We start from the raw sequence: 111,573 nt of genomic DNA, 5'->3' as shown, positions 1-111,573 counted from the left end.
AGGAAGCTGATCATGAGAATCATTTCGGGGAGAGATGGACAGATGGAACCAGATGGGGGAGGGGGTCTGGTGGGTTAAGTGTGTGGGTCATGGGTGGATTGTTATTTTTTGCAGAAGCCTAAGCAGATTGTCCATCTAAGCAGGAAGATTTGTATCTGTTGGGGCAAATTGTCACTCATCAATCACAGAGATCTGGTTCAAAACAGGTGATCACTGGATATGTAGTGCTCTGGAAAGGCAGTGAGGGATGGGATGTGCTGAGTTGATTGGGGAGAATATTGTGAAGATGGAGACAGAGGATCCTTAAGGGTTCATGGACAGAGTCTATTGTTTAGAGTTAAGCAACTCTTGTTACACTAACGTTGAGTATGATATTGGGGAAAACTATCTTCACAGTCACAGGCAACAGTGGAAGGACTAAGATGGGGAAGGAATTCTCAAGTGTGTTTGTGAATTCTGGTCCACACTGGAAGGAGGATCTAGTTCTAGGTGAAGCTGGGTCAAGTGAAAAGAAGGGAAAGGTGATCATTTACGTAAGACAATTGGGCAGCCCAGTGTAGAAGAAAACTTCACTGGAGGATGCTCAGTTTTGGCGGACAGCAGACAGATCTAAGTGAGATAAGTTGAAATGAGATTGAAAGGGAAAACTGTGCAAAGGGTGTTCATTGTTTGAGTATGGTCTAGGTATATTCCCAGAAGAGAGAAAAGCAGGACAGCCAAAGGCAGAGCTCCCCGGACAATGAGAGGTAGAGATAAAAGAAAGCAGAGGAAAGTGTGAGTGTGGGATGTCAGACCAGGCTGAGTATAAATGAAAAAGGAAACAATGGGACAGAGGCAGTATGAGAGTAGTCTGTATGTTAACCTGAAGGGAGGGGTGGGGTCTATTAGTGACCACAAGGACCTGAGTTTCTATGACGTATTTATGAAGGAAGTAACAACTGCCATGGTCACAATAAATGGGGAGGTGTTTCAGATACAGCATTGATAAAATAGACTCCTGGAAACTCTGGTTGCACACACTAGAGGGGTGAATGACCGACCGGATGTGTACCAAGCCTGTCTCATTCAGCATGATGGAAGTGCCACACAACAGAATGTGAAAACAGGACCACCTTCAGAAGGACGGTACCGGGTCATTCCTACCATGGTAACTCTGGAGCATTGCACCAGCGATAGGCAGGTCCATGAGGACAAGTGCAAGAGCCAATTACTCTCAGGGTGATTTTCTCATCACCTGTTGAAAGCCCAGACTGGTGGCAGTCCTCATCAGCACTTGACATACTCTGAGGATTCCGTGTGGGGAGAGGAGATTAATGTGGCAGAGCAGAGTAGTGGGTGGGAGGGGAATCAGGGAATTGGATGTTGGGGTGCTGAAGGGATTGCAGCAAAGAACATGGAAATTGAACGGGGGTGAGTTTGGTGTCGATCAGTACCACTGAATTCCTTTATAATAGTGATGGTGATGATATGTTGTGCTGGAGCTCACTGAAGGATATGAAGCTATATGCCACTGATATTGTGCGGGGGGTAGGTCCAAGCTGACTAAGTGTCCCTCGCCCCAGGCAGGGACTTTAATGCTTTTCATTTAATTCAACATTGTTTTGTGCATCAATCCTGGGGCTGTTTGTGGCCGATGTCCGTCGGCTGAAATAAGGAGTCAGGAGTTGGAGCAAGATTTGGAGTGGGAGATTTGAAAAGAGGTGAGTCTCTGTGCTTGTGCTTGGGAGTTTCACTTTGCAGGAGTCTAAAAGAGGCACATTTGCAAGTTGCTAATAGTTGATTGGCTCATTGGCTAGTTAACAGCAGCCAATAAAAAGAGGTAAGGGTCAAGTGGAGCAGCCATTTTGACAGTGAGGAAAGGTGAGCAACACTGTGAGTGTAGGTTCTTATTCATTTTTTCTCTTTATTGTCCCTCAAAGCTTTTTAGTCATGGCAGGTGAGCCTGTGTCGTGCTCCTCCTGTACAATGTGGGAACTCAGGATGGCTGCCAGTGTCTCTGATGACCACGTGTGCAGGAAGTGTGTCCAGTTGCAGCTCCTGACAGACCATATGACGGCACTGGAGCCGTGCATTGGTGATGCTGAGAATGTTGTGGATTGCATGTTTAGAGAGTTGGTCATGCTGCAGTTTAAGGGCCCAGGGAAAGATAGGGAATGGGTGACCAACAAGCAGAACAGTAGCAGGAAGGTAGTGCAGGAGCTCCCTGTGGGCGTCTCCCTCCAAAATAGATATACTGCTTTGGAAACTGTTAGGGGAGATGGCTCATCAGGTGAAGGCAGCGGTGGCCAGGATCATGGCACTGTGAGTGGCTCTGCTGCACAGGAGGGCAGGAAAAAGAGTGGCAGAGCTATAGTGGTAGGGGATTCCAAGGTAAGGGGAATAGACAGGAGTTTCTGTGGCTGCAAATGGGACTCCTAGTTGGTCTGTTGCCTCCCAGGTGCAAGGGTCAGGGATGTCTCAGAGTGACTGCAGGGCAATCTGGAAAGGGAGGGTGAACAGCTAGTTGTCATGGTGCATGTAGGTACCAACAATATAGGAAAAGTGGGATGTGTTCCTGCAAGCTGAATTTAGGGAGCTAGGAGATAGATTAAAAAGTAGGACCCCAAAGGTGGTAATCTCCTGATTACTACCTGTACCATGTGCTGGTCAGAGTAGGAACAGTGGTGTAGTTAGGATGAATATCTGGCTTGAGCAGTGGTGCAGGAGGGATTGGAACCAGTTCTGGGGGAGGTGGGACCAGTACAAACCAGATGGTCTACACCTGGACAGGATGGGGATCAATGCCCCAGGAGGATTGTTTGCTTGTGCTTTTGGGGAGGGTTTAAACTAACATGGCAGAGGGATAGGAATCCATGCAGAAAGACAGAGGGAAGCAAATCAGAGACCAGAGCAAAAGTTAGGAAAAAGAGTGGAGTATAGAAAAGTCAAAAGCAAAGGACAAAGGTTAGATCCTAAAAGGACAATGAGTGTAAGGGCACTTTATCTAAATGTCTGTAGTATTCAAAACAAGGTCAGTTGTGGTACAAATCAGTACAAAGGGGTATGATTTAGAGGCCATTACAGAAATGTGGTGCAGGGTAGAGAGAAGTGGGAATTAAATATCCAAGGGTATCAGGTAATACGGAAGGATAGGCAGGAAGGTAAGGGAGGTGGGATAGTGCTCTTAATTAAGAATGAGATTGGAGCAATAGTGAGAGATGATATAAAATCTAAGGAGCAGGATATTGAGTCCATCTGGGTAGAGATTAGGAATAGTAAAGTGAAAAAAATCACTGGCGGGAGTTGTCTATAGGCCATTGAATAATAACATTACAGTGGCACAGGCAATAAACCAAGAAATATTTGATGCATGTAAGAATGGAACGGCAGTTGTCATGGGGGACTTTAACTTCCTTTAACCTCAAGTTGGTTGAGGCAGTCTTGAGGAGGACTTCATAGAATGCATCAGTGATAGCTTTCTTGAAAAGTACACTGGTGAACCTACAAGGGAAAATGATATCTTAGATCTGGTTCTATTTTGTGTCAGTCTTCACAGTGGAGGACATGTCTGACATGCCAAAGAGATGTTATGGATACAATGGAGGGCGAGGACCTTGATACAATCGCTGTCACTAAAGGGGTAGTGATGAGCAAACTACTGGGCCTAAAGGTAGATAAGTCCCCTGGTCCTGATGGGATGCATTCCCAGGATACTGAAAGAAATGGTGGAAGTTATAGTAGAAGCATATGTGATAATTTACCAAAATTCTCTGGATTCTGGGCAGGTCCCAGTGGTTGGAAGACAGCGACTGTCATGCCACTATTTCAAAAAGGATGTAGGCAAAAGGAAGGCAACTATAGGCCAGTTAGCTTAACATCTGTAGTTGGGAAAATGCTTGAAGCTATCATTCAGGGAGAAATAGCGAGACATCTGGCAGATACAGCATGGATTCAGGAAGGGCAGGTCCTGTTTGACAAACTTACTGGAGTTCTTTGAGGATATAATGAGCGCAGTGGATAGAGGTGAACAGGTGGATGTTGTATACTTGGATTTCCAGAAGGTGTTCAATAAGTGCCGCATAAAAGACTTATCCATAAGGTAAGGATGCATGGCGTCGGGGGTAACGTATTAGCATGGATATAGGATTGGTTAAGCAATAAAAGGCAGAGAGTTGGGATAAATGGGTACTTCTCTGGTTGGCAATCAGCGGTGAGTGGGGTGCTGCAGGGGTCAGTGCTGGGCCCACAACTGTTCACGATATACATTAATGATTTGAAAGAGGGGACCAAGTGTAGTGTATCTAAGTTTGCTGATGACACTAAATTGAGTGGAAAAGCAAATTGTGCAGAGGATGTGGAGAGTCTGCAGATATAAATAGGTTAATTGAGTGGGAAAGGGTCTGGCAGATGGACTACATTGGTAAATGTGAGGTCATCCACTTTGGAAGGAAAACTAGAAGATCAGGTTATTATATACATGGTAAAGTTGCAGCATAACCTCCCTGCTCTTAAGTTCAATCCCTCTAGCAATGAAGGCCAACATTCCATTTGCCTTTTGATAACCTGTTGCACCTGCAAACCAAACTTTTGCAATTCATGTACAAGTACTCCCAAGTCCCTCTGCACGACAGCATGCTGCAATCTTTCACCATTTATATAATAATCTGATCTTCTAGTTTTCCTTCCAAAGTGGATGACCTCACATTTACCAATGTACTGGTGAGGCTGCAGCTGGGGTACTGTGTGCAGTTCTGGCGTCCTTACTTGAGGAAGGATATACTGGCTTTGGAGGTGGTGTAGGAGGTTCACCAGGTTTGATTCCCGAGGAGGGGATTAGCCTATGAGGAGAGATTGAGTTGTCTGGGACTATACTCGCTGGAATTCAGAAGAATGAGAGGGGATCTTATAGAAACATAAAATTATGAAAGGGACATAAAAGAGGCAGGAAGGTTGTTTCCACTGTTGGGTGAGACTAAAACTAGGGGACATGGCCTCAAGATTCAGGGGAATAGATTTAGGACAGATAAGGAGAAACTGCTTTACCCAGAGAGTAGTGAATCTGTGGAATTCTCTGCCCAGGGAAGCAGTAGAGGCTACCTCATTAGATATACTTAAGACAAAGTTAGATAGATTTTTGCATTGTGGGGGAATTAAGGGTTATGGGGAAAAGGCAGGCAGGTAGGTGGATCTGAGTCCATTGCCAGATCAGCCATGATCTTACTGAATGGTGGAGCAGGCTTGACGGGCCAGATGGCCTACTCCTGCTCCTATTTATGTTCTTAAGTACAACAGATGGGTTGTGTGGGGGGATAAAAAACAAGAGCTGATTATATCTCTTCATGGAACGTGTGCCCAGTGACCACACATGCATGCACACTCCACCATTCAACAGTGCCCACCACCCCATGACACTGGAGCTGGTAAGTCTAGAAATGTTTTGTTTATAAATGGCAGCTCAATGCATTCTAACAGCTTTACACAATTGACTGTGTTTATAGTGTTTATGTACAAGTGAACCTTGTACCCCTAAAAGAGGAAAGAAAAAAAAATCCCTGAAAGTGGTGACACGGGTAGACAGGGTGGTGAAGAAGGGGTTTGACACTCTTGCCTTCATTGGTCAAGGCATTAGATAAGAGATATCTTTAGTAGTCACATGTACATCAAAACAGACAGTGAAATGATTCTTTTGTGCAGAGCGTTCTGGGGGCAGCCCGCAAGTGTCGCCACGTTTCTGGCACCAACATAGCATGCCCATAACTTCCTAATCCGTACGTCTTTGGAATGTGGGAGGAAACCGGAGCACCCGGAGGAAACCCACGCAGACACGGGGAGAACATACAAATTTCTTACAGACAGCAGCTGGATTTGAACCTGGGTGGCTGGCACTGTAAAATATTACACTAACTGCTACACTACCGTGCCTGCATTAAGTACAGGAGTAGGGATATCTGTACAAGGCATTGGTGAGACTGCAAGAGCAGTATCGTGTGCAGTTCTGGTGCATGGTCATGGTCTTTTTTCCAGGGTAGGGGAATCTAGAAGGCATAGATTTAATGTCAGAGGGGAAAGATTTAAAGGGGACCTAAAGGGCATGTTCTTCACACAAACGGTGGTGGGTGTATGGAACAAGCTGCCAGAAGTGGTAGAGGCAGGTACAATTACAAAACACAAGACATTTAGACAGGTACCTAGATAGGAAAGGGTTCGAGGTATATGGGCCAAATGCAGGCAAATAGGACTGGTTTAGGTGGGCATCTTGGTTGGCATGGACGAGTTGTGCTGAAGGGCCTGTTTCTTTGCTGTATAACTCCATGACTATGACTATGTGCAAAAATACTTACATGTTCCAATCTGGCTACTTTGCTCCGTTCCCTGACTTTAGCTGAGAAAATCTGGTCTCTACCGTGTATCTTTTTAACTTAAAGCAGTCAATTGGTTCATCTTTCTCAGATGTGACATGCTACCTGCTGCCTGTTTGGTATCTGCATCAGAGGTTGGCTCCTGTTTTGTGTGTGCAGGTTGGCCTGCAGACTTCTGGGGATTGGAACTTGGCACTGCCTGCTGCAGATGCAGAATTAACATGCTTAGTTAATGAACAAAGCACTGATAATTTTTCTAACACAATTTTGGTTCAGCTCCCCTCTAAAGAGGTGTTGATATGGATGCCAAATGTAACTTTTAGCAGGAGTTGTCATTGGTAGGATGTGATGGGGAATAGTACAATCTCTGTCCCCCTCTGCAGCTTCCCAGGAGAGCTAGACAAGTCATTCAGAACTGGGCCATTGCTCTGACATTAGCTATGATGGCTGGAAATGGGTTCCTACCGCTGGCAACAGCATACTCCAACATATTAAAAATCAACATTTTCTAACACTGCCTGGAGACTGGCTTCTCAGCTGATGCTAAAGACTGCAGTCACCCCGAGTTTAAAAAAAAAGCAGACACCATTCCTAGGCTTTATATCCTTTGACTTAATGTCAGAAGATGAAAATCAATTCCTGAATGTGTCAAACAATGATACTGGCAAGCTGTCAACACAGAGGAAGGGAGGATCGTTGACAATCTGCACAGATGACAAACCTATAAAAATACATAGAACTCAGTTTCTCCTGTGGTGTCAGCTAGGATGATAACATCTGCTCCCATAACAGTGGAGAGGCTACCTGAGACCTCAGTGATGCGTGGGAGAGTGTGGTAACAACACAGGAGTGGTTTTGGAATAAGCCACCTCTGGAGCAGGAGTGAGGGCCTCAGTGGAGCAAATGCCATCTGGAGATAGACTATGTATTTGCTGAAACGGTCAATGGTAGCCACATCCTGAACACAGCACAGGGAACGTCAATGAAGGAGTGATGGTGGCAGAGGAAATTAAACCCCAGTGCTCAGGATTGCCTCTTAGAGGTGTGGAGGGCAGTCACAAATGTTAAGCATCTCGTTTAATGATGATAGGTTGGAAATGTATTTCCCACTCTGGGATCCAAACAAATGCCCAGACTTGACAATTAGGCTACTCCACTTAAGGTCACACAGGGAACAGGATGCAAGAAACAATACACATTTGCGTGGCTTAGTGAGGCATTACCCAGTTAGCTGGGCACATAGCCCCATGTATTTCAAACTGCAATAGTCAGTTCCAGACTAACATTGTGAGTGATGTTCAGGGTTGTGATGTGTGCATTGTATTGCATGATTAAATGTTACATTGGATAAAACGGTTCAAAAGTCTATTGTTTAATTATAACATTGGAGTTTGTTGGGTGGAATTTAGCTGCACTGAAAATTAGTGCTGAGTTTCAGCACAGCATGGTTGGCATCATGGCACCTGGCAGCACTGCACTAGTTTGGTGGGTGATCTGGCCTTGATATACATAGTGATTCTGTGTCAGCTCAGCAATGGGTGGAACGTTCAACTTGTCAGTGGACTCCTGGATGTCAGCAGGGGCAGGGAAAACTGTTCACATCTGTCCAAATTTGAGTGGCTGCTGAATAATTTAGTTTGGGGCTGTTTACCTCTCAATGATCAGAATTTTCTAACCATGGCACTGCCCCAAGTAAGCCAGAAGGGACAGCAGCTCTAGTTTAGAAAGCCTTCCTTCCTGTTCTTGTAGAACACACAGCCTATTTGCCAAGTAAACACAGATGAACTTGAGCCTATTTGTATTTGGCCAGATCATATAAAATTTGGAAGTATTGGGCAGGATCAGATAGGAGGTGAAAAGTTACCAGCTCTCACTGGTTTAAATCTAAATGGTATCATAAATAAGCTCACAACCTTGGTGTCTTAGGTGGGTTCCAGTTGGATTTCACACAACATATCCAAGCCATCATCAGAGCTGAACATATCCATGTAATGATCACTTAGAAAGGCAAGGACTAATCAGAGACAACCAACATGCTTTTGTCAAGGGCAGATCTTGATCAGTTTGATTGAATTCTTTGTAGAGGTAACACAAGTGTATCAATGAGGGCACAGCTGTAGATGTGACTTACGAGGACTTTAGTAATGCCTTTGTCAAGGTCCCACATGGGAGATTGGTTCAAAAGGTTAGGGCCCATGGGATCCAAGACAAGTTGGCAGACTGGATCCAAAGTTGGCTTGGCAGTGGAAGACAGTGTGATGGTCAGGGAATGCTTTTGCAACTGGATGTCAGTGATTAGTGGTGTCCCACAAGGATCAGTGCTGGGGCCTTTGTTATTTGTAATGTATGTGAAATCTTGGATGTGGATGTGGGAGGTGTGATCAGCAAGTTTGTGAATGACATGAAAATTGGCAGAATTGTTGATAGTATAGAAGGTAGTCAGGCTGCAGAGAGATAATGTGTTGGTGAGATGTGCTGAGAAAATGGCAGATGGAGTTTAATCCAGACAAATGTGAGGTGATGCATTCTGGGAGTACTAATGAGACTAAGTCATACACCATGAGAATTGCAGAACGGAGGGACCATTGATCCATGAAGGTAGCAACACCAGTAGATAAAATAGTTAGGAAGGCGTATGGGATACTGGCCTTCATTACTCAGGGCATTGAATACAGAAGTAGAGAGGTTATGCTCCAACTTTATAAAACCTTTGTCAGACCTCAGCTGGAGTACTGTAATGCAGTTCTGGTCACCACACCATAGGAATAATGTGATAGTATAGGGATAGGGTGCAGGGGACACTCACCAGGATGCTGCCTGAGATGGAGCATTTCAGTTATGAGGAAAGACTGGAGAAAGTGGGTCTTCTCCCTGAGAGGAGGAAGTTAAGAGGACACAAATAAGGTATATAAAATTGAGGGGTATAGATAGGGTAGACTGCAAGAAACTTTTCCCTCATATCAGAGGGAGATTAAACTAGAGGACAGGTTTAGGGTAAAGAGGGGGGGGAGGGTGGAGAAAGATTCAGAGGGGATCTTCTTCACCCAGAGTGGTGAGTACTTGGAATACATCACCTGGGAAATGGTTGAAGCTGATCACTGACAGTATTTAAAAAGTGTATAGATGAGCACTTAAAATAGCCTAGGCATAGAAGATTATGGAGCATGTGGTGGGAGGTATGATTAATACAGAAGGGTGCCCACTGGTCAGCATGGACTGAATGGCCTGTTTCCATGCTGTATGACTCTGACCTCCTTAACAAAATCTGACTCCAACCTGACATTGGCTGACCTGATGCTGAAACTTTCCACATCCTTCCTCTAGACCAGACTACAGCAAATCCTTAACTTTCACAGGGGGTGCATTCCAGAAAAAGCTATGAATCCTGAAAGCCACTATTATACTTTTACCCACTGTACGGCGAAGTCTGTGCTGCTTTGTGCTTGTTGGCTGCTATGGCAACAGAGGAACTCTAAAATCAATGAGCTAGTTTGACTGAACAGGGGGAGTGCTGGGAGGGGGGAATGACAACAGCAAGGCACCTGATGTGGAGCAGATAATGTGATCAAACCTGAGGATTGTGAAAAAAACACTGGTTTTGGTGGATCAGGCTCTGACTTTTCAAATTCCCTCAACTGATCTGCCAAAGGTGAAAGGTATTTAAAAAGATGTTATCAGCTCAAACAATCCCACTAAAATTCAGGAAGTTCCAACTTGGACATAATTGGAATACAAGCAGGGGAGGAAACTGGTTACATATCTTCTTTGTATTTGCAAATACTTTGAGGGGGCAATTATACAGAGCTGGAGCAGTGGAATTTCTTAAAACCATATTAGGGTCACACAGACCATGGGATGAAGGTGGTGGTGGATGCAGGATTTGGTGAATCTGGACACTGCTCACACTGGTTCTTCTGTTGTGCTGTATTCACAGGGCAGACTCACCAGGAATACTAACAGTGGATGACTGCAAATCCATTAAAGTTGAGGGCTTATTGTATTCCAGTTCATTGCTACCCAACGTGCCTTGCTCTAATGCAAAACTTCACAGCCCATATCCCACTAGTTCCTCTTCACCTGTCTGTCCTGGCCTTGCTGACTGCTACAGGCTCCCAGTTAAACATCTTAATTTTAAAAATCATGCTGGTTTGCGAGGGGGATGGGAACCAGAGGGGTAGGACAGAGGAAGGAGTGGATGTGGAAAAGTCAGATCTAACATGTAGAGAGGCTTTGAGGAAGGAGAAGCAGAAGACAGGGTATAAAAGTAGAAAGGTGGATAGGCTAAAGTGCATTTACTTAAATGCAATAAGTATCAGGAATAAGGGTGATGAACTGAGAGCTTGGATAAGTAGATGGGACTATGATATTGTAGCTCGTGCAGAGACTTGGCTGTCACCAGGGCAAGGATGGATATTGAGTATTCCTGGTTTTCAGTGTTTTAAAAGGGATGGGTGGGGGGGGGGGGTGGTGGAAAGAGGAGGAGGGGTGGCGTTACTGGTCAGGGATACTATTACAGCTGCAGAAAGGGTGGATAATGTAGAAGGATCCTCTCTAGAGTCAGTATGGGTGGAAGTTGGGAATAAGAAAGGAGCAGTTACTCTACTGGGAGTATTCTATAGGCCCCCCGGTAGCAGCAGGGATACTGAGGAGCAGATTGGGAGGCAGATTTTGGAAAGATGCAAGAATAACAGGGTTGTTATCATGGGAGACTTCAACTTCCCAAATATTGATTGGCACCTGCTTAGTGCCAAAGACAGGGCAGAGTTTAAGTGTGTCCAGGACGGATTCCTGTCACAGTATGTTGACAGGCCGATTAGAGGGAATGTCGTATGAGGTCTAGTATTAGGTAATGAACCAGGTCAGGTGACAGATCTCTCAGTGGGTAAGCATTTGGGGGACAGTGACCACTGTTCCCTAACCGTTAGCATTGTCATGGATGAGGATAGGAGCAAAGAGGACAGGAAGATATTTAATTGGGGAAGGGCAAATTATGAGGCTATAACAGATGTGGTCGATGTTCAGGGATCTCTTGCAGGATGTTAGGGATAAATTTGTCCCAGTGAGGCAGAGAAAGAATGGCAGGGTGAAGGAACCATGGGTGACAAGAGAGGAGGAACAACTAGTTAGGAAGAAGAAGGCAGCATACATAAGTGTAAGCAACAAGGATCAGATAGATCTCTTGAGGAATATAGGGTAGCAAGGAAGGAACTTACGAAGGGGCTGAGGAGAGCAAGAGGGAGACATGAAAAGGCTTTGGCGAGTAGGGTTAAGGAGAATCCGAAGGCTTTTTTCACGTATGTGAAGAGAAGGATGACGAGAGTGAAGATAGGACCGATTAGAGAGACAGGTGGGAAGATGTGCCTGGAAGCTGTGCAAGTGGGTGAGGTTCTTAATGAATAATTCTCTTCAGTATTCACCAAGGAGAGGGGTCTTGATGACATTGAGGACAGTGTTGGTAAGGTTAATGTTCTAGGGCATGTAGATATCAAGAGAGGATGTGTTGAAGGTGTTAGAAAATATTAGAACAGATAAGTCCCAAGGGCTTGATGGAATATTCCCCAGGCTGCTCCACAAGGCAAGGGAGGAGATTGCTGAACTGTTGGCTAGGATCCCTGAGTCCTCGTTGTCCACGGGAATGGTACCGGAGGATTGGAGGGTGGCAAATGTTGTCCCCTTATTCAAAAAAGGTAGTAGGGATAGTCCAGGAAATTACAGACTAGTGAGCCTTACATCTGTGGCGGGCAAGTTGTTAGGAAGGATTCTAAGAGGTAGGATCTATGAGCATTTAGAGAATCATGGACTAATTAGGGACAACCAGCATGGCTTTGTGAAGGGAAGATCTTGCCTCACAAACCTGATAGGGTTCTTTGAGGAGGTGACCAGGAAGATTGATGAGGGTAATGTAGTAGACGTGGTCTACATGGATTTTAGTAAGGCGTTTGACAAGGTACCACATGGTAGGCTTCTTCAGAAGGTCAGAGGGCATGGGATCCAGGGATGCTCGGCCGTGTGGATTCAAAATTGGCTTGCCTGTATAAAGCAGAGGGTTGTGGTAGAGGATGTGCATTCAGATTGGAGGGCTGTGACTAGCAGTGTCCCACAAGGATCTGTTCTGGGACCTCTATTTTTCATATTTATTAATGACTTGGATGAGGGGGTAGAAGGGTGGGTTAGCAAGTTTGCAGATGACATAAAGGTCGGTGGTGTTGTCGATAGTGTGGAGGACTGTCGAACATTGCAGAGGGATATTGATAGTATGCAGAGCTGGACTGAAGTGGCAGATGGATTCAATCCGAAGAAGTGTGAGGTGGTACACTTTAGAAGGACAAACTCCAAGGCGGAGTACAAGGTTAATGGCAGGATTCTGGGTAATGTGGAGGAACAGAGGGATCTGGGAGTTCATATCCACAGATCACTGAGAGTTGCCTCACAGGTGGATAGGGTAGATAAGAAAGCTTATGGGATGTTAGATTTTATAAATTGTGGGATCGAGTTTGAGCCATGAGGTAATGATGCAGCTTTATAAAACTCTGGTTAGACCACACTTGCTGTGTCTGGTTCTGGTTGCCTCATTATAGGAAGGATGTGGAAGTGTTGGAAAGGGTGCAGAGGAGATTTACCAGGATGCTACCTGGATTGGAGAGTATGGATTATGAGGAGAGACTAAGGGAGCTAGGGCATTACTCTTTGGAGAGAAGGAGGATGAGGGGAGACATGATAGAGGTATACAAAATATTAAGAGGAATGGACAACCAGTGCCTCTTTCCCAGGGCACCAATGCTCAATACAGGAGGACATGGCTTTAGAGTAATGGGTGGGAAGTTCAAAGGAGATAGAGGGAGGTTTTTCACCCAGAGAGTGGTTGGTGCATGGAATGCGCTGCCTGGGGTGGTGGTGGAGGCAGATACATTGGTCAAGTTCAAGAGATTGTTAGATAAGCATATGGAGGAATTTAAAATAGGGGGATATGTGGGAGGAAGGGGTTAGATGTGGTTTGAAGGATGGCACAACATAGTGGGCCAAAAGGCCTGTATCGTACTCTGCCAATCACAGTATAACACCTCACCATGCCTTCCTATCTCCTTGGACTGCAGAAATCCCATAAACCCATGAAGATAACATATGCTGCAATAAATCATATGTGCAGCAGGCAGAGAAATCATGCTCATAATCCTTACAACAATGTCATTTAGCTATCAGGAGAGAACTGTACTCAACTATGATCAAAAGCTTCACAGCTTTCACTCCATGAGTGTGTGACTTGGGTGTAGCTGCTGAGAAAGAATCCTTGGTATTTTGGGGAACTGCAATATCAACAAAATTGGTGGAATGATCAAAGTACAACAAAAATCCCTTATCACATATGATTTACCACCAATGAAGTTGAAGTGTAACCAGTTATATGCAAATGTAGCAGCCAAGTGCACATATCTCAAGGATTTTACAAATGCTAAGAGGCTGTCTTAGAAATGCCAGTCAGGATTAGGATGTACAGTAGGATAACCCACAATAACATCACAATCAGACATTGGTGCAACAGTGGTAACAAACATCATTCCTTGTGTTTACTTGAACTGTATTTGCCACCCAACTGCCCAGTAGTTATAGAATGTGCCCTTAACTGTGGGATCTTGTGGAAGCATTTTGATGGGACAGTGGTGAGATGTGATCCTGTTCTTCAACCTTGATTGGAGAGAGACAGATTCTTCAATGGGACAGGGTTAAAAAGTGCGCATATGTAGTTTGACAATGAATAAAGATGCAAATCCAGAACACAAAACAGCACAATTTCTGAAGATGATGGTTGAGGTAGGTGCAAAGTATCAACTTCAAAGCAGAGCTCTGTAAAAGGTTTCAGTGCAGGTGGCTACAGTGTGCCATACAAAAGGGCAGAGTACAGCAGTGCACACATCATGAGACACATCCTCACTGCTGTGAATGCACTATAATTTTATTTACAAATAAAGGCACTCAAGTCTCTGGAGAAATCTCATACAAATATCAGCTGTTCATATTGGAATTATTTGCTCTCTCCCAATTGTTTAGTTTGTGTCTTTTTCAGGGGTATTACATAGATTCCATTCTTAGCTTCTTTTAGTCTCCACCACCGACCCAACCTGCAAAGAACAGTACAAGTTTCATTTAATATATTGCACAGAATTTCCAACATGCTGAATCAGAGGTCAGGAAGTCTAATGGAGTGGTCCAGATAATAAAGCAAAGCTTGTGACAGTGAGTTTAAAGATTAAATTTAAACCAACATCCATTGCAATGAGGTCTCCAGCTACACTGCAATTCCAGAGCCATTGCGGACTTAATGATAACACGTGGCTCACTCTACACAAGACAACTAACCAGAGTGGACAGAAACACTGGCCTCGGGAACTGATCCTATTCCCACCAGCCGCACCCACAATGTTTTTCAAGTCACCGAAGGGAAGCATAGCTGACCAATAGCCTAGGAGCTCTAAAGTGCCTACAACCAATCTGCTAAAGATACTACGAGTGGACAGATTGGAATTGAACCAGACATCAAATGGACATCTGTTTTTTTTTGCTATGATCACAACAGTGAGTGCATTTGAAAAGAGTCAAAAACTTCACTGGAGATACATCATTGTGAATATACCGAGGCCACAAGTAGTACAGATGTGGAAAACCTCCCCAGAACAGCCAAGTACATCCATCATTTACAATATCCATTCCAATAACAACTTGCATTTATATAGCACAAAGACACCCAAAGGTCTTTTACACACCCTGTCAATGGCAGCTGTAATTATTCAAGTCAGATAGAAACAACCACACTGCCAGAATACTTTGAAAAGATAATAGCAATCCAAACCAGTAATATCCAGTAACTAAAGTGTGCACAGTCAATCTCCTCCTGCTCAGTAGCCCACAATTATATTTGCTTCTCAATATGTTACCAGTAGTGACCACAGCATCCACCAGCTTGAGTGACAGAATCAGCTGCTATCTCATCAATAATTACTTTATTAAATAAAAAGTAGTTCAAGCAGCTCATGTGGGATAACATCACAGTTGAAACTCTGCCAAGGATAAACCATCTTATACTACTGGACGAGTTCAAAGTTATACAAATAGTTTCACTCTCTGGCTGGCTGTCCTATCTGAATGTTGCTGGTTTTTGGCCCTTTCACACACCAGCTTTTACTGGCATACAGGTAAAGAGTATAACAGACATGGAGAAAAGGACAAAGTAGTTATCAGCCATGATCTCATAGAATGAGATGAATTGCTTACTCCTCCTATTGCCAGATGGAAATGAAAAACCAAGGGGAAGGAAGGACCTGCAATGACTTCAACATCAGGTCTACTTGACTTGTCAAAGGAGCGACAAGCCTCAATATCATACTACCTTTGCTGATAACAGCTTTGAAACGAGCAGTAACTGGACCCTGATAATGCTTCATTCGTGTAGCTCCAATCAGCAGATCATGAACAATAATTTGCCATTACACAAACCTGTCCCCATGCTCATTCATAACCTGACAGTTCATATCCAGACTATCTTGCATATTACTCCAATTCAATAATTTGTGTGTTTGGAAATATTTCAATGGATAATGATCGCAAACAAATCACAACCAAACTAGGGATTCAGATATTGAATAACTAAAAAGTGTTCAATAAAGTATACAGTGTCCTAAAAGCAACCTATATTAGTGTGTGCATGCATGGTGCAATGCACTGTTCTCAAAGCATCACATTACCCAACTGTCCAGACAATATCCAAAACACACCAGCCTGAATCTCCACAGGATCAGCACAACATCAGTGGGAGATTAATCTGTCCTGGAGAAGTGATATACACTGCAATGTTTTTAGCCATTTATGCAACTTCTCTGGCGATTCACTGATCTCATACAGTGAGTGACCCGAGACTGAGATACAAGGGACTGCAATCACTTTACCTGTGCTCCTGTCCCACACCAGCCACTAAAAAGTCACCGGAATTGGAAAATTTTAAACAATTCACAAAGCCAACCTATGAAAGAGAAAAAGAGGGAAGAAGATTAGTTTCAACTTTGCAAGGACCTCTTAAACTAGCTCACAGGTCTCAATTCTCTCCTGTCACCCCCAGGTGGTGTCACTTTTAAAACCCAGAGTATAAACTGGCTAGCAGAGTGTGGTGCAGTTAGCCACTCTGAACCAGGGCTGAAGTAAGCATCGTGAAGTAAAAGGGTAAACACTGGAAAGTAGAAATATCATTCAAAGCACCCCCTTCCAGTGCAGACCATCAAGGCAAACTGGCATTGAATACGTTCAACACCCAATAAGTTATTTTCAACATTTTTCTTCCACAAAATTCAAAATGTTGCACCCTGACTACCATGGGTTGTCTGGTGTAGACCCTGCATGCCTGAAGGTTTGCCGAGTGTCTGCCAGTCGGTTGTATTCTTAACTTGGGGATTATGGTAGGTGTCTGCCTTCCTCCAGGAAGAATGCAGTGATATTGGGAGGAGAAATACAGAGATAAACCTTTAAATGCACTCATCACCAAAAGGTGACAGTGATCATTTTGATAAAGATTATATAGACATTAAACCCCCTACTTCTGACTCCAGCACTGCTCTTACTGCAGTGAAGCTGCAGTGCCAGAGACTTCAGCACTTTGCCCAGAGTTTTGTCCCATGCTCCCCTCCCTCTAGCCTGTTGCATACAAGAACAGAACATATGTTGGATTGAATTGATATCTGCACCATGTCAGGATAGTCTTTTTTCTGTATATTTGTACAGAGGAGTCACTGTGCTTTAAGTGATGCCACGTACTGCTGGAAGAGGAGTTAATTGCAAGAGCTGTCAGCAACTGTGACCAGAGGAACACAGCTGATGTTTAACATCAGCTGAGCCAGAACCCAAGGCTAAGAAACTGTAATGAGGTTGCAAACTTGGACTGCAGGTTCTCAACTAATTATCCATCTCAACCCATGTTGATGTTTTAAGGTCAGCTGACAGCAGGGGTGTTCCAGCAATAACTTGAGCGGTATTCCACTGGGGAATAGGCACTGAGAATGCAATTAGCACCTTCTTCCAACTATTCCAATACTGAAATAGTGCAAGTGAAACAGAAGTCATGAGAATGAAGTCTCAGAAGGGGAAACTGTTCCTTCCGAGTATCAAATGCAGTGCTGGAGTCAGAAGTTGTGGTCTTTGTTTTTTTCAAATTTAAATTCATTCCCTATCAGACGAACAATTTGTTAAAAACATCTCAATGATGTAGTGTAGCAACATATATCCAGGATACCCTCAAGTCTGCTCCACCACTCAACATAATCATGGCTGATCTATGCCGGCCTCAACTCCTCTTCTGTGCTGGTTCCCCATTAACCCTCAATTCCTTGATCTTTCAAAAATGTGTCTATTTCGACCTTAAATATATCTAATGATCCAGTCTCCACCACCTTCAGGGTCAGAATTCCAGAGATCCACCACCTCAAAGAAGAAATTTCTATGCACTTCAGTTTTAAATGACTGGCCCTTTATTTAGCAGCTATGTTCCCTTGTTTGTGACTTTCCCACTAGTGGAAACATCTCAACATCTACCCTTTAGGATGTTATGTTTGAATAAGCTCACTCTTCATTCTTCAAAACACCAAGGATACAACCTGTCCAGCCTCTTTTGACAGGACAACCCTCTCATCCCAGGAATTAGCCTGGTGAATCTCTTTTGCACCGTCTCCAATGCTACTACCTTTTGTTTTGAAAAGTAAGGGGATGAAGTATGTACCATTTTGCAATTGTCTTCAACACCCGATGCAACTATAACAAAACATCCCTATTCATAAACTCCAATCCCTTCACAATACAGGCCAACATGTCGTTTGCCTTCTCAAACACTTGTTAGACCTCCCTGCTAACTTTGTGATTCATACACTAGAACACCTAGATCCCTCTGAACTTCACTCATTTACAGTCACTCCCATTTAGATAATAACTTGTTATTTGCAAAAGCTGAAGGTGGGTTATTTCCTTCAATTACTGACTCCACCATTGAACTGGCCTTTAGTTCCCGCCTTCTATCTTCCTTTCTGAACATTAGAAAACAGCCAATCTTCTGGTATACTCCTGAAATTCACTGAGTCTTGAAAAAAATTTCAACCAATGCACCCAGTAATCCATTAACTCTGTAAGCTACTTCCTTTAAAATGGTTGGGTACAAGCTATCGGGTCCTGGCAATTTGTCTGCATTTAGCCCCATGAGCTTCTCTAATATATTATCCTGTGTGATTGGGATTTTTTTGCTAGTTCATCCACAATATTTAAAATTAGCCCATCTACTATCTTAGGGAACTTTGCAATGCTGTTCACGGTGAAGACTGATGCAGAAGAATTGATTTAACATATATACTGTTTCCTGTTATTAATTCACCGGCCTCATTCTCCACAGGTCCCTGGCTGCCGCCTTATTTATATATCCACTGAAACTCAGTTTTGTTTTTTATATTACGTGCAAGTTTTCTGTCAATTTTCTCCCTTATGAGCTTTTTAAGACTTGCACTGCTGTATCCTGAAAACTTCCCAGTCTTCTATCCTACCACCAGCACTTGCCACTTTGTATATCCTACTTTTCAATTTAACACTTGACTACCTTTGTTAGCCATAGATTGTGCCTTCTTCTCATTGAATCCCTCTTTCTAATTAGGGTAAATTCCTGCTGAGTGTATTGGATCAGCCGTTTGAATATCTGCCACTGTTCATCTACCAACTCATCTCTAAGCTTATTGTCACAGTTCACCTACACAACTCCACCTTCATGCTATTATAATTGCTCTTAAGCTGAAGACTCTGGTTTTGGTCCTGTGGTGTTCACCCTCAAAGTGCATCTGGAATTCTATCACATTGTGGTCACCACCTCCAAGGGGATCTTTAACCTCAAGATTTCTTATTAATCTTTCCTCATCACTTATGATCAAATATAAAATAATTTGTTCCCGGCTAGGTTCCATAACATATTATTTTAAGAATCAATCCTTGATGCATCCACAATTCTTGTACAATACCCTTGACAGTTTGGTTCATCCAATCAATATGTAGATTAAAATCTCCCATGACAATTGCAGTTCCCTTCAAACATACCCTAGATATTTCCCCATTTATGCTTCACCCTACTGAGGCCACGTTTTGGGGGCCTATAGACACAATACTGGATAAGTGCAAATTAAGATACCCATGTCTTCCCTGCTATTCACAATTCCCTGCTATTCACAATTTCAAACCAATTTCTACTTTAGCCACAGCCTCTAGATCACGATTCAGTACTGCTCTAATACCTTCCTTAATTAATGCTATCCTGCCTCCTTTCCCTTTTGTCCTGAACATTGTATAACTTTTGAGCACCCAGTCCTGGTCACCCTGCAACCACGTCTCCATAACAGCTATTAGATCATCCTCATATGTTGCTATTTGTGCTGTCAACTCATCTAACTTGTTGCAAATGCTACATACGTTTAGGTGACAACTGTTAAGCTTTGATTCTGTTTTACCGTTTTTACTAACTCTATGTTGCATATTTTTGTTTACATTTTCTGGCCCAAAAGGTCAAGCTCGGGTACATGACAGAGTCTGGCACCATCTTGCATGCTCAAAAAGCTCGTTGACCTTAATACACAAAGGACAGGTAGGATTCTACCCAGCACGGGTTGGGCTTCAGGAGAGGGCCATACTAAATGTAGGGAAAAACCTGTTAAGATCGCTAGATTTCAACTAGTGAGTCTGGTATCCAAAGACTGCACTGCAATCAACCCTAGTGTTCAGAAAAATAATCTATCAGATGCCCAAACTACTTTAAAATCTCTTACCACAGGGATGTCAAAGAGCGGCTCCAGTTGCTTAAATCCCTCCCCACACTTCCAGAGTCTGATTTGGGAATTTTGCGAACCTGAAAATCAGATAATCAAAGCAACATTAGCAGTTCAGTTAATTACAGCAGCTATAAAACACTCTGATAATGTCACGTTCTTAATTGTCCTGTAACCATGTATTTTGCAGTGATCCAGTGTTATGTACACTTCATTTAATGCATTGTAAACATACAGGAAACTATGGTATCACACAGAATTCAGTTAGCATTTGATAGAAAAAACAGGGAAAAAACTCTAAGGAAGAATTAATGGCCGGAGCATGTCGACATGGAAATGTTAGGCCAAACACTGCAGATATTGGAAATCTGAAATAAACCCAGAGAATGTTGGAAGCAGTCTGCAGGTGAGGCAGCATCAGTGGGGAGAGAAACAGTTGTCAATATTTCAGCCCGAGGACCATTCCTCAGAACTGAGAAAATAAGACAAGCACATTTGAAGTTACAGAGGGACAGGGTTGGAGAAAACAGAGGGAATGTCTGTGATATGATGCAGACCCAGGCTGTCAAAATAACTAGTTTTGAAAAAACCTGGCAGTTGAAACAAAATAGAGAAACAGAAATGTAACATACTGAAACAAAGGTACAGCCACATTTGTGTAAAAATGGCACGGGTGTTTAACATTGAATTAACTTTTGATAGTTTAAGTTCCAAGTGCTGTACTGTGCCTTGTTGGAAGAGGAAGCAGCTATTCCTCGAGTTACACAGGGTATTGTTGGGAGTAATGTAGGATGAAGACAAAGGAGTGGATGGAGAATTAAAGCTCAGGATTGCTCTTTGCAACCCAAATCATTCTGCAAAGTGGTCATCCAAACTGTGTTTGACTTCTCTGACATAACGATCACATTGTGAGCACCAAATGCAGTGCACTAAATGGATGAATTGTTACTTCATCTGGAAGAACTGCTTGGGTCCCTGGATGGTGGGAAGAGAAAAGGTAAAGAGGTGTTGCATTCTTATAACTATAATGGGGAAGTGCTGCAAGAAAGGGAATGGTTGTAGGAGACAGAAGAATGGACTTAGTCACAGAGGAAATAGTTCCTTGGGAATGATGAAAGGAGGAGGAGAGAGGAAGATGTGTCTGGCGGTGGAATCCTGTTGGAGGTGGGGGGAATTATAGAGTACTATCCTTGGAATGTGGGGGCTGGTGGGATGGAAAATGAGGACCAGGAGAACCTTATCCTTGTTTGAGCGGAGAGAAAGCATGAGAGCAAGTATGTGTGGGAAATAGAGGAGACAGAGTTGGGAGTCTAACTGTGGAACAGGAGAAGCCACAGTTAAGGCAAATAGAGGACATCTTAAAGGCACTGGTGTGGAACGTCTCATCAGAGCAAGTATAACAAAGACAGAGAAACTGAGAGAATGGACTAAGTCCTTACAGGGTGCATAGCAAGAGGAGGTGTAGTTGAGATAATGTGGGAGCTGTAGGTTTATAATGGATATTGGCAACTAATGTATCCCCCTAGGTAGAAATGCCAAGAAAGAGTCAAAGCTGAGAGAGCCAGGTAGCAACTGGTAGTAAAACAAAAAAAAAATAAATCAAATTTTTTTTGAGTTCTGTACTAGTGCTGGAAGCAGCACCTATATAGTCATCAACATACTGGGAAGGGTCTGAATCAAACAAACTTGTTTCAGAACAGGTATAACAAAGACAGAGAAACAGAGAATGGGCTAAGTCCTTACAGGGCACATAGCAAGAGGAGGTGTACTTGAAATGAAACAAGAGGAAATTCTATATGTTCTGAATGAAGCAAACTAGACATTGAATTGTTTTCAGAAAATGGGTTTAACTACTTTCAGTAGACACGGACACAGGCAACATTAAATCACATCTCACAGCTTGAAGCACCTGAGGCTATCAAATCACTGTTCAGCAGTGTTGCCACAGAAGTAATCCAATTTGGCTGCTCTATGCCTGGGTCTCCTTGGATACCGTGAGCTGCCCTGACAGTTACCAGAGGCTTCTTCTTAGTAACTGTCCAAAGGGCCAAGGAGCTGGAACACAGAAAGGTCAACAGGTTTAAAGTTTAATCCCCTGTATTTAGGCAAAAAGATTTCTATCAAATAGACATTTTTTAAAAATAACTAAATAAAACTGAAGTACTTCAGGCATAAAACACACCCGTCATCAGCTCCAGACACCATTGTCTCCTCGTTTATCAGTTGAATGCAGTCAATGGAACTCCTGGGAAGCAAACAGGAAACTATAATTAGCTGAAAAGCAAGGAATTGCTGATGCTGGTAATCTGAAATAAAACCAGAAAATGATGGGGGATACTCAGCAGGCCATTAACAGAGTTAATGTTTCTCCCTCCACAGAAACTGCCTGACCTGCTGAGTATCCCCAGCATTTTATGTTATATTGCGAGCTATAAGATTTACTTGCTGACATACAGTGAGTGGGAAGTGATCAGAATGAGCTGGCAGCTGTTCAGAGACCTCCCAGTGATGTTAGGCACTGGAACAGAAGCTCTGATCTGTAAACTCTATTCCAGTCTCCCATTGAGGATATCGTTTTCTGCGACTTGCTGTCAGTCATGAGAATGGGAATATATTAGACAGGGCTTGGGCCCTAGTGGAGGTGTGGTGTTGTCCTTTATATCATCAGATCACTGCAGAATAAACCAAAGAGAAAACGATCTACCTACTGGAAAAAGCACATCACCAAGAGCAAGTTATCAGTTTCCCAATGCCCTACATTGCATCTCTATGAACTATGGCAGGGATGTTTGTAACATACCTCAGTGAGAAAAACCCAAGTCAAACTACTGTTAGTGAGTTCACACAGAAATAAAACTCTGGTGCACGACAGACATAGTTGAGGTCTGCTGGACTACCTTACTCCCGAAAGTGACATGTGCCTTATGTTAAAGTCCTCGCTTCAGAATCAGATTTATTATCACTGACATACGTCATGAAATTTATTGTTTTGCGGCAGCAGTACAGTGCAAGACAAAAATTACTATTATAACGAGCATGTCTCAGATGGTGAGGGTCCTTAATGATGGATGCCACCTTTTTGAGACACCGCCTCTTGAAGATGTCCTTGATGGTGGGGAGAGTTGTGCCCGTGATGGAGCTGGCAGAGTCTACAACCCTCTGCAGCTTCTTGAGATCCTGCACATTGGAGCCTCCATACCAGGCGGTGATGCAACCAGAGTGCTCTCCACCGTACATCTATAGAAATTTGCATGAATCTTTGGTGACATACCAAATCTCCTCAAACTCCTAATGAAGTAGAGCCACTGGCATGCCTTCTTCGTGATTGCATCAATGTGTTGGGCCCAGGATAGATCCCCTGAGATGTTGATGCCCAGGAACTTGAAGCTGCTCACCCTTTCCACTGCTGATTCGTCAATGAGGACTGGTGTATGTTCTCCTGACTTCCCCTTCCTGTAGTTCACAATCAATTCCTTAGTCTTACTGACACCGAGTGCGAGGTTGTTGTTGTGACACCACTCAACCAGCTGAACTCTCTCAACCATGTACACCTCTTCATCGCCATCTGAGATTCTGACAACAACAGTGGTGTCATTGGCGAATTTACAGGTGGCGTTTGAGCTGTGCCTACCCTCACAATGAGTGTAGACAGAGTGCAGCAATGGTCTAAGCATGAATCCTTGAGGTGCGCCTGTGTTGACTGTCAGCGAGGAGGAGATGTTATTGCCGATCCGCACTGACTGTGGTCTCCTGATAAGGAAGTTGAGGATCCAGTTGCAGAGGGATGTACAGAGGCCCAGCTTTTGAAGCTTGTTGATAAGTACTGAGTGAATGGTGATGTTGAACGCTGAGCTGTAATCGATAAACAGCAGCCTGACGTATGCATTGCTCTCTTTGTATTCTTTATATTGCGGCAGCTTCATCTTGTATGTCAGTAACTCACTCTGCAATGTGAATCAATGCCAACCCTCAACCACTGCACACCACTCTCCCCTCCCAACCCAGCTAGGGGCCTTAACCCACTCCACCAGTAAGGCACATACAACACAGTGCCAGTACATGTTTCCCACTCTCCCCCACAGCAATGCACACCTCTGACAATAAATTGAGGCATTCACATCAATCCTTGGTGGAAAATCAAATGATGCTTTACACCATCAATACTGCATTGTATGTTGATGTGAATCTCCACATAATGCCCTGGCTGCAACAATGATTTGTACAATGCCTCTTTTTTTAAATTGGCACTGTATAAAAGATATTGCAATGATAAAAAGATGACAGAGCTGGAAGCACCAGGCAGAGGAGCAATCACACAGGTCAAGCATTCGTTCATTGCAGAGGTGATGTGGCGATTACTTTTCATTAAAGCATTTTGGTAGGAAGAATAGAAACAGATTATTTAAATGATGGAGGATTGAAAGGTGTTGGTGTCCAGAGGGATATGGGTGTCCTTGTACACAAATACTGTGTGTAGGTCTGGACTCCCTACCCAAAGAGAGATGTACTTGCAATAGGAGTGCAAAAGGTTCACCAGATTGGTTCCTGGGATGGTGAGTCTGTCGTATGAGGAAGGATTAAGTAGTCAAGATTAGAAGCACGAGAGGTGACCTAATAGGAATTCACAAAAGTCTTAAAGGGCTTTGCAAAGTAGATACGGGGTTGATGTTTCCCCCGGCTGGGGTGTCTAAAATCAGGGGTCCTGGTCTCAAAACAGAGGGCCGTCCATACAAGTCTGAGAAGAGATTGCTGCACCTAGAGGGTGGTGAAGCTTTGGAATCCAAGAAGCCTGTGTATGCTCAGAGTATACTCATGTCACAGATTTGTAGATATTGTAGGTTTAATGGTTATGGGGATAATACTGGAAAGTTGAGGTAAAATTGTACCAAATGGCAGAGCAGACACAAGGTGCTGAATGACCTACTCTGCTTCCAGTTCTTATAACACTTAACTAGACAACGCAGGAACACAGCTTGTGCTCAAAAGGAGGTGCATTCAAAACTAAACTGCTGGAAAGGCAACAGAAAAAGTGGAAATGTAAAGTCCTGTCCATTTAAATGACAATGGTGGGTGAGAGTAAGAGGGACTGTTTCCTTCCACAAATGCTGCCTGGCCTGTTGAAAGTTTCCAGCAGTTTGTGTTTTATTAGCACAAGTGCAATTGCATAGGCAGTCATTTAAAAGCTGTGAATGGCAGTGTGTGTCTGGCTATTAGATGCTCCTCTGTTAAATGAAGGTTCCTGCTGAGAGCTGCCAACAGCTCTCCCTCCTTCCTTTAGCAGCAGAATTCTACATCAGTGTATATGTGCATTCAAACTAATGGTCTCACTTACAGGGAAGGGCTCTGACGATACAGAAGGGAGAATGAAAAAGGCTAACATTAGGATCACTGCTGCCATCATCATCTTTTGCTGAACAAATCTCATCTGCAGAATCATAGAGCCACATTTCCATGGGTTGACAGTGTTTACAATATGGGCAATGATCAATGAACTCGGCTATGTATCTGCAATCAATTGCACTACTAGTGTAAACTGCACATTAACAGATCTGCCTGATAATGACATACTTCTTATCCTTATACCTGTAGTTTACTTTATGGAGCATTTTAGGAATAACTGATTGGCAACAGGCAAGATCAGAAATAGATGGGGAAGAGGGTGACAAAAATCAACTGTGCAAACTATACTTCTGCAAGGCACAACTCAGAGGTGTAACCAACTCAGTTGTTTTAGAGAATAGATTTCACAGCATCTTTATGGGAACTGCTCCTCAATATCTCTCACATTATCTAACCACAGACATTTCAACCGAACAGCTGCAGAAATGATTAATCCATTCAGTGCTAAATTGCTCTTACAGAACCGGAGAAAACGTGTATCACAGGAAGCCATTCAGTCCAGTGTCTGTGGCAGATGAAAAAGGAGCTAACCAACCTAATCCCACTTTGCATCACATGTTCCCTGCTCTTCAATACATATCCAGGTGCTGGTTAAATGTGACAAGGGTTTCTGCCTCCCCTAACCTTTTCAGGAAGCGAGTTCTAGACCCCCACCACCCTCTGGGTAAAGAAATGTCTTCCTCATCACCCCATAAAACCTTGGTTTTTGACTCCATTGCCAACAGAACCAGGTCCTTCCAATTTACATTTTATCACCCTGTCATTTTACACAGCACAATTAAGTCTCTTCATTCTCTACTGTTCCAAAACAAAAACTATACTGTAGCCAATCTTTCCTCATAACTACAATTTTCCAGTCTTGGCAACATCTTTGTGAATTTCTTCTATGCCCTTTCCAATACAATCTCATCTTTCCCAGAATGTGATGACCAGACCTGTACACAGTACCCAAGTCATAATCTAACATTGTATTCAGTTATGGTATAGTCTCCCTGCTCTTATATTCTTTGCTTCAGCTAATAAAGAAAAGCATCCTGTGCATCTTTTTTAAACTACTTGATTGATGGGTCCTGTTGCCTTTAAGGATCTGTGTGTGTGGGTCCTTTAGCTCTTCCACACCATTCAATATTCTTGCTACACTCCCCAAATCACCTCACACTTCAGACCAAATTCCATTTACCATTTTCTGCCCAACTGACCAGACCATCTATTTCTTTCTGCAGTCTAGATCTCTCCTCGTCACTGTTAACCAGACAGACAATTTTAATACCTACTATGTTTGCATGTCGAAAGTAGTGAGGGAGCTTAAAATGAGGCAGCTGGCCAGCCACTGGTAAGCTGAAAGGTTAGTCCTTGAGTGAGAAGGGCAAAGAGACAAAAGATTCCTGACAACTTCATGAAACATCTTTGTGATTCTCTTCTGCACCCTTTCCAGTATTTCTTTTTTTTGTAATGTGGTGACTAGATCTGTGAACTCAGCTGGAAATAGCACATTAAGGGAGGGCAGGGCTTAGCTTGGTTGTTATGTCCTTCATAAGTAAGCAACCAGCTAACACCAACTAAGATTAATAAATTAACCTTGCTGAGAAAATTCAATGCTTTCAGGAGGGCTCAGTGGATACGGGGGAAGCTGCCACAAATAAAATCAGTGACATCTTTGGCACTAGCAGCCAGCAAAGTTACGAGATGGGAGTCTATGGGGGTGAATGGGCATAGATGCTGATATGAAAGCAGCCTCAGCCTGATTGTCAGGTCTCAGTGACTACTTTGAGCTACGAAACAAAATAACGTCACTCTGTTGTTGCCACAATCAGATGTCTCTTTTGCTGGAGATGTAATGGTGATCATCTTCAAAGTCCCCTGGCAACTGCACCTCTTCCCAGATATGGGTTGTAACTTTGTGAAGTTCTTCTCTGCCAAGCTCAGCAGAAATCACATCTCCTCTCAAGAAGAGCCTTTCAATTGGCACAAGACCTTTTTGATTGCATGTTATTCAGGGTTGTGGCTACAGTGGACCCAACAGGCTGCTGTGGGATGGAGTCAAGTGTCCTCACATCAAGAAAGGGTGTTCCTTCCAGTGGGTTCTAGCTGCTTCTGTCCTTAAGCTCTCCTCCCCTCTTGGTTCTCAGCAGAGTAGGCCCTTGGGTGTTTGGGCTGCAGATGGCCTTGGGGATGGTCAGCAAGTTGTGGGAATTCCTGTTATCTTTCACCCATCACCTGTTATTTAGGTCATAACTTTTCTGCTGGACCTCAGCCTTCAGGTGGCAGCGAAGTAGTTTCTATTCCCTTAATATATAACTTTTCTAATTGAAGAGCACCTTACATTTGCAGTTAATTAACTCCTGGATATCCCAGTTATTCTAATCAAACAAGTCCTGGTGTTTTCTTGTGGAGCAGCCAAGGGTCTCTTCACAGGTGCTAATTATGGTGGAGTTAGAGCAATCCAGATGCTATGTATACAGAGTGTCTGAAAAGAGCTCTTTGCAGCTCCCTGAGACTTTCAACATTTTCTTGCAACACTTACGCAAGGATGTTATTATTTCCCAAGGCTTGAGAAGGTTTGCCTCTACAGATGAGCATTGAATCTTGAGGTAGGGAGAGGTGGCAGCCCTGCTACCTTTTACCCACTAAATGTGTCAGGGCGAATGATTAGTCTTCAAATGACAGGTGCAAAGTGAAGAGTCAGGTCTACAGCAGATGCCATCTCCCTGGCCCTACACTCAGCTCTGGAGCATCTGGACAGTAAAGACACAAACGTTAGACTATTGTTTATTGACTACAGCTCTGCCTTCAATACAATAATTCCAAGCAAGCTTGTCACCAAACTCCGAGATCGAGGACTCAACATCTCCCTCTGTAACTGGAGCCTTGACTTTCTAACAAACAGACCACAATCAGTGAGGATAGGCAGCAATACCTCCAGCACGATTATTCTCAACACTGGTGCCCCACGAGGCTGCGTCCTCAGCCCTCTACTCCCTATACACTCATGACTGTGTGGCCAGATTCTGCTCTAACTCCAACTACAAGTTTGCAGATGATACCACCGTTGTAGGCTGTATCTCAAACAGCGATGAGTCAGAGTACAGGAAGGAAATAGAGAGCTTAGTGGAATGGTGTCATGACAACAACCTTTCCCTCAATGTCAACAAAACAAAAGAGCTGGTCATTGACTTCAGGAAAGGGGGCAGTGTACATGCACCTGTCTACGTCAATGGTGCTGAGGTCGAGAGGGTTGACAGCTTCAAGTTCCCGGGAGCAAACATCACCAACAGCCTGTCCTGGTCAAATCACGTAGATGCCATGGCCAAGAAAGCTCACCAGCGCCTCTACTTCCTCAGGAGGCTAAAGAAATTTGGTTTGTCCCCTTTGACTCTCACTAACTTTTACCAATGCACCATAGAAAGCATCCTATCTGGATGTATCACAGCTTGGTATGGCAGCTGCTCTGCCCAGGACCGCAAGAAGCTGCAGAAAGTTGTGGACACAGCCCAGCGCATCATGGACACCAGCCTCCCCTCCTTGGACTCTGTCTTTACCTCTCGTTGTCTTGGTGAAGCAGCCAGCATAATCAAAGACCCCTCCCACCCGGGACATTCTCTCTTCTCTCCTCTTCCATCGGGTAGAAGATACAGGAGCCTGAGGGCACGTACCACCAGACTTAAGGACAGCTTCTACCCCACTGTGATAGGACTATTGAACGGTTCCTTTATACAATGAGATGGACTATGACCTCACGATCTGCCTTGTTGTGACCTTGCACCTTATTGCACTGCACTTTCTCTGTAGCTGCGATACTGTTTTTACCTGTACTACATCAATGCACTCTGTACTAACTCAATGTAATTGCACTGTGTAATGAATTGACCTGTACGATCGGTTTTTAAGACAAGCTTTTCACTGTAACTCGGTACAAGTGACAATAATAAACCAATACCAATAGTTGTCACATTACTCCAGTGAGCTCAGGCACCAGGCAAGTGTGAAATCAATGAGCCTTATGTACAAGGACCAGTGAAAGACAACCATTTGTAGAAGTGGAAATATGGACAGGATGCACCAGAAACCAGTTGGAAGTTAAAAGTTAGTTACAAATTGGAATGACATTTTGTATTTAAAATCAGTCTGCACACACACACGCGCCTATCGGAATATGTTCTCCTTACTCTGATAGGTGCTGCCAGCTCCCCTCAACCAGAACTACCAAACCTGTAGAGCTAAGCGCCACTAGGGGAATGTGGATTACAACTACTTGTATAGATTAAAGAAGATGGAAGTGTATTCCAAATAAGCAGAGATTTGATGGCAGTGGTGACAAGATAGAGTTGGAGTTATAGAGCATGGAAACAGGCTCTTCTGCTCAGCTCATCCATGCCAACCAAAGTGTTTCCCTAAGCCAGTCCCATATCCCTCCAAACCTTTCCTATCCATGAACCTGTCTGAATTTTTTTTTGGAAACAAGTTCAATTTCACCACAGCTGGTGTAGAATTTAAATTCAAATTAATAATCTGGAATTTTAAACAGAACAACCAACCAGTCTTTGTAATGACTACAGAATGACCGGATTGTTGTAAATACCATCCAGTTCACTGATGTCCTTCAGGGAAATCTGCTGACCTTATACAGGTTGGTCAACATGTGACTCCAAAACTGATACAACATGACTGCCTCTTTAATGGCCTATAAAGCTGCTTGGTTATATCATAACCTCTTTGTTAAAACCGATAAAGAATAGAACTGGATAAAGTACCCAGCATCACATTAGGCACCAAGGCACTACTGACCCAGCTGACCTTGCGAAGTCCTCACAAACATGTGGGGAGGTGTTTAAATTAGGAGAGCTATACCACAGACCAGTCATGCAACAGCCTGACATTGTCTGTAGGTATGATTCTACGTGTACAACTGTGTGTCAGACCTGCACGTACAAGTCCTGTCCCACTGGCAAAAACGACCAACCAGACGAGGCAGCACAGTGACAGAACTGCAGCAGTGATTACACTTCTTCCAATCTAGTCTACTCCATTCTGTGTCCATAATGTGGTCTCCTCTACATCACAGAAATCAAACACAGATTGCGCAATGGCTTAGGGGTACATTTGTGTTCAGTCTACAGAGATGATTCCAAGCTTCCTGTCGCCCACCACTTCATTCTCTATCCCACTCTGACCGGTCTGTGGCCTCCTAAACCGTTATAAGACCCAACACAAGCTGGGAGGAACAGCATCTCGTCTTCTGTCTGGGCACGAGCCTTCCAGGCTCAATGTTGAATTCTTCAACTTTCAATAACTTTAATTCTAATGTAGACAGAGAAAGTGTCATCTGTGATATTGGCTCAATTTTCTCTCCTCTCCATTAGCATAGCCTAACCTGCTATTTGCAACACATCACACTTTTGTCACCCTCCAACTCCTCCAAGAACAATCAATCATCCCCATTTCCTTTGTCTGATTGATCTTTTCCTCCCCACCTTCTCTGCAATTAAAACTAACCTTGTTCTCTCATCCCGGTTCTGACGAAGGATCTTCAACCTGAAGCACTAATTCCGTTTCTTTCCAAAGATGCTGCTTGACCTGCTAGCATTTTCGATTTTTGAATACAGGACTACATGTACTGAACATGTAATAGACAGAGGTATGCAACCTCACAACTAACAAATCCTATCAAAGCTCTGCAGTCCTACCACATATAGTCATGATTTGTGATGGACAATCAAAGAGCTAACAGGAGGCAGCTGTGAGATCACTCCCACCCTCAATGACAAAATGTGGGAGCTAAAGAAAAGGCTACGGCAGTTGCAACCACATCCAAATAGATTATCCATTTGTTGACCACCACTCACCACCACCCCCCACCACCCCCTCCACCCACTTCTCTGAAACTTAAAACTAACTTGCAGGTTTTGCAGGGCATCATAAATAAGGTAGAGGATTTCAAAGCTTGGCTGAAAGTGAGGTGGCAGAAATAAGGGAAGTGCAAGAGGTGAGAATTGATGAAACGCATGGTTGGTCACCTGCTACCTGTATGAAAGGTCACACATGTAGGGCTGCAGCTCATTCACAACCACATGTACTCACTCATGACCATGAAATATGAGCTGTGCTTCCTCCACAATCTTCCAAATGCGCACCGTCCGGTCTCTGCCCCCTGACGTGACACAGCGCTCTCGACTAAGGCTGTCCAGTCCTGTGATTGCGTCCTGGTGACCAAACCTGTTTGAATTTGGGAAAAAGAAATGAAGCACAACACTCAAGACCATATCAAATATGGGTTTCCTCTTTTCCTGATCCTCACTGTTTAAATCAAGGCCCAGCACGTTATTCCTCTTCAGGACCTCAGGAGCATGCACTGAGAACTGAGATAGATAGAGATACAGCACGTAAACAGGCCCTTTGGCCCATCGGCACTGACCACTGTGCACCTACTTATGCTAATCCTACCCTAACCCCATATTTGTCTCCTTACTCTTCCATCAATCCCCTCCATGACCCCCACCCCAATTCCACCACTCAAGGCAATACACAATGATCAACTGATAAACCAATCTAAATGCCTTTGAGATGTGGGAGGAACTTGGAGCACTCAGAGGAAACCCTCACTGTCACAGGGAGAATGTGCAAACTTTACACAGACAGCACTGGAGGTCAGGATTGAACCCAGGTTGCTGGAGCTGTGAGGCAGCAGCTCTACAACCCTCAGGTGGGTTATGGTCTTTATTAAATTACTGTAGGTTAAGTTTGATGCTGTAACTGAGATCATGGGAAGGTTATGGCATCAGAAACCAATAATGGTCCTCCTGAACACAGCAAACTGCAGTGTACCATACCGGAGTATATGGTCAATTGCTTAATTATAGCATTAACAAGAATCATTCAGATGGATTTCAGATTATTTTTATTAGTCAAAAGTCTGTGCAAACTTGTTGAACTGAAAAGGAACTTAGTAATCCTAAATGGATCAGCAATCATTACAATGTTAGCAGTACTCACAGTGTTTCAATGTAGGCATTCTGGTCGACATTCCATAACTTGATTGAGCGGTCAAGAGAGGCACTGTATAACTGATGTGTCCCTTTCCTAAAGGACAAGCCCTGAATGGAGGAGTGTGCAATTAAGAGAAGCCACACAAGAGTTAGATACACTGCATGGGAAGCTACTTGCTCCCCGTTTCTCAAAATCACAAGCTTTATATATTTCAAGACAATTTCCTGTAAAATACCTAACGTGGAGCCCTGTCTGTACTCACTCCAAGCCCCCAGTGAAGGCAAATGGGTTCAGACTAAGTATTAACTGCCTTCATTCCAAACTCTCACCTCATTATGACTAAATCAAAAACAAAGAACACTGCACACCCTTCTGGAATCTTGTTTATAGCTCCCCTGTGCTTGGACTCCAAGTGCTTTAGTTTGTCTTTCCCCCCACCCCTCCCCAAATATTGCTGCATATACCGGCAGATGCAATATCTATGATCACAAGAGTGCTGCATGAATAACCTTAACCTTTCCCAAATAATTGCACAAGAGGTAAAGAGCAAGCCACAGTGGCTGCTCTTGTACAATGTTCTGTGAAGCTATAATTACTCATTACCACCAGAGGGCAACCAAACCTTTCACTGGGGTTCAAAATGCAGCAGTTCACTGTAATTTACTGAGATATCCTCCTCGCCAAAGGCTGTTCTAGAGAACTCCTTTAATATCCTCTTCCTTCCACGTGCAGGAATGATCTCAAAGGCTGCAGATTGGCATATATTAAAGGAGATGGTAACTTGCTTTAGCAGTAGAAACATGGCAAATGGGATTTCAAGTAGAGAATAATGAATTCTTTTGGGCAAGAAAAATGAGATGCAATATTAATTATACTATACAATATTAAAGAAGTTGCAGGAGCAAAGGGGCTGGGATAAATACACAGAAATAAAGGGAGCAGGACACATTGAGAAGTTCTTTCTGGAATGAAACTGCAAACTTTACAAGTCACCAGTCAGGTCCTAGCTGGAACAGTGCAGTCTCCAGAAGTGAATACAATTTAGGAAAACCGTCAAGGCCCTAGAGACCTTGCAGAGATTTTCTAGAACAGAACCAAAGATGGAAGATGCATTACAAAGAGAAACTGGGGTTTCAATGCTTCGAGAGAGGGTTTTGATGAGAATTCATGGTGCTCTTGGGTCCTGGTAGGAGTAAAAAAAATGATGGCAATGGCAGAGGGATCAGAAAACTCATTTCAGGTAACAGCAGAAAAACCAGAGGCAAAGGAAGGAAATAAAATTACACAGTGTTTGTTATGATCAGGAACCACTGCCCAGAATTCAATTACAATTTCTGAAAGAGAATTGAATAAAAACTTGACAGAAAAATATTCAGGGCTATGGAAAATTGAAGAGCCTAATTGGTCTTTCAAAGACTAGTGCACGCACATGGACTAAATGTGCTACATCATTCTATGGTTCTACTTAACTCTATGAAAACTGACCGTTCTTCCACAAGCACAATCATCTCTCACTCCCCACAACTCCATCATGCTGACTCACCGACACTGCATCTTTATGCCCTTTGAATGTGTGAAGGTGTTGGCACGTAACAGCATCCCATATCAAGATCAGCTTGTTTCTGTCACCTGTAGCCTGCAGAGAAAAGCAGTCAGATCAAGTGCTAGAGTCTGCCCACAGCACACCATTCAGTACACTGTTACAACATGCAGCCAGATCTACAGGATACGCAGAGTGCATCATATGCTTCAAACTCCAGCAATTCATAGTAACAGGGAGAAGGTCAGCATATACTGTGGGCTGCAGTGAATGAGATGAATCACATCAATTACAGCCGTCATTCCAAAGAGGATGGTTTACTGGAACAGGATGTCTTGCAACAGTGCAGGGCAGTGGCGAAACCACATTAAGGGTATGGCATATAATTTCCCCCTCTTATTCAAGGTTAACTTGTGGTTAAGAGCTGCACACAGTGTGGCACTGAATGGGCAACTTTCCTTGGAATTTTCACACAGTATGAGAAGTGCTGTTCCACAATGGCCCAGTAGGAAACATGAAAGTTATAACAAGGACACATTGAAACATGAGGTTCTGAGGGGACCTGCCAAGATGCATGCCATGAGGGTTCCCCACTGCCAGAAGTCTACAATAAGAACAAGGGTGGGTTACCAAGGAGCAAGACGAGGATGAATTTCTTCTGAGGATTGAGTCACTGGAATTCTCTATGCCAAAGAGCTGTGGATGCTGAGTATATCCAAGGCTAAGGTAGGAAGATGATTGGGCTTCTGGCAAATCAGTTTATGGGAGAAGAGCAGATTCAGTCAAACATCAAGTCAGCTGTAATCTTACTGAACATCAAAGGTTTGCAGGACAATTTGGCATTCTCCTGCACCTTGCATGCTAAACACCGAAGAACTGATGTTGCTATGCCTCAGCTCCAGAATTCTTGCTGTTGTGTCAGAAAATTAAGAGTTTGAGGTCCCACTCCAGAATCAGCGCCACTGGCACAGCCCTGTCACAGCAGGGTACCAGTGCAGCAGCTAGGAAAAGTTAAATCTTGACCCTTCCCACCTTCAAGTGGAGGTGAAGATCCCACAACAGTATTTCTGAGAGGAAGAGATTTCCTGCATCTTCGTAAATATTTATTTCTGAATCAACATCACAAATTAAAACTTTGCCATGAGATGTGGCAGTGCACAAGCATATGTAGTGTTTCCTACACACAAAGATTTCACTGGTCGTAAAATGCTTTGAGATGCCCTGAAATTAGGAAAAGTGTTATATTAAATGCAAGTTATTCTCTCCTTTCTTAATTCTGTTTGAAATGGAAAACACAGTAAGACTCAGAGAGAAGTATCTAATATTTTATAGAGGAAGCTACAGGGGATGGAGCCACTCACCAAGAACTTGCCATCTGATGAGATTGCCATGGAGAGGATGTGCATTGTGTGCCTCACATGTTGATCTTCTGTCCCCTTGCGCCCTCCACAGATTGTGTGAACCTTTTTACCACTGGTGATGTCCCCTGAAACCATGGATGAGATACTGTATCATGCTCTGCCTTTTAAATCCAGAGACTTTGAATGTTAATAGCAACAGTAACAAGGAGACGTGGAGCACAAACTGTTGTTAAAATCTCAGCAGGTTCCTAGTATCAGGTGCTTACACAACCCTACAACTGGGCTACACAAACTTACATTTAATGATGGAACAATCTTTGGATGCTGAGAATATGTGTTTATCATCAGGGGATAGAACTAGGCACGTGATAGCAAGCTGGTGACCACGTAACAGGCGAATCTCAGATGCGTCGGGTGGAAGATACTGAAACAAACAGCAGTACTGTTACTTTCAAAGCATAAATAGAGACAATCATGTAACTGTGGAGTAAAAAACAGTAAATGTTAGAAACACTCAGCAAGTCAGGCAGCATTTGTGGAAAGAGAAACAATTCATATTTCAGATGCTGCCTGACCTGAGTGTTTCCAGCATTTTCTGATTTTATTCCATATTTCATTAATTACATTATCTCCAAATCAGGATGTACACATTGGAGAAGAACTTGTAAGTATAGCAATCCCATGACATTGCTGTTCTTTTCTCTTAAGAGTACGAAGAGACAAGAAGGTTGGGAGTTGGTGTAGTACACCCTCTAGTGTATGTAATGCCCAATGAAGGGAGTGAATAGCAAGCCTAGTAGCAGGGGAATAAATCAAATGGATCACTCTGCTCTGGATGACATGGACCTTCTTGCAGGTATGCCTGGTGAGTGACAAGTTTTCCATTGCACTGTTTGATGCATGATAAAATGCAAAAGGCAGGGCATCTGCTTAAGTTATTAATACATGCAATGTTCGAGAGATTGCAATGTAATTTCTAATTGTCATTAGATGGCAAAGCAACCTTGTGTAAATACTCAAAGCTATATAATTCAACTGTTACAAAGCTTTTTGTGAAAATTAACATTTTACTAGGCCTATTGTGTACAAGGAATTGTTAAAGGGTCTGGGCAAGATCCAGTAAGTTCCACAAGTTGCTTGTGAAACTTGTAGTCACAGCATTCACATAGAAACAATTGTTGGAAAACACGAACTGCAACTGAGAGAATAGAACAGGCTTCCCTGTTTTACACTCACACTCGATTTTTGTTCATGTTCATGAGGTGGTGAATTTCTATCTGTATATCTTTAATCCTTTACTCACATCTTTGGCGAGGAGTCGCTTTAGTTTTCCCTTCTGTTCCAGCTGCAAAGGACCACAATTCCAATCAACATCAATGGAAATAAGGAAAAAATTCAAATCACATTGAAAAGAGCCCTTAAGTGGCATTTTCCCCCCATCTCTGGCTCCTGACCAACTCAAAGGATTAACATCAACATTCTGACAAGGATTTGATATAATCAATGAGGAAGACTCTACCAGTAACTAATGAAGAGCAGCAGTGGCTCACCCTTAATAAACAAATACCAAAGTGGCAATGTGACATAGCAGTTAGTGCTGCTGCCTCACAGCTCTAGGGACCAGGGTTCAAACCTGACCTTGACTGCTGTCTGGAGTTATGCAATCTCCTTGTAACCAATGCAGTGTTCCCCCAGTTTATGTCCCATATCCTGAAGTACTGTTGGTAGGTTAATTGGCTGCAGTATATTACCCCTTAATGTAGGCAAGTGGCAGGAGAGTCAAAAGGGGTTGACAGATATGTGAGAGAGAACAAGTTGCAGGTGAACAGGGAAGGGGGGAGGGGGGATTCATCTACTTGGAGCAGACATAGACATGACAGGCTGAAATGCTTTGTCCTTTAAAATAAGGAATTGTGGGCAGACTGAAACCAGTGATTTAGCAAGTACTCCCTTAACATTACTTTTTAAATATGAAAAAAAATCTTTAGCCACCACTGTTCAATGTAACATCAGATTATATAGTCAAATCCTTAACACACAATACTTCATGGGATGAACAAGGCCACAACCCCAACTAAAGATGGAGAGCCTGTCTTACCAACACTGCAGTGAGGGACTTGTGCACCTGCCAGAGATCAAAAACCATTGACTCTGTGGGCAAAGAAAGGGTCAACAGAAGGAAATACAGATATATGAAAAGCAAAAACACAAGATTTTAAGTGAGATCTCTACTTTCCTAGCAGAAGATGGGCCGGGACTGTGACTTAATTCAGTTTCTTCCTTTCCCTTTAAAAAGACAGTATTTCTCACCACATCCTCCTCCAACCTCCCTCCAATGAGGTCACTCTCAAATTGTTCCTCCTCCGCCTTCTCCTCTTCTGTAGGCAACAAGAAAAATTATGGCAGATCACAGAACTGTTCGGAGGCAGAATAACAAACCTGCCAACTTCACACCTCCCAATGCCATTGCCTACCCAGACTGTATTCAAACATACAATGAAGTAAAACTGCAGTAAACCAGGTGCTACACAGATGCAATATGCAGCAACTGTTTCTGCTTGAAGCTAGAACCACAAATATTTTTCTCTAATTCCTCTGAACAAGGGCACTGTGGGGAACAGCTGAACACCCAATGCATTTGATTGGCAGCAACTTAGCATAGGGACCAAGTACCAGACTCAGTGTACATAATTACAATCAAATCCTGATAATCTGGAATCTGAATGTTCAGAAATCCCAAAAGCTCAGCACCCGTCCCACTCATCCATACACAAGCCTTTGTTATTTGCAGATCTGCGCACACAGGGTCAGCTGTGTGTTACTGAGTGTGGGCTAGGTGCATGACTAGAGCCAGGAATACCAGAGGCAAATAAATGTTGGAGGGTTTGCAGCCAGAGGTGGGTCCAGAGTGTCTGTATAGTTCAGTTTGTTTGACAAGCTGAAACATAGTAGCTAAAATTCACCTAGTTCTGTTTTTCTCACTCTCTCTAAAATAAACTTAGCGGATTTACCAGAAAATTTGTTAAACTACCATGTATCGTGCAAAAAGTGAAATAAAGCAAGTGTTAGGGTAACAGCAGTAACATAAAATAGCCTGGAAAATCTGGTCCAGCACGAGGTCAGTTTTATTCTCATCTCTTCCAGTCAAGGAGTAACCTCGTTACCATGTTAGAAGGTCTTCTGCTGGAAGAACTGCTGGAAGGTATACATCATGGTAACAAACAGGGTAACATGTGATCTGTACCTTCTTGCCGTAGTTGTTCCAGATAAAGCTTGGCAAGTCGCAGCTTCTTCTCCTGTGCAGTTTCCTCAATCTCCAATGTCTTAGCAGCTTTCTTTTTGTGCTCAACACTGCCAGAGAATTTAAACAACCTTTAATATTTTTTTAGAGAAAGAGATGTTCAATTGTGTATGAGGGTTCTAATCCAGTACCAGAAGCTTCAAGCTTGAATGGTTGGCCTCCATTAGCAGAGGGATCTAGTGGTCCAAGTAAATAGCTTCTTGAAAGTAGCTGCATAGATTGATAGGGGGTAAAGGTGACATATGGCAAGTTTGCCTTTATTAATCAAAGCACTAAGTTCAAGAGTCAGGAAGCTACCTCGCAGCTTTATAAAACTCTGGTTAGGCCGCATCTAGAGTATAGCATTCAATTCTGGTCGCCCCATTCCAAGGATGTGGAGACTTTGAAGAGGGTGCAGAAGAGGTTTACCAGGATGCTGCCTGGATTAGAGGACATATGCTATAAAGAAGAGGTTGGACAAACTTGCGTTATTTTCTCTGGAGTGGCAGAGGGTGAGGGGAGACCTGTGAGAAGTTTAAGACTATAAAAGGCATAAATAGAGTAGACTGTCGGTATCTCTTTCCCAGGGTCAAAATGTCTAATTCTAGAAGGCATGCATTTAAGGTGAGAGGGGGTAAGTTCAAAGGAGATGTGGGGGGCATGTTGTTTTCTTTTTATTTACAGAGAGTGGTGGGTGCCTGGAATGCACTGCCAAGGGTAGTAGTGAAGGCAAATACAATAGAGGTTCTTAAGAGGCTCTTAGATAGGCACATGAATACACAGGGAAGAGAGGAATTTGGACATTTTGAAGACAGAAGGGATTAGTTTAGAAAAGCATTTAATTATTTCGCCACAACATCATGGGCCGAAGAGTCTGTACTATTCTATGTTCTATGCAAAGGAGGGACCATGCTCTTAGGTTTAGTGCCTTCAAGATGGGATAGGATGGAGGAATAAAAGGGCTGCTCCTGATTTAATTTATTAACCACCTGCTGGGAGGTGTTAGACATGGACACATGATTAAGGTCTTTGGTTGTTAAAGGGCCTGCCAACACTCTAAAGTTCAACCATTGAGGCAGAGCACTACAGGGCATTAAGCCCAACAGCTCACAACTTTATAAATCTCAATTAAACCTTCACTCAATTTCCTTTCCCAAGGAACATTTACAGCTCATCCAACGTTTCCTTCGGACCGAACATTCACATGATGGGAGTTCGGAACCCAGCTTGCAAGACAATTTGGAAATATAATTAAAGACTTGTCCAAATGAACAGAAGCTTTGCTGTCTGAAGATAATGCCACTGACCTGCCAATAATACTGGTCACAAAATAGGCAGCTACTTTTTCCACCCTCACCCCACCCACCAGAGGAATCAGACTAAGACCAACAAATCACCCACCAAACCCAGGAGTTGGGGAGATGACAGACAGCCAGGACTCATCACAGCCACTCCAAATGAAACAGCTGAAGTCACAGAATCAGAGAAAAGTTACCACACAGAAGACCACCCTGTCCATTATGTCTGTGCTGGTCAAAAGGGCCACACAGTCTCATCCAACTTTTCGGCACTGGGTCACTTTCCCTGCAGGTTGCAACTCTTCAAGTACACATACAAACACTGTTTAAGATCATCAAGGGTCTTTGCTGCCACCACCAAGCTTTTAGACAGCATATTCCAGACACTTACCACCTTCTGGGTGATAAAATTTTTCGTCATCTCCCCTCAAATTCTTCCAGCAGTTATTTTAAAACTATGCCATTGGTTTTAGACCACTTTGATAAGGGAAGTAGGTCCATCCTATTTACACTATTTCTGTCCCACTCAACCTTAATTGCCTCCCCTTAGCATCCTGTTCTGAAGGGAAGGCAGTGCAGTGGCACAGATAATAGAACTGCAGCCTCACAGCTCCACTGACCAGTGATCAGGACTGAACCCTGGTGCTGTTAGTGTGGAGTTTGCATGCCCTCCGTTACCACACAAGTTTCCGTCCCACATCCCAAAGGAGTGCTGGTTGGGAGATTAATTGGCTGCAGTGAGTTGCCCCTAGTGTGTTGCTGAGTGGTAGAATCTTGGGGGAGAGGCAGCCTGTTGAGAATGCCAGGAGAATAAAAACCTGTTGGATAGGATTGGTTTAAAAATGGATGCTTGTTGGTCAGCAAGACTCGATAGGCCAAAGGGTCTGTTACTGTATTGTATCTCTCTATGAGTAACAACTGTAGCTTATCCCATCTATCCTCATTAGGTACAATATTTCAGTCTGCACATCTTCATAAATCTCCTCTGCACCCTCTCCAGTGAAAATCACAGCTGAAGTAATGTGCCGACCCACACTGCCTGTGAATGGAGCCAGGCTATGACAAACTGAACACGTGCTGAGCTTTGCTCAAAACAGCAGTCCTGTAGTGCAGCAGCACCACCACGGGGAAACTAGGGTCATTATGTAGTATTATCAAGGTCTCTAGTGAGCCGTAACAAAAGAGTACTATCACATCAGGATTTTTCAGGATGCGTGTCCCTATTATGGGATCTAATCAGGCTGTGAAGCCCTGCACAGTGGAGGTCACACCCCCCCCCCCTCTTATCAATACAAGTGGCCCTGCAAAGCAGCTGAAACTTCTGGCTTTGGGACTAAGAGACAGAAGCAACTTAATGAAGTGCAGGATCATCTCCAAGGGTAATGTAAATTGAAGTGTCTGGTATAAATAACTTCTACAGATTAGTCCAGTGGGCAGGAGGAGTGGGCTGGGCGTGAGAAGTGGACGGGATGGAGCTCTGCGGCTTCAAGCAGGCATGGGCCGATCTGATCGATGGTCTCCCTGTACCTGCAGTGTCACCTGGGTCTGCAAGCTTCATTTAACTCTCTCAAGCCCAGCACAACAACGTACAATTACTCTTAGTACCGAGTAGCACAGAACCAGCATGAACACTTGGTTACCTTTCAGTCTCTGAGTCACTGGAAATCTCTTCATTCAACACTGCATCAAATTTCTTGCGAACTTTATCTTTGCCATCTTCTGCCTGTGAATCAAATACAAAATAAGCACTATACACTCGACAGAAGAACAAGAGCTTCCATGAAAATTAGTGTCAGTATTCCTCCTACACAATCAAAGCCAACTATTTGGCCAAGATTGTTATCTCAGTAACAAGATGGTGGGAAAAGAGCATCACCCCTTCCACATCACTGTACACCTGCCTACTCAGCTCCAATTGTCTGGTGTCACTTTAGAATTTCAGGAATCCATGATTTGAGTATTCCATACTGAACCCAAGCTGCACTACCAGCACAAACACCACCACATCACTGCCTACCTCTATTCATTGGCAGCAGAATTTCAACTACGTCTTAGTGAGTTCCAATCACAAATCCTACACTTTCTCCCAGGTTTGCAAACTTACCCAAAGTCTACGCCAAGGATGACTGGTTTTTAAGGCCAACCCTCATTTTCTCCCTAGCCTGAGCAGAAATTCCCCTTGAATTTCTGCAGCAATCTAAATTCGTGTGAGGATTCTGATCATGTATTATTTGTCCTCTCTTTTTCTTTGATCAGCTGTAGAAGCTATTCTTCTGATTCAATCACCAATGCTAAAACACTTCCAAGGGTCTGAATACTTAAGAGGTCCTTATTGTGACTGTTTTCCAGTTGTTACACATGGAAAGCTGGGAAACAAACCCCAATAAGGTTGCCAAGTTTCAGATAATTTACTTCTTTATTTAATTGAGTTAGCTTGTATTTATTAGCTGTTTTCTAGCATTTAAAGCACTTATTTTTTAAATACTTAAAAAATGTAAGTAAAATATAATTTGTTTAAAAATCTATTAATTAATCTCAGTATTAAAGTGTTTTTCAATGTTTGTTAGTGTCACAGAGATTCACAACCAACAGTCTGAGCAACAATCGTTAGTTAGCCTGGGGTATGGCTTAACCAGCTGTCAGAGTGGTTCTGGATATTTCCAGCTCAGGGATCCTGCTGATCAAGAGCTGGCTTTGGGAACACGCTGCAGGTAATTGCAGGCAGCTTGCTGCTCACTCTGCTGAAGCAGACAGAAATATCCTGCAGGCTGCTCGTGGACCTTATGTTGTGCATCCTGTTCTAGATGCTCAATTAGTAGGAAGTCTGCAATATTCCTGCATAATGTTAAACACCTCTATCAAATCACTCCTGTTCTGAGAAAAACAGCCCTAGGTTTACAAATGTTTACTTGTTCTTGCATTTCCACACATCAGACAGTATTCAAGTGAATCAATCCTGCATGCACTCTACCATGTGGAGAGCAGACATACTTTGCCCTTGTATCACAATTTTTATAGCCATTACAAAACCCAAGGTTACATCTGATATTTTTGTGCACTTATCTTCTGGGGGATCATAAGATGATTGTTATCTGATATTTTTGTGCACTTATCTTCTGGGGGATCATAAGATGATTGTTTCCTTTAATATGTTAAATAGGATGTGGGAATTGCTGACAAGTCTGGGATTTATTGCCCAGTCCAATCACCGAGAAAGTGATGGCAAATCACATTTTTGAACTGCAGCAAAAAAAAACAAACTGCTGGAAGGACTCAGCAGGTTGAGCAGCATCTCAAGGAAGCAAAGGGATAGTCAATGTTTCGGGTTGAGAATGTGCAGGACTGAGAGTGTGGAGACGAGTTAGACAGTATAAGGAAGTGAGAGCGCAGGGTGAGACAGGGGTTGGTAGGTGACAGGTGCAACCAGGTGAGGTGGGGAATGATGGACAGATGGAGCCAGGTGGGGGAAGCAGAGGTAGAGAGTTTTGAGATGGAGCTGGTGGGTGATAGATGGAACCAGGTGAGGTGTGGGAGATGATGGGCAGATGGAGCCAGGGAGTTCAGAGACAGAGGCTGGTGGGTGATAGATGGAAACAGATGAGGAAAAAAAAACAATGGGCAGATGGAGCCGGTGGGGGGGGTGTGGGGAAGGAGGTAGGGGGAGGTAGAGAAAGAGGACAGAGGCTGGAAGATGATCTGGAACCAGATAAGGGAAAGATGATGGGCAGATAGGGGAGGGTTGGCCAGGAGAGAAGAAACCCAGGTGGATAGGTGCATGGGCGATGGGCAGATGGAAATGGGAAAGGTGAATAAAGGGAGACAGAACCTAGGTGGACTGGTGGAAGTGGGAAAGGAACAAAAGAATTGAGGGTTACCTGAAGTGGAAAATTCAATGTTCACACCATTGGGTTGTAGGTGATGGAATATGTTGTTCTTCTAGTTTGCATTTTGCCTCACCGTGGCAGTGGAGAAGGCCAAGGACAGACAGGTCGGTGTGGGAATGGGAGGGGAGCTTAAGTAACATGCAACATTGTGTGTTCACCTTTTTTGAAATGCCTTAGTCCCTGTGCTTTTTCGCTTTACGAGGAGGGCCTAAGTAGACCAGGACTGTATTCTTTAGAGTTAAGAAAAATGAGAGGAGATCTCATTGAAACTTATAAAATTCTGACAGGGTGGATGTTTCCTCTGGTTGAAGAGTTTAGGACCAGGGTTAACATCAAGGGGTAGGCCATTTAAAGCTGAGATAAGAAGTTTGTTTATGTAGAGGCAGGTAAATCTTTAGAATTGTTACCCCTAACAGCTGTGGAGGCTCAGTCACTCAATTCATTTAAAGCACAGATATCTGAATGTTAAGGAAATCAAGAGGTATGGGGATAATGCAGGAAAACAATGCTGAGGCAGAAGATCCGTCATGATCTAGGATGACAGAAAAGGCTTGAAGAGCCAAATGGCTTCTTCTTATTTTGACTATTAGGCAGCAAGTTACAGGGATCTGTCTCTGTGGCAGTGACTGAGATGCCATAGATTTCCTTCAGCTTGGTTTGCGACTTGGAGCAGAGCATGCAGACATGTTCCCATGTGTCCACTGCTCTTGCTTTTATAGCTAGTAGCAGCTGTGGATACAAGTTCCATCAAAGAACTCTTGCCAAGCTGCTGTGGTACATTTTGTAGATGATACACGATAGCCAGTGGTGGAGGATGAGGTGCCAGTCAAATTGGCTGCTTTAGTTCAGATGACGTCAAATGTTAACTGTAGTTGCAGCTGCTACTTTCTAAGCAAGCAGAAACCATGTCATCATACTCCTAACATGTATTTTGTAGATGGTAAAAGGGATTTAGGGAGTCAGGAGATGACCCATTCTTCATAGACTAGAACATAGAACTGTACAGCACAGGCCCAGCCTTTGGCCCATGTTGCACCAAACGAATACCCAGCCTTTAATCTGTTATTCCAAGTACAGTGTTTATACAGCTTAGTCAGTTAAGTTGCTATTCAAGGGTGGTTCTCAGGATATTGCTGTTAGGAAAATGGGTGACGATAAAGTTGTCGAATCCAAGGTAGCTGATGTACATCCTCAGGCAAACCCCATATGGATTGGGAAAACAGCAATACTGTTTCAATTTAGTTACTTTATTCCCCACCATCAAATCAGTAGTGTGTGCAGAGATATCCTTTGATGTTAGAGGGGAGAGGGTAAACAGTGTAGAGCTGCCAAATAACATGATAGGGCTTTCCAGTACAAGTCTGTCCAAGTAGGATGGGAGAATAAGATTAATATTCATGAAGCTGGTTACTGGAGCTGAACTTTTTTTTGGAAAAAAGCTGTAAATATTCTCTCACTCAACTAACCGAGTTGCAAATTCAGACTTTAACCTTAGTGTCCAAACATACTTAAATCAGAAGTAACACTATAAATAAATGAAACTCTCTCTTTCCTCAACACTACTTGAAATTATACAGTAGTTCTTGGCAGTGGAAGCAATCAAACTGTTTGCTCTAAACAGTTTCCATGGCTGGAAGTTAAATTCTCAGATGATAATACAAGAAGTTTTTCATAGTTTGGACAAAAATGAAAAGTTTACAGCATTATGACATCACACATGGAACAACATAGTTCAGATCACTGGGGAGTTATCCATTTATATTTCATTGAATGATTCATAGAGCAAGCAGTGACACAGGGGATTAGTAAGATGTGAAAATTTCAGTATGCCCCAAAACATTTCAGTCAATAAAGCACTTTTTAGAGAGTCATACAACACACAGGCCCTTCAGCACAACTTGTCCATGCTGACCAAGATACCCATCTAAGCTGGTATCAACTGCTCACATTTGGCCAATATCCCTCTAAACCTTTCCTAACCACGTTCCTGTCCAAGTGTCATTTAAATGCTATTATGTACTTGCCTCAACCACTTCCTCTGGTAGCTCATTCCATACACACACCACTCTCTAGGTGGAAAAAGTTGCCCCTCAGGTTCTTATTAAATCTTTCCCCTCTCACCTTAAACCTATGCTCTCTAGTTCTTGATTCCTCAACCCTGGGAAAAAGACTGAATGCATTTTTAATTGCAATACCGAAGCCCTGTAATGTAGGAAAAGCAACAAACAGCATGATCCCACAGACAGCAGCATGATATTTACTCAGAAAGTCAGGTAGTACCTGTGAAGAGGGCAGAGACAATGCTTCAAGTGGAAAACCCTTATTCAGATTCCAGGGCCGGACTGTCAGAAGGGTCTTCAACCTGGAACATTCTCTCTCCACAGACACTGCCTGACCGGCGTATGTTTCCAGCAGTTTCTGTTTATTATTCTCCCCCTCCCACCCCTTCCCTTCCCCATTCGCACCAGCCCCCCCCCTCCCTCCCTCCCTCCCTCCCGTCCCCCACCGGCCTTGCCCACGTGTCTGATCGCTGCCCTGCGGCCCACGAGAACTAACGAGGCCCCGAGCCGTCAGGTGCGGTACGATCAGACCCCAGGCTGCGACCCTCAATCCTCACCTTCCTTTTCTTGCCCCTCACTTCACTTGTCTTCTTTTTACGAATAAAAAACGAGCCACCGTCCACCACCATCTTCCCTTCATTCACCACACGCCTCAATCTAACCTGATATCCTCTTCCCCGCCCCTCGAAACACGCCACCCAATGGCTGCTCAGTTTGCCCAGATACTTAGTGTTGATTGGTTATCATGTGTGCCAATCCTGTTAAGACGACAGTTTGGCTCTCACGGAAATTGGTGCCACAGGATTATAAGTCCCTCGAGCGTATGATTGTAACAATAGTTCCGTTGTCAAGGTGTTGAAAATGTTGACTTCTTTGGTTTCTTTTACTCCATTATTCTTTTCTTTCCCTTTTAGTTTTGTTTATATTTTGTTAAGATAATATATAATGAATGAGTTATTGAGTGTATTTAATGTAGAGGTTTAAATTATAAGGGAGTCAAGGGAAAGTAAGAAGGTGGTGTTGAAGCCAAATTTGGATCAACCTTAATATAATTGAATGGTGTAGCAGGTTTGAGGAGTCAAATCACCAATTCCAGCTTCTTAAATTTGAATGTTACAACCCCCCCCACCGTCTTTTTCATCCCCAATTTAGATGGACAACATTGGAGTGAGTCAACATTGTATGTTCATGGGGTACTTGAGACCATCTGTCCAAATTTCAGTTAGAAATTGGTTAATGGTAGTGTCCCATTCTGTGGTTATGTAAGAAACCTGGGAGAAAACAGGTCAAGACAGCCCAAACAATTGGATTGTCAGAGCACACTCTCAGACTAGAGGAATGTGATGGGCCAAGTGGCCTTTTTGTGGTTTAAACTTCCGTGATTATTTAAGAGGATTATGAAGAAGGAAAGTCAGATTGTCATGCTTAGATGAAAAAGGTTGCTTCATGAGTACATTCTTCTGTGTGATGTGATTGTAAAGATACCTTTACTTGTGACGGGATTACAAGAAAACATAAACTGTTGCACCAAATGTTGGATGTGAATAAGAAGCCCAATCTCACAGTTAAGATGCCAGCTTTGCTTTAGCAGTTTCACTCTCACCTCTGAACACTCCAGGCTACTGCTAGAGCAAAACCCTGTATTGTTGGCCACCTGTGGCTCTGTCTCAGCTTATCTGCTGCAGAAACCTTCACCCATCCACTTGAAACCTCCAGACCTGACTTATCCAACACATTTGTTCAATTGTTTTTTAAGATGACACAGTGGCACAGCTAGTAGAGCAGCTGCCTTACAGCTCCAGAGACCAGAGCTCACTCCTGACCTTCAGTGCTGTCCGTGTGGAGTGTGACTGGGTCAGTTTCCCCTGGGTGTCTGGTTTCCTCCCACATCCCAAAGACGTGTGGGTTGGTGGGTTATTTGGTCACTGTGAATTGCCCCCTATGTAGGTGAATAGTAGAATCTGGGGAGAGTTGATGAAAAAGTAGGAAGAATAAAAAATGGGATTAATGAGGGATTAGTATAATTGGGAGGTTGGTGTTTGACAGGAACTCAATGGGCTGAAGGGCCTGTTTCTGTGCTGTATCTCTCTGTCTCTATGACTCTAACCAGCAGGGCGGTGGGGTAGGAGCTTAGCCTCCCTTTTGGGGCAGGGAAGAGTCCATGAAGCAATCAACAGTTTGGCAACTGCCGCTCTGGGTATTAGTGCAGGGTTAGGTGAGGTGGGGGCAAAAATTGGGTGGCACAGTGGCAGAGCTAGTAAACTACTGTCTCAGCGCCAGAGTCCCAGGTTCAATCCTGACCTTGGGTCCTGTCTGTGTGGAGTTTGTATGCTCTCTCTGGGTGAAGTGGGGGCCACAAAAATCACTGCGCAGTCCCACTTTTAATCTGCACAATAGTAGTGTGGCCAGCCTCAGTCTTCACTGTTAGAAACTAATTGCTAATAACGTGCCTGGGAGGAGGTATCCCACAAATTGTGCTCACCCCCCACCCCCATCTTCTGTGAACACTTGTGTTCATTTACCATAAAAATATTAGTAATAAGAAAAGACCTGATAGAGATATAAAAAATTATAAGTGTCGAAGGCAGGGTTGTTAACTGTGCCGTATGACCCAATTAACAGTTGTGGAACATCCACTAGTGCCCAGGTTCATTGGCTAGCTGGTGTGGGAGGGCAGGATATTGAAAAGATGGACACGTTAATCAACCAATAGAGGTAGCAGTTGAGGGGAGTTGTTGCTGGGTGATAGAAGTCATGTCAACTCCTCTGGAACCCATCCAGCTGTCAAGTCTGACGGGAAACCAGATTCATACCCCAGCACTTTGGAGGGGCCTGTTGCCCATGCACAAACTTTCTAGATAATTTCTTTTTTGTCTTCCTTACAGCAATGGAACAGTGAAGGTCTCAGCCTGGACAAGAGCTCACTGGGAGGGGAGGAAGTGAGCTCACTGGGACTGGAGCAGCAAGCCCTGTGGAATGTTAATGCAAGGCTGAGAGGAGGAAGCTGTCTCTAATGCTGATTGGACCAGGGGATTTTTTAGAGACTGTACTTCCTCGGTAGCTGCTCTGACTTGTCCTGCTTGTGCAGCATTTCCTGAGGCTTTCCCAGGCTGCCGGTCCCAGTCAGGAGCAGAGAACGTCAGTAAGTATCAAGCTGGCTTTAAAAGATTTTCAGGACTTGCTGTCATTCAGTGACCTTTCCTTGTCAGTCCAAACAAAAGTAGCTTGCTGGGTAACTTCAGAAGGGGGTTAAGAGTTAACCAGTTTATTCTGGGACTAGCAGCTTGTTTGCCTGGAGAATGTTAGGAAAAAAGTTGAGCTTTTATAGCACACCAGCTGATACCAGTTTCTTGTGTCTGGATTTGTTTTTAATTAAATTTGCAGTTTCTGAATTACTATCTAGGCTCTGGATTATAAATCGAGTAAAACAACTGCCTCAATCCCTTTGTAATAGATATTGTAGTATGACGCTCTCAGTTCTTAATTTAAATATAATGATGATTGCACAAAGTGAAGCCATCTCACTTTCTATCTGAGCAGTGTTCACTGCCCTACATCAATAGACTAAATAAATTCAAATTCTTTGGTTTCTGCTATCAAAAACAGCAAATGGTATTTATCCAAATTTTTTAAGTATTGATTTTGTTTGTCTCTGAAGAGGAGGATTTATTAATGTTGGTTTCCTCCCACATCCCAAAGATGTGTGGGTTGGTAGATTAATTGTCCACTGTAAATTGTCCCAAGTATGAAAGTGGATGGTAGAATCTGAGGGAGTTAATGGGAACGTGGGGAGAATAAAATGGGGTTAGTGTAAATGGGTGCTCGATGGTTGGTGTGGGCTCGGACTGATGGGTCTGCTTCCGTGCTGTATGGCTCTATTGTTCAGGGATTTCTTTCTGTCCTTTCACCCATCTATTCCTCTGGAGAAGGGGTGGGGCTGTTGTGCTGTCAAGCACTGGGACTCTTCTTGTTTGTTGTCAGTAGTCTCTAGGCTCTTGAGCCTGCAGGTGATTGGTTGTTAAGTGAGACAACACCCCATTGCTGAATTGCATTTGTGGAGATTGCAAGTGATAAACAAATCAGGGCCAAGGCCCGGCAATCCTGGTTAATGAGGAAATTGCCCATTTAGAGGGTAAAATTTAGGAGGTGCAGTGAGTGGATCTGAGAGGGTGAAGGGGGCTGTGGGTCTGGAGAACCACACGAGAGAAGACCTCATAAGAAAAGTGAGAGAGATATGGGTTTAGGGAGTTGCATGAAGCTTGCTAGGATTCATAGTTATAGAGCATGAAACAGGCCCTTCAGCCCAACTCATCCATGCCAACCTGAGGTAGTCCTACTTGCCTATATTTGGCCCATACCCCTCTTAAACCTTTCCTATCCTTGTGCCTGTCCAAATGTATTTTAAGTGTTGTAATTGTATCTGCCTCTATCACTCTGGCAGCTCATTCCATATACCCACCAACCTCTGTGGGGAAAAACTTGCCCCTTGGGTCCACTTTAATTTTTTTTAATCTATGCCCTCTAGTTTTAGACTCCCCTGCAGTGGAGAAAAGACTGTGACCATCCACCTTATCTATGCCCCTCATGATTTTATGAACCTCGGCCTCCTTCGCTCCAGGGGAAACAGTCCCAGTCTATCCAGTCTCTTCTTGTAACTCAAGCCCTCCAGTTCCGGCATCATCCTTGTGAATCTTTTCTGCGTTTCCCCTGGGGCTTGACCACTGAAGGTGTCAGCCCTCCAGGTGTGCCAGTGGAGGCCCCTCTTGTGTGATACCTCTGAAAGGGTGAGGTTGGGGTTGCAGTGTGGATGTGTTGTGGAAATCATCTGGTTGATGGTTTAATGGGAGAAGGGTGTAACAAAGTCTAAAACGTTGCAAGATGCAGGGTGTGGGACAGACTCAGCAGGTCAGGCTGTGCTAATGGAGAGAGAAAAATGGAGCCAACATCATGACTTACAGCAGAAATGGCCGGTTCTGATCTGGACAGAGAAAGTGAATTACCAGATATTGTCGAATTTGATATTGAGTCTGCAACTTGCCCAGACTAGAAATCAGGTGCTGTTCCTCAAGCTCGCATTGGGCCTTGTTGTAACAATGCAGGCGGCTATAGACAGAGAGGTCAAATAAAGGGTTAAAGGAATAAAAGGGTCGGGCAACAGGAAACTTGGGGTCACCCCTGCATGTTGAGGTCTTTTTTTTACCAAATTCATCTCAGGCAGAGGTTAAAGTGTGTGTTGTATCAATGTGATTTGTTTTTATTAAAAGTAGGTTGAACTTTGTCATAGTAACAAAATGTAATGTTTTTTTAAAAGATAGTAAAGTTGGGTGGTGTCTCTGCCCTTTCACTGGCTTATTTAAAGGGCGATTTAAAGAGAATGAGCCAAAAGTCAAACAACCCACGAATCTCAAAACAGGTCCCAAATTCACCACCACCTCCCCAGCCCCTTCCCCTAAACCTAACATTACACAACCGTAGCCAACTCCCCGACTAACCCTTGCCAACTGCTCGCTGAACCCAAGCCAACTCCCCGACTAACCCTTACCAACACCCCCACATAACAAAACCCTCCACAAACACAATTTCCCACCCTACTAAGATATGGAGTCTGGAATAAGACACAGATCGGAATAAAGACAAGTGTAACGAGACCAGGATAATGAAACCGTGAGCCAAATCAAAGTGGCAGGGTCCAGTGAGACTGAATCTCCAGTAACAAGATCAATGAACACGAGGGATAATTTTCCCACTGCCCGCTAACTCACAACCCACGAATCTCAAAAATGATTTGTGACATTTCTTTTAAAAGCTAGTCCAATTCAACTTATTAGTAGTGGATGACAGCACTGATCTGGGTCCCACTGGAGTTCAAATGGCACAAGAATAGTTCCTTTCTCAGAACCAAATTGCAAACAATACTTGCTTTGAAGTTCCCTTGCTTGTTGCACTGTTTTGTAAAGGCTGAATTTATAATTACAAGGATATTGAACTATGGATGTTGTTGGTTGTTGGTGGAGTTTGTGTGATGAAAGGTCCAGCAATATGTTTAACACAAAGGAAATTATGTGTAATGAAGCCAGAAATTGGAGACACCAGGTCTACTGTCTGGAAACACAGAAATGTTCTGATGAATGGTGGCTGTTCAAAATGGAACCACTGGCATTTACACATTTTAAATGCCAGCGAGACACAGACATGTGACTGTGTATAATCAAATGAAGAAGTCTTGTGTTTGCCTGGCAATATCAGGTACTGTATGTTGCAGTACACGGGTGGGTCCAGCAATTGTTCCCTGGATCCTGTGCCAGGTTACGCAAATTCCAATGGAGTTTGCAGAGAGGAAAGGTGAGGAGATGTAGGGTTTTCAGTTATGTATGTTTTGTTTCACGTGAACAGTCTTTTCCCAGGGTTAGGGAATCAAGAACTAAATGGCATAGATTTAAGGTAAGAGGGGAGAGAGACTTAATAGGAACCTGAGGGGCAACTTTTTCACTGTGGGTGTGGTGGGTATATGGAATGAGCTGCCAGACAAAGGGGTTGAGGCAGGTACATTAACATCATTTAAAAGGTGCTTGGACAGGGACGTGGATAGGAAAAGTTTAGAGGGATATGGGCCAAACATGGAGGAGCAGCAGGTCATCTGCAGCCCTCAGTGATAGAACCCATGATGCTTTGCTCCACCAGGATAGGCCCTTGGGTGTGTGCAGACCCAAGGGTGAAGGGGCAGCAACATCTGGACCACTGTAGTTATCAGCACTGTGCAACTGAATTTCAATGATTAAATCACAAAAAACATGCTTCTCTGCAGCTTGTGGATTGCAAGGGGTTGAAAATGGATTCCCATAATGCTCTTTGTTGTCATTTGTTTGGCATCAGGCAGGCAGACACTGTGTTCACTCCTCCCATGTTTGCTGCTCTGTTCTTGTCCTTGTCCAAGTTCTCTGTGGCCCTCTCTCTCCTCTTCCCCCACTCTCTTTCCCTGTCCTAGCCCCACCACCCTCCTTAACCCCCCCCAACCCCATCTCATTCCCCAGCAGTAATATTTTCTTCCTGCTCTCTTGCAGCCATGCCACCAAAGAGGAAATCAGCTGCCACCAAACCAGCTGCTGCCAAGGTCAAGAAGGTCAAAGGTGAACCAGAGGAGGACAACGTCAAGTCAACTGTTAATGCCTTGAAGACAGCCCCGAAGGAAAAGCTCAAGGCCAAGATCGATGAGCATTGCCCGCTGAGCACCGAATCAGAGGCTACGGTAGGTGTGACCCGGGTTGTTGACATTCTGGAGCAGGCTCTCCAGCTCTCATTCCCCCTTGGCACCACCACATCTCCTGCCTTTGGGAAGCACAGAACCTGAGCCCCAACACCAGGCTGCTGGAATTCCTGGTGTGGGAGACAGTAGAAGCACATTTTACACATTTTCTTTGTAACTATGGATCTAATTTTATATTGAAAGTGAAGTGTTAAATGATTCAAAAGAAGCCTCCCCTTTCTCCACCATACCCTCCTGTTGCTGACCCCTTCTGAACTCCTGTTCCTGTCTCCTGCAGGTCTTGTTCTAGAGCTCAGTTCCACAGCACCACAGGCTGCCAAGACTGTGAGAGCATGCAGACCATTGGAACCAAACCCAATCCCATCTCTAGATGCACAATCCCAATTTGTGGGCCAGCTAAACTCCTTTACACCTTACTTTGTGAGGCAACATGGTTATGTCGGTGAAAAGCCTCAAACGACTGTAGAAGTGCTAACCAATTTCTGCACTATAAATGAGATCAAGGCCTATCGGCAGTGAAATCTGGAAACTTTTTAACCAAGGTGCCAAGGCCATGGTTTAATTGTGGTCAATAACATTACGAATGGCCTGGATGGGGTGAATAGTTGGTACTATAATGAAAGGGGTTGGGTTTAAAGGGCAGACACACAAAGTGCTGGAGGAACTCAGTGGGTCAGGCAGCATCTGTGGAAGGAAATGGGCAGTCAATGTTTTGGGTTGAGACCCTTCATCTGGACTGGAAAGAAAGGGGAGACAGCCAGTATAAAAAGGTGGAGGGAAGGGGTGGAGCAAGAGCTAGGAGGTGATAGGTGGATTTTTTTTTAAGCAGTGCTGAGTTGGGGAACAATGAGTTTGGATTTAAAGGGCAGTGGAAACCTGGAGGTATTTCCCAGAAGATGGCTTGGCTCCCTTGGAGCATTGGAGACTGAGACTGATAGTCTGTCGTTGGGTGAGGATGTTGGACAAAATACGGAGCCAAGGCATGTACTGATCTGCCATGGTTCTACTGAACAAAAAAAACAGTGTTATAGAGTGAATATCCCACTTCTGTTTCCTGTGGGAAAACTATTAGGTATCATAGTTACGCAGATTGCAGGAGCAACACCTCGTATTCCGCCTTGGTAGTCTCCCCATCTGACGGCCTCCACATTGATTTTCTTTCTAACTTCCAGTAACCCCTTTTGTCTTTCCCCTCCCCCCCCCTTTGTTCTCCCTCATTCTTGTGGTCCCCTTGCCACTCTTTCCCCTCCCCTGCCCTCGTGACCTGCCCATCTATTCCCCACCACCTTCTCTTTATTCCATGGTCTACTGTACTCTCCAACTGGATTCCTCCTTCTTCAGCCCTTTGCCTCTTCTACCTATCACCTCTCAGCTTCTTACATCACTCCCTTTCATCCCTCCTCCCCTACCCTCCTACCTTTCCTCTCTCACCCAGACTCACCTATCACCTGCTTGCGTGTGCTGCTCGCCCTCCCCCCACCACCTTATTCTGGCTTCTGCCCTCTTCCTTTCCAGTCCCGATGAAGGGTCTCGACCCGAAACGTCGACTGTTCATTTCCCTCCAATGATGCTGCCTGACCTGCTGAGTTCCTCCAGCATTTTGTGTGTGTTACTCCAGATTTCCAGCATCTGCAGAATCTCTTGAGTCTAGGTATCACAAAATGGTCCTTGGTTACATGATGGGGAAGCATAAAAAGGGGGAAACAAAAGTGTAAATTTGGGGAGGTAACAAGAAATTGTAAAGTCCCCACAAGAAAGTACATTGTTACTGAAAGGGGAGCAGCCTCTGCAGGTCCCAGGTGTTTGGAAACAGGACAGGTGGCTCAGTAAAGATTTAACTGAGATGTACAAAATTATAACAGGGTGAATAGTTAGTACTTCTTTCCTTTAACAGGGAGGCCAGCAATTTGAGGGTGTAGATTTAAAGTCATTGGTGGAAAGATTAGAAGGGAATGTAGGAAACATACCTTCACCCACAGATCAGTGGGGCCTGGAACCTGGGCTAGTTAATGCACTACATTTAAACTGTAGGTGGGTGAGCACTTGATAGCTATGGGCTGAGAGCTTGTAAGTGGTGTCAGTCTCTCCAGCTGAGTGGCAGCCTCCTGTGCATCAATTTCCAGCTTCCATAAGAGAAAGGCAAGAAGGGTGAGAGACCACAGGATGGTTGGCTGATCTGAGAATTCGGGTGGAAAAAGAAAGAAATTCAGGGAGAATGCGTGGCCTGGGCTGGTCAGCACAGGAGCTACCTGGTAGTTCACTGCCTTGCCAAAGGCCGGAGAACACAAGGTCTCAGCACACAAACGTACCAGCCCAGAGGAGTGTGGGATTGCTCATGTGATGGACCCAGACTGCCTGGCTTTTTGTTGCAGGTTTACGAGGACTATGACTGCATGCTAAATCAAACCAACATTGGAAACAACAACAACAAGTTCTACATCATCCAGCTGATCGAACAAGGTGGCTCGTACTACTGTTGGAACCGCTGGGGCCGGGTGGTGAGTTTTGGAGACGGCTCCAAACCTCCTCTGTCCTGGTCCCCACCCTTGTGCTTCCAGTGTCTGTCCCCACCCCCAACCCCACCATAATGGGTGAGATATGGTTCTGTTGGATCAGACACAACACCCCAGTCCTCCCTCTGCACCCTTGAAGTTGTAGCATACAGGAATCAAGCTGATGGTGCTGTCAGTGTCACAGCTTAACCTTGGCTGGAAGGAGGGGTTGGCTGGTGGTGGAGGGGGTGTTGGAGATGGGGGGGGCCACAGAGGTGTGGAGGATTGGTGGTGTGTTTAAGCAGTATGGGCAAAGGGTGGTGTGAGGTTGCTGGGAGAATGCTCTCTGAAGGGGTGGGGAGGGAAGAGTGATGGTGCATGGAGGATTATTGAATGGCAGTGAGCGAGGGTGTGGTGGCAGTGGCTGGTATTGGAGGTGTTTTGGGAGGGTTAGTTTGGTGGTGTGGAGGGGGTGAAATGGTGTCAGGGTGATTTAGCGGTAGGGTTAGTGTGGGGGTGGTAAGCTGGTGTAGCGGTGAGTTAGTGGGGTAGGCTTGGTATGGGATGGGGAGGGGGATTGGTGGTAAGGGCAATTATAAAAGGTACTGTAGGCGGGTAGGCTAGGGGCATGGGGAGTGGGAAGGGTGCTACTGGGGGGGATTAGTGTGGGATGACGAGAAGGAGTCAGTGATGGGGGGTAGTTCTGAAGGGTGGGAGGGTTGCTGTTGGGGAGTGGGCTTGGTGGTGTGTGATGGCAAGAAGAGGTTGGTGGTAGGAAGGGGAGATGTGGAGGTGGGAGGAATGCTACAGGGGCTGGGCTTGGGGGTGTGGAACAGCCCGGCTGTGAAAGGCCCAACATCTAATACAAGGTGCCCTCTAACACAGTGGAAGCCTCGTGGACTACCTCTCTCAGGCACTGAAGCCACTGACACCTGCCCCTCCACCCAAGTACCTGACCCCTCACTTCCTAAGTATGCTGAATGGAAGGATACCAGATTGATGGGTGGGGGAGGGGGATATGTGTGGAAATCTGACACTAATATCTTGGGAGGGTGTAAAGTGTATGTCCCACCCATGAATTTAACATTTAATACTTCCCATCTACTCCAATTAACACAACTGACTGTTTGAAAGTTGGATTTAAAGGTTGTTTTCACCAGAAAATGTTAACGAGTTGTACAATCAATGTCTCTTGTTTTGTCAAACCCTCGGCACTGCTCTCCACATTACCCCTCCCTGATACCCCTGCCCTCCTCCTCCTGTCCTTCTGCTGATTAGGGAGAAATTGGCCAAAGCAATTTGAATTCTCTGGCTGACCTGAACAAAGCTGTGAAGGAATTTGAAAAAAAGTTCAAAGACAAGACAAAGAACAACTGGGCAAACAGAGATTCCTTCATCGCACATCCTGGAAAATACACCATGATTGAACTTGAGCAGGGCTACAAGGAAGCAACAGTTATGAAGGTGGGTTAAGCCTGTTATTGTGACCATTTCTGATGCATCTTTGTTTAGTTTGGTTTAGTTTGGTATAGCCTGCTCCAGCCAATCATTGCATAATGAAAGCAGTCTCAGGGAGGTGAGACTACAGGCCGTCCCTGGGTGATGAACGGGCTCTGTCTTTAAGTCAGAAAATACACAAAAATTACTCCATATTGGTAACTATGGAGAATAAAAAGAAAGGACAATTACTGAAAGTGGAGAGAGAGAGGAAACTAATTCTGCCGTTCATAGGAACAAATGTTTGTACATATGTTAGACTTCTGAATTTAATAATATTATTGGAGCTCATTCATATGTAGGGGGTATCCATATGTCAGGTGTTCGTAACCCAGGGACAGCCTTTATGAACACGATGGAAGGTCTGTGTGAATTTCCATGTTAAAAGCTGAGTCAGTAATTATTTGGGATGGATCACTGTTCCCCCAAGCAAAGATAAATGCCTGTTTCTTTTTAATTGGAGATGGAGCTGAAGGAAGCACAGGAGGACCAAATCTGCAGAGAGAGGAGGTGAAAGAAAAGAGGAAGGCAGAGTGAAGTGGAGACACAAGAGACCGCAGGTGCTAGAATGTGGACCAACAAACAATCTGATGGAGGAACTCTGTGGGTCAAATGGCATCTGTGGGGGGGGGGGGGGGGGGGGGGGCGCGGGGTGGAAGGAATTGTCGACGTGTTAGGTCAAAACCCTACATCAGGATTCTACCTGAAACATCAATGATTCCTTTTCCCCCACAGATGCTGCTCTACCCACTGAGTTCCTCCAGCAGATTGTTTGTTGCAGGCAGAGTGAAGTCCCTGGAGAGGATTAGTTTGAATCAGAATTTGTGCACAGAATCTCTATTTCAACAGAGTGAGCTTGAAGTTTATGGGTAACCAAGTCCAGGATGTTTAGAGGGGAAGGAACAATATAATGTTATAAAGAGGTGTGGTGGAGAGAAGGTTCTAGATTAGAAATGAAGGAGGCATGGCTTAGCACAGCGTGGCATCCAAGGAGGATACCTTTAATTGGTGGGATTGGCATGGTGGGTAAATTACAAAAGCTCTATGTTGGGAGGGTGCTGCATATTGCCCATGTGGGAAACAGGAGAATCCTTATGCCATGCCATGCCTTGTCTGATTGCAGAATGATGCAGTAGATGGAAGCAGTGTGTTGTGTAAGAAAGTCCGACCTTGCACTTTAGACAAAGCCACCCAGGATCTGATCAAGCTGATCTTCAGCCACGATATGTTCAAGGAGCAGATGCAAACTATGAATCTTGGTAAGTCTTTGCTCTGGTTTCACATTCACTGGGAGGCGGGGATCAGGGCTGCCTGTATGCGCCTGTCATGGATCAATGGATCAGGCCACTGAACTTCAGGGGAAGGTGGATCCAAGGACTTGCAGCCCTGCAGTTATCCCCTGGTCCTGCAGTTCGTGGCTTGGGATCCCAGGAGCTTTGCCTTCCCAGATGCTGGGTAACTGCTTATGTGTCAGCAATCCCTCCACTTTCTGCTTCAACTGTATGGATGCTTATCTCCTCTGAGGTTCTAAGAAGAGTGTAATATCGTTCCACCAGCCTGTAGTTTCTGCCGAAGGAAATTCGGCATGCCCCTGACGACCCTCACCAATTTTTACAGATGCACCATAGAAAGCACCCTATCAGGATGCATCACAGCTTAGTATGGTAACGGCTCTGCCCAAGATCCGCAAGAAATTTCAGAGGGTTGTGACCATAGCCCTGTCCATCCGGAAAACCAACCTCCTCTCTCTACACTTCCTGCTGCCTCAGGAAAGCAGCCAATACAATCAAGCACCCGTCCCACTCCGGTCATTCTCTCTTCTCCCCTCTCCTGTTGGGCAGAAGATACGAAAGCTTGAAAGCATATACCACCAGACCCAAGGACAGCTTCTAGCCCACTATTATCAGACTCTTGAACAGACCTCTCATACGCTAAAGATGAACTCTTGAGCTCCCAAACTACCTCATCATGGCCCTTGCACTTTACTGTTTACCTACACTTTCTCTGTAGTGGCAAAACCCTAATCACCATTACAGTATAGCAACACTATGACCACTCTGATCACTTTTGCACTAAAATTGACTTTTTTTTGTTCTAATTATGTTTTTTCTTGTGAATGCTGCTTGTATGTGCCTGTGATGCTGCTGCAAGTAAGTTTTTCATTGCACCGATGCATACCTGTACTTGTGCATACGACAATAAACTCGACTTTAACATTGACTATATTCTGCATTCTGTTTTTCATTTTGCTACCTCAATGTACTTGTGTATGCAATGACCTGCCTGGATAGTGCACAAACAAATGCATATCACTGCATCTTGATACACGTGACTGATACCTGATATACAGAGACTGTCCCCAATGTTACTATCTTGTATTAAAAATAAATCCAAGCAACTCATCAACAGAATAGGTGGTGGTAAAATCTGTTTAACGATTTTAACTAAGGGCAAAACTGACCTACCAAAGAGAACTGAGGGACTACTGTGTGCTAAGTCTCACCGAAACGTGGCTTACATCTGCTTCACCTAACTGCTTCTAAACAACCTGAGGGCACCTCAATTCACTGGATGGACCATACGGTGTCCTTGGACAAAGTCAGAGGCGAATGGGTCTGCTTCTTAGTCAACACCTTGTGGTGCTTGGACGTGACAGTCCTGGTGAGTTCCTGCACACCCAGTTTGGAATATCTAACGGTGAAGTATCACCCATATTACCTGCCATGGGAGTTCACTTCAGCCATCCTGATGGCAGTCTACATCCCACCCCAGACTACACTCAATGAACTATACTCTGTGGTCAACAGTGTTGAAGCGGAATACCCTGAGGCCCTCTTCATCATTGCCAGTGACTTCAACCAGACCAAATTCAAGAGTGTTACCAAAATAATATCAGCACATCTCCTGTCCCACCAGGGGCCCAAATACCCTTGAACATTGCTATAGAACCATCAAAGATGGCTACCGAGCCACCCCCTGCCCTCACTTTGGTTAATCTGACCGCCAGACTGTGCTCCTTCTCCCTGCATACAAACAGAAGCTGAAACAGGAGGATCTAGTACAGAAAGTCGTACAGTGCTGGTCTGAGGAAATAGATGAGCTTCTATATGACTTTTTTGAGTTGGTAGACTGGTCCTTGTTCAAGGACTCAGCTGCCAGCCTAGATGAGTATGTTACCACCATCACAGATTTTATCAGCAAGTATGTTGAGGATTGTGTACCAAAGAGGGCAATTCGAGTATTCCCAAACTGGAAACTATGGATGAACTGGGAGATCCACTCCCTACTGAAGTCTAGGACTGCAGCATTCAAATCAGGTGAACCTGACCTGTACAAGAAATCGAGAGACAACCTCCATAAAGCTATCAGAGATGCCAAGAGACGATACCAGTCCAAAATTGAGTCTTAGACCAGCTGTCAGTTGTGGCAGGGCTTACATGCTATAAACTGTCTACAAAATGAAGTCAGGCAGCATCATTGACTTCAGTGCATCCCTTCGCCATGAGCTTAAAGCATTCTCTGCATGTTTTGAACAAGATCACAAGACAAGGGAGCAGAAGTAGGCCATTCGGTCCATTGAGTCTGCTCCAAAGAAAAGGGGAAAAAAAAGAAATGAGAAATTGGACGGGGTTGGGGGGGTGGGGACAAAAAAAAACACTATTATAACCCCAATTTCTGGCCTTATCCCCATATCCCTTGATACCCCGACTATTTAGATATCTATCTATCTCTTCCTTAAATGCCTCCAATGATCTGGCCTCCACTGCTGTACGTGGCAAGGAATTCCACAAATTCACCACCCTCTGGCTAAAGAAATTTCTCCTCATCTCTATTTTAAACCTGTACCCTCTAATTCTAAGATTGTGCCCTCTGGTCCTGGACTCACCCACCAAGGGAAACAGCTTGACCACATCTACTCTGTCCAGTCCTTTCAACATTTTAAATGTCTCTATGAGGTCCCCTCTCATTCTTCTGTACTCCAGTGAGTACAGTCCAAGAGCTGACGAACGCTCATCATACGTAAGCCCTTTCATTCCGGGAATCATCCTCGTAAATCTCCTCTGAACCCTCTCCAACATCAGCACATCTTTCCTAAGATATGGGGCCCAAAACTGCAGTATTCCAAATGAGGCCTCATTAGTGCCCCATAGAGCCTCATCAACACTTCCTTACTTTTATACACTATACCTCTCGAAATGAATGCCAACATAGATTTCACTTTCTTTACCACCGATCCAACCTGGTGGTTAACCTTAAAGGTATCCTGCACGAATACCCCCAAGTCCCTTTGTACTTCTGTACTTTGAATTTTCTCTCCTTCTAGATAATCATCTGCCCACTTATTTCTGTTTCCAAAGTGTACAACTGCACATTTCTCAACATTGAATCTCATCTGCCATTTCCTTGCCCATTCTCCTAAACTATCTAGGTCTCTCGGCAACCTTCCTGTCTCCTCAATACTCTCTACTCCTCCACTATCTTGGTGTCATCCGCAAACTTAGCCACAAAACCATTTACTCCATCATCCAAATCATTAATGTACAGGGTAAAAAGAAGTGGCCCCAACACCGACTCCTGCGGAACACCACTAGTAACCGGTAGCCAACCAGAACAAGATCCTTTTATTCCCACCCTTTGCTTCCTGCCAACCAGCCAATGCTCCACCCATCCTGTTATCCTACCTGTAATTCCATAACCTCTCATCTTATTAATCAGTCTCTTATGTGGCACCTTGTCGAAGGCCTTTTGAAAGACTAAATACACAACATCCACGGCCTCTCCCTTATCCACCCTACCTGTGATTTCTTCAAAAAACTCCAATAAGTTGGTCAGGCAGGATCTTCCCTTCACAAAACCATGTTGGCTAGGACCTATCTTGCCTTGCACCTCTAGGTATTCCAAAACCTCATCCTTGAGGATTGATTCCAATAACTTTCTCACCACTGACGTCAGACTAATAGGTCTGTAATTTCCTTTATGCTGCCTCCAACCTTTCTTATACAGCGGAACTACATTTGCGACCCTCAAGTCCTCCGGAACCATGTGGGAGTCTATTGATTCCTGGAAAATTATCACCAATGCCTCCGCTATCTCTAAAGCCACTTCCTTCAGAACCCGGGAATGCACCTCATCCGGTCCAGGAGACTTATCAGTCTTTAGCCCATTTAGTTTTCCTAGCACCTTCTCTCTAGTAATCTTAACTGAACTCAGTTCCATTCCGTGAGACCCCTGACTAACTGGTATATTGCTGATGTCCTCCACAGTGAAGACCAATGCAAAATACTCATTTAGTTCTTCTGCCATCTCTTTATCATCCATTATAATCTCTCCCGCACCGTTATCGATTGGTCCTATATCAACCCGTGTCTCTCTTTTGCTCCTTATATATTTAAAAAAACTCTTAGTATCCTTTCGAATGTTATCTGCCAACTTCCTTTCAAAATTCATCTTTTCTTTCCTAACGACCTTCTTAGTTTCTTTCTGCAGGTTTTCAAAAGTTTCCCAGTCTTCTGTTTTCCCACTAATTTTTGCTTCCTTGTATGCCCTCCCTCTTGCTTTTATTTTAGCCTTCACCTCTCTCATTATCCACAGAAGGGGATTGGTATAGCACCACCTGCCCCAACAGCCTCCAATGCACCTGAACCCATAGTCATCATTGAGGATGTAAGATCAGTCATCCGGAGAGTGAACCCATGGAAAGCATTTGGCCTAGATGGTGTCCCTGGCCGTGTCCTGAGATCAGCTGGCTTGGGGTATTTGCAGACATTTTTAACCTCTTCCCTGCTTCAATCTGAGGGTCCCACCTGCTGTAAGAAGACCAGTATCATCTCAGTAGCTAAGAAAAACAAGGTAATGTGCCTTGATGACTACCGACCAGTGGCTCTGACATCCACCATCTTGAAGTGCTTCAAGAGGCTGATCATCGCACGCGTTAGCTCCAGCTTCCCAAAAAACCTCGACCCACTGCTTTTCGCCTACTGCCAGAACAGGTCTACGGTGGACACCATTTCCCTGGCCCTACACTCTGGAGCATCTGGACAGTAAAGACACCTATGTTAGATTATTGTTTATTGACTACAGCTCCATCTTCAATACTATAATTCCAAGCAAACTCATCACAAAACTTCAAGATCTTGGACTCAACACCTCCCTTTGGAACTGAATCCTTGACTTCCTGACCAACGGACCGCAATCAGTAAGGATAGGCAGCAACACCTCTGGCATGATTATTCTCAGCACTGATGCCCTAGGAGGCTGCGTCCTCAGCCCCTTACTTTAATCCCTATATACTCATGACTGCGTGGCCAGATTCTTCTCTAACTCCATCTATAAGTTTGCAGATGATACCACCGTCATGGCCGTATTTCAAATAACGGAGTCCAGGAAAAACATAGAGAGCTTAGTAACATGGTGTAATGACAACATCCTTTCCCTCAATCTCAGCAAAACAAAAGAGCTGGTTGTTGATGTCAGGAAGTGGGGCGGTGCACATGCTTCTGTCTACATCAAAGGCGCTGAGATCAAGAGGATTGAGAGCTTCACGTTCCTAGGAGTGAACATCACCAATAGCCTGTCCTGGTCCAACCACATAGACACCACGACCAAGAAATCTCACCAGCGCCTCTACTTCCTCAGGAGGCTAAAGAAATTTGGCATGTCCCCTTTGACCCTCACCAATTTTTATCGATGCACCGTAGAAAGCATCCTATCTGGATGCATCACAGCTTGGTATGGCAACTTCTGCCCAGGACCATAAGAAACTGCAGAGACTTGTGAACACAGCTCAGCACATCACGAAAACCAGCCTCCCCTCCATGGACTCTGTCTATACTTCTCACTGCCTCAGTAAAGCAGCTAGCATAATCAAAGACCCCACCCATCCTAGACATTCTCTCTTCTCCCATCTTCCATTGGGCAGAAGATACAAAAGCCTGAAAGCACGTACCACCAGGCTCAAGGACAGCTTCTATCCCACTGTGATGACTATTGAATGGTTCCCTTATACGATGATATGGACTCTTGACCTCACAATCGACCTCATTATGACCTTGCACCTTATTTTCCACCTGCACTACATTTTCTCTGTAGCTGTGACACTTTATTTTGCATTATGGTATTGTTTTTCCTTATACTACCTCAATGCACTATGTAATGAATTGATCTATATGAACAGTATGCAAGATGAGTTTTCCACTGTACCTTGGTACAAGTGACAATAATATCCCAATTCCAATTTTGCAAGGACAAGGAGTTGGCGATCTACAAGCTGCAGATAAAGCAGGCTTCTCTTTGTGCTATCAGTTCTGCCATTAGTTTGAGCATTGCGATCCTTCACACCTTCAGGGAGCTCAGTGTCAACTGTGGCTCAGTGGGTTACACCCTTGGCTCTGGGTAGAAGACCATGAGTTCTAACTCTGTTCCTAGGCCATGAACACAGAATTCAATAGGCTGGCATTCCAGTGCAGTACTGAGGGAGCACTGCAGTCAGAGGGGTTCCTGTCCTTCACATGTGAATTGCACTGTGGCCATGTCTATCCTGTGTTGATTTAAATGATCCATCTGTTTTGAAGGGTAGTGTCTTGGCCTCTTTTCATCTTGCACCAGTGAAACAGATCATAGGGGTGTAAAAATGTAGAAAGTAGTTGGAGTAAGCAGTTTGGCCCTTCGAGCCAGCTTCACCATTCGATTGGGTCATGGCTGATCCTCTATCAATACTGTATTCCCACTCTCTCCCCAGACCCTGTGGTATTTCTTGTGCCCAGATTTGTCTCCTTAAATGTATTCAGCAACTTGGCCTTTGTGTCTTCCATGGTAAAGTATTCCATGGGTTCACCATCTCTGAGTGAAGAAATTTCTCTTCATTTCAGTCCTAAATGTCTCATCCTGAGATTGTGACCCATGATTCTACAACCCCCACCCTCCCCCAGCCAGGGAAACGACCTCCCAGCCTGTCGAGCCCTGTCAGAATTATATACATTTCAATCAGATCTCACATCATTCTTCTAAACTCTGGAGGGGACAGTCCCAGTCAGCTCAATTTCTCCTCATTTGTCATACCTGCCATCCCATGAATCAGCTTAGTGAACCTTTGATATACTTCCTCTACAGCAAGTATATCTTAGGTAGGGAGACCAAAACTACACACAGTACTTCAGGGGTGGTCTTATTCCCAAGATCCTGTACAATTGTAACAAGATATTCTTGTTCTTGTACTCAAATCCTCTTGCAATAAAGGCCTTTTCTCTTCTCAACTGCCTCCTGTACCTGCATGTTTGCTTTGTGGTGTACAACGACATCCAATTCCCTTTGTATGTCAACACTACCCAATCAATCACTTTTAATTAATATTCCGCCTTTCTGTTTCCTACCAGAAGTATCCACGTACACTGCATCTGTCATGTATTTGCACACTAAGTCAACTTGTCAAAACCATGTTGAAGCCTCTTTGTACCCACCTCACAATCCCTGTGCTGTGCTGTTCGAGGGGATTTTACTGGGTATTTTTTATAGGCCGCCCAATAGTGACAGGGTTATTGAGGAGCAGATAGGGAAGCAGATCCTAGAAAGGTGTGAGAATAACAGAGTTGTTGTGATGGGGGATTTTAATTTCCCAAACATCCACTGGCATCTCCAGACAGTGAGGGGTTTAGATGGAGTGGAGTTTGTTAGGTGTGTTCAGGAAGGGTTCTTGACACAGTATGTAGATAGACCTACAAGAGGAGAGGCTGTGCTTGGTCTGATATTGGGAAATGAACCCGGTCAGGTGTCAGATATCTCAGTGGGAGAGCATTTTGGAGATAGTGATCATAATTCTATCTCCTTTACGTTAGCACTGGAGAGAGATAGGAACAGATAGACTAGAAAAGCGTTTACATGGAGTAAAGGGAATTATGAGGCTCTCAGGCAGGAAATTGGAAGATTAAATTGGGAACAGATGTTCTCTGGGAAAAGTACAGAAGATAAGTGGCAAATATTCAGGGGGTATTTGTGTGGAGTTCTGCATAGACATGTTCCGATGAGATGGGGAGTCACGAGAGGATACAGGAACCGTGCTGTAAGAAGGCTATAATAAATCTAGTCAAAAGGAAAAGAAAAGCATACAAAAGGTACAGAGAGCTAGGTAATGTTAGAGATCTGGAGGAGTACAAGGCTAAAAGGAAGGAACTTAAGAAAGAGATTAGGAGAGCCAGAAGGGGACATGAGAAGGCCTTGGCGGGCAGTATTAAGGAAAACCCCAAGGCGTTCTACAAGTATGTGAAGAGTAAGAAGATGAGATGCGAAAGGATAGGGCCTATCAAGTGCAGCAGTGGGAAAGTGTGTACGGATCTGGAAGAAATAGCAGAGGTACTTAATGAATTCTTTACGTCAGTATTCACTACGGAAAATGCTCTAGGGGATTGTAGTGGGGACTTGCAGCGACCTGAAAAGCTTGAGCATGTAGATATTAGAAAAGAGGTGGTGCTGAAAATTGTGGAAAGCATCAAGTTAGATAAGTCACCGGGACCAGATGAGATGTACCCCAGGTTGCTGTGGGAGGCGAGGGAGGAGATTGCAGAGCCTCTGACGACGATCCTTGCGTCGTCGATGGAGACGGGAGAGGTTCCGGAAGATTGGAGGGTTGCGGGTGTTGTTCCCTTCTTCAAGAAGGGGAGTAGGGATAGCCCAGGGTATTATAGACCGGTGAGTCTTACCTCAGTGGTTGGTAAGCTGATGGAGAAGATCCTGAGAGGCAGGACTTATGAACATTTGGAGAGATATAATATGATTAGGAATAGTCAGCATGGCTTTGTCAAGGGCAGGTCGTGCCTTACGAGCCTGATTGAATTTTTTGAGGATGTGACTAAGCACATCGATGAGGGGAGAGCAGTAGATGTAGTGTATATGGATTTCAGCAAGGCGTTTGATAGGGTACCCCATGCAAGACTTATGGAGAAGGTGAGGAGACATGGGATCCAAGGGGACATTGCAGTGTGGATCCAGAACTGGCTGACCCACAGAAGGCAAAGAGTGGTTGTTGAAGGGTCGTATTCTGAGTGGAGGTCGGTGACCAGTGGTGTACCTCAGGGATCTGTACTGAGAACCTTACTCTTTGTGATTTTTATAAACGACCTGGATGAGGAAGTAGAGGGGTGGGTTAGTAAGTTTGCGGATGACGCAAAGGTTGGGGGTGTTGTGGATAGTTTGGAGGGCTGTCAGAGGTTACAGAGGGACATAGATAGGATGCAAAGTTGGGCTGAGAAGTGACAGATGCAGTTCAACCCAGATAAGTGTGAAGTGGTTCATTTTGGTAGGTCAAATATGTTGGCGGAATATAGTATTAATGGTAGGATTCTTGGCAGTGTGGAGGATCAGAGGGACCTTGGGGTCCGAGTCCATCGGACGCTCAAAGTGGCTGCACAGGTTGACTCTGTGATTAAGAAGGGATATGGTGTATTGTCCTTCATCAATCAGGGAATTGAATTTAGGAGCCGAGAGGTATTGTTGCAGCTATATAGGTCCCTGGTCAGACCCCACTTGAAGTATTGTGCTCAGTTCTGGTCGCCTCACTACAGGAAAGATGTGGAAGCCATAGAAAGGGTGCAGAGGAGATTTACAAGGATGCTGCCTGGAATGCGGAGCATGCCTTATGAAAGCAGGCTGAGGGAACTCGGCTTTTTCTCCTTGGAGCGACAGAGGATGAGGGGGGACCTGACAGAGATGTATAAGATGATGAGAGGTATTGATCGGGTAGATAGTCAGAGGCTTTTCCCCAGGGCTGAAATGGTGGCCACAAGAGGACATAGGTTTAAGGTGCTGGGGAGTAGATATAGAGGAGATGTCAGGGGTAAGTTTTTACTCAGGGAGTGGTGAGTGCGTGGAATGGGCTGCCAGAAACGGTGGTGGAGGCTGATACGATAGGGTCTTTCAAGAGTCTGTTAAATAGGTACATGGAGCTGAATAAAATAGAGGGCTATGGGTAAGCCTAGTAATTTCTAGGGTAGGGACGTGTTCGGCACAGCTTTGTGGGCCGAAGGGCCTGAATTGTGCTGTAGTTTTTCTATGTTTCTATGAATTTCCGTAACCCAAAAGGCCGTAACTTAGGGGTTGCTTGTACCTCTGGAGTCACATTTCAGTGGCCACAGGGACAGTGGTTTTAGGAATGGGGACCAGAACTAGCAAGAATATGCTCAGTATTTTTTGGGGAAAGAGTGAGAATTGCAAATGTTATTGCAAGAAGAACCCACATACTGGTTCATGAATCACAAGAAGTAAAACTGGAAGCAATTAGGAAAGTGACAGGTATGTTATAAAGGGTTTAGGGTACAACAGTAAGGTTGTTGAAATTGTACAGGCCTTTGTTGATGCCTTATTTGTGAGGTTTTAGTCTCTGTTTCTGAAGGATATACTTGCCTTTATGTAGCGGGTTATAAATCTTTGGAATTCTGTAGTACAGAGGCTGTGGTTGTTGTTATATAGCAAAACTGGTAGATTTTTGGACTATAGGACATCTGGGTAATTAGAAGATGTTGGGAGTGGGACATATGGTAAAATGAAGCGTAGAATCAGCCGCAACTTTATCGTTTGGTGCAGCGACAATGTTGCCCACCTCTGCTTCTGTTTCTTATGCTACAGAACTGAGCTGTGGGGCCTCAAAGGTCCTGTTTAATTAAGTGAAGTAAGCTCGACTGTGGTGAACTGGTTCCCCTGTTACTACAGGAGGGGGGGGGATATTTTAGAGTCCTTTTTTTTTGCAAGTGTGGCATTAGGGTTCTTTATGAAACACTGTTTTACTAATGGTGAAGTTGCATGCAGTTGCTGTGTCACCAGGCATGTTGTCCTGGCAAACCTTTTTGGGATAAGAACAAAAAGGCCATTTCCCTGCTGTAGTGACTTTCTGTTCATTATTGCCCTTCTAGATCTGAAGAAGATGCCTCTTGGGAAGCTGAGCAAGCAGCAAATTGCCAAGGGTTTTGATGCATTGGATGAGTTGGAAGAGGCCTTGAAGAGCCCCAACAACACAAATCAGTTGGAAGAGTTGTCCTCAAAGTTCTACACCATTATTCCTCATTACTTTGGACGCAATCGACCCCCAGTGATTGATACTGCAGAGCTACTCCAAGCCAAAAAAGACATGCTGCTGGTAAGCGTCATGGAAAATAAATCAAACTCTGCCTCGCTTTGGTGAGCCATGGCTGGGGTTAGTATCAGTCTGGACACCAAGCACAGTAAAGCTCCAATAATCTGGCATCCAGCTGTTTGGAATCTTGCTCACTTGTTAAACTGGAATGTGAGCCAGGGATCCGGATTACGGTTGGGACCAGGGCACAGACTGTGGGCTGGTTGTGCAGCTGAGTCAGAATTGGGGTTTGGAACACCAGGGGTCAGGAACATTGGTAGGACTACCTGCATGTTTCTTACTCCCTTTAAACTCCTGGGGTTCGCTGAAAAATTTATTATATTACTGTGTAACGTGTAAAAAGTAAGTGAACTAAATAGTATTAACAGGAGTAACATCCAATAGTCCAGAAAATCTGCTAGTTCGGCACTACCAAGGCCCTGAGCGTACCAGATTATCGAAGTTTTACTGTTCTGACAAGATATATCAGTGTGGTTGTACTGTCAATGAGTTAAAAACAGAAAATGCTGGAAAGACCCAGCGGTCAGGCAGCATCGGTGGAGAGAGAAGCAAAGTTAATGTTTCAGGTCAAAGACCCTTCATCGGAGCTCTCGCTGAGTTGATTAGTTGTGCAAACCAATGTTACGTGTCGGCAATCTTGCGCTTTTTATAAGTGTTGCCCTTGGGCAACCTTCAGGGCAATTGGATGTTGGCTCTAACAAAATCATTAGTCAATCTCTACCCATATTTCACCCCTTATTCTCTCTCAACTGTCATTGAGCCACCTTGTCACTACATCTCTCAAAGATAATGCACACTCTCCATCTGTTCATTCAATCCTGCCGCTGCAGAGTGTAAAATTACAAAGCGACTGTTTGAACAACATCATGCAACTGCTTCCTTTCCCATTGATGTTGTAATAATTCAAAAGTCACCAATCAATGAGCCAGGCATAGAGCATAGAACATAGGAACAGGCCCTTCGGCCCACAATGATGGAATCAACCATGATGCCAAATTAAACTAATCCCATCTGCCTGCACATGATCCATATCCCTCCATTCTCTGCATGTTTCTAGCCTGTCTAAATGCCTCTTAATTGTCACTATTGCACCTAATTCCACCCCCACCCCTGGCAGTGCATTCCAGGCACCTACTACTCTTTGTGTTTTAAAAAAAAACAACTTACCTCATATACCTCCTTTAAACATTCCCCCTCTAACGTTCATCCCATGCCTCTAGTATTTATCATTTCTACCTTGGGGAAAAAGACTCTGACTACCTACCTTATCTATGCCTCTTGTTACTTTATAAACTTCTGTCAGGTTTCCCCTCGGCCTCCAACACTCCAGAGAAAACAATCCAAGTTTGTCCAACCTCTCCTTATGGCTAATACTCTCTAATCCAGACAACATCTTGGTGAATCTCTTCTGCACCCTCTCCAAAGCCTCCACATCCTTCCAGTAATGGGGCAACCAGAACTGCACACAATACTTCAAATGTGGCCTAAACAAGGTTTTATACAGCTGCAACATGCCTTCCTGACTTTTATACTCAAAGGCAGTAGGCACACAACCAGTGAATAAGTATGGTCCATCTCAGAACAACCATGACAACAATGAAAGCAGAACCCATCCTATGACCTCACTGTATGACTTTACCAGTATCTTTGGTTTTCTGTAATTAGCAGGGCACCTCACTTAATCTAGAAATATATCAGCATTCCTATATTGTTGGGTCTAAATCCTGGGACTCCCAACTCAGTTGCACCCTTGGAGCACCTTCACCATTTGGACTGCAGCAGTTCGAATTGTGGCTCCTCACCAGCTCAAGGACAGTTAGGGCCCACATCCTGTAAATGAATAATGAAAGTGGTTGATGATTGATGAAGAGAGTGATCTAAAGGTCAGGTATCTCGATGATTCTCCAGATATTAACTGGTGCTGCTCATGTGAGTGGGCTGAAAATTGAGTGTGTTGTGAATTTGGAAGTCACAAGATAGAGAGAGGCAAGCACCCTTAATCGTAAATGCCCTGACAATGCAGGAATGAGCCACACAGACTGAAGGGCCCCAGGTCTGTCTAGGGTCTGTTCCAGACAGTAGCACCAATCAAATTCCTTGCTGGAAAGCTGTGCTCAGAGAGACAGGACATGGTTGATCTCTGCGATGAGGGCAGCACAGTGGCGCAGCTAGTAGACCCGCTGCCTCAGCACCAGAAACCCGAGTTCAATCTGGACCTCGGCTGCTGTTTGTGTGGATTTTTCACATTTTCCCTGTGACAGCATGGGTTTCCAGCCATGTTCCAAAAACATGCAAGTTGGTAGGTTAATTGGCCACTGTAAATTTACCTGGGTGTGTAGGTGTGTGGTGGAATCTGGGCGAAATTGATGGGAATGTGGGATTCACGTAGGATTAGTGTAAACGGGTGGTTAATGGTCAGTGTGGACTTTGTGGGCTGGAGTGTCTGACTTTGTACTGCACCTGTCCGACTGTGGTGCCCTTTGTTAACTGCTAAGACTCGACCTGTGGACCTCAGTGTGTTGAGTGGCCACTTGAGCTGGCATTGTGGTCCCAAAGCCATAATGAGTTAGTGTTGTCAGGAGACAGTGCAGAAGAAAAGGCAGAACACAACGTGAATTTCCAAAGAGTCAACAGCACGTATTAATTTGCAAATTTTTATCAAAACCTCCCAGGTACTTGCAGATATTGAACTGGCACAGAGTCTCCAAGCGGAAAAGGAGCAGAAGCAAAAGATGGAAGTCAGTGAGGTGCCACATCCTCTGGATGAAGACTACAACCTGCTGAAGTGCCAGCTCACTCTCCTGCAGTGCACTGATGACGAATTCAAGGTAAAACCAGGACGTCATCTTACGCCTAGCAAGCTGCCGTCCTCTCCATAAATCACCCCTCCCCTCCAAAATAGTCACACTTCACCCCTCCCCTCCAAAAATCACCAACCACCCATCCAAAAAATAACACCACCCTACCCCTCCAAAACTCCCCACCCTCCAAAAAAATTCACCCCTCCCCCTCTCAAACTCACCCCTTGTCTCAAAAAAATTACTCCTCCCCGTCCCCTCCAAAAACACTCCTCCCCGTCCCCTCCAGAAATCACTTCAGCCCGTTCCCTCTAAAATATCACTCCTCCCCCCTCCAAAAATCATCCTTATTGAGTATATTCAAGGGAGCTTTTATAGATATTTAGTTGTTTAGGGAAGCAGGGGATACGGTGTTAATGCAGGAAGTAGAGTTGCGATAAAAGGTCAGCCATGATCTCAATGAATGGTGGAGCAGGAATGAGGGGCCGAACTGCCTGCTCCTCCTTCTGTTTCTTGTGTTGTTATATTCACAAGATCACAAGACAAGGGAGCAGAAGCAGGCCATTCGGCCCATCGAGTCTGCTCCAAGGAAAAGGGAAAAAGAAATGGGGTGGGAAAAAAAAACTATTCTAATCCCATTTTCCAGCCTTATCCCCATATCCCTTGATACCCTGACTATTTAGATATCTGTCTATCTCCTCCTTGAACACCCCCACTGATCTGGCCTCCACTGCTGTGCGTGGCAAGGAGTTCCACAATTTCACCACCCTCTGGGCAAAGAAATTTCTCCTCATCTCTGTCTTGAAACTGTACCCTCTAATTCTAAGATTGTGCCCTCTGGTCCTGGACTCGCCCACCAAGGGAAACAGCCTAGCCACATCTACTCTATCCTTTCCTGTCAACATTTTAAATGTCGCTACGAGGTCCCCTCTCATCCTTCTGTACTCCAGCGAGTACAGTCCAAGAGCCGACAAACGCTCATCATACGTAAGCCCTTTCATTCCCGGAATCATTCTCGTAAATCTCCTCTGAACCCTCTCCAACGTCAGCACATCCTTCCTAAGATGTGGGGCCCAAAACTGCGCACAGTATTCCAAATGAGGCCTCATTAGTGCCCCGTAGAGCCTCATCAACACTTCCTTACTTTTATACACTATACCTCTCGAGATGAATGCCAACATAGCATTCGCTTTCTTAACCACCGATCCAACCTGGTGGTTAACTTTTAAGATATCTTGTACGAGTACCCCCAAGTCCCTTTGTACTACCGTACTTTCAATCTTCTCTCCTTCTAGATAATAATCTACCCGCTTATTTCTGCTTCCAAAGTGTACAACTGCACATTTCTCAACATTGAATCTCATCTGCCATTTCCTTGCCCATTCTCCTAAACTGTCTAGGTCCCTCTGCATCCTTTCTATTTCCTCTATGCTCCCTACTCCTCCACTTATCTTGGTGTCATCCGCAAACTTAGCCACACAACCATTTATTCCATCGTCCAAATCATTGATGTACAAGGTAAAAAGGAGCGGCCCCAACACCGACCCCTGCGGCACACCACTAGTAACCGGTAACCAACCAGAACGAGATCCTTTTATTTCCACCCTTTGCTTCCTGCCAACCAGCCACTGCTCCACCCATTCTGCTATCCTACCCATAATTCCATGACCTCTCATCTTATTAATCAGTCTCTTGTGAGGCACCTTATCGAAGGCCTTTTGAAAGTCTAAATACACAACATCTACCGCCTCTCCCTTATCCACCCTACCTGTGATTTCTTCAAAAAACTCCAATAGGTTGGTCAGACAGGACCTCCCCTTCACAAAACCATGTTGACTAGGTCCAATCTTGCCTTGCGCCTCTAGGTATTCGGTAACCTCCTCCTTGAGGATAGATTCCAATAATTTTCCCACCACTGACGTCAGACTAATAGGTCTGTAATTTCCTTTGTGCTGCCTCCCACCTTTCTTATACAACGGAACTACATTCGCTACCCTCCAGTCCTCCGGAACCATGCCAGAATCTATCGATTCCTGGAAAATAATCACCAATGCCTCCGCTATCTCTACAGCCACCTCCTTCAGAACCCGGGGATGCACCTCATCCGGTCCGGGAGACTTATCAGTCTTAAGCCCCTTTAGTTTTCCTAGCACCTTCTCCCTAGTAATCTCAACTGAACTCAGTTCCAATTCGTGAGACTCCTGACTAACGGGCACATTGCTTATGTCCTCCACGGTGAAGACCGATGCAAAATATTCATTCAATTCCCTTGCCATCTCACTATCGTCCATTATAATACCTCCTGCACCGTTATCAATTGGTCCTATGTCAACCCGTGTCTCTCTTTTATTCCTTATGTATTTAAAAAAGCTCTTAGAGTCCTTCCGAATGTTGTCCGACAGCTTCCTTTCATAACTCATCTTTGCTTTCCTAATGACCTTCTTAGTTTCTCTCTGCAGATTTTTAAAAACTTTCCAATCTTCTGTTTTCCCACTAATTTTTGCTACTTTGTACGCCGCCCCTTTTGCTTTTATTTTATCCTTCACCTTCCTCGTTATCCACATCTGTGCCTTTTTTCCATTCAAAACCACCTTTTTTCTTGGAATATATCTATCCTGCATTTTCCTTATTTCCTGTAGAAATTTCTTCCATTTCTCCTCCGCCGTCCCTCCAGCTAACTTACTCCTCCAATCAATTTGGGCCAACTCTTCTCTCATACCTTTGTAATTTCCCTTATTCCACTGAAATATCGATACACCAGTTATCAGCTTCTCCTTCTCAAACTTGAAACTAAACTCAATCATATTGTGATCACTTGTTCCCAGTGGTTCCTTTACCTTTAGTTCCCTAATCACCTCGGGTTCACTACACAGCACCCAAACCAAAACAGCCGATCCCCTGGTGGGCTCCTCAATAAGTTGCTCCAGAAAAACATCCCTTAGACATTCCACAAACTCACTCTCCTGAGTTCTACCGCCTTGCTGGATTTCCCAGTCCACCTTCATGTTAAAATCCCCCATAATTATCTTCACATTGTCACTCTGGCACGCTTTTTCTATCTCAATCTGCAACTTATGGTCCACTTCCTGACTGCTGTTAGGGGGCCTATATATGACTGCTACTATTGTCCTTTTACCCTTGCTATTTCTTAGCTCCACCCATAAGGATTCCACTTCCTCCGACCCAATGTCCTTCCTTTCTATTGATTTTATATCGCTACTAACCATCATGGCCACACCTCCCCCTCTGCCTACCCGCCTGTCCTTCCTATACACTGTGTACCCCTTGACATTCAGTTCCCAATCACATCCATCATGAAGCCACGACTCAGTGATTGCAACGATGTCATATTTATTAACCTGTAGTTGTGCCACTAGGTCATCTACTTTATTCCTGATGCTACGTGCATTTAAATATAGTACGTTTAGACTGGTATCTGCTATTGATTTTATTGTACTTCTATTGTTCAGCAGATTATCCTGACTTTCCACCTGTCCATCCTTCTTACTATCTTCGCTACCTACTATCTTAGACATGTTCCTGTAGACCTCATCCCCTATCCTAACATTCGGTATCCTAACATCCTCATCCCCGATCCTAACATTCTGTATCCTAACATCCTGATTTGTTGTACTTCTATTATTCAGTAAATTATCCTGACTTATCACCTGCCTGTCCTTCTTGCCATCCTCATTGGATTCGTTTCTATACACTTCCTCCCTCACCTTAGCATCTTGTAACCTAGCATCCTGGTTACCATCCCCCTGCCAGATCAGTTTAAACCCTCCCCTACAACTAAATTAAACATTCCCGCCAGGATATTGGACCCTTTGGAGTTTAGGTGCAACCCATCCTTAGCAAATAGGTCTTGCCTCCCCCAAAAAAGGTCCCAGGTATCCAAGAATCTGAAGCCCTGCCCCTTGCACCAGTCACTCAGCCACGCATTCATCTGCCAGAGCTTTCTATTCTTCCTGTCATTGACACGTGGCATGGGTAGTAGTCCTGAGATTACTACCCTTGAGGTCCTACTTCTCAACCTTCTCCCTAATGCCCTGTATTCCTCCTTCAGGACCTCTTCTCTTTTTCTACCTACATCACTGGTACCTACATGTACCAAGACTTCTGGCTGCTCACCCTCCCCTCTCAGAATATTCTCGACACGGTCCGTGATATCCCGTGCCCTGGCACCAGGGAGGCAACACACCATCCGAGACTCATTGTCGGTATCACAGAATCTGCTATCCGTACCCCTTACTATCGAATCCCCAATAACCACTGCATTTCGCTTCCTCTGCTGGACCACAGTACCAGACACGGTGCCAAGGTCCTGGCTGCTGAGGTCTTCCTCTATGAAGTCATCCTCTCCAACCGAATCTAAAATGAGATATCGGTTTTTGAGGGGGACCGCCACTGAGGTGCTGTCTACATATTCTTTATAACTCCTGTCTATCTCCTGCTCGCTCTCCCTAACCAACCGAAGGTCATCCAGCTGCTGCTCCAGACTCTCAATCCGTTCCTTGAGGAGCCGCATCTCTGTGCACTTTGCGCAGATGTAGTTATCAGGGAGTCTGGTCGTCTCCCAGGGGCCCCACATCTGACACTCCAAACACAACACTAATCCCAGATGCATACTGCTGAATATCACTGAGCTCAACAACTAAACTAAATTAATAACTTACCCCCTCTCTATAATCTCGCCTCTTTCCCGCTCTCGCCGAAGCCCGTTGAGCCAAAGCCTAACCCACTCTGCTCCCTCACACTCCGCTGCCCGCTCCGACGCTGCCCGCTGGATATGCTCGTCTGCTTTTTAAATCGCCCGCGCGCTTCCGAGTGACGTCACGCACCTGCGCAGTCACTCGCCGCTGTCCCGAACGCTAGAAAGAGAAAAAAAAAACTCGCTCGTTATTTTCCGGCACTCTCCGCTCTCTCGTCGCTGGAAAATTAACCCCAGCTCCCATCACCTCCAACACATTGCCTCAAACACAAATCACACCACCCCTCCTCACCTGGATCCACCTCTCACTTGCCAGCTCTTGCCCCACCCCTTCCCTCCACCGCTTTATACTGATTACCTCTCCTCTATCTTTCAGTCCAGATGAAGGGTCCTGACCCAAAATGTTGACTGTCCACTTCCCTTGACAGATGCTGCCTGAACCACATCTGTTCCTCCAGCATCTAGTTTGTGGTCACCTCCGAATATTGTTCCAGCCTGTCCATTGGGAAATTATCTCCAACACCCTCTTCTCCAACATGTTGTCCAGAATCCTGGCTCATCCCAAAAAAAATACTTTCAACATCCAGCACCTCCCTTAAGTGCCTATCTCCAGAAGAAGCACCTCACCAGATTACTGTTAATAAATCACTCACAAATCCTCTTTGTTCCAACATATCTCACCAATACGGTATCAACCCCCCCTCACCCTCATTATCACTAACTCCTCCTAAGCAAAAAAACTGTACTACATCACCAACAAATTAACCTCTTTCATCAAATGAACCCCAACCCCCCTCTATCTCGTAAAACCCACACCACCAGCCTTTTAGCACCAGACATTTGATACTTCAAGAGTTTCCCACATCTCCCCTCCCCTCCAGATAGTTACTGGCACCCTACTCTCCCTGCCAACAAGTCGCCCCCAATATCCCTCATCCCATCAAATCCCTAACACAAACAAATTACCCCCCAACTCCACATCCAACCAATAACCTGCCCCCCCCACCATATCATGGTCAAATCGCATTCAATCTCAACCCCAAACCCTAGAGGAAGTGTATTTGAAAGGATGTTATAGGCAAGGGTAGAACCTGTTAACACTTCTGCACAGTCCGGAGTCTGTTTCAGGTATGACTGTTTGTGAGACCACCCTCCAGACTGACTTCACACAGCACTGTAATTCATGAGTAGTTTCTGTTACGAATTGACAAGTTTCATTAAATATATGAGATCTGTACTTTAGTTTTGGAACTTAGCTGGTTCTTGCCCTGTTCCCCCAAGGGCATTAAACTACCGAGGAATAATGCAGGACTGTCATAGGTTTTGGAGGCAGGTAGGGATGTGAGGTCATGTGGACTTGCCTCTCTCCTCCCCCCATGCTCTTTCCTCCACTCACACCCACTCCCATGAATCAAAGTGCTGTTTTGGGGGACCACTTGGGTCTGCCAGGAAGTTCTTCCCTGCCTGCCCCTCAAATGTCTTGCTTGAATCCCACCATGTAGCCAGAAGCTTCCTGGAGCTCAGCATTCTCCTGGAGCAAGGTGATGGATTCCAAAAGGGGTTTGGAGCTTCCTCACCCCTTTCTGGCCTTGGACAGGGGAGGAGCAGGGAACCAAAGTGGAAATGGAGAGATGGGCTGATGACTGAGCAGCTGTTACTGAGAGTCATTCACAGCCCCCTTCAGGATGCCACGATACTGGGAGATGGTTGGCATCACCAACCTGGGGTGTGGGTGAATGGAGAATCTGCCTGGCAAAGCTCCGTTGTTGGGGAATCTCTGGGTCTGGCATCGGTTGTTGAGTCAGTAGTTGCATTTTATTCAGGCAGTTCTGGTGAGCAGGCAGTTTTGGTATCAGCATGATTAATCCCACCTATCCTCCAACAGCACACAGTCTCTGGAACCACCTTGTTGAAAGCATGTTGATGTGGTGGTGAGGGGTGTATTTAGTTTCATTGCCAGCTGCGGGTAATAGCATCCCAAATCATTCCTGCTTTTCTTTTGTTTTGTTTCCTTGCAGGTGGTTAAGAAATATGTGGATGCAACTGGTCCCACATACAGGTCCCTGAAGGTCATCAATGTCTGGAAGTTGGACAGAGAAGGAGAGGTGAGCTCATGGGCAGATACTTGTGTGGTGCCCAACCATAATGGAGGAACCAAAGTCCCTCCTGAGGCCAGTGCTGCTGCTTTTGCCATGAAGTGTGCAACTGGCCTGTCGAGGTTGTAGGAAGCTATCTGTCCCTGTGGGTGAGGCACAGAGAAGAGTGTGCAATGTGGAAAATCTAGTGAAAATACAGGGTGCCTTACTTGTATCTAACCCCACTTAACCTGACCAAGGGCTGTTGAATGGGACAGTTTAGAGGATTCTTTACTCAATATCTGACCCATACTTTGATGGCTCACCAAATGTTTGACACCAAGACCAAGAGCAAGAAAAGTAGCAATTATCCTTTACCCAACAACACTTGGAACAGAGAATGATGACCAGCAACTGCCTAAGGAACAGGATAATACAGGAGCTGGGTGCCCAGGATGGGTGGGAGCCGGGCCTGGGTACCTGGGATGGGTGGGAGCCGGGCCTGGGTGTCAGTGGGCAGTGATGGTCTCAACCCTGCAGCCAACACAAGTTCACTCTGTTCCTGTGTTTCCAGGGCGAACGTTACAAGGAACACCAGAACATAGAGCACCGTCGCCTCCTATGGCATGGGACCAACATCGCTGTTGTTGCTGCCATCCTGAAAACCGGGCTGAGGATCATGCCGCATTCAGGGGGCCGTGTCGGCAAAGGGATCTACTTCGCATCAGAAAACAGCAAATCATCAGCATATGGTAATGGCACCATCCACACTGCTATCACCTCACCGATTGTCGTCAGTGGAGGCTGGTGAAACTGGGCTGTTCTGTGCAGCACTTACTGTTGGAGGTGCTCTCTGTTGGATGAGTTTTCTAACAAAGCCTCAACACCTTCTCAGAGGACAGAAGGTCCCATCATGTTACTGGGAGTTTTCCCTGGTGCACTGGCCAGATTTATCCCTGCTACAATGCAGATAATCTCATTGTTGGCATCACAAGTACTCTGTCCTGAGCCATAGCTGAAATAACTATGAGGTGCAAAGAAAGCAGCTGCACAGAATAAGTCTATTCAGCCCATCATTCTGTGCTGGTCTTTGAAAGAGTAATCCCACTATGTCCTACAACCTTGTATATTATCTGTAATCCTGTAATTTCTCCACTCTCAAATATCTGCCCATCTCTCCTTGAAAATAACCAGCTTCCATCACCTTTTCAGATGGTGAGTCCCAGATCCAAACAGCTCCCTGGGTGAAGGAAAATTCTCCTCATTGCCTAGTTAGATCTTTGCCTTTGGTTTTAAACCATTGATTGCAAGTAATTAACATATTGACAAGATTATTTTTTCTCATGAAACCCCTCCTCATCATGTTAGGTCAGCCTTGTCCAGAGAATATGCGTAACTCTCCTTGTAACTCCGTACCTTATCTCAGGCTCACCTCTATTGCTGTTATTGAGGTCGGTACACAAACCCTGACCCCTGAGGCTGAGATTTGTCCAGAATTTCTCCACTAAACCCAAACCACTGACTCCAAAAGTTCTGCCTTTTAATTTTCTTGCCAGTATTTATAAACCCAATTAAAAAGTTGTAGCGTTTTTAACAACCTTGACCCATTGTCTTTTAAGGACTTGTGTAAAGGAACACCAAGCTGCTTTGCTCGATTGCACTTATCATAGTCATGTTATTTTGATTCTTTTGAACTGTATCATTCCAATCTCCATCCTTCTATTTTGCCATTTTTATTGTACAGAAGTGTATTATTACCCTCATCGCTGTATAATCATGGTCATCACTTCCTCCTAGTTACAAGAAATTATTGTTGTTTGGTAAAAAATTAACATTATACTCTGAGGCTGTTGTTTTCTTTTGCAGTTGGTTTTACATCCAAGAATGAAGGCATCATGTTCCTGACTGAAGTGGCTCTGGGGAACATTCATTACATTTTAAGAGATAATTCACAACTAAGAACCCCTCCCACAGGCTTTGACAGTGTTGTTGCCCGTGGCAGCACTGAACCAGGTACGAGTAGTCCATGCTTCATAATGGCTACCCCTCTCAGCCTACATGCAGACACACAGACATATACACACTATCAATCAATCAATCCTTAGACTCATCCTTTTGCAAATGCTCCTCACACCCAAATTTCTCCTTGGACTTTGCTCCCAGAGCAAAGGTAGCCTTTGAATACTCCCCATTTGGCCAGTTTGAGTAGACAGGTAGCACAGTGGCGCAGCTGGTAGAGCCACTGCCTCACAGCTCCGAAGAACCAGGTTCAATCCTGACCTCTGATGCTGACTGTGTGGAGTTTGCACATTCTTCCTGTGTGTCCGTGGGTTTTCTCCAGGTGCTCCGGTTTCCTCCCACATCTTAAAGACGTGGAGGTTAGTAGGTTATATGGCCACTGTAAATTGCCCTTTGCGTGTAGGTGAGTATTGGGACTTGGGGGAAGTTGATGAAAATGTGGGGAGAATAAAATTGGATTAATGTAGGATTAGTGTAAATGGGTGGTAGACGGTTGGTGCGGACTCAGTGGGCTGAAGGGCCTGTTTTCATGCCATATTGACTTTTGAGATCTGGCTGTCTGCAGCCAGGATGTTGATGCACATTGTGCTCTGTAGTGACCAATGAAAACTGATTGGGAGACAGCCCCAGGAAATTGTTCTCACTTCCATCAGGGCCCAAACTCCCCAGCCAAGGCTCAGTCCTTTTTGGTTGGTTAATTGGCCAATTAAATTGCCCCTAGTGTATAGGTAGAATCTGTGAGGAGCTGATGAGAAAGTGGTTGGAATGAAAAAAAAATTGGGATAATTGTAGGATTAGTGGAAATGGCTGGTTGATGATTGGCACAGACTCAGTGGGCTGAAGGGCCTGGTTCTGTGCTGCAACTCTCTATGACTCTGTGGTATATTCCTCATCTCTACAACTGAATTTGGCATTGCATTTCTGAGCTGTGCCACAAATATTCCAGCTGGGAGTGTATCCTGGCCTGTCTGATACAATGGAGTCTGTTCACATGATGGATGGTGGGGGAGTGGGATGAGGTGGGCTACAGGTTGGGGGGAAGATTTCTGCTTTTTATTCCTATCTGGTTCTTTGCAGATTCTTCACAGGACAAGGTGCAAATCATAGATGGGAGGAGAGTGATTGTGTCGCAAGGCAAACCCAAGCCAATGAAGCTGGGCAAAAACTCTTCCTTTAGCCAGAGCGAATACGTCATCTACCAGGAGAGCCAGGCACGCCTCCGTTACTTGGTGCAAGTGAAGTTCTGAGTGTTCCCTTGGCGCTCCTCCACCGTGAGAGGCCCCCACACCGGCAGCTTCCCGGAAACATTCAGTTTGCTTTCTTTCTTCCTGCATACGGTTGGATGTCCTCCAGAACAGCTTTTGAACTTCACTTATTTAACCACTGTTGCTTCTCTACATTGCAGTACCAAAGGGTGGAGTGAGATCCCATCTACAGGTGGGACAGATCACATTAGTGCTGTGGCTGAGCACTGAGACTGAGTTCTTTCTCTTCACTAAGTGCAGGCCTGTTCAGCTGGGCTGTTTAGTGACTTCATTTGCCCAGACAGCCCCATTTCAATCCTGACAAGCAAATAGCACCAGTGTGATGCTAGTGCTGGGTTAATGTTGGTCACTGACTGGAGAGTTCCAGGCCCTGGAATATTTGGCCTTACCCAGCCATACTGGTGCTTATGCAGTGGACAGCTGTGATATACATCTCCCCCCGCCCTTCCTCACCGGGACACTGAGTAAACTTGTAACCTGACAACTTCTGCTCCCAGACCTTTCCCAAGGACACTCACTGATCAGCTTGGTCACTGGATAGACTGAGCGGCTCATTGAACTGACGGGGTCAGAATCTAAATCTCCCCTGAGTAACTCAGTGAGCTGAACTGGGTTTAAATCACCATGCCACAATCTACCTACATCCTTCCCCAGGCCCACTGAGTACCTCACCCAATTGCTAAGTCAAGCCCGGGCCTCAGAGAGAATTAGCACCCAGACCTTCCCCAGGCCCCACTGAGTTACTTGGGGATTCTGGTACCAAGGCACCCCAGTTAGGTTGAATTCAGTGATGAGTAAATTCACTTTTCCTAGCTGATTCCAGTTGTAGACACTGGAGATGCTGGAATCTGGGGCAAAAAAATCAAACTGCTGGCAGTCCAGGTGAAGGGTCTTGACCCAAAGCATGAACTGATCCATTTCCCTCCCCAGATGCTGCCTGACCCGCTGAGTTGCAGTTTGTTTTTTGACTCCAGTTGTGTTGCTCTTGGGTTCCACGAGGCCCCCCATCGATGTTGGCACTTTAACTCTCACACAACCAAAGTAAGCACTTTCACAGTTGGTTTGTATTTCTCGTCTGTGCACTAACCCCTCCCTGAATGCCTGAGGCTTTATTCCTGCTATTTCACCAGTAGCCTCCCTTGGCCCTTGGGGACAGCCGGCAGAATGATGCTGGGGCAGGGAGGATGAGGCGAGGTCCCCCAGGTTTCAGGCTGCAGGCCTGCGGGTCCTTGAGTGGACAGATGGGCTTCAATCTTGGCCTTCAATGTAACTGATCCATAGTCAACAGACATTCCTCTGGCCCCCAGCCCTTCTCCAGGCAACTGACACCTCTCTCCATCACACTGAGAGTGAGTAGCATGAGACTAACTGACATAACTGGAGGCTGGGTGATGTGTGCTGCCAGCTGACCTTTGAACTGGGGTTGGGTAAGGTGGAGGACACTGATTTGTTCCTGCTGCTCAATGGTTCTGCTGGAGGTACAACTGATAGCCCCTGTGTTGGCCACAGTGTCTGGACCCTGCCTGTGGAGTCACCTCTGCCTGTACCTCAGCCTATGGCTCGGTGCAAGATTTTCTGTGTTGGTATGTTGCACTCTTATAGTTGGTACCTATAACCAGCTGCTCTATTAGTCCTGACCGCATGGTCTTGGTGATGTATTTGCACTATTAAAGCATTCTCTTATTCTAGCGGTGAACTGGATGAATTGTCTGCATCTGAAGGTACTTTTGTTCCCTTTGGTGTTCCCTTTTCCAGTTCCCACTCCCCCTCACTCATGAGGCTGCTTTCTGTCCTTCATGACAACGTGCCCTCCCTCCTACCCAGCTCTTCCCTCACACGTAACTCCACACAGTTAGTGTAGTTCGCTCCTGAGGGAGGATTGGAGTTCTGCCCAGATGTTGCTCCCCTCCAGGTCACTGGGTGGGTGATGAGCTGTCCCCGGTCCCAGGAGCAGTCGAACCCTTGTTGCTCCTTCCCTGCTACACTACTTCCTCCCTACACTGCTCTCTCAGCTATTAGCTCTCCCTCCCTGCTATGCCACACCCTCCCTTTCTTCCTACCCCATTCCCTCCCTACACCACTCCATCAGTTCTTATCTTATCCTCACTGCAAGGCTCTCTTCTTCCCTGCATCAATCCCTCATTCCCTGCACTACTCCATCCCTTTCTACTCTTCTCCCTCCCTCCCTACCCCACTCCCTCTGTACACCTCTCCCTCAACTGTTATCCCTCCTTCCCTGTACTTCTCCCTCCCTTCCTACTACTCTCCCTCTGTCCCTACCCTGCTCCCTCACTGGACTGCTCCCACAGTCCCTCCCTACTGTGCTGGAGGTTCTGAATCTCACCTCAGCCCTCTGACACTCAGTGACCGTCTGGGTATCAGCCATGGGTGAGACACTGCATTCAGCTCCTGCTTCAGACCCTAGAGGGTCCAATCCCTCAGCCCAAGGTCCGAGTACACACCCCACACCCAAATGCTGTAAGTTCCCCCTGTGGATGTGTCATTAATCAGAGGCCCTGCCTGCTCTCTCGACTCGGTGTGAGATTCCATAAAGAGTTGGAGTTGTTTCCAATAGTTATCCCTCAGCCAGATTATCCTCTCACAATTATGAGAACTTGCTGTTTTCAAATTGCCTGCAATGTCTCCTGCATTACAGCGGCTAGGAGCACCTCAGGATATCCTGAAGCCAGGACAGGTTCCATATAAACGCAAGTCCTGCTATTCTTACCTTGACCTGGATTACCCACTAATCCTGCTGTGTCTAACTCCTGGGCTGTGCGCCCCTGAGCTTTCTGACCTAGGCCAGGTCAGCAAAACGGCATTCCTCAAACTGGGATCCCTGTCCCTTGGCAGAGGTAACGTTCGTCGTACTGGGGGAACTGCTGGAGTCTTCCAGCTAAGTGAGTCTATGGTCTGAAGCTGTCACACGTCAGAGAATCTCAGAGCCTGCACACAGCCCGTACATGAATTAAGAACCTCCCCACTGAGTATGGGGAGGGCAGTCGTTCATGAGTCCATTGAGCCCTGTTTTTGCTACAGGCCAGGTCAATGTTCCATCTCTTAAAATGAAACTATCCCAGGAATTTAAAGGACAATGACACGATGCATGTCTGGTGCTGTACTCCTTGCACTGGCGTCCCTTATATCATTCACACTAACTGTTTCTAGGAATACAGGTTGCAGTTGTACAAGACGTTGGTGAGGCCGCACTTGGAATATTGTGTTAGGTTTTGTACACCCCATTATTGGAAAAATGCCATTAAGCTGGAAGGAGTGCAGAAAAGATTTAGGAGGATATTACCAGGACTTGAGGCCCTGAGTTCTGGAGAAAAGTTGAACAGCCTAGGACTTTATTCATTGGACCATAGGAGACTCAGGGGTGACCTTACAGAGGTGTATAAAATCGTGAGGAGCTTAGATAGGGTGAATCCATTCAGTCTTTTTCCCAGGGTTGGGGAATCAAGAACTTGAGGGCATAGGTTTAGGTTGAGAACCATACAGCACAAAACAGGCCCTTCGGCCCACCATGTTGTGCCGTCCATCAAACCACCCTCACACTATCTAACCCTTTCCTCCTGCATATCCCTCTATCTCACATTCCTCCATGTGCCTATCCAACAAACTCTTGAACCTCTCCAATGTATCTGCCTCCACCACCACCCCAGGCAGTGCATTCCATGCACCAACCACTCTCTGGGTGAAAAACCTCCCCCTGACATCTCCCCTGAACCTCCCAGCCATAACCTTAAAGCCATGCCCTCTTGAGCATTGGTGCCCTGGGAAGGAGGCGCTGACTGTCTACTCTTATTCCTCTCAATATTTGAGAGGGGAGAGATTTCATAGGAACCTGAGGGGCAATTTTTTCACCCAGAGGGTGGTCTGTATATGGAATGAACTGCTAGTGGAAGTGGTTGAGGCAGGTACATAACAGCATTTAAAAGACACTTGGACAAGTACGTGGATAGGAAAGGTTTAGAGGGATATGGGCCAAATGTGGGCAAATAGGACCAGCCTAGGTGGGCATCTTGGTCAGCATGGACTGGTTGGGCCAAAAGGGCCTATTTCCATGCTGTATGACCCTAATACAGGTGATTCTCCAGTCATGCATTCTGTCCATGCACTGGGGAGCTTGTAGTGAGTAGATGGGAATGTTGTGGTGCTGGGCCACAACTCGCCAGTCTCCTCGACACCTCTGGCTTCACCTATGGGCATCTACTTGCATCAGCAATTCTGCCAGCGGATGGAACTTTTAATTTTAGTTCAGAACTGCAGTGGAAAGCTGTTCTGTAATGTGTGCAGTTCAGGAGTTTTAATTCAATTCATTGTGGATAAAGACGGGGAAAAAAAAACTGGAGTGAGGCTGAGAAAAGGGAGGTTTGCTGCTCGGTCTCTGGGATCCTGCACTGCAGGTCAAAGCAACACGGAGCACAGGTTCATGTACTCTTCATGGATGGAACACACAGGTACGTACAGCACGGACCAATGATCCTGGTTACACAGACACAGACCCACCTTTCCGGATAGATGGAACATTATTGCCATGCCCCAGGTTGTCCGAGAGCAGGGTTGGGTCTGATGGGTCACACGGAGCACAGACACGTGGTGCAGGTTGTGATTGCCCCATGTTCTGGGGTACGTACCTGTGTGGGGAGGAGTGGTGTCCACAACTTCCTCACTTCATCAGAAACCATCACGTTTAGAAATATTTTTTGCTATTTTTCCACTTTGAAAAACACATGTTTTAATGAATTTGTGTTTTAAAAACATGCAGATAACTGGAAAAGCTGATTTTTTTAAAATGCAACTTGAAAGAATTTTGATGGAGTTTTCAGAGGGCAGTGAAGTGCATGACTTGTACTGACATCTCCCCTCATCTACCCTCTCATTGTTGCTCTGATGGAGACCAGTCTTGTATCCTGTGTATTCGTAAAGTTCCCTTCATCGCCATCATCTGTTTACTCTTGCACCTGAATTTCTTGCACCTCAATGGTGAATGGTAGAATATGGGAGAGTGTATGGGCAGGAAGAATGTTAAAACATTGGATTAGTGTAGGGTTAGTGTAAATGGGTAGTTGATTTTCGATGTGGACTCAATGGCCAAAGTGACTGTTTCTGTGCTGTATCTCTCCCTGACTTTGACAGGCCCTCTCTCTAGCCCCCATCCCTTCAAACCCTGTCATCGATTTTTGCTGGATCGGTGCACTCAATGCTCCGTGATCATTCAACTCATTCTAACTCCCAAACTTGGTTGGAACAAATTCTACATATGTCCTCTCCCTGCATCCTCATGGTGAAGACACATCTCTCTGCTCTGTATCCCAAGCTAACTGTTCTGTACATAAGGGATATGGAACATGTTCAGGGAGTTAGTGACCAGCCTGCCTAATGTTAAATTAGTGGTGGGAAAGGTGGTGGAATCGTTCCAAATGAAGAGGATAGAAGAACATCTAGAAAAACAAATATAATAATGAATAGCCCACATGGATACCAAAAATGAAGATCTGGCTTGCCCAACCTTATTGAATATTTTCAGTAGGTGACAGAGAGAGTGGACAATGAAAAGGCAATGAGTATAATTCATCTAGATCTTCAAAAGGCCTTTGATTAGGAGTCCCATTAGAATCAAAAATACAGTTTCTACATTTGCAAATTGTGGGGAATGGTCATTAACAAACTTGAACAATAACCTGTCAATGAAGTCCAAGACAGATGAAGGAAGAGTACTTTTCTAGCAAGAATGGGGAGGTTAATTATTACTCGAAAAGTGTAGGGCTAGATGGGCTAGAGGAACAAGGGCATCTCAACTTTGAACTCCAGGTGCACCAATCACTAAAGGTTGTTCCACATGTTAACAAGATCATAAAGAAAACAAACAAACATCAGGATTCATTTCCAGAGGGACAGAATAGAAAAGTAGGGAAGTTATGCTAAACCTGTACCAAGCCTTGGTTAGGACACACTTGGAGTACTGCATTGGAGTCCTAGTCATTACATTGTAGGAAGGTTATAGAGGCACTGGAGAGGGCACAGGGGAGATTGTACAGGGATGATGCCAGAAACATGAGGGAATAGGTATCAGGAAGGATGCTCAGATTGGGTCTCTTTCACTTGAGAAGGCCGAGGGGTGACCTAACAGAGTTCTTTAAAATTACGGAAGATCCTCAGTAGATACAGACAGAATGTGGGAGGAGCATAACCAGAGGCATCAACATCAGATGAGAATGCGGAATTGGCTGGAACAAATTCTATAGATGTATTTAAGGGTAAGTAGGACAAATGTGTGGGGAAGGGAATAGAGAGTTGTACTGATGGGTTTAGCTAAGGAAGGATGTGAGGAGGCTGGACTAAAACCGGCATGGACTGCTTGAACCAAATGGCCCATTGCTGTGCCGAGCATCCTGTGTAATCCTAACTCACCCTTTCACAGAGGACAAACTGCAGGGCTTCCCCCCCCCACCCCCTCTTCTTGCTCAAACATTTAGAACCCAAGTCTGGTCTCATTCAGTCACTGCACCAGCTCTCCCACTCCAGTTGAAGCTGCCACTAAGGCCCTTCAGCCCTTTGAACCACGGCACTCTGCACAAAGTGTGCACAAATTTGACACAGGGAAAGACCGCCAAAACAGAAGGCATTCCTTCTCCATCTCCATTTCTTCCTTTATGGGCCAGTGCAAAATTTCATGTCATCCAGACATCCTTTAACACTAAACAGGCAACCAGCAAGATAGAAGGAAAAAGGTTTATAATTATTTGCATATTACAGTACTTATTTGCAAGCAGTTCACTAGCAAAGCATGCAATAGATGTGTGATCGGGACAGAGTTTGTCTTTGCAGAGGGTGTTAAGGGTCACTGAGGTCAGGGGTCGCTGTGGTGGGATACAGCAGTGGTCCAGTGGATTTTTCGGGATTGGGGTTATACCTCTGAAGCAAAAACTCCATGAATAATAGAGATAATCTACCCCGATATACAGAAAGATAACACAGAAAATGAACACAACCCCAGCATGTGATCCATACACGGGAGGGAGTCCCGAAAAGGCTCCTCATCCTCTCACACCCAGCGCCGTGTACCAGTCATGGAGTTGAAGAGGTAATGTCTTCCAGTGCCTGGGAAGGAAAGTGTTTCATTCAACGATATGTAAACCGGGCCATTTGAGAGTAGGGTTAGATTTAACTCACAGTCCTCCATTCTCAAGACCAGGCTTTTGTTACTTGCCCCAGAACCATTCCTTTTGCCCTTGGACCATTAACTCTTGGGTCATTTAAAATCTCTCACCCTCCACCCAACCACAGACCTTCCCTTTTATGCCCTCCTCCTCTCCCCTATCCCCGCCCTCTCTACAGAAACAATGACATCTCTGATGTCTTCCACGTTATGTAGTATTTAAAGCAGTGTAATTCCCATTTAAAGGGAACTTGGATGAGTACATGGATAGGAAAGGATTAGAAGAATATTGGCCAAAAGTGGGCAAATAGGGCTACCTTAGGTGGGAATCTGGGTTGACATGGACCAGTTGGGCCGAAGGGCCTGTTTCCGTGCCACTTGACTCTATGACTAATTGGCTGTGTTCCTCAGCTGTGGGTTGCCACAGTGCTAACTTAGCAGTAGTTTCCCTGCAGGGATAACCGGGAGAAAAATAAAGATGGCTGCTCACAGATGGACGGGCACATGTGGTGGCTCTGTCTCCACTTCTTTCTGAGCTCTGTCATGGGATAGACTCCCAGGCAAACAATCCAAGGATGTGCCCAAAGTCTTCATGAAAAAATGCAACATCCCCACAGACTCATGGGAATCTCAGATCCATGACCGCATGAAATGGCAGAAGGAGAATTTGGGATGGCATTGAGAACCTTAAATCCATGCATGCCAACTCCCCTCCCCAACTACCTCCCCAACACCCTCTCCATCCAACTCTCCTTCCCCCACACCCCATCCAACTCTCCCACACCCACTCCCCATCCAATTCCCCACCCCACCACTACATCCAACTCCCCCCTCCAACTCCCCCCACACCTCATCCAACTCCCCTCCCCCACACCCCCTCCAATTCTCCCCCCACCTACCCTCCCCACTCCAACTCCCCCTACACCCCATCTAACTCACCCCCACCAACTCCCCCCACCTCATCCGACTCCCCTCCCCCACACCCCCTCCAACTCTCCCCCCACCCACTCCCCATCCAATTCCCCTCCCCACCACTCCATCCAGTTGCTCCCACCCCATCCAACTCCCCTCCTCCCACACCCCATCCAATTCCCCCCACACCCCCTCCAACTCCCCCCATCCACTCCCCATCCAATTCTCCCCCCACCTGCTCCCCATCCAAATCCTCTCCCCACTCTCTCCCCATCCTTTCACAAGACCCCAATCTTGCCCCACCCTTTCTCCCTAGATGCCCTGTCTAATCCCACACGCTCACACACACGCTTTATCTCATCCGACGCACCACCTTTTACATGGGCCATCCTCCCCCTTCAAATCAACCAACTTTACCAGGTGGTATCCTGTCTACTCCCCACCCCCGTACACCCTGTGCCCCATTCAGCCACACCATATCCCATCCCACTCACCGCATTCACAGGGTCTGTGTACTGCCAATTTCCAGCTCCCCATCATTCTAATATACCCAACAGACCATCTCTTACAACACTGTAATGCTGCTACTTTCCTCCAACTGAGCAGGATCAGTCCCTCCCAGCTGTTGGCCTTTGTACCCTTTCTAATCCTCCACCCTTTCACATACATTCTGTCCCATCTGACACCAACCATTCCCGCTAACATCACACCACTTAACTCCCTGTCCATACACACAGACACACCAGGTGTTAATTCATCACACCTCCACAATGATACTCTACCCCCTATCTAACTGAGACAGTGTACTCCATCCAACACCCGATTCCTCAACAGACAAACCACCCAGTTTTGCTCTGGCTTCTTTACAGAAGCCAACAAGTTCTGAATTCCTAAACATTAACTCATCAATCCAGAGAATGCAAGAGAATCAGTCCAGGACTTACTTGAATCAATTGCTCGACCATCAAACTGCTGTGGGGAGAAAAGCACAAAAAATAATCAATGAGTTGTCCCCACTACACCCACCTCCCACAGTACTTCACTACATCAGCCTGGTTATTAAAACAGATGCAGATGTTCCATAAGTGTCATGGGACTGACAGGGAACTGCAACCATACTGGGTCGGAATGGATTTATTTTCAGCTGTAGCGGTATGGCACAGCAATTCACTAATGTCAAAGATAAAGGACAATAGCAAGAGTCAATTTATTACTAATTGTTAATTGTGAACTAGATACAGGGAAAAAGGGAAAAGCCTCATCACTGCAAATCTTGGATTCAGAGACAAACAGATATTCCACATATAAACTGAGAGAGAGAGAGAGAGATGAGGGCAGGGGAGAGGGGGAGAGAGCAAGAGAGGGAGAGAAAATATAACATGGACAGAAAGGGAGAGAAAGACAGTGACAGAAGTTGAGAGAGAGAGGCAACAGGGAGGTTGTTTAGGGAGTACTTGCATGGGGTTCTGGATAGGTTTGTCCCATTGAGGCGGGGTAAGGATTGTAGAGTGTAGGAACCATGGGTGTCAAGAGACATAGAACATCTTGTCAAGAGGAAGAAAGAAGCTTAGCTAAGGTTTAGAAAGCAAGCATCAGACAGGGCCCTGGAGAATTACCAGGAGGGAGGGAGCTTAAAAATGGACTTAGGAGAGCTGGAAGGGGGTATGAGAAGGCCTTGGTGAGTAGGATTAAGGAAAACCCCAAGGCATTCTACACATATGTGAAGAATAGGAGGATGACTAGGGTGAGGGTAGGACTAGAGATCAGGGATAAAAGAAGAAACGTGCCTGGTGTCAAAAGAGGTAGGGCAGGTCCTTAATGAATAGGGCAGGTCCTTAATGAATACTTTGCTTCAGTATTCACCAGTGAGAGAGATGTTTGTGAGGATGGCATACAACAGGCTGATACGCTAGGGCATGTTGACGTGAGGAAAGAGGATGTGCTGGAACTTTTGAAAAACATTAGGATAGATAAGTCACCGGGGCCGGATGGGATATATCCAAGGTTTTATGGGAAGCAAGGGAAGAGATTGCTGCACCTTTGGCGATGATCTTTGCATCCTCACTGGCCACGGGAGTAGTGCCAGATGATTGGAGGGTGGCAAATGTTGTTTCTTTGTTCAAGAAAGGGAGTAGGGATAACCCTGGGAATTATAGGCCAGTGAGTCTTACTTCAGTTGTGGGCAAATTACTGGAGAAGATTTATGGGCATTTGGAGAAGCATAGGCTGATCAGGGACAGTCAGCGTGGCTTTGTTGGGGGCAGGTCGTGCCTCACGAGCCTGAATGAATTCTTTGAGGATGTGACAAAGCACATTGATGAAGTTAGAGGAGTGGATTTAGTGTACATGGATTTCAGTAAGGCATTTCATAAGGTTCCTCATGGAAGGCTCATTCAGAAAGTTAGGAGACATGGGATTCAGGGAAACTTGGCTGTGTGGATTCAGAATTGGCTCACCCCATAGAAGACAGAGGGTGGTGATAGATGGAGCGTATTCTGCCTGGAGGTCAGCGACCAGTGGTGTTCTGCAGGAATTCTGTTCTGGGATCCCTGCTGTTTGTGATTTTTATAAATGACTTGGATGAGGATGTGGAAGGGTGGGTTAGTAAGTTTGTAGATGACACGAAGGCTGGTGGCGTTGTGGATAGTGTAGAAAGTTGCTGTAGGTTACAACAGGACATTGATAGGATGCAGAGCTAGGCTGAGAAGTGGCAGATGGAGTTCAACTCAGATAAGTGTGAAGTGATACACTTTGGAAGATCAAATTTGAAGGCAGAATACTAGGTTAATGGCAGGACTCTTAGCAATGTGGAGGAACAGAGGGATCTTGGGGTCTACATTCATAGATCCCTAAGTTGCCCTGCAGGTTGATAGGGTTGTTAAGAAGGCATATGGTGTGTTGGCCTTCATTAGTCGGGGTATTGAGTTCAAGAGCTGCCAGGTAATGTTGCAACTCTATAAACTCTGGTCAGACCACACTTGGAGTATTACCACATTGGTCACCTCATTATAGGAAGGATGTGGAAGCTATAGAGAGGGTGCAGAGGAGATTTACCAGGATACTGCCTGGATTGGAGAGCATGTCTTATGAGGATAGGTTGAGTGAGCTAGGACTTTTCTCTTTGCAGTGAAGGAGGATGAGAGGTGACTTGATAGAGGTGTACAAGATGATAAGAGGCATAGATCGAGTGGACAGTCAGAGATTTTCCCAGGGTGAAAATGGCTCACATGAGGGGACATAATTTTAAGGTGATTGGAGGAAGGTATAGGGGGGATGTAAAAGGCAAGTTTTTTACACAGAGGTGGTGGAGGCAGATACTTTAGAGATATTTAAGAGATTCTTAGATAGCCACATGAATGATAGAAAAATGGAGGACTATGTAGGAGGGAAGGGTTAGATAGATCTCAGAGCAGGATAATATGTCGGCACAACATCGTGGGCCAAAGGGCCTGTACTGTGCTGTAATGTTCTATGTTCTATGCTCTCACACTCTCCCCCCACACACACCCTTACAGACATTCCCATATACACAATCTCCCTCACACACACTCCCTCAAGACTTCCTTTCCCCCTCTGCTCACCAGGCTGAGTGGGCTTTTTGTCACGAGCTCCTTGTCCTTGGTGTCCTCAGTTTCACTTCCCTTCTGTGCTTCAGCCTGAGGCAGCGACCTACAGTAAGAAAGAAAGGCAGACAAATTGCAGAGTGAAAGGGTAAGGGTGCTTCTTCTTCACTCATTACTCCAATGGTTTAATTGTTTACCTAGCAGCAAGAACTGTGCATGACCCAGTGTGCAGTGTGTTGAGATGGCCAGGAATTAGATTGTGTGGTACCTGTGGATCGGGTACTGAGTGGTCCAGTTTTGATTTTGTCCAGAATGGATTGCACTGGAAATTACCTTCTGAAACCAACCGGGTACCTCCGTACACTAGTTACTTTATTGCGCCGAATGCTTTCTCAGTGTCAGGTGCACACCAAATGGCATCAACTTTCACAGAATGCACATTCCAGTCCGTACCAGCATAGACTGGAGCAGCCTCACGCTATATGGAGGAGCCTCAGCAGAACCAGGAGCACATTGTGCTGGTCTGCTCACTATTTAAAGGAACACTCTGCTGTCACTGGGAGACCTGACAGGCAAGCTACAGAATCACTGCACTTTGCTCAAACACCTTCCAAGGTCTGCAGAGCATGCTACAGCAACAGGGGGTGTTTTCTCAGGTGCTAAAGTACTCATTGCATGGCTGCCTCAGTGGTGACAGTGCCAGCCTCACCTCACTGCTGATCCATGGCTGGGCACTCAAGGTGAGTCAGGAACCTTGGGGTACAAGGCAAAGACATGGCCACCTGTGTGGGGCTCCTTCCACATCCTACCACTCAGGACTTTTCAATGAATGATAGCAGGCGACACTGGTGCAGCTAGCAGAGCTGATGCCTCATGGCTCCAGTGACCCAGGTTCAGTCCTGACCTTGGGTGCTGTTAGTGTGGAGTTTGTATGTTTTCCCTGTTAATGGGATACAGGCCAGGGAGAAGGAGCTGTGGTCCAGGGACACCTGGAGACACACCAGGCCTATCACTCGAAGAACCTGGCAGGAGAGGCTGTGGTCGTCTCCTTTAGGAGTGGGAATCCCCACACTGTGGAGAAATGGTGAAAGACATTCCATGTCAGGGTGATCGGCACATCGTTGTTCTTACCTGCACAAGAACACGAGGAAGTAGGAGCAGGAGTTGGCCACTTGCCCTCAAGCCTGCCCCACCATTCAATATGATCATGGCTGATCAATGCTGGCCTCAACTCCTTTTCTATGTCAGTTTCCCACAACTCTTCGGTTCCTCAACCTTTCAAATATTTCTCTATCCCCACCTTACATATATCTCATGATCTGACCACGACCACCCTCAGGGGCAGAGAATTCCGGAGATTCACCACCCTCTGAGAGAAGACATCTCTAAGCACTTCAGATTTAAATGAACAGCCCCTTATTTTGCAGCTGTGTCTCCTTATTTGTGACTCTCCCACTAGTGGAAACATCTCAACCCTGTCAAGCCCCCTGAGGATCTTATATCTTTGATTAAGGTCACCCCTCATTCTTGTAAACTCCAAGGAATACAGACTCAAACTGCCCAGCCTCTCTTGATAGGGCAGTCCTCTCATTCATCCCTGGAATTATCCTGGGGAATCTCCTTTGGACTGCCTCCAATGCTACTGGATCCTTTTTGAGGTAAGGAGACAAAAATTCTCCACAGTATTCCAAGTGTGGTCTCACCAACATCCTGTATAAATGGAATAAAACCTTCCCATTCTTAAAACTCCAACCTCTTCACAATAAAGCCCGACGTGTTGTTTGCCTTCTTAACTACTTGTTGGACCTGCCTGCTAACTATTTGTGACACGTGCACTAGAATATCTATATCCAGAGGGGAGATCCTCACAGAAATGTGTAGTATGTGGGGTGTGGGGTTCTCTAACCTCTCATTCAAGAAATACAGAGATGTAGCAGCAAACCATTTAAACAATTGGTCCAGAACTACCTTTGCTCTTCAGTTAGAATGAGTCTAGGTGGATCATCAGAGCAGGATGTGACAGATATGTCTGCGTCATCTGAGCTCCCAGCCTGATCCTTGGGGTTGTATCTTGGTGGTAATGGTGCTTTGAGATGGGCAATTTGATTTTGTACAGTCCTTATGAAAATCCTCTCTCCATTAGGGAGTGTGTTATATCCCTTATGGCCAGTGCCTGACCCCCCCCCCCCCCCCACCTGGCTGGGAGGCTTCAGATGCTGAGAAGGGGCCCCTGCAAGCTTCCCTCTTCCCCCGTCTGCTCTCACTCCTGCTGCTCTCCAGGCTCGACCTCATGTTCCCAGCCTCTAGGGCTCCTTGCTGACCTCCCTCCTCCTGGAGCAGCTGCTGCCTTTGATTGGCTGGGCTGTACAAGATGTGACAGAAGACAATGAAGTTTCCTCATCTGCTTGGTGTGTACAGGGGGGCACCCTGGACTGATTGGGTTCTGGTGCTAACCCAATGCATGAAATCTGGGTGGAATAAATTCCAGCATGGATTCCTTTGTCTGTACACTGAGATTATATGACTGGATTTCTACCACTCCTCTCTGGATCATTGCTCCAACAGTTGAGCTTCATTCTATGTTGGTATTGGATTATTATTGTCACATGCGCTGAGATACAGTGTAAAGCTTTTGTTTGCGTGCCATCCAGACAGATCGTGAGGTAGTAGAAGGAAATCAGAATGCAAAATATAGTGTTGCAGTGACAGAGAAAGTGCAGTGCAGGTAGACAGAGAAAGTGCAAGGGCCATGACAAGGTAGATTGGGTGATCAAAACTTCAAGAGCTCATCTTTTAGCATATGAGAGGTCTTTTCAAGACTGATAACAGTGGGATAGAAGCTGTCCTTAAACCTGGTGGGTGGGGTCTTTAATTATGTTGGCTGCTTTCCCGAGGCAGTGAGAAGTGTAGATTCCACTCATCCCATTTACCCCAGGCCATTCCCACTGGATAAAAGTATCACCTAAATCACACAATCACACTTCCCAATTCACAAATGTCCCGCCCCCAATCACCTCTACTCTTCAGTCCTTACTGAGGCGTCAATCACACAGGTTCCAAACGTAACATCAAGTCTAAAGTGAAACCTTCCCTCCTTTTCACCCTGGCCAATCCACGGCAGTGCTGTCATCTGTGCTGCTGAGTCCCAGGGATGCAGACGGAACACTGGGCTGGCCATTCAGTGCCGGAACTGGCTGCACTACAAAGGTTGTTGACAGTTTTAGATCATCCGGGAGTGCAAAGTTAATCCCTGTGTGCTCTACAAACCATTTTCTTAAACACCTCCAAACTGCCATTTCCACATCACCTTTTCCACAACCAATGTCACCTTCAGCAATAGATCTGAGGGGTCATGGTGTTGTTCCGGCACAGTTCAGCTTCCTCCCCTTTCAGACTGGTCCAAACTTCCTCTCATTCTCCCAACCTGAAACGTTGACTGTCCATTTCCCTCCATAGATGTTGCTTATCCCACTGAGTTCCTCCAACAGTTTGTTTTCTGTCCCTCTCATTTTCTCTGCCCGATGTCTGGATCAGTAGTTTCTTATCTATTGCTTTCCCTTGTGCCCTGGGGTTATATTATCTACAAAACACTCTGCAGTTACTCACCAAGAAATGTATTGCTGGTCCTTCATCATCACTGGGTCTAAATCCTGGAAGTTCCTCTCCTCAGCCTCCTCTGGAATGTAGGAGGCTGAGGGGAGATCTGATAGAAGTGTACAAAATTATGAGATATAGACAGATTATCTTTTTCCCAGGGTTGAAATGTCTAATACTACAGGGCATTCATTTAAGGTGAGGGGGGATAGTTCAAAGGAGATGTGTGGGGCAAGTTTTGTTTTTACACAGAGTGTGGTGGGTGCCTGGAATGCACTGCCAGGGGTGGTGGTGGCAGCAGATATGATAGAAGTGTTTAAGAGGCTTTTAGATAGGCACACGAACGTGAAGAGAATGGAGGGATATAGACCATGTGCAGGCAGAAGGGATTAGTTTAATTTGGCATTATTAGCTTCATTAGTTCGGCACAACATGGTGGGCTGAAGAGCCTGTTCCTGTGCTGTACTGCTCTGTTCCAACATCCTGGAACTCCCTCCCCAACAGCTCTGTGGGACCACCTTCACCAGACGGACTGCAATGGTTCAAGAAGGAAGCTCACCGTCACCTTCTCAAGGCAATTAGGGATGGGAAATAAATGCTGGTCTTGCCACTGATGCCAGGATCCCACAAGATGAATAAACTGAGTTCCATGGATGTGGGTCACCCAGAATTCCAAAGGTACAAAATTCCATAGACGGGGTGAACATTGATTCCCATGGGAACAGGGGAAGAGGCCGAGGCTCACAAATATTAAGCACATCGAATCACAGGGAGGCAAGACTGGCAGGAAGCAAAGGCTGAGGGCTGGAGTATTTCTGCCAGCAGAGTCTGTATTTACAGACACTCACTCTCCCTACGGTGTGGTCTGGGACCCTACCTGTCCGGCAGCAGGTGCTGAGATACCTCACTCTGTGGGAAGATCCATTTCAAACACAAGGTCCTGCAAAGAGTGTAACACACTGTTGGAACAAATAAAGGATATAGAAGGCAAAATAATATATTCAGCACATCCTTCATTGCAACACACCACTTAACAGACTGCAGCATTCATGACCTCTCCTCACAATCATATCCCAATTCCTTCACAAGGTTGGGTGAGGTAACAATGTTCTGGGTGACCCACATCCATCGCAGGAAGGGGATTTGCTGCATGTGACCTAAGGGTTGGAGCATAGACCAGTACAGCAGTACAGTGCTGCAGGAGATCTGAACATGCAGAGGACAGCACTGAGGCATGCACTGGAGCCCTACACTTTCAGAGGGACACAACTGATGGAGCAGGTGTATTCTGAAGGGTGCTGCACTGTCGAAGGGGCAGCATTGAGGGGATGCTTCACAGCTGGAGATCCAGCACTGACAGAGTGTCGGTCTATCACAGAGACAGCACTGAGGGAGTGCCGGTCTGTCACAGAGACAGCACTGAGGGAGTGCTGGTCTGTCACAGGGACAGTACTAAGGGAGTGCCAGTCTGTCACAGAGACAGCATTAGGGGAGTGCCGGTCTGTCACAGGGGCAGCACTGAGGGAGTGCTCCACTGCTGGGGAAAATGCTGCATAGTCAGTGGTTATGCACATCAGCTGAACGGTTAAGCAAAGTCTCTCTGTCTCTCTGTTGCTTTAGATCGATGCTAAAGGCAGGATGTCTCATTGTAAGGAGAGCCAGGAACTTTTCCTTTGTAACTAGTTAACCTTTGTGGGATCTTCCCATACGTAATGGAACTGTGGAGTGCATTTTGTAAATGCATCCTATGGTTTCCTGGGATATTACTTCAAGTCACGCTAAGACTCATTGTTGACTAATAAATGGTAACTATGGACCTTAGGTCTCTTTGTAATTGAATCTGATGTGCCCTCCCAAATCACCATCCCCACCCCACGCCCTGCCATCCCCGCTCCGAGTGACTGAGGGTGCCTGACCTTGAGAGGCACAGCAGCAATGCGAGAGCCAATGCAGCCAATGCTGCCACCAATGTCAGGAGCGCCACAAACCAGGACTGGGGCTTCCAGTACTTGTCCAAGACTGTCACCATTTTGTGGACGGGTGTTCTTGTCTGCCAAGTGAGAGTGCAGAGACAAATGAGCCATAGCCTGTTCTCCTCCCTCCACACGGCCCTCGTGAGCCTCCCCTCTCCCCGTCTGGTGTCTCCCCCGTTGCTTTGCCCATTTGATGCTCCTTCTGCCGGCACCTTGCCCCAAAGTGACCCTGAGCAACTGTCACCAGTGAGAGCTGTCCAGCTAGTGAGACCCCACAGTCAAGCCCAACACTCTCCATCCCTGATGCCAACACCTGTACACACGTTGTTGCAGACTGTGAATACAGATGGCAGGCCCGCTGTACTGGATGTGATCAGCTGGTTCGACATATGCTGCAGTCAGATCTGGTACAGTCACTCATGACAACACCTGTGAACACACCTCCTCACTGACTGAAACGTTAACCATTCCTCCTCCCACAGCTGCTGCCTGATCTGCTGAGTGTTTCCAGCATTTTATCTCAGGCTTTCCATCATGTGCAGATTTTGCTCATCACCTGGGCACTGCACACTGGATGCACACTGTTTATTGTAAGTGCACCAGAGCTCACCCTTGGCGCTGTGGGCTTATTTTACACCACACGATCACAGCTGGGTGAGAGTTAACTCAACAGTTGGAACATTACTGCATCAAAATCCATCAAGTTTATCCAACACCAACCAATGATAAAACAGTGATAAATGCTCACCAATCATAACAATCAATTTTCATTCATTAGACACAACAGTGAGGTAAGGAAATCCCCAAAGCTTAGTGAACCGTGGGCCCAGTCACACACTCCTCCCCAACAGTCACACTGGTCAAGGTGACATTTCTGGTTACTATGGCTACATTGTCACTAAGTGCCACCTCATGAAAGGAACCTCTCCAACTTGCCGTGACACCAACCCTTCACACTTACTGTTGGCAGTATGCTGGTGGTCATCACTGTAGTTGTCCATGGAATAACGTGGACAATGACAATCGCCGTGGTGGTGAGCTGAAGCTTTGAATCAGCATCATTGACATCAGTGACCTGAATTAGGAGTTCAAAGGTCATTGGGTCAAGGATCCCATCCATATTGTATGAGAAGGTGTTCCTGGAGAACAGGGAACTCCCGCGAGAAGTGAAGCGGCTGTTTGTATTCCCTGGTGGGATGAATAGGTGGAGAAATTTAGTGGGGTGAAAGTGAAGTGAGGAACTCGAACACACATGGTGAAGGGGAGAGAGGACAACAACATCGGTGGTGGGGTGATGAAGAACCCTCCCTAGGCTTTCCTAGGTTCCTCTATGGTCAGGAGGTGGAGAGAATTGAAGCTTCTCCTGTAACACTTCCAATGCACAAAGGTGCAATTCTATATCTCCTTTCCCATCTTTCAGTATGTTCCAAAGTGCTTTACAGCCAGTGAATTACATTTGGAGTGCAGCCACAGAGACAGCTAATCTGCGGACAAACTAGATCTCACAGTAACATGGTCGTGAGTGCTTAACCTAATAAAACACTGGTTTGGCCACAGCTCAAGTCAAGTCAAGTTTATTGTCATGTGCACAAGTACAGTGAGGTACAGGTACAATGAAAAACTTGCTTGCTGCAGCATCGCAGGTACGTAAGTACAGACAACGCACAGAATATAAATGATACCTAAATTATACATAAATATAAGATAGTGAAGAGAGAGAGAGAGAAAAAAAGGCTGTGCAAAAACAGGACGTTAGTGCAAAAAAAAGACACAATCGAAGACACCACAAATCAAGTCAGTGGCAGTGCAAGGGGTGGTCTGTAGTGTTTCATTGCTGAGGGAGGGTTAGGGTTGTGCAGGTTGGTTCAAGAACCTGATCCTGATGGTTGTAGGAAAGTAGCCATTCCTGAACCTGGTGATGTGGGACTTCAGGTTTCTGTACCTCCTGCCTGATGGTAGCAGTTAGAAGAGAGCATGTCCCAGATGGTGGGAAGCTTAGACTACTGGGTACACTTCTAGTCACCACACTATAGGAAGTATGTGGTTGCACTAGAGAGGTTGCAGAGGAAATTCACCAGGATGTTGCCTGGAATGGAGCATTTCAAATATAAGGAGACATTGGATGGGCTGGGCTTGTTTTTCCTTGAGAAAAGGAGGCTGAGGGGTGATCTGATATAAGATTATGAGAGGCATAGATAAGGCAGATGGTGTGCACCTACCTTATCTATGCCTCTCATAATCTTTTTCCCCGGTAGGGTGTCTAAAACAAGAGGGCATGGGTTTAAGATGAGATGATGGAGGGACCTGAGGGAGATTTTTTTCCACACAGAGGGTGGTTGGAATCAGGACCATACTGCCTGAAGAGGTGGTGGAGGCAGGTGCTTTCATAATATTTAAGAAGAACCAATACAAGCACTTGAATTCCCAGGGCATAGAAGGCTACAGACCAAATGTGGGTAAATGGGACCAGTATGGATAAGTACAATGGTCGGCATGGACACGGTGGGACCTATACATAGAACAGAGAATAGTACAACACAGGAACAGGCCCTTCGGCCTACAGTCTGTGCCGACCATGATGTCAATTTAAACTAATCCCATCTGCCTACACGTGATCCATATCCCTCCATTCCCTGCCTGTCCATGTGCCTGTCTAAATGCGTCTTAAACGCCACTACCATATTTGCCTCCACCACTAGCCCTGGTAGCACATTCCAGGCACCTACCATTCTCTGTGTAGAAAACATGCTCTGCACATCTCCTTTAAACTTTTCCCCTCTCACCTTAAAACTATGCCCTCTACTATTTGACATTTCCACCCTGGGAGAAAGATTCTGACTATCTATCCTATCAATGTCTCTCATAATTTTATATACGTCTATCAGGTCTCCCCTCAGCCTCCAGAGAAGACAATCCACATTTGCCGAACCTCTCCTTACAGCTATTACTCTCTAATCCAGGCAACGTCTTCTGCACCCTCTCCAAATCCTCCACATCATTCCTGTGATGGGGCAACCAGAACTGCACACAGTCTCCAAATGTGGCCTAACCAAAGTTTGGTACAGCTGCAACCTGCCTTCCTGACTTTTATACTCAACACAGTGACCAATGAAGCCAAGTATGCCATGCGCTTTCTTTACCACCCTATCCACTTGTGTTGCCACTTTCACGGAGCTACAGACTGGCACCCGAAGGCCAGTGTCTGTGTTGTACAACTCTATGACAATTGCTCTGGTACAAAAAATGCTTGGTATTATCTACAGCTTGCAGCTCACCAAGAATTGTTCCTGCAGAATCTTAGTTTAAACAGATCTTACCACCAACTATTCTGTAGATGAGTTGTTCCGAGTCCCTGTCGGTGCAGGACAGTGTAACAATGGGGATGTTGTCCGCCTGTATAGAATAGATTGTCTCCTCGTAGAAGGGAGGGTTGCAGACAGGAGGAACATCATTTACATTCTGTAAGTAAAGAGTGCACCTTTCAGAACTCGCCTGCCACTCTCACACGGTATCCCCGGGGCAAGTGGAAGACCCAAGTGTTCCCTGTGGAAATACACAGCCCAGGATGGTGCTGGGATAACTTGGTCCAGGGAAGCTTCAGGTGCCATCCCTGACCTCAGCTGGAGTGGGAGTGGGAGTGGGAGTGGGAGTGGGAGTGGGAGTGGGAGTGGGAGTGGGAGTGGGAGTGGGAGTGGGTGTGGGAGTGGGAGTGGGAGTGGGTTTGATCTGGGTACAACACCCACAAGATCTTAATCGCTATCAAGCAACTCCTTGCTGGAAAACTGGGACCTCACAAGAGGAGTTAGGGAAACCAGCACCCAGGGAACAAAAGTACAACAGGAGAGAACTCCACCCTGTGGTTTATCTCCTCCGCATCAGCTAGAAATAAAAGATGGAACTGGAAACATAACTTAAGGACAGGATTTGACCATCCAGCCCTCACATCTGCTGTGCCACTCAGTTAGTCTGTGGTTTATCCACACTTGCTTCTTTTTCCCTGTCTGATACCCCTACCCTAGATACCATCGGTAGGTCTGAAGGCCCCAGGATCCAATCTTCTTTGGGACAAAGGTTCAGGTTTCCCCTGGTAAAATACCTCCTGATTTCAACTAGAATGATCTAACTCTAATTTCAATGTTTTAATCCTTGTTCATTATTTCCCACTGGAGGGAATAGTTTCCTGAAAATCCTTTAACCTTTGGAACCACCTCAATAATGTGGTCTTCCTCACTCATGGGAACATCAGTGCAGTTCCAGCTCTCATCTACACCACATGATGCCTCCATCAGCCCAGGCTGATCTCATTGCCAGGCCTCACTTAAACCTCATCTGGAGTGGGCAGAATGGGGAAGTATCTCCCCAGCAGCTGGAGGGACTGGGATTGTGTGCGACGGCTGGGCTTGCATGTGGGAGCTGAGACTGTGTGTGGGAGTTGGGATTGTGTGTGGGGGCTGGGATTGTGTATGGGAGCTGGGATTATGTGTGGGGACTGGGATTGTGTGTGGGGACTGGGATTGTGAATGGGAGCTGAGCTGTGGAACAGCGGGTTGGGGGAGCAGGATTTGTGCGGGGAGTTTTGGCTTTCTGCTTCCCCTCTCTGCCTCACCTGGAGGATTGAAACAAAATGTCTGTGTCACCAGCGGAACCTGCTGTAGATTCTCCAGATTATAGTCTGGACCCAGTCCTAAAATGTAAAGAAAGTTCCTGCCTGTTTTGGGGGAGAGCAGGTTAAAATTCAAAAAGGTGTATTCCCAGTAACATTCTAATACGTTATCTGACCAATGTTAACCTTCCCACTAACTGGTTTCTGCTTGCTCTGTGTCCCTGCTCTCTGTCACTCTCTGTCCCCCTGTGTCCCTCTATGTCCCTGATCTCTGTCGCTCTGTGACAGTCAGTCACTCACAAGACAGACCACTCCCCCTATAACACTCCACAATGTCGCTCCCTTGCACTTTCCCAGTGGTCTCACTTGTACCTTGACATAGATGGTATACTGGGCATAGCTTGTCTTCTGTTGGGAACTATCAAACGCCACATCATAATTCATGTCCACAGCCTGGATTGTAAGCACGTAGGTGTCAACCCTTTCAAAGTCAAGTGGGACCACTGTGTTGATTTCACCTAAAGATATAATGATAAAAACTTGAATCAGGTGACCGCTGGTGTTGAGGGTTATGCAATATTACATTATGGCCTAGAAAACATAAATCCTTTAGACCAGAGCACAGGAACTGGAGTCATCCACCATTCAGCAGCTCTGAAATAAAAACAGAAAATGCTGGAAACACTCAGCAGGTCAGGCAGCATCTGTGGAGAGAGAAACAGAGTTTGTTCACTGTTCCCACAGTCTAAGAAGGGTCACTGATCCGAAATGTTAACTGGTTTCTCTTTCCACAGATGCTGCTTGACTGGCCTTCTCCATTTTTGTTTCAGATTCCAGCATCTGCAGTTTTATTTGTATTCAAGAGAAACAGAATTTCTGTGGCAATTGACTCTTTTTCTCCCTCCACGGATGCTGACAGACCTGCTGAGTGTTTCTGGCATTTTCTGTTTTTATCTCAGATTTCCAACATCTGCAGATTTTTGATTTTCTTTCCACAGTGTTGACCTGGTCCATCGCCCAGTTAGATTATGGGCTTCATCACATTTCCTGCCACTAACTCCATGTACTTTGATACCCACCCTTTGCAACAACTCTTTACTTCAAAAGGTCTATTGGCGGCAGGTTCCAGATTCCATCACTCTATGTGAAGAAGGAGTTGCTGATTTCACTACCCAGTGGTCTTAGGTCAAAAACTCTCTTTGAGCAGAAATCCTTTGGGTTTCTCTCCTTTCGACATGTTAGGCCCTTCCATCACAAGTTGTGCCTTAAAGCCAAAGACGAGTTTATTGTCATATGCACAAGTACATGTATGCACAAATGCAATGAAAAACTGACTTGCAGCAGCATCACAGGCCCATGGCATTGTATAAGCAACGTTCACAATAAAACATAAATGGTACACAATTTTTACAAGAAGGAACAGAATTAAAACAAAAAAAAACAAAGTCCATTTTAGTGCAAAGTGATGAGTGGTCATAGTGTTGCTAAACTGTAGTGGTAATTAAGGTTGTGCCGGTTGGTTCAAAAACTGAATGGTTGAAGGGAAGTAGCTGTTTGTGAACCTGGTGGTGTGGGACTTCAGACTTCTGTACCTGCTGCCTGCTTGTAGCTGTGAGAAGATGGCATGGCCCAGATGGAGGGGATCTTTGATGAAGGATGTTGTCTTTTCGAGGCAGCGCCTCAAATAGATACAACCATTGGTTAGGTGGAATGTGACCGTGATGTATTGAGCTAAGTCCACTACTCACTGCAGATTCTTATGTTCCTGTGCATTCAAATTAGAGGGTTAACTCATGAGAGATACATGAAACCTGTGCTCAGACTTTAACCCTCTGGGACTCCAAACCATTCTGACTTAAAGCGTGAATGGAGATACATAGACATTGTGGTGATGGCAGGAGGGTTTTCCTCACAGGGCAGATGAACAATAGCATGGGGTAGGAGTTACACAGGAGAGCACAGGAAACCAGAATTGTACGCTCATTTAGCGACCAACTGAAACTGGTGAGGGATTGTAGGGGCTACAGATTTCCAATGTCACCCCTGATCGTAGCTCCATGGTAGAAGTGTTGGGTTCAAGCCCAACTCTGGAATATGAACACAACAAAAGCAGAACACATTGGAAACACTGGGCAGGTCAGGCAGCAGCTGCAGAGTCAATGGTTCAGGTCGGTGACTTTCCATCAGAATCTTTGCTCAGATGTTGAGCACGGAACCCAGACTGAAACTTCTGTGCAACTCAGGGACAAGACATTAGCAGCTCTAACCACCATCTCACATCCCATGACACTGCTTCAAGGAGGAGCAGAGGAACTTTACCCAAATACTGGCCAATAACGATTGCCCAACCAATGTGATTTAAACAGGTTGCCAGACCCTTCATTTTATTGCTGCTTACAGGATCTTTCCGTACACAAATAGGAAGCAGAGCGGAGTACACACTCCTGTCAGTATTAATGGTGCTAAGGTGGAGATGGTTGAGAGCTTCAAGTTTCTAGATGTAATCATCACCAATAGCTCATCCTGGTCCAACCACATAGACACTGTGGTCAAGAGAGCAGACCAGTGCCTCTACTTCCTCAGAAAGCTAAGGAAATTCAGCATGTCCCCATTGATCTTCACCAATTTTTATAGATGCACCATAGAAAGCATCCTAGCCAGATGCATCATGGCTTGGTACGTCAACTGCTCTGCCCATGACCGCAAGTAATTACAGAGTTATGGACACAGCCCAATCCATCAAAGCGGGGAACACTGACTCTGTCTACACTTCCTGCTACCTCAGGAAAGCAGCCAACATGGCAAATGGGACTAGCTTTGATGGGTATCTTGTTCGGCATGGATAAGTTGGCCGAAGAGCCTGCTTCCGTGCTGTATGACTCCATGACACTATGACTCTAACATAATCAAAGGTTATCAACCTGTTTGATGTTATGTCCCTTGCACTTTATTTGTCTACCTGCACTGCACTTTCTCTATAACAGTAAAACTATATTCTGCATTTGCATTCTGTTTTTGCTTTTCCTTTTGTACTACTTTGATGTACCTATGTATGGAATATCTGTCTGGATAGCATGCAAATTGTATCTCGGTACATGTGACAACAATAAACTAATTACCAATTGCCAAATTGACTGCCACATTTCCTTCATTACAACAGTGCTGATCCTTAAAAGTACCTCACTGGTTGTGAAGCCCTCTGTATTATCCTCAGGGCAGGAAACGAACTGAAGGGAAGCAAGCCCTGGTGACAACTCCTTGCTTGTATCATGTAATCTTGAGATACAGTGTCCACCCACCCCTCTCCCACAGTCAGTCTGACTCACCAGGTCCCCCTGACCCACATTTCTCTGAAGACCACTAACCGGTGAAGGGGTGGATGTAGAAGGTGGGTGGAACATGCCCCACAATGGAGAACTGTATGTTGTTGTAGACCCAATCAGCATCAGTAGCATTCACCACGCCCACTCGTGTGTTCCCCGCGCTGTTTTCAGGAACGGAGAACTCTCTGGGACCGTGAAAGACGGGAGGAAATTCGTTGACTTGAGTGACAGTCACCAGCAGCGAGACAGTGGCTGAAAGGGAAAGGCAGAGCTGCAGAGTGTATAAGTAAACCCCTTCCCCTGCCACACAAAACCAAGGCCCTCTCATATTCCCACACCTTACATCAATGTCTGCTGATTCTTGTTGGAGAAATAATAGGGGGAGGGGGTGTTAACATTTCAAACAGTTCTTGAAATGCAAAGTGGCCCAGAAATTCAATGGGTGAGTGAATTGCGCTGTGGAAGCTCACATCCTACCAAACACATCTCTCCAGTCTCCTTGTTATTTTTAAGAACTGTTACTTGCTTGGTACACTTGCCACAAATTTGTTAATTAACAGCATAAGGACTTATATAACATTTGTGAACGTTAAGTCATTGGCCAGAAAAGCAACAACTTACCTGCTGAGTCCTATTGTTGCAGGTTATGAGACTTAAAACACAGTCAGACTTCACTATTTCAGTTTTTTCCCTTACTCTATTAATCCAGTCTTCCCTCCCTGATCTCTTTCTCTTTCGGTGCTTGTTCTGACAATAACCTACAGTCTTTCTTCATTGATCAATCCTTACATCTCATTGGTGAAGGACAAATGATACTGTCCTGCCATTCACTACAGCTGGGTCCCTCACTACACTCAGCACACTTGTTCCAGCTCACACTGACAGTCCGAGCTCACACTGATGGTCCATGCTTACACTGATGGCCCACATTCACTCTGGTGGTCCCAACTCACACTGATGGTCCACACTCACACTGGTGGTCCACACTCACAATGATGACCCACGCTCACACTGATGGTCCATGCTCACAATGATGGTCCACACTCACTCAGAGGGTCCATACTTATTGATGGTTGATGCTCACACTGCCAGCAGGGTAGATACTCTATTCCCTCTCCAGTGTTTTGAGCAGGGATCAGAACGGTGATTGGGAGCAGGAATACAATGGTTTCTCCCCCCTCTCCCCCACCTATGAATGCAGCTGAGGGTGATTTTTATGCCTCATCCCTGGCCCTGACTATGAGTACTCGAGTCCCGCAGATAATAAGTCAGCAAATAACCATCACCCAGTCTGTACCAGGGCTTTATTTTGTGGTCACCCAGTGCGTGTTGTGGTGTGCTATGATTGGCTAGGCTTGTGTGGGTTCTGGAAGGAAAATTGTCTGAAGTTCTTCTCTGGCTTGCCTCTTTCAGGTGCCTACCTTGGCTCAGAAGTGGCATCTTCTTGTCCTTTTGTTGGGGCAGCACAGTGATGCAGCTGGTGGAGCTGCTCTGCCTCACAGCTCCAGGCACCCGGTTTATTCCTCACTTCATGTGCTGTCTGTGTGGAGTTTGCAAGTTCTCCCCATGACTGCATGGATTCCCCTGGGTTGGGGGAGGGTGTGAGACATGGTAAATTAATTGTCTGTTGTAAATTGCCCCCAATATGTAGGTGAGTAGCAGAATCTGAGGGGTGTTGGTGGGAATGTGGGGAAGTAAATTGGAATTGGTGTAGGATTGGTGTAAATTAGTGTTGATGGTCAGCACGGAGTTAGTGGGCTGAAGGGCCTGTTTCAGTGGGTTATGACTCTGTGACTCTCACACAGGCAGCTGGTGAACTAAGGTCTCCTCGGTTCAGTTGACCCAGAGGATCCCACGGCTTCACAGAGCAGGGAGTTGTGCCCAGCACCCTGAACCCACACTACTCCACTCTGGCCACCACCATGGTGCTGGCAGAGGGGTCTTACTGTGCGCAGGTCATGCTGCCACATTTCCAGCATTCCAGTAGCCTCTGCACTCCCGAGCCCATGGTACAGGTAAGGGGAGTGTTCCCTGACAAGCAGCCCGTCCCAGATGTATTGGTCACCTGAGCGCGGCACAGAGGGAAGGAACGGGGGGCACGGAACTGGTGAATGCAGGAATCAGTTCAACAGGGATTGCCGTGGGATTGGAAGTGAGCCTAGGATAGAATCTGGCCATCTATCTGCCTCCGCTAACTGTATGATTGCCTTTGTTACATTAATGGCCAAATGATCCATTTTGCTTAAATGGAAGGATCCAATACCCCCTACTACTTTTCAATAGTTCTCTCAAACTATATCATGTTTAAACTTGGAAAAAATTAGGAGCGGTACTGTTGATCCTTCGCCTAAATTTGAGGAAGTTTGGAGTCCATTTATTCAATATTTTCACATGATATAGATCCCCTTATAATAACCTTTCAATTTAGAGGAATGGAGTTGATGACATAATATTGCTCTGTTTCTATTGAGAAATATTAGTCCAGTTTTTTTTTGTTTTTTTTTGAATATTTTTTTCTTCAGCTTAGTTTGGTTTGATATATTGTTTACAATTTTTCTTATTATTTTGTTTTTTTTTTCTTTTTTAATATTTTATAATAAATCTTTTTCTTTTATATTATATTCATTCACTAACAGGTCATTGAATCTACAGATTTTTTTTATACACTCTATTGTTCTTTATGATTATCCATGTCATGATTGTTCTCCTGATCTCTTTGTATTACATGTATAAACATTGATCATATTGTATTAATTTGAAAACTAATAAAAAGATTGAAAAAGAAAGAAAGGAAGTGAGCCATTTTCAGAGACTTACTGGTCCGAGGAGGCACCCCATTGTCCACCACAGTGATCACAGCGGTGTACCGGAAGCCCAGTGTCGCCATCACAGCGGAGTCATAATCGAGGGTCTCGTTCAACTGCAGGAGAAGTAGGACAGGTGAGGCATTGAGTACAGGAGTTGGGACATCCTGTTACATCCGTACAAGGTGAGACCACACAGAGTATTCTATGCATTTCTGGTCGCCACATGACAGGAAGGATGTCATTAAGCTAGAGAGGATGCAGAGAAAATTCACAGGGATGTTGCTGGGACTGGAGGGCTTAAAGTTAAAGTTAAAGTCAAGTTTATTGTCATATGCACCAGTATATTTATTCACAGGTGCACTGAAAAACTTACTTGCAGTAGCAGCATTGGCACATAGCATTAGAGACACAACATTCATAAGAAAAACATATATTAAACATAAATTATTCAGAATTACACAAGAAAGACACAATTAGAACAAAAGAAAATTGTAGTGCAAAGTGGTCAAAGTGGTCAGAGTGTTGTTCTACTGAGGTAGTGATTAGGGTTGTGCAGATTGATTCAAGAACGCTTGAATTAAAAGGAGAGACTGGGTAGGCTGGGACTGTTTTCCCTGAGGGAGTGACCTTAAGAAGGTTTATAAAATCATGAGGGACATAGATAAGATGAATGGTCACAGTCTTTTACCCAGGGTAGGGGAGTCTAAAACCAGAGAGCATAGATTTAAGGTGAGAGGGGAAAGATTTAAAGGGGATCTGAGGGGCAACTATTTGACAAGGAGGGTGATGGGTATATAGAACAAGCTGCAAGAGGAAGTGGCTGAGGTGGGTACAATTATGAAATGTAAAAGATATTTGGACAGGTACAAGGATAGGAAAGTTTGAGAGGGATATGAGCCAAACATGGGGAAATGAGACTAGTTCAGGTAGACATCTTGGTCAGCATGGATGAGTTGGGCCGAAGAGCCTGTTTCTGTGCTGTACGGCTCTAGTAATTTGGTGAGCACTGGAGCCATCCCTGGCCCACTGTCAGCAGGGACTCCCCATATTCTCAGGGAGCCCAGCACTCTCCCAGGCCCTGGGGCAGTGGGTCGGGGCCATCACAGGTGGGGGCCATGCTGGGGGTGCAGTGCGTGACCTTCCTCCCCCTGAACAAACCCTCCCTCCCCACCAAAAGGCTGGGAATGGGGCCGTGAGATGCCTTCACAGGAGGTGCCCGGTGGCTTACCCCTCCCCACTGGTATGGGAAAGGTGGGTGAACTGGTGGGAGTGTTCTACTCCAAGCAGCGTCCAATATTGCCAAGTGGGGTCTCAAGCTTCAGTAGAGCTCCTGTTCCCAGCCAGAATGTCCAAGAGCCTGGTGCACATCCAGTGAAATCATGGACGTACGCATCACCCACCAGAATGAAGCCCGTCCCCC

At 45.3% G+C, this 111,573-nt stretch overlaps 2 protein-coding genes across 2 annotated transcripts; one reads left to right on the top strand and one right to left on the bottom strand.

The window, feature by feature from the left end:
- Window positions 1-14,268: 14,268 nt before the first annotated feature.
- On the bottom strand, window positions 14,269-46,632 carry rrp9 (ribosomal RNA processing 9, U3 small nucleolar RNA binding protein). The gene is made up of 15 exons (XM_052018074.1): window positions 46,529-46,632; window positions 41,668-41,750; window positions 38,694-38,800; window positions 37,760-37,827; window positions 36,753-36,794; window positions 35,747-35,873; window positions 35,450-35,574; window positions 34,092-34,184; window positions 32,555-32,655; window positions 31,643-31,777; window positions 22,347-22,409; window positions 22,074-22,219; window positions 20,165-20,244; window positions 16,277-16,350; window positions 14,269-14,455 (listed from the first exon to the last, which is right to left on the bottom strand). The coding sequence occupies exons 1-15, from the start codon at window positions 46,598-46,600 to the stop codon at window positions 14,359-14,361; spliced, it is 1,413 nt and encodes a 470-aa protein (XP_051874034.1). The 5' UTR covers window positions 46,601-46,632; the 3' UTR covers window positions 14,269-14,358.
- Window positions 46,633-48,800: 2,168 nt separating this feature from the next.
- parp3 (poly (ADP-ribose) polymerase family, member 3) lies at window positions 48,801-83,901 on the top strand. Its single transcript, XM_052018830.1, has 11 exons — window positions 48,801-49,113; window positions 53,033-53,217; window positions 55,608-55,733; window positions 57,006-57,191; window positions 58,348-58,483; window positions 69,122-69,345; window positions 72,015-72,170; window positions 78,873-78,959; window positions 79,504-79,681; window positions 80,796-80,942; window positions 82,026-83,901. The coding sequence occupies exons 2-11, from the start codon at window positions 53,035-53,037 to the stop codon at window positions 82,193-82,195; spliced, it is 1,593 nt and encodes a 530-aa protein (XP_051874790.1). The 5' UTR covers window positions 48,801-49,113; window positions 53,033-53,034; the 3' UTR covers window positions 82,196-83,901.
- The last annotated feature ends 27,672 nt before the right edge of the window (window positions 83,902-111,573 follow it).

Source organism: Pristis pectinata, chromosome 6 (genome assembly GCF_009764475.1).
Source record: "Pristis pectinata isolate sPriPec2 chromosome 6, sPriPec2.1.pri, whole genome shotgun sequence".
In the NCBI taxonomy this organism is placed as follows: Eukaryota; Metazoa; Chordata; class Chondrichthyes; order Rhinopristiformes; family Pristidae; genus Pristis; species Pristis pectinata.
This window is presented reverse-complemented; position numbering and strand designations above follow the sequence as displayed.

Coding starts and splice junctions, on each gene's coding strand:
- rrp9 (XM_052018074.1), bottom strand. CDS start 46,600: ATGGTGGTGGACGGTGGCTCGTTTTTTATTCGTAAAAAGAAGACAAGT. Junction 35,575..35,746: donor AGATTGTTCCATCATTAAAT/GTAAGTTTGTGT, acceptor CCATGGTTTCAG/GGGACATCACCAGTGGTAAA. Junction 22,220..22,346: donor GTGTCTGGAGCTGATGACGG/GTGTGTTTTATG, acceptor TCTGTGTTCCAG/CTCCTTGGCCCTTTGGACAG.
- parp3 (XM_052018830.1), top strand. CDS start 53,035: ATGCCACCAAAGAGGAAATCAGCTGCCACCAAACCAGCTGCTGCCAAG. Junction 57,192..58,347: donor AGGAAGCAACAGTTATGAAG/GTGGGTTAAGCC, acceptor GTCTGATTGCAG/AATGATGCAGTAGATGGAAG. Junction 72,171..78,872: donor GCACTGATGACGAATTCAAG/GTAAAACCAGGA, acceptor GTTTCCTTGCAG/GTGGTTAAGAAATATGTGGA.